At 41.4% G+C, this 144,179-nt stretch overlaps 1 protein-coding gene across 3 annotated transcripts; it reads left to right on the forward strand.

Annotated features, from left to right (window-relative positions):
* Positions 1 to 24,911: 24,911 nt before the first annotated feature.
* Positions 24,912 to 88,509, forward strand: FCRL5 (Fc receptor like 5). 3 transcript variants are annotated; one of them, XM_065901594.1, is made up of 18 exons: positions 24,912 to 25,043; positions 41,083 to 41,103; positions 43,133 to 43,387; positions 44,477 to 44,728; positions 45,018 to 45,302; positions 47,610 to 47,879; positions 52,318 to 52,581; positions 55,249 to 55,527; positions 56,796 to 57,074; positions 64,004 to 64,282; positions 68,819 to 69,097; positions 76,822 to 77,100; positions 77,731 to 77,847; positions 78,532 to 78,559; positions 80,218 to 80,300; positions 80,504 to 80,572; positions 86,453 to 86,484; positions 86,563 to 88,509. In XM_065901594.1, the coding sequence occupies exons 1-18, from the start codon at positions 25,013 to 25,015 to the stop codon at positions 86,650 to 86,652; spliced, it is 3,192 nt and encodes a 1,063-aa protein (XP_065757666.1). In that variant the 5' UTR covers positions 24,912 to 25,012; the 3' UTR covers positions 86,653 to 88,509. The 3 variants fall into 3 exon arrangements, with proteins under 3 accessions (XP_065757666.1, XP_065757667.1, XP_065757668.1); XM_065901595.1 differs by having other exon boundaries at positions 44,477 to 44,656; XM_065901596.1 differs by lacking the exon at positions 77,731 to 77,847.
* Positions 88,510 to 144,179: the final 55,670 nt, after the last annotated feature.

Below are 144,179 nucleotides of genomic sequence, written 5' to 3' on the forward strand. Positions count from 1 at the left end.
CTTCTGATCCATCCATTCTGAGGTGCTGATGGGAAGACCCCTCGGAGACTACACTGAAATGACCAAGATCCAAGGTCAAGAGGAAAGCCTATATACCTTCTCTGCGCCTAACCTAATGTGCTCCTTACTGTCTGATTTCAGGAGAGGGAGAAAGACTGCTATAGAAAAACAGAAGGACAAATTTTGGAGAATTGGGATTTGTATCTAGATAGAAAGAACTGATGAATCAGGTCTCTGTTTAATACACATTCAGCAACTCTCCCCATGGGGAATAGGTTGCATCAATTGGTTTCACTATGAGTGGCTGCATGCATACTTGACAAGCAAAGCACAGGTCCATCCCTCCTGCTTACCCTGCCTGTCAAGATTCAGTTGCAGACAAAAGAATCCATTTCAAGTGGTTTACAGATAAAGGAATTTAAAAATTTATATCAGCTACTTTGAAAAATCATTTGAAGAGCTGGAGAAGCAGGCTCCAGACTGAGCTTCCAAAAACAAAACCTAATTACATTAATGTTATTAGGGACAAAGATTTTTAACACTGGAGACAAGAAATACAACAAATATAAAAAGTTAAGTAATAACCTGGAAAATTGAATTGGAAATGTCAGTGCAAACTGATGACAAAACCTGCTCATTTTAAAAATGTTATCTATTTCTGAGGTCATCCACTGGAAAGGTCTAGAAATAATTAATAACTCAGTAACAATGAGCATCCATTGCACATGCTGTAGTCTCTAAATACTTTTCCTACTCAAAGGATATAGAGCTACCTTTCTTGTAGGAGCTGTATCTTTGAGTTATCAAATAGGTGATGTTAGAATAATTCTTCCAATAGATGAAGAAGGAACTATCCACACAAAATAGTTATGTGAATGTTTTACGCTACACCTAATGATCAAGCTGATATAAAAAAACCCAGCCTAATATTATAGGCCTCCTAATGGAAATATTCAATACCACCTGCAAAGTATTTAAGCCTGAATTATCAGCAGTAAATCCTTTGAAGTCTTTAGATCTAACTACCAGTTTATAGGGAATATAGTGGACAAAGGATTTTGTTAAATAGCACCAGGAGATTGCAATCAGAAAAATCTAAACTATGGAAAAATTCTAAAGGACAAATGATCTGGTTTCTCTAATGAAAGAAGGAAGGAGAAAGGGAAGACTTATGAATTAAATGATACTTAAGACTTGTCAGTCAAAAGGAATGACTGGGTCTTGCCTCAAACAAATCAAGTTTAAAAGGAATTACTTATGCAAATACTAAATGAAATTTGTACATTAATATGAAGAAATTAAGTTTGGATAGTTTATGTGTTTGAAGAATTTATGTTTTGGGTATAAATGATAGCATTATGGTTATGTTTTTATTAAAAATATTCATCTTTTACTTCATACTGAAGTATTTGTACATTAAATATTATGATTTTGCTTGAAATAATCCAATAAGAGTTGGGTGGGCAGAAAGTGGATAGAGGTACAGATAAAGCAAGATTGGTCATGTGAGCACCATTTCTGAAGCTGGATGGTAGGTACATAAAGGGAGGAAGTAGAACTTATACTAGTCTCTTTATATGTCTTAAATTTCGATGATAAAAAGTTAAGCATTGGCATTGTATATATGTACCACAGCTTTTTTACCCATATCATCTGTCAATGGATCTCTAGGTCATTTCATGTCCTAGCTACAGTAAATAGTGCTGCAAGGAACATTGGGGTACATGTGTCTTTTACAATTATGATTTTTTTCAGGGTAGCCCAGTAGTGGGATTGTTGCGTCGTATCATAGTTTTACTCCTAATTTTTTAAGGAAACTCCATACTGGCTTCTATAGTGGCTGCATCAGTTTGCATTTCCACCAACAATGAAAGAGGGTTCCCTCTTCTCCACATTCTCTCCAGCATTTACTGTTTGTAGATTTTTTGATGATGGCTATTCTGACTAGTGTGAGGTGATATCACATTGTAATTCGATTTGCATTTCTCTAATAATGAGCAATGTTCAGCATCTTTTCATGTGTTTATTAGCCATCTGTATGTCTTCTTTGGACATTGCTCAGTCATAAAAAGGAACACATTTGAGTCAATGTTAATGAGGTGGATGAACCCAGAGCCTATTATACAGAGTGAAGTAAGTCAGAAAGAGAAAAACAAATATGTAAAGTATGTAGAAGCCATATGTAAAATGGATAGCCAGGGGAATTGTTGTATGATTGAGAGAATTCAACCCAGGGCTCTGTGACAGCCTGGAGGGGTGGGATGGGCTGGGAGAGAGGTTCAAGAGGGAGAAGACATATGCACACCTATGGCTCAATCATGTTGATGTATGGCAGAAACTGACACAGTAGTGTAAAGCAATTATCCTCCAACTAAAAATAAATAATTTTTTAAAAGATAATAAGATCTAGGGTGGAAGGGATAGTTAGGGAGTTTGGGATGGGCATGTACACACTGCTATATTTAAAATGCATAGCCAACAATGTCCTACTGTATATAGCATGGGAAACGCTGCTCGATGTTATGTGGCAGTCTGGATAGAAGGGGAATTTGGGGGGAGAACAAATACATGTATATGTGTTGCTGAGTCCCTTTGCTGTCTAGCTGAAGCTATAATATGCATTAATATTGGCTATACTCCAATACAAAATAAAAAGCTTAAAAAAATGTTAAGCACTCCCAATCTCCCTTACTCTGCTTTACTTTTATCCCCCATAGCACTTACCACTTTAAAATGTACTATACAATTTGCTTATTGTATGTCGGTCCTCTAGAAAGTAAATTAAGGGCAACAACCTTTGTCTTTTTCATTCACTGATATAGCCCAAGCACCTAGAACTATGCTTGATACATTGTAGGTGCTTAATAAATACTTCTGAATACCTGAATTGCCTATTTCATTCTAAAAGATCTGCCATGACTGTTCTTTTAGAATGTGGTGTGTGTGTGTGTGTGTGTGTGTGTGCGTACTTTTAGTGTAGCTAGTAAAAGCAGTGTATCAGGATGAATATGGGCTTTAAATCCAAAAGATTTTAGTTCAAGACTTGAAATTGCCACTTATAATTTCTTAGATAAGTTGCATAAAATTTTTTTGTGTCTAATTTCCCTGTGTGCAAAATGAAGATACCTCATGAACTTCCCAGGTGGTAAGAACTGATAGCTTATGGTGAACAATGTTGGATTTGTGACCTCCGAAGAAGATTTAGCTTCGGGACCAGGTATCAGGCTTGATCACTCAAGAGCTTTTGTGTAGCAGAGTTTTATCAAAGTGAAAAGGGAACAGAGGAAGCTTCTGACATAGACATCAGGAGGGGGGCAGAGAGTGCCCCCATCCCTAGTCTTAGAAAGGGAATTATATACTTTTTAATTGGTTATTAAAATAAATCAAAAGGATGTCTCAAGGTTGTAAAGATCTTACTAGATCCATTCCCATAATATACATTTTAAGATAACAGGATTAGTCAGAAGGTTTTCAGGAAAGAGAAACATGTCTTCAAGCTGGATACATTATAGTTATATAATCCTTACTAAGGAATGTAGAAAAAAACCATTGTCCTTTCCTCCTCCTTGAGAATTCCAGGCCCCTATCTCCTCCTTGAGAGCCCCAGACCCCTTTCTCCTCCTTGGAGACCCTGGACTTCTTATCAACCTGCCTAGGGATTGACTATCTCAGAACCCACCTGCCAATGCAGGAGACATGAGACACGGGTTTGATCCCTGGGTCAGAAAGATCTGGAGGTGGGCTTGACAACCCACTTCAGTATTCTTGCCAGGAGAATCCCATGGACAGAGGAGTGTAGTGGGCAACAGTCCAAAGGATAGCAGACTCTGACACAACTGAAGCGACTTAGCACATATGCACATACCTTGTATGACCATTGTGAATGCATTCGTAATAAAGGCTTTTGTCCTTGCTCTTCCCTCTGTCTGTAATGCCTTTCCTTCTGATAACTACTACTTGTTTCCTCTTATCCTTTAGAGCTTACTCAAATGTTGTCATCTCCATAAAGCCTTCCCTTATTACCTGTTTATGGTAGACACATCACCTAATCATTAACTCCTCTTCTTATACTACTTCATATTTATCCAAAGCACTTTTTTCATCTGACATTCTAAATTTTTGTTAAAAATTTGTTTATTATCTGATTACCCAAAGCATAATTTATGCTCTATGTAAACAAGAATTTTATTTGTTTTGTTTAATAATGTATCCTTAGTGCCTCTTTCAGAGCCCAACACATGGTAAGCACTTAGTTAACATTTATGGATTATGAGAATTATATAAAGCAACCTTGGTGGCTCAGACGGTAAAGTGTTTGCCTGCAGTGCGGGAGACCCAAGTTCGATCTCTGGGTTGGGAATATCCCCTGGAGAAGGAAATGGCAACCCACTTCAGTCCTCTTGCCTGGAAAATTCTATGGACTGAGGAGCCTGGTAGGTTACAGTCCATGGCGTCGCAAAGAGTCGGACACAACTGAGCAACTTCACTTCACTTCACTTCACTGTAATGTAAGTGTCTGATAATGTGCCTTTTGCATATAAGCATTCAATACATATTAATTGTCAGTATTTAGTAAGCCACTGATTTATTTTCTAGGTCAAAAAATATTTATTGTGCACTTAGTATGCAAAGCATAAAGATAGATCAGGAAAAAATGTTTCTCCTTAAGAAGTTTCCAGTAGAGAACAGACTTGTGGACACAAGGGAAGGGGAATGGGAGGGTGGGACACATGGGGAGAGCAGCATGGAAACATTTACACCACCAAACGTAAAATAGATAGCCAGTGGGAAGTTGCCGTATGACTCAGGGAACTCAAACCAGGGCTCTGTGATCACCTAGAGGAGCGGAAAGGGGTGGGGGTGGGAGGAAGTTCATGAGGGAGGGGATATATGTATGCCCACGGCTGATTCATATTGATGTGTGGCAGAAACGAACACAGTATTGTAAAACAATTATTCTTCAATCAAAAGTAAAATTAAAAAGAAGTTTCCAAAGTAATATACTGGAAGAGATAGATACATAAAGAGGTAATTCCCATGTAATGGGAAAGTATGATTAGATGGAGCACTTAGCTCATGTGTTAGGGAAAGTAACATTAACAGTTGTAACAGGTAAACCCAGAAGACTCAGGAGCTTTCCAAACAAATCATCAGTTGCTCTCAGGGTGAAGGGCAATGCGGCACTCGACCCAGTCATTCAGTAACGTAGGTTTTTACATCTCATGGTACTGCCATCTTCAGTGCTTCCAGTTCCTCTGCAAAAGGGGAGAGTATGGAAGGTCAGCCAAGAGACTTTAGGGCCCAGTCCTGAAAGTGGAATGCATTTCATTGCTCCCACAGGCCAATGACCAGAACTTAGCCACAGTTTCCCCACTTAACTCAGGGGTGGGAATAGGAATCCAGCCGAGGCCTGGAAATCAGCGGACACAGATCTTGTGGACACCCCAGCTAGTCACTGCCCAACTCAACCAAGGGAAATTTTCAGGGAAATTTTTTTCTGGAAGAGATAGCATATAGTGAGGAACATGTAGGAACCAACCAGATCTGAGTTCTGATCCAGGACACAGTTCATATCTATGTAACTTTAGTTGTTGTTGTTCAGTTGCAAAGTTGTGAGCAACTCTTTGTGACCCATGGACTTATCCATCACCAGCTCCCAGAGTCTGCTCAAACTCATGTCCATTGACTCAGTGATGCCATCCAACCATCTCATCCTCTGTCATCCCCTTCTCCTGCCTGCTATCTTTCCCAGAATCAGGATCTTTTCCAATGAGTTGGCTCTTTGAATCAGGTGACCAAAGTATTGGAGCTTCAGCTTCAGCATCAGTCCTTACAATAAATATTCAGTGTTGATTTCCTGTTGGATTGACTGTTAAGTTACTTAAATATCTCCTTAGAGATTAAAAATGAGAGTATCAGTAGAACCTAATTCACAAACTTGCTGTGAGGATTAAATGTGTGGAGTCTTAAGCATAAAGGTCAAGATGCAGTAAGCATTTATTAATAAGAAAAGTTAGCTCTCAGGAGGAGGAGAAAGGAAGGAACAGTAAGCAGAGGAAAAGGAAATTGAATTAGAAAACTAGACACAGAAAGAATGGGCTGGGAAATGAAGCAAAGGGCTTTAGACAGACATAGATAACTGTGCTCAGGCATAAAACAGAAAAATGTGTTCAGGAACGTATAAGCAGATTAGTATATGTGCAGAGTAAAATTCTGCTTACTGGAAAATTGTGTCAGTCTGGAAAGGTAGCTATCGCAGTAATCTTGGCATAATAAGGAGATTTATCTTGTAACCATCAAGAACCACGGATGATTTAGTCTAACAGCATGTCTCAGATTTGTGTCCTTCAGAGAGATCTTTCTGGTGGTTGTGTCACAGACAGCTTCATGGTGGGTGAGCCTGGTGGCAGGGAGAGTGCTTAGGTACTGTCACTGAAGTCTAAGTTAGATGAACAGGGTAGAGCCACAGGTGCAGTGCAGGGGAGGGGCACAAAACTTTTTTTGTAAGAAACTCAGTAAAAGTAATTGATTGATTGGAAGTGGAGGAAGGCATAGAGGACAGCTCCCAGGAATTTGGCTCAGGCTGCCCAGGGGAACTATGATGCCATAAATGGAGATAAACTGGAGCATAATTCAAAATTTTCTCGGTAAAACTGCAGCCTCACTCAGGTGTGTTCAGTGTTGCATTTTATGTGCCAGAACTTTATTTACCAAAAGCCATGTGGAAAATTTGAGATTCACATCACGTTTCTCTCCTCCTGGCCAATCACTCTGTGGCCTAGTCTTTTTCTTTTTCTTTAAGAATTTGATTCGTTGCCTTCACTCTTGAGTTGTTAGAAAGTTTACCTAGATAATCACTATGATACTTCCACCTTGTATATTTCATGATTCTGCTGTGCTTGCCACCAGCCTTTGGTTCTCATTAGCACCATACCAGCTTCTTGCTTATTATATTTAATAAAATCTCTAAAGCTAAGCATGGCCTTGAGATAAGATGTAAAAACAGACCCTACCCAAATGTCAGCTCAAGAGTCTCAGAAAGAGGAACCCCAAGATAAATATATCATTTATGTTTATGCAAAATTGTGTTATGTCTTCAGACTTGCCAGAGGCATGGAAAAATAACACCTCAAAAATTTACATAAGCTGGAGGGGCAAGGGGAAAGCCTCAAACCAGTTGGCTTCTATTATTTTCTATCTAAAAAAAGAAAAATAGAATTTTCATTATGAAAGGAAATCAGCTCATTTGCACAGGGCCTCCTTCCCTGAGAACACAGGAAGTCCAAGTTCTCCCCAATAAGCTATTCAGGGTCATGAAGAGGAGGGCAGAGTTAGGTTCAGGATATTATAGAACTTTTATGACCCAGTGAAAAGTGAAAATGGAAGACCCCTTGTTCAAAAACCAAGAGAAAAAAAGTGATGCTAAAAGTACTAGTATATAAAACTTTTTTTTTTTTCTTCCATGGTCTCTCCCTCTTCTTGTCATGATGCTTTTTATTTGCTATTTAAGGTCATCATAAGAAAACAAAAAACAAAATTTTAAATTATTAGCATGAATTTTATGGATCACCTTTATATTTTGCAATGCCAGCTTTAACTGGAAATATGAGAGTGTTTCACTCATATGTAGAACCACAGAAATTAGGCAGTTTGTATTTCATAGTTCATTCATGTGTATGCATTTTGTTGTTAGAAGAAGAGTGGAAATTCTGGGGGGAGAAAAAAACAAGCTCTCACTTAAAATTTCATCTCTTAATATAGCACATTATGCCAATACTTTCTACTTGTGGATTACTGACAAGTAAGGAAAGACCGAAATATTGAGATTGCCTTATCTTTCCTTTTCCTTCTATGTTATTTTCCACATACAAAATTAACTGATATAGGGAAGTACCATAAGGAAGGATACAATAGGGTTTCTTTGTTGTTCGGGTTTCTTGGTTGTTCAATTTCTTAGAACACAACTTCCTTCTTACTGTGTTTGAATCAGGGTCTGGTTCAAATTGAAAGTGTGGCTTTCGGGGGCTGTTAGTTATTGATGTCATGTTTAGTTTTACTCCCTTTGAGTCCCCCTAAGCATGGTGGATCCAACTGGAATTCTGTGTTCATGGGGTATTTGAATGCTGTTTGCATTTAGTCAGCAAGGAAAGTGGATACACCTCTTGTAAGTATCTGCTCTGCTCATGTGCTCACTCCAGTGTCCCATCAGGCTTCATTTACAAAGCACAAATTTAAACATAAAGGTATTAGAAATTTCAAGATGGCACCAGCAGAGCATTAAACCAAGCTCAGGGCCTTTATAGTGCAGGACCCTGTGTAACTGCACAGGTCATAAGCTCATGAAACTGGATATAGTTTTGATGTGTCCAGCAAGTCATAAGTGGCTAGTCAGAAGTCTTCTCCAGTGGACCTTTCAGAATCAAGCAGGCCCAACACAAGTTCTAATTCTCTTTTTCTAAATTCTTTCTAACTATTTGAACCCATCATTGGAGTTTGTGATCATGCTAGTGCTGGTATTAGAAGGCGATTGGATCTGAAAACCTTGGGCTGAGGGCAGCCTTGGTGCAAGAGTCACTGGGTGAACATTACCGAACACAAGTTCACGTGCTCCACGAGCAGTGAGGCCAAAAAAACTGAAACGTCAGAGTTTGGAGCAGAGAAAGATCTACTTGCAGGACCATGCAAGGAGATGGGTGGCTCATGCCCCCTCCTCCCAAACTCGAACTCCTCAAAGGTTTCAGCAAAGTATTTTAAAGGCCAGGTGAGGGAGGCGGATGACAGGTTACGTGATCAGCTTGTGCACAATTCTCCCATTGGTTGATGTTGAAGTAACAGGGTTGTTAATTTTATCAGTCCTTGTGTGTCAGTAGATCTGGCTGCTATGTTCTCAAGATCATCAAGAAGTTAATTTCTTATATTTGGTGGTGGTTTTTAGCATCTGAAAAACTCAGGAAATACGCATGAGATACTAATATCTGGGTACTTCAGAGAGAAGCCAAAGCTGAGGATATGGGGGAGGGGTCTGTTCTGGGTAAGCTCCAGAGGCTCCTGGTTGCTTACATGAATGAAAAAAAAGAGCTGAGTTCAGTGTGACAGGTTAATAAACTTCATAACTGCCATTTATGCAGCATCTACTATATGCTTGTGATACTTTGCAAACATCTCATTTAATGTCAAAGATAACTAGAAGGCAAGTATAATTAATACCAGCTTTATAAATGAGAAAACTGGGGCTCAAAATCTCCTCTGTCCATGAGATTCTCCAGGCAAGAATACTGGAGTGGGTTGCCAGTTTCTTTTCCAGAAGACCTTCCCGACCCAGGAGTTGAACCCAGGTCTCCTGCATTGCAGGCAGATGCTTTACCAACTGAGCTACATGGGAAGCCCTACAAATGAGAAAACTGAGGCTCAAAATCCTGCCTAGTTTGCCAAAAGTCACCCAGAGGGGAACTGACAGCCAAAGATTCAGTTTCATGTCCATCTAATTTGAATACCAATGTTTTCCCCATACACCAAGCTTCCTCTCTGACCAGTTATCAGTGTATACAAGGCAGATGGTGTATTGAGAAGGCCAAGTTGGAAGAAAAGAAAAACACAGAGAGAAGAATCTTTGCTCAGAGATTGTAGGTGAGGTTCACCTTGGCAGGTCCAGCTAGTATTTTCAGATGGGGAGAGATTTGCTTGGCCATCCCAGCGAAGGGTGCCTCTTTGGATTACCTTTAAAAATGTAATCAGGTAGATAAATTAATAAGAAATAAAAATCAATAGAAAATGATGACTAGCACATATTCAGAGGTTGAACTAGGTGGAGGAAAAGGACAAAAATTAGAGAACTAATAAAAAGTTGGAAGGCTGGGGAGCTTTTGTTCTTTGCTACCTATTTAAGGTAGCAAAGCCACAGCACATGAAAAGAATGTCCAGCATTCCAAGACAGAGGGTATATCTGACCTTATATCTTATCTGGACATGGTCAGGAAAATGGTAGCAAGTATGTAAATTGACACCTAGAGGTGGGTAGCTCCCCTCTGAACCCTACAAAATTCAGTGGTAGCTGTTAGACATGTTCTTTCTTTGTTATCTCTGATGATGATCTAGTCGCTAAGTCATATCCGACTCTTGCGACCCGATGGACTGTAGCCTGCCAGGCTCCTCTGTCCATGGGATTCTCCAGGCAAGAATACTGGAGTGGATTGCCATTTCCTTCTCCATTTCTTCTGTTATCTATGACTGTTGCTCTTATCAGACTCAGGTTGATGTAGACGGTACCTTCATGGAAACTGTGAAATATTCAAGTGTATTATTAATAAATCTTGTTGTCCTAGTCAATAAGATTCAAACAACAAAACATACATTCACAGAAATACTCATGAATGCTAAAACATGAATGAGACTTGGAAGCATACTGAGTGAAAGAAACCAGACACAAAAAACCACGTATTTTAGAATCAATTTCTATGCTCAGAATAGGTAAATCTACAGAGAAAGAAAGTAAATTAGTAATTTGTTGCCTGGGCTGTGGGTGGGAATGGAGAGTACAAATGGGTGCCAAGTTTCTATTTGGGGTGGTGGAAATTTTTTAAAAAATTAGATTGTGGTGATAAAGCAAGTGGATTATATCATTGAAAATTATACTTCAATAGAGTTATTAAATATATATAGATTCATCCAGTGACTTTCAATAAGGTTCATCACCACAAATAAAGGCAATTTGGTAAAAAGATTGTAGAGTAGAAAGTGCATATTTAAAACAACAACACATTTTGGTTTCATGCAGATCTGAGTTTTGAATAGGTTGGTACCAACCAAGCTATAAGGATGGTGTTGTCTCCTTTATAAAGATGAAGGAGCCTGAGGTCAAGTTTGAAAACATGCTTGAGGTCATCCCTCTTGTAAGCGGAAACACTATGAATCTTTCTGGTAACAGAGCCTGTGCTTCTTTACTTCTCTGTCATTGCAGAACCATTGCCTGTTAGATTTTCCCTCTGGAATATGACCTGATGGTAATATTTAAAGTAAATTCTACCTTTTTCTAGATTTGTTTATGCTGCCAGCACTCCTTCTTCATCTCTATCAATCCTCTCTCATCACTGCATCTGAGATTTTCCATCCAGCTGTTGATAGCCAGAGAATGGAGAGATTCCAATCCTTTTCCACAATGATTGACAGAGCCCTTGACCTACATGGTTTATCCAATGATCATGAGATTACTGTGGCTAATTCCTCACATCCTACTTTAAATATGTCTCTTCCTTTGTCCTCCAAAAACTTCTAGTTTTATCCTGTATTGTTATAGAGAGTACAACATTTATTTATAGACTTCATAAAACCAAGTTTCCATTTCCTGCCACCAGGGACCCAGAATAGGTCCTTAGTAATTGCCTTTGAGATATAATCATTTGACCATGGAAAGTGTTGCTGCTACAGATGGCTTTCAGTTCAGTTCAGTTGCTCAGTCGTGTCCAACTCTTTGCGACCCCATGAACCGCAGCACGCCAGGCCTCCCTGTCCATCACCAACTCCTGAAGTCTACCCAAACCCATGTCCATCGAGTTGGTGATGCATCCAACCATCTCATACCCCGTCATCCCCTTCTCCTTCTGCCCTAAATCTTTCCCAGCATCAGGGTCTTTCCCAAGGAGTCAGCTCTTCACATCAGGTTGCCAAAATATTGGAGTTTTAGCTTCAGCATCAGTCCTTCCACTGAACACCCAGGACTGATCTCCCTTAGGATGGACTGGTTGGATCTCCTTGCAGTCCAAGGGACTCTCAAGAGTCTTCTCCAACAAGGGCAAGCTTGTATCTGGATTCCTATTCAAATGTTAGTACCTGTTGAATTTCTTTATTGACATGGTTAGGTTAGTCTCAGATAGATCTGGGATGAAAGCCTGCTTCACTACTGCTTAAGAGTCTTCAGGCTTACAAGGTACTTGAAATTAAGGTACTTAGTTTCTTTGAGCTTCAGTTTTCCTCATATATAAAATGAAGCTGAGAATACCAACCTGACAGAAGATTGCCTCTGTTGTTTCACTATTTAACTGTTTTAGTGTTGATGCAAACATTAAATAACATAATGTATACATAGTACCTGGTGTGATGTTATATTATCGTAAGCATCCAAGATATGGTAACTATTAGGAAAACCATCACTTTGAGCATATCTACCACATTTTACCTTCTGAGACAAGTCACAAAAGATAAAAAGAGTTAAAAAAAAAAAAAAACTCTACCTTGAGTGAAACTTTTTTGGGGGGAGGAAAGGCTTTAGCAAAATAATTTTTCCAAGCATATTTTGTCTTGGTATTTAAACTCATGTCAAATTAATTCATGTGTATTTCAAGGAGAAAAGAAAAATCCATCTTTTTCTGATTCATTTATGCTTACCTTAGCAGGATGTTTCTGAAGAAGAGTTATTGAGTATCCAGGTCACTCCCTGTCATCCTCCTTAAACTTCTATCACTTCTTTTTTCATCTTAAATGTGTAGATTAATTTGTTAATATTTAAGGTCATTGTGTTGCTCTCCACAAAAATGATGCAACTCTCCATTTATCAGCTTTTTTAAGTCAATAAATTTTATAATTTTCTTAAAGTACTACCAAATTGGGTCCAACTGCTCAAAAATCTTTACTCAAGAGAAGCAAATGGGGTAGAAAGGAAAGTTGCTTTTAATCAGAATGTCAGCATCTGGGAGATGGTAGACTCAGTTCAGTTCAGTTCAGTCAGTCATGTCCAACTCTCTGTGACCCCATGGAATGCAGCACACCAGGCTTCCCTGTCTGTCACCAACTCCTGGAGCTTACTCAAACTCATGTTCATCAAGTTGGTGATGCCTTTCAATCATTTCATCCTCTGTCGTCCCCTTCTCTTCCCACCTTCAATCTTCCCCAGCATCAGGGTCTTTTCCAAGGAGTCAGTTCTTCTCATCAGGTAGCCAAAGTATTGGAGTTTCACTTCAGCATCAGCCCTTCCAATGAATATTCAGGACTGATTTCCTTTAGGATGGACTGGTTGAATCTCCTTGCAGTCCAAGGGACTCTAAAGAGACTTTTCCAAAACCACAGTTCAAAAACATCAATTCTTCAGTTCTCAGCTTTCTTTACAGTCTAACTCTCACATCCATACATGACTACTGGAAAAACCATAGCTTTGACTATATAGACCTTTGTTGGCAAAGTAATGTCTCTGCTTTTTAGTATGCTGTCTAGGTTGGTTGTAGCTTTTCTTCCAAGGAGCAAGTGTCTTTTAATTTCATGGCTGCAGTCACCATCTGAAGTGATTTTGGAGCTCCCCTACCTCCCCAAAAAATCTGTCACTGTTTCTATTGCTTCCCCATCCATCTATTTGCCATGAAGTAATGGGACCATGTGCCATGATCTTAGTTTCCTATATATTGTGTTTTAAGCCAACTTTTTCACTCTCTTCTTTCACTTCCATCAAGAGTCTCTTTAGTTCTTCTTCACTTTCTGCCATAAAGGTCATGTCACTTGCATATCTGAGGTTATTGATATTTCTCCTGGCAATCTTGATTCCAGCTTGTGCTTCATCCAGTCCAGCATTTCTCATGACATACTCTGCATATTAGTTAAATAGGCAGGGTGACAATATACAGCCTTGATGTACTCCTTTCCCAATTTGGAAGCAGTCTGCTGTTCCTTGTCTAGTTCTAGCTGTTGTTTCTTGACCTGCATACAGATTTCTCAGGAGGCAGGTCAGGTGGTCTGGTATTCCCATCTCTTTCAGAATTTTCCACAGTTTCTTGTGATCCACACAGTCGAAGACTTTGGTGTAGTCAATAAAGCAGAAGCAGATGTTTTTCTGAAACTTTCTTACTTTTTTGATAATCCAACAGATGTTGGCGATTTGGTCTTTGGATCCTCTGCCTTTTCTAAATCCAACTTGAACATCTGGAAGTTCACGGTTCACGTACTGTTGAAGCCTGGCTTGGAGAATTTTGAGCATTACTTTACTAGCATGTGAGATGAGTGCAATTGTGTGGTAGTTTGAGCATTCTTTGGCATTGCCTTTCTTTGGGACTGAAATGAAAACTGACCTTTTCCTGTCCTGTGGCCACTACTAAGTTTTCCAAATTTGCTGGCATATTGAGTGCAGCATCATTTTTTAGGATTTGAAATAGCTCAATTGGAATTCCATCACCTCCACTAGCTTTGTTCATAGTGATACTTCCTAAGGTCCACTTGACTTCACATTCCAGGATGTCTGGCTCTAGGTGAGTGATCACTCCATCATGTTTATCTGGCTCATGGAGATCTGCTTTGTATAGTTCTTCCGTGTATTGGTGCCAGCTTTTCTTAATTCTGCTTCTGTTAGGTCCATACCACTTCTGTCCTTTATTGTGCCCATCTTTGCATGAAGTATTCCCTTGGCATCTTTAATTTTCTTGAAGAGATCTCTAGTGTTTCCCATTCTATTGTTTTCCTCTATTTCTTTGCGTTGATAACTGAGGAAGCCTTTCTTTTTTTTTTTTTTTTTAATTTTATTTTATTAGTTGGAGGCCAATTACTTACTAACACATATATACGGAATTTAGAAAGATGGTAACGATGGCCCTATATGCAAAACAGAAAAAGAGGAAGCCTTTCTTATCTGTCCTTGCTATTCTTTGGAACTCTGCATTCAAATGGGTATATGTTTTCTTTTCTCCTTTGTGTTTTGCTTCTCTTCTTTTCTCAACTATTTGTAAGCCTTTGTCAGACAACCATTTTGCCTTTTTGCATTTTTTTCCCCTTTGGGGATGGTCTTGACCACTGCCTCCTGTACAGTATCACGAGCCTGCATCCATAGTTCTTCCAGCACTCTGTCTATCGGATCTAATCCCTTGAATCTATTTGCCACTTCCAATGTATAATCATAAGGGATTTGATTTAGGTCATACCTGAATGGTCTCGTTGTTTTTCCTACTTTCTTCAATTTCAGTCTGAATTTTGCAATATGTAGTTTATGATAGTATACTCAGTGTCCCGCAAAAACCACCTCCTAAGATTCTGGTCAGTCATGAAACCTTTAAAGGGAAAAGGAGAAGTAATCTCAGTTAATCATTGAGCTGTGAGGTCAGAGTCATTGCCATCTCCTACTACATACAGACTTATTGTGTAGGCCTGTCAACTTCTTGTGATATTTCTTTTGATGCCATCATATTTACAAAGTTTGTTTGTGAGGTTACTGAAGGGGAAGTTAGGGAGGAGATCTGGTCATCTGCTTTATTTATTTTTCATTTCTACTTCTTTTATCTACAGAAAGAACCAATAGATAAGCAAGGTATTATTTGATCAAAAATTTGAAAGATATGCTATGGCTAGAGATGAGAAGAGCATGGAGGTGCCTGGTTTAAGGTTTGTGACAAGACAGACCAAAGGGGCATCCTGCATAAAGCTCTTTCCTGCCAAAGTCTACTTGCAAAAGGATTTGTACATTATTCTCCTTTTTTCCTTTTCATTACCATCATAGGTTTCTGCTGCCCTAGACCCCCTGCTGCTTTCAGAACCACATGTAAGAGAGATCATGTGGTATTTGTCTTTCCCTGTCACTGAGTATAATGTCCTTGAGGTCCACACATGTTGCCACAAATGACAAGATTTCATCTTTTTAAGGGCTGAATTCAGTTCAGTTCAGTTGCTCAGTCATGTCTGACTCTTTGCAACCCCATGGACTGCATGGATAATGCTCCACTGTGTGTATGTACCACAGCTTCTTTATCTATTCATCCATCAATGGACATTTGAAGTGTTTTAATATCTTAGATATTGTTAATAACACAGCAAGGTCTTGTTGTGTTTCAGTCACTCAGTCATGACTCTGTGACCCCTGTGGACAACAGCATGCTAGGCTTCCTTGTCCTTTACTATCTCCTGGAGTTTGCTCAAACTCATGTCCAATGAGTCAATGATGCCATCCAACTATCTCATTCTCTGTCATCCCCTTCTCTCCCTGCCTTGTCTCATTTCCAGCATCAGGGTCTTTTCCAATGAATCAGTTCTTCCCATCAGGTGGCCAAAGTATTGGAGTTTCAGCTCCAGCATCAGTCCTTCCAATGGATATTCAGGACTTATTTCCTTTAGGATTGACTCGTTCAATCTCCTTGCAGTCCAAGGGACTCTCAAGAGTCTTCTCCAACACCACAGTTCAAAAGCATCAGTTCTTCAGCACTCAGTTTTCTTCCTGTTCCAACACTATCACCCATACATGACTATTGGAAAAGTCATAGGTTTGACTAGACAGGCCTTTTCAGCAAAGTAATGTCACTGCTTTTTAGTATGCTGTCTAGGTTGGTCATAGCATTTCTTCCAAGGAGCAAGTGTCTTTTAATTTCATGGCTGCAATCACCATCTGAAGTGATTTTGGAGCCCAAGAAAATAAAGTCTGTCACTGTTTCCATTGCTTCCCCATCCATCTATTTGCCATGAAGTGTGGGGACCAGATGCCATGATCTTAGTTTTTTGGATGTTGAATTTTAAGCCAGCTTTTGCACTTTCATCAAAAGGCTCTTCAGTTTCTCTTCACTTTTTGCCATAAGGGTAGTGTCATCTTTGTATCTGAGGTTATTGATATTTTCCCTGGCAATCTTGGTTCCAGCTTGTGCTTCATCCAGTCCAGCATTTCTCATGACATACTCTGCATATAAGTTAAATAAACAGGGTGACAGTATACAGCCTTGATGTACTCCTTTCCCAATTTGGAAGCAGTCTGTTGTTCCATATCTGGTTCTAACTGTTGCTTCTTGACCTGCATACAGATTTCTCAGGAGGCAGGTCAGGTGGTCTGGTATTCCCATCTCTTTCAGAATTTTCCACAGTTTGTTGTGATCCACACAGTCAAAGGCTTTGGTGTAGTCAATAAAGCAGAAGCAGATGCTTTTCTGGAACTCTCTTGCTTTTTCTGTGATCCAGTGGATGTTGTCAATGTACCTTTCATGCCAACATGTTCATGTACCTTTGCCAACAAAGGTCCGTCTAGTGAAGGCTATGGTTTTTCTAGTGGTCATGTATGGATGTGAGAGTTGGACAGTAAAGAAAGCTGAGTGCTAAAGAATTGATGCTTTTGAACTATGGTGTTGGAGAGGACTCTTGAGAGTCCCTTGGACTGCAAGGAAATCCAACCAGTGCATCCTAAAGGAGTTCAGTCCTGGGTGTTCATTGGAAGGACTGATGTTGAAGCTGAAACTCCAATACTTTGGCCACCTGATGTGAAGAGCTGACTCATTTGAAAAAACCCTGATGCTGGGAAAGATTGAGGGCAGGAGGAGAAGGGGACGACAGAGGATGGGATAGTTGGATGGCATCACTGACTCGATGGACAGGGGTTGGGTAGACTCCGGGAGTTGGTGATAGACAGGAAGGCCTGGTGTGCTGGGGTTCATGGGGTCACAAAGAGCCGGACACTACTGAGGGACTGAACCGAACCAACAAGGATTCCTTTCCCTCCATATCCTTGCCAGCATTTGTTATTCATGGGTGTTTTTTTTTTTTTTGGATGATAGCCATTCAGGTATGTGTGAGGTGATATCTCATTTTGGCTTTATTTATATTTTCCTGATAACTAGTGATGTACCCATTGGCCATCTGCATTTCCTCTTTGGAAAAATATCTATTGAATTCTTCTGCCCATTAAAAAATCTGCTTTTTTTTTTTTTTTGCTGTTGAGTTGTATGAACTTATTAGATATTAACCCATTATTGGTTATATTATTTGCAAATATTTTCTCCTTTGACATGCAAAAGCTTTTCATTAGGTCCCATGTATTTATTTATTTATGTTTTTCTCTAGGCTTCTCTGGTGGCTCAGAGGTTAAAGCATCTGCCTGCAATGCAGGAGACCTCTGTTCGATCCCTGGGTAGGAAAGATCCCCTGGAGAAGGAAATGGCAACCCACTCCAGTATTCTTTTCTGGAGAATCCCATGGACAGAGGAGCCTGGCGGGCTTCAGTTCACAGGGTTGCAAAGAGTCGGACACAACTTAGGGACTTCACTTTCACTTTGTTTATTTTTGCCTTTGTTTCTTTTCCCTTAGGCAATTGATCCATAAAAATATTACTAGAGTTGACATCTAGAGTTGACTCCTAGAGTTGACATCTAGAGTTGACTCCTAGAGTTGACATCTAGAGTTGACATCTAGAGTTGACTCCTTGACATCTCAAGGAGTGTTCTGCCTATGTTCTCTCCTAAGAATTTTTTCAAATCTGAATCCATTTTAAGTTTCTTTTGGTATATGGTTTGAGAAATTATACTAATTTCATCCTTATATTTGTAACTGTCTGGTTTCCCAGCACCACTTACTGAATTTACTCTCTTCCTTGTGGTTTAATGAGTTTTTCTTTATTTTTTTTTTAACTGTTATATTTATGTTACTTTCTCTTTCTCTCATTCTGATTTGTTTGTTTGCTTTAGTATTTTCTATAGGATAGCTTCGTGGTTACCAGGAGGCTTTCATATAATAACATAGCACTCTCTATTTTAAGTTGGTAAGAACATAAGTTTGATTCCTAAAACTCAACATGTTTATTTTTCTCATCACAGTTTATATCTTTATACCTTGTGTATCCCTTAAGTAGTGATTGTAATAGCTATTTTAATTACTTTTGTATTTTAATTTTTATACTAGCTTTATAAGTGACTGAACCACTACTTTACTATATATTTGTATTCTGTATCTAGTGCCCATGACTCTGCAGCAGGTCACTGTCAATGCACACCTCCCATAGAGACTCCTGGACATTCACAGGCAAGTCTGGTTTAGCCTCTTGTTGGAACACTGTTCCTTTCTCCTGGCTCCTGGCTTGCTTGCACAAGGTTTTGCTTGTGCCCTCCAAGAGTCTGTTTCCCCAGTCCTGTGGAAATCCCATTGGCCTCCAAAGTCAAATTCCCTGGGGATTCTTTGTCCATTTGCTAGATCTCCAGGTTAGGAAATCTGTTGTGGGTCCTAGAACTTTCTTAACAGTATGAGGATTTCTTGGTATAATGGTTCTACAGTTTGTGGGTCATCTGCTCATGGGCTCTATGGTGGGGCTGATGGTAACCTTCTCCAAGAGGACTTATGCCACATGCTGCATGACCAGGTCTGCTGCTCCGAGAGCCCCTGTCCCCATGGCAAGCCACTGCGGACCCATGGCTCTGCAGGGGACGCTCAAACACTCAAAGGCAGGTCTGGCTCAATCTCTGCAGGGTCTCTGGGTCCTGGTGCACACAAGATTTTGTTTCAGCCTTCCGAACATCTCTGGTGGATATGGGGTTTGAATATAAACAGGATTTTGCCCCTCCTACTGTCTTGTTGGGGTTTCTCCTTTGCCCTTGGATGTGGGGTATCTTTTTATAATGGAATCCAACATTCTCCTGTTGATGGTTGTTCAGCAGTGAGTTGCAATTTTGGAGTTCTTGCAGGAGAAGGTGAGCACACATCTTTCTATTCTGCTATCTTTACCTTCCCTAGGGTCTTGCTTATTTCAGACCTTACAGCACAGTTCCAGAGATTGGACACATAACTACTCTTGAATCAAACCTATTTGGAGCCTAAGCCTGGACACCATTTTTCCTGGTGACCGGGGATTCTTTAAATCTCCCAAGAAGCACGGTTGGGACAAAGATCACAATAGGCTCCTGTCATCTTACACAACAAATTTAAGGCAGCAGAGTAAGAAAGCTAAGATGCTCTTCCCCTACTTCCCATTCCCGCCCCCCCCCCCACTTTTTTTGGTCCTTTCCAATCTCCTAAGATGAGCCTGGAAACCTAAGATGAGCCTTATCACTTCCACTTCCACTCCTTCACCCCCAACCCCTTCCCACCCATCATCCTCATGGCGGGATCACCAGGCTTTGTCTTTCACTTACTTTGCCCTTCACTTTAGGAAACATCACTGAGAACAAAGCTAGTGGAGATGATGAAATTCCAGTTGAGCTATTTCAAATCCTTAAAAATGTTGCTGTTAAAGTGTTGCACTCAATATGCCAGCAAATATGGAAAACTCAGCAGTGGCCACAGGACTGGAAAAGGTGTTTTCATTTCAATCCTAAGAGAAGGCAAAGACAAAAAATGTTAAAACTACTGCACAGTTACACTCATCTCAGGCTAGCAAAGTAATGCTCATAATTCTCCAAGCCAGGCTTCAACAGTATGTGAACCATGAACTTCCAGATGTTCAAGCTGGTTTTAGAAAAGGCAGAGGAACCAGAGATCAAAAGAGCCAGCATCCGTTAGATCATACAAAAAGCAAGAGAGTTCCAGAAAAATATCTGCTTCTGCTTTATTGACTACACCAAAGCCTTTGACTGTGTGGATTACAACAAACTGGAAAATTCTGAAAGAGATGGGACTACCAGATCACCTGACCTGCCTCCTGAGAAATCTATATGCAGGTCAAGAAGCAACAGTTAGAACCAGACATGGAACAACAGACTGCTTCCAAATTGGGAAAGGAATACATCAAGGCTGTATGTTGTCACCCTGCTTATATTCATATTTAACTTATATGCAGACTACATCATGTGAAATGCTGGACTGGATGAAGCACAAGCTGGAATCAAGATTGCCAGGAGAAATATCAATAACCTCAGATAGGCAGTTGGCACCACCCTTATGGCAAAAAGTGAAGAGAAACTGAAGAGCCTTTTGATGAAAGTGAAAGAAGAGTGCAAAAGCTAGCTTAAAACTCAACATTCAAAAAACTAAGATCATGGCATCTGGTTCCCACACTTCATGGCAAATAGATGGATGGGGAAGCAATGGAAACAGTGACAGACTTTATTTTCTTGGGCTCCAAAATCACTTCAGATGGTGACTGCAGCCATGAAATTAAAAGAAACTTGCTCCTTGGAAGAAATGCTATGACCAACCTAGACAGCATACTAAAAAGCAGTGACATTACTTTGCTGAAAAGGCCTGTCTAGTCAAACCTATGACTTTTCCAATAGTCATGTATGGGTGATAGTGTTGGAACAGGAAGAAAACTGAGCACTGAAGAACTGATGCTTTTGAACTGTGCTGTTGGAGAAGACTCTTGAGAATCCCTTGGACTGCAAGGAGATTGAACGAGTCAATCCTAAAGGAAATAAGTCCTGAATATTCATTGGAAGGACTGATGCTGGAGCTGAAACTCCAATACTTTGGCCACCTGATGGGAAGAACTGATTCTTTGGAAAAGATCCTGATGCTGGGCAAGATTGAAGGCAGGAGGAGAAGGGGACAACAGAGGGTCAGATAGTTGGATGGTATCACCAACTCAGTGGACATGACTTTGAGCAAGCTCCAGGAGTTGGTGGTGCACAGGGAAGCCTTGTGTGCTGCAGTCCATGGGGTCGCAAAGAGTGAGATATGACTGAGCAACTGAACTGATTGACTGGCTTCCTATATATTTATCTTTTTTACTGAAATATTTCCTTCTCTTTTTTTTGTTAGAAATTAGACTTTCTTTTCTGTTTAAATAAGTCCCTTTTTACACTGCTTGTAAAGCCAGTTTAGTGGTGAAAAGTCCTTTAGGCTGTGCTTCTCTCTCCTTCTATTTCAGATGATAACTTTTCTGGGTAGAGTATTATTGGTTGGATTTTTTTTTAATTCTTTTGTTTCAGCACTTTGAATATATCACTTCACTCCTTTCTGGCCTGCAGTTCCTGCTATATGATCTACTGATAATATTATGAATGTTCCCTTGTATGTAACAAAATGTTTACTCTAGATGCTTTTAATATTTTCTCTTCATCGTTAGCTTCTACCATTTTAATTACAATGTGTCTTGGTGTAGGTCTCCTTGGGTTCATCTTAATTAAATCCTGAACTTCCTGGATCTGGATATCTATTTCTTTACCCAAGTTAGGGAAGTTGTCATCCAATATTTTTTCAAGACTTTGACCTTTTTCTCTCTCTCCTCTCCTTCTGGGACCCCCATAAGTTGAATGTGTCCACTGAGTTTTGTCTTATCAGCTCCTTAAGCTCTCTTAACTTTGTTTATTTATTTATTGCTCTAATTGTGTGAGTTCTACTGCCTTGTTTTAAAGTGGACTGCTGCTTTCTTATGTTTCATTCAGTCTGCTGTTGAATATGCCTAGTGTATTTTTTAGTTCAGTTTTTGTATTCTTTAGCAGTAATTTCTTTTTCTTGTTTTCTATGAAATTGAAGAGGCACTTCAATTGAAATTTTATTCAGATTTCATCCAACCCTATGTCATAATGTCACACGTTATATATGTCACAATGATCTAAGAAATATCTTAAGGTATGTAATGTAATAATCTTTACTGTATGGTAGTAAGACATGAAATGATAAAGGCAAAAATAACATTTCCTTTATTTGTTACTGTATTCATTCTTTCAAGGCAATATCTTTACTTAAAAATGACCTATAATATAGTCTTAATGATACCCTGGGCATAAGCTTTCACTAAGACTGTTATGGTTACTGTCCATGAATCTATGGCCTTTACAATGTCTTCACAATTATTTTCAGTTTATACTGATCCTCTGAGTCCACAGTTGAATACATTTGGTCATTGCCTTCTCTAGCTCACATCTCTCAGCTGGCAGTACCTGGCAAATCTCACTGGCACCTGGGAAGTAGTGGTATGTAAAGAGTTCCCAGTTTTCAAATGTAAATATCCTTGGGTTTCTTTTGCTATGTGCAGCAGATAGAAAACTGAAATCAGCAGTATTCCTATTTGTTCCTATTTGTCACTTTGTCATATTTTCCAACTTTTTGTTGACATTTTCTGTATCTCTTTATTCTTCTCCCCAGGTCAGTGAGAATTCTTATGACCATAACTTTGAACATTTTGTCAAGTAAATTACTTACCTCTGTTTCATGAAGTTTTTTTCTTTCAAGGTTTTATCTGATTCTTTTATTTGGAATATATTTCTCAGCTTTCTTTATTTTGCTTGACTCTGTTTTGATTTGTATACTGTAGATGTTTCAGCAGCCTCCCCCAACATTGAAAAGTGGCCTCAGTAGAAGACAAAACTTATTATTCAACTCTGCTCCAGCTCTTTGTCATCCCTCTAATCTTTGTGCTTCTTCAAACAGCCTATTGCATTTTTAAATGCTCCTAGTATTTGAGAATGTGCCTAGATCTCTCAGAGTTCCTAAGAGGAGTATCTCAGTATCTTGCTTCAGGCTGTTTGGAAGCCAGAACTCAGGCAGCATCTTTTAAAAGTATGCAAATATATACAGCTTTGTGGGAACTTAAACATAAGTCCCACTAGCCAGGTGATCTGATGATGTACTCCAGGTTGCAGTGGCAAAAGCTGGGGCTTCAGACAATGGTATAGGCTCTATTTTATTAAAATATATTTGACTTACAATATTACAGTGGTTTCAAGTGTGCAACACAATGAGCAAAAACTTGAAGAGATGCTCAACTGCATAATTCACCAAGGACATGAAAATTAAAACTGCTTTAAGACAGTCCTAGCATACTGGCTAAAATGTACAAGATTATGATACTAATATCAGCAGGTATTTTACAGTAACAAAAACTCTCAAACACCAGTTGATAAAGTTGGAACTAGCACAATCATTTTCAAAAATAATTTAGCAGTACCTTCTAAACTGAGCTTTCTAAAATCATGTTATAAGCCAGGAATTCTATTCCCGGGTATATAAGCAACAGAAATGCAAGCCCACATGTACCAGGAGACCTGTACAAGAATATATGTAGTAGAGTTATTTGTATTAGCTTCAAAAGCAAGTTAAAGCTCTTTGTTGCCTTGAGGTCTTCCTGATGGACTGAGATGGAATAATCTCTATTTATCATTATATGCTTTCCTTGTCTCAGAGTGAAGTAGGTAGGATGTAACATAATATATGTAAGTGATATGCATTTGTAGATATGAAATTAAATGGTCCCTTAAGGGATTCCTTGGTGACTCAGATGGTAAAGAATCCACCTGCAATAAGGGAGACATGGGTTCCATTCCTGGGTTGGGAAGATCCCCTGGAGAAGGGAACAGTCATCCACTACAGTATTCTTTGGAGAAGAAAATGGCAACCACTCCAGTACTCTTGCCTGAAAAAGTTCATGAACAGAGGAACCTGGTGGGCTACAGTCCATGGGATTGCAAAGAGTCAGACACGACTGAGTGACTTCACACTCACTCACACATAGTATTCTTATTTGGAGAATCCCATGGACAGAGGAGCCTGGTGAACTACTGTCCATGGGGTCACAAAGAGTCAGACACGACTGACTGACTAAGCATATAGCATATATAGAAAGACATAAAATAAAATATCTCCTTCCATTCCATAGTTATGCAAATATAACCACTATTTTAGGTTTATTTCCCAGGAAATAAGAAGGGATTCTTATACCAATTTATTTATACATGTACTCTATTTTTTACATTTACCCCAATGTAATATTAGTATAAATAACCAATCTACTCCCCACTTTTTTCCCTTCACATTGATCAAAGCTGTCTTGCTTTCTTATATGTGCAAGCTTATCTCATTCTTAATGTCTTCATGGTGTGTTATTATTTACATGTATCAGAATATTCTTAAGTAGCCCAATGGTTATTCTGGAGAAGGAAATGGCAACCCACTCCAGTATTCTTGCCTGGAGAATCCCAGGGACAGAGGAGCCTGGTAGGCTACAATCCATGGGGTCACAAGAGTCGGACACAACTTAGTGACTAAACCACCACCATGTTTATTCAGTCCTATGATGTTTCTTCCAGTGTTTAGCTATTATGAATGATGTCATAATAAACATTATTTTAGAGCTATCTTCTATGCTTTCCTTAACGCATTTTTCCAGCAATAGAAATGTGGTGTCAAAACCCCTAACATTTATTTTTATCACTTTGATCACAGAGCAGGAAACTTTGATTAGTAGTTAAAGATGGGAACTCCCACTTCCTTTTTTCTAATTTACTAATGCATCCTGCTCTTTGAAAAAGCTACTTCACAGATGCCTTTCTTGGGGTTAGGGTGATAGTGTACAGCTGTGAGATCGACGACAAACACGCTTTTCCTGAGAAAGCTTCTCTTTTGGCCTCAGCCCTGGGCAGACCAAGTCTTCATGCTGCTGTGGGTATCACTGCTGATCCTGGGTAAGTAGAACAGCTAAACATGGGCCCTAGGTGGGGTTAGGACAGCATCTCTCTACCATGGGCCTGGTTTTTTGGGGGGTCTCAGCCCCTGCTCAAAGATTCTTTCCTGCCTCGGGAGATTATGTTCTCTGACTTCACTATACAGCTCAGAGATTCTTCTTTTGCGGCTGCAAGAGTGGTCAGAGCTTCAACTTTACAGAGAAGAAAACCAGAGTGACCACATCACTTAAGGGATTATTCATTTTTTTTCTACAAAAAAATACTACATCATGAAGTGCAGCAAGTGTATTCTGTTTGCTTGTTCATTTGGTCTCATTCAGAGAAGACCTTACCTTTCTGTCTGCAAAGGAGGTGTGTTTATTCCTTATGTGCCAATCCCAGACTGTGGTGCTGGACATGGGAGAGCAAGTTTTCTAAGATAAAAGATGTCTCCTTCTTTGGCACACAAATGCAAATGATATCAGTGATTGGCAGTTAAAGAGCACAAAGAAGGGGAAACCAAGACAAGGGCTCACGGGGGAAGTAGGCGAGGCAGGGGAAAATCCTAAGATGTTTGATATTTTTTTTTTCCCCTTTGGGTTTATTGAAGCATAATTGACAAATTAAAATTATATGTATTTAAGATGTATAATGGCAACCCACTCCAGTATTCTTGCCTGGAGATTCCCAGGGACCGAGGAGCCTAGTGGGCTTCCGTCTATGGGGTCGCGCAGAGTCGGGCACGACTGAAGCGACTTAGCGGCAGCAGCAGCAGCAAGATGTATAAGATGTCTTAATACACATATATTGTGCAATAATTACCACAATCAGCTAGTTAGCATTCCTCTCACTTCACATAATTAGTCACCTTGTGTGTGTGGTAAGAACACTCAGGATCAACTCTCAGCAAATTTCAACTTAGCATTATTATTATTATTCATCACCGTACTCTACATTAGATCTCCAGTACTGCTTCATCTTACAACTGTAAGTTTGTTCCTTTGACCAACATGTCCTCAGTTCTCCTACAGTGTACTCACTGTAGCAAACACCATTTTAGTCTCTGCTTTTGTGAGTTCAACTTTTTCAGATTGCACATGTGAGATCATGTAGTATTTGTCTTTCTTTGTGGCTTATTTCACTTAGCATAATGTCCTCCAGGTTTATTCATGTTGTCACAATGTCAGGATTTCTTTCTTTCTTTAAAAGTTGAATAATATTCCATTGCATGTGTGTGTGTGTGTGTGTGTGTGTGTGTGTGTGTGTATGTGTGTGTACACACACTACCTTGTATTTATCCATTAAGCAGAAGACAGACACTTAGATTGTTTCAATATTCTAGCTACTGTGAATAATGTTGTAATGAATATGGGAGTGCAGGAATCTCATTGAGATACTAATTTCATTTCCTTCAGATATACACCCAGAAGTGGGATTACTGAATTATATGATAGTTTTACTTTTAATTTTTTAGGAACTTCCAGACTGTTTCTGCATTATGACTGTGTGAATTATATTCTTGCCAACAATGTACAAGTTTTATCAACACTTGTTACCTTTTGTGTATTTGATAATAACCAATCTAATTAGTGTGAAGTGTTATCTCCTGGTTTCGATTTGTGTTTCCCTGATTCTTACTAATGTTTGAGCATCTTTTTATAAACTTTTGGAGATTTCGTATATTGAGAATATCTATTCATATTTTTAACTGCTTTTTAATCAGGTTATTTGTATTTTGCTGTTTATCTGTTAAAGTTCCTCAGTCGTTTTAACCCCTTATTGGATAGATGGTTTTCTTTTATTTTCTCCCATTTCATAGGTTACTCTTTATATTGTTGATTGTTTCCTTTGTTTGCAAAAGTTTTTATTTTTGATGCAATCCCATTTGTTTTAGTTCTTATTTTCGTTGCCTATGCTTTTGGGGTCATATCCAAAACTCATGTTCCAGGTCAATGCCAAGAAGCTTTCTCTCTTTTAGCAGTTCCCTTTTAGCAGTTTTACAGTTTCAGGTCATACATTTAAGTCATCTATTTCAAGTTGATTTTTGTATATGATGAGATACAAAAATCCAATTTTATTTGTTTTTATGTGGAAATTCAGTTTTCACAGAGTGATTTATGGAAGGAAATGTTCTTTACCCTCTGTCTGTTTTTGGTACGGATTTTGAAGATCAGTTCAGTTCAGTTCAGTCGCTCAGTTTGTCCAACTCTTTGTGACCCAATGAACCGCAGCACGCCAGGCCTCCCTGTCCATCACCAACTCCCAGAGTTTACCAAAACTAATGTCCATTAAGTCGGTGATGCCATCCAACCATCTCATCCTCTGTCATCCCCTTTTCCTCCCACCTTCAATCTTTCCCAATATCAGGGTCTTTTCAAATGAGTCAGCTCTTCCAATCAGGTGGGCAAAATATTGGAGATTCAGCTTCAACATCAGTCCTTCCAATGAACACCAAGGACTGATTTGCTTTAGGATGGACTGACTGGATCTCCTTGCAGTCCAAGGGACTCTCAAGAGTCTTCTCCAACACCATAGTTCAAAAGCATCAATTCTTCAGTGCTCAGTTTTCTTTCTAGTCCAACTCTTACATCCATACATGACCTCTGGAAAAACCACAGCCTCGACCAGACAGACCTTTGTTGGCAAAGTAATGTCTCTACTTTTTAATATGCTGTCTAGGTTGGTCACAACTTTCCTCCAAGGAGTAGGCGTCTTTTAATTTCATGGCTGCAATGACCATCTGCAGTGATTTTGGAGTCCCCCAAAATAAAGTCAGCCACTGTTTCCACTGTTTCCCCATCTATTTGCCATGAAGTGATGGGACCGGATGCCATGATCTTAGTTTTCTGAATGTTGAGCTTTAAGCCAACTTTTTCACTTTCTTCTTTCACTTTCTTCAAGAGGCTCTTTAGTTCTTCTTCACTCTGCCATAAGGGTGGTGTCATCTGCATATCTGAGGTTACTGGTATTTCTCCTGGCAATCTTGATCCCAGTGTGTGCTTCATCCAGCCTAGGGTTTCTCATGATGTACTCTGCATATAAGTTAAATCAGCAGGTGACAATATACAGGCTTGACGTACTCCTTTCCATATTTGGAACCAGTCTGTTTTTCCATGTCCAGTTTTAACTGTTGCTTCCTCACCTGCATACAGATTTCTCAAGAGGCAGGTCAGGTGGTCTGGTATTCCCATCTCTTTCAGAATTTTCCCCAGTTTATTTTGAAGATCAGTTGACTATAAAAGTGTGGATTCATTTCTAGGCTCTCTGTTCTGATCCATTGATCTATATGTCTATTTTTATGCTAGTTTTGATTGTTTTTTATTGGAAAATAATTGTTCTACAATATTGTGCTAGCCTCTTCCATATGTCAACATGAATAGTTTTTACTATTACCACAGCTTTGTAATAGTTAGAAGTCAGAAATTATGTTTTTTCCAGTTTTGTCCTTCTGGCTCAAGATAGTTTTGACTTTTGGGGAGTCCTTTGTATCTATTCAGATTTTTTCTTTGTGACTGCTATGGGACCTATATAAAATATAATAATTTAAATTAAGAAATTTATTTAAATCATGTATTAAAACTCTACCCTTTAATTATCCTGCATTTTATTACAGATATCACAATTTACATACTTTTACATTGTGTATACAATTAACAAATTATTGTAGCTATAGTTATTTGGTACTTTTTTCTTTTAAAACTTTTTTGCTAGAGTTAAAAGTGTTTTACACACCACTATATAGAATTTTATGAATGTTTATTTCCCCTCAAACTTCGTATATTAAAATTTTGACCCTGAAGGTGACAGTATTAGGAGATGGAGGGGCCTTTGGGAAATGATTATGTCATGAGGGCACAACCATCATAAAAGAGATTAGTCCCCTTATAAAAGAGGTCAAAGAGAGTCCTCTTATGCTTCTTCCATGTGAGATTATAGGGAGAAGGTGGCTGTCTATGATGAAGTGGACTGTTCCAGAGACAGTCGGCCAGTGTTACTAGCCTTCAGAACTTTGAGAAATAAATTTCTGTTGTTTATAGGTTACCCAGTACAGCACTTTTGTCATAACAAATTGTATAGACTAAGACACAGTATTTAGCATATTCTGAATTTGATTATATTAATCTTCCTAAATTCATGATGGAGTTATGTCCTAATAAACTCATTATAAGCAGAAAATATCATAAGTCTAAAGTGCATTTAATACACCCAGTCTATCAAATATTATTATTATAGCTTAACCTAGACTGCTTTAAACATGCTCAGAACACTACCTTAACCTATAGCTGGGTACAATCAGCTAACACAAAGCCTATTTTATAATAGAGTGTTGAATAGTTCATGTAATTTACTGAATACTGCACTGAAAGTGCAACATACGATGACTGCATAGATACAGAACTGTTGTAAGTGTGTCTGTTGTTCGCCCCTGTGATTATGTGGCTGACTGGGAGCACTGGCACACTGCTGCTGCCCAGCATCACAAGAGAGTATCATGCTGTGTGTTGCTGGCCCAGGAAAAGATCAAAATTCAAAGTCTGACTTCTACTAAATGCATATTGCTTTTGCACCATCACAAAGTTGAAAAATCATAGGTCAAACCATCTGTATATTCACCTTTACTAGTGAGTTTTACAATTTCATGTGTTTTCAAGTTGCCAGTGGCCTTTAATTTCAACTTGTAGAACTTCTCATATGTGTATGTATGTGTGTATATGTGTGTGTGTGAAAGTCATTTAGTCGTGTCTGACTCCTTGTGGCCATGTGGACTGTAACCCACCAGGCTTCTCTGCCCGTGAAATTCTCCAGGCAACAATACTGGAGTGGGTAGCCACTCACTTTCTCTGGGGAGTCTTTCCAACTCAGAGATCAAACCCAGTTACCCTGCATTCAGGCAGATTCTTTACTGTCTGTGCTACCAGGGAAGCTCCATATATAAGAATACATATAATATTTTCTCTCAGGCTGTGACTTGCCTTTGAATCTGGGTCACAGAACTGCTTCAGCAACAGAACTCAGTCTGAGGTTGATGGGCCTGCTACCAGGGGAATGGATGAGCATGGATTCCTTAGCAGAAGAGGAAGGTGGTAGAAGCATGGACAAGTGGGGCTAGAGTTGAGTCCACAGGAGAATGGGGCAGTTTTCAGTCTGTAGCTGGGATGATAGTCAGTGAGTCACCTCCTAGGGCATGTGCTTACCTTCTCAAGTGGCCCTTCTTTGGTATTGGGCTCCAGTGGGGTTTCACAATCTCCCATCTAGATCTCAAGGCTATCAGTTTTTGTTTAAAGTAGGCTGCCAAAAATTTGCTTCTGTAAGGGAAAGACTACAGACCTCCTATTCTACCATCTTGTTTATGTCACTCCCAACAATGACATTCTTATTGTGTCTGTGGGCATGTGTTAAGTCTATCAATTCACACGTATCAACTGGTTGGTATTTTAACCAAAGTTGAAAATATTAGGATAAAATATATTTATTCATTTGTTCAACAAATTATTCAGTAACATTAATACACAGCATTATGTTAGGTGCTAAGAATGATGAGAAGACATGAAAGTGAAGGTCACTCAGTCATGTCCGACTCTTTGTGACCCCATGTACTATACAGTCCATGGAATTCTCCAGGCCAGAATACTGGAGTTGGTAGTCTTTCCCTTCTCCAGGGGTCTTCCCCACCAGGGATAGAACCTAGGTCTCCTGCATTGCAGGTGGTTTCTTTACCAGCTGAGCCACCAGGGAAGCAGATCATAATCTGCATATCCATAATTCAATACACTTACTCTGTCTTCTTTTTTTTTTTTTTAATTAGTTGGAGGCTAATTATTTCACAACATTTCAGTGGGTTTTGTCATACATTGACATGAATCAGCCATAGAGTTACACGTATTCCTCATCCCGATCCCCCCTCCCACCTCCCTCTCCACCCGATTCCTCTGGGTCTCCCTAGTGCACCAGCCCCGAGCACTTGTCTCATGCATCCCACCTGGGCTGGTGATCTGTTTCACCATAGACAATATACATGCTGTTCTTTCGAAACATCCCACCCTCACTTTCTCCCACAGAGTTCAAAAGTCTGTTTTGTACATCTGTGTCTCTTTTTCTGTTTTGCATATAGGGTTATCGTTACCATCTTTCTAAATTTCATATATATGTGTTAGTATGCTGTAATGTTCTTTATCTTTCTGGCTTACTTCACTCTGTATAATGGGCTCCAGTTTCATCCATCTCATTAGAACTGATTCAAATGAATTCTTTTTAACGGCTGAGTAATATGCCATGGTGTATATGTACCACAGCTTCCTTATCCATTCATCTGCTGATGGGCATCTAGGTTGCTTCCATGTCCTGGCTATTATAAACAGGGCTGCGATGAACATTGGGGTGCACGTGTCTCTTTCAGATCTGGTTTCCTCAGTGTGTATGCCCAGAAGTGGGATTGCTGGGTCATATGGCAGTTCTATTTCCAGTTTTTTAAGAAATCTCCACACTGTTTTCCATAGTGGCTGTACTAGTTTGCATTCCCACCAACAGTGTAAGACAGTTCCCTTTTCTCCACACCCTCTCCAGCATTTATTGCTTGTAGACTTTTGGATAGCAGCCATCCTGACTGGCGTGTAATGGTACCTCATTGTGGTTTTGATTTGCATTTCTCTGATAATGAATGATGTTGAGCATCTTTTCATGTGTTTGTTAGCCATCTGTATGTCTTCTTTGGAGAAATGTCTGTTTAGTTCTTTGGCCCATTTTTTGATTGGGTCATTTACTTTTCTGGAATTGAGTTTCAGGTGTTGCTTGTATATTTTTGAGACCCTTACTCTGTCTTCTCAAAACATGGGGATCAAGCTTCATTACAATAATACTGGATCATTACTCATATTCTCCACCAAAAAACAAACAAAAAACTGATAATGCTGGTATCATGATAACAAAGTCCAGAAGAAATGTGTCCAGTACCCAGAGTACCTGCATTATATTGCCTAAAATGTCGAGTTTATAACGGAAATATGAGACATGCATAGAAATAGGAGTTGGAACTGTATAGTGGGAATAAAGGGCATTTGAAAAATGACCAGTAAAATGACCCTAGTGAAATTAGGTGATATCTCAGCAAAAAAGCAGGGAGGCCAAAAGGCAGAGGGAAACATTCAAGGTACGCTAAGAAAAAAACCTATCAACCAAGAATTCCATCTTGACCAAAACTACCTTCTGAAAGATAGAGACAAAACAAGATGCTCTCAAATCAATAACTGAAAAAAATATATTAATAGACAGTTGGCTCACAGGAATTACAGAAGGAGTTCCTCAGCTTGAATACTAGGGATTCCAGAAAGTAGTTCATATTAACATTAACAGAGAGAAACAATTGTGTATCTAATGCCATAAGAATAAAAGGCAGAAGTAATACAATTTTCTTTTAATTGATGTCAAAGGAACTATGTAAAATCCTATGTTTGTCATGTGTTAGTACACTACAATATATAGCAATATGATACCCGCATTAGTATATTTGCCATTCAAAAGCACAAGTGTGAAAGTAAACTGTACTGAGCAAAGGAAATGACCACAGATGGTACATAAGTGTACCAATGTATTTGAGGGGATTATATCATTAATATAATCTGCATGACAATAATAAAAAAAAAGTGAAAAGAATAAAGCTTTATATGAATGCTTTCTTGTATTTCTGGGATTAAGCTATGATAATATGTAATCAATACATATATTTTTAAAGAGGAACCTCTAAAAATTTTTTTAGATAGCTAATGGAGAAATCATTTAGAAATCAAAGTATTAGAATATATTCATTTAATGAAAAATAAATTTATAAAGGACTAAGAATGAAAAATGTTAGTTGCTCAGTCATGTCCAACTCTTTGCAATCCCACGAACAATAGCCCACCAAGCTCCTCTGTCCATGCATTTCTCCAGGCAAGAATACTGGAGTGGGCAGCCATCCCCTCTCCAGGGGATCTTCTCAACCCAGGGATTGAACCTGGGTTTACTGTTTTGCAGGCAGATTGTTTACCTTCTGGAAGAATTAAAAACTTAAGAACTGTAAAACACAAAAGGTAAATGCCAGGTGTATTGCATCTATGTCAATAATACTAACAGTGAATGAATGATATGGTCCAAACAGGAGGAAGAGAGTTTCACCTCATATGAAATACAAACCCTTATCTAAGTATGTACTATGTAGAAGAAGCAGACTGTATTTTTTTATTATCTTTTTTGTTTAATTTTATTTATTTATTCATTTATTTTCAGCTGTGCTGGCTTTTTATTGCTGAGCATGGGTTTTTTTCTAGCTGTGATGCTCGGCCTCCTCATTTGTAGTGGCTTCTCCTGTTGTGGAGCACAGGCTCTAGAGTGCTGGCTCATTATTTGCATAGCATGTCCTCAGTTGCCCTGAGGCATGTGGAATCTTCCTGGACCAGGGATTGAATCTGTGTCCTGAGCTCTGGCAGGCAGATTCTTAACCACTAGGCCACCAGGGAGGTCTAGAAAGCACACTTTAGATGAAAGATACTAAGAGTGAAAATCCAAGTGTGTGATAGATGTACCTGTGAATAACACCAACTTGAAAAGAGGTTGTATAAATATTGTGCAAAATGGACTTGAGAACAAAAAATATTAATAGAGATATTGAGGGATATTATATCATTCCCAAAGTCTCAAATGTTATGGCTTGCATCTGAAGTGAAACCTAGAAAAAAAAAGGTGTAGCTTTTAATTCCTCTGCTAGCAAATGAGGGAGACTGAAAATCAGTAACATGTTTCTTGACCTTAACAGAATTTAAAGATGACTCACCAAACCTGATTTGAAGAGAAAAAGAAAGAATAAAATTTAAAGTAGAGATGAATGAAATGGGGAGTGGAAAAATCATAGAGAAAAACCAGTGAAGCCAAAAGTGAGTTCTAAATAAAAATTAACAAAATTGACAAATCTTAAGCAAGGCTGATCTAGGAAAAAGAGGGAATATTCAAATTTATACAGTCAGGAAGAATGAGGGATATTACTATGGACATTGCAGAAATAAAAAGAACTATGAAAGAATTCTAAACAGACATTTCCCCAAAGAAGACATACAGATGGCTAACAAACACATGAAAAGATGCTCAACATCACTCATTATCAGAGAAACACAAATCAAAACCACAATGAGGTGCCATTACACGCCAGTCAAGATGGCTGCTATCCAAAAGTCTACAAGCAATAAATGCTGGAGAGGGTGTGGAGAAAAGGGAACTCTCTTACACTGTTGGTGGGAATGCAAACTAGTACAGCCACTATGGAAAACAGTGTGGAAATTTCTTTAAAAACTGGAAATAGAACTGCCATATGACCCAGCAATCCCACTTCTGGGCATACACACTGAGGAAACCAGATCTGAAAGAGACACGTGCACCCCAATGTTCATCGCAGCACTGTTTATAATAGCCAGGACATGGAAGCAACCTAGATGCCCATCAGCAGAGGAATGGATAAGGAAGCTGTGGTACATATACACAATGGCATATTACTCAGCCGTTAAAAAGAATTCATTTGAATCAGTTCTAATGAGATGGACGAAACTGGAGCCCATTATACAGAGTGAAGTAAGCCAGAAAGATAAACACCAATACAGTATACTAATGCATATATATGGAATTTAGAAAGATGGTAACAATAACCCTATATGTAAAACAGAAAAAGAGACACAGATATACAGAACAGACTTTTGGACTCTGTGGGAGAAGGTGAGGGTGGGATGTTTCGAGAGAACAACATCGAAACATGTATATTATCAAGGGTGAAACAGATCACCAGCCCAGGTTGGAGGCATGAGACAAGTGCTCGGGGCTGGTGCACTGGGAAGACCTAGAGGGATCGGGTGGAGAGGGAGGTGGGATGGGAGATCGGGATGGGGAATACATGTAAATCCATGGCTGATTCATGTCAATATATGGCAAAAACCGCTACAATATTGTAAAGTAATTAGCCTTCAACTAATAAAAATAAATGGAAAAAATAGAAAAAAAAAAAAAAAAAAGAATTCAATGAACAAATGTATGCCAAAATCTAAGATGATTTACATAAGACGCATGATTTCCCCGAAGGAAACAAATTATTGAAACTATGAAAATAAAACAAAAATAAATAAACCAAAAACCCCAAAATCAAAACAACTACAAAAAGTGAAGTGCTTGAGGGACTTCCCCCGTGGCCCAGTGGTTAAGAATCCCTATTCCAATGCAGGAGATAGGGCTTGGATCCCTATTTGGGTAACTGTGATGCCAATGCCTCAGGGCAACCAAGCCTGTACACCACAACTGATACCTGATGAAGCCAAATAAGTATATAAATATACTTTAAAAAGGTGAAGTGTCTAAATTAGTAAACCAGGAAACACCCATAAAACAAACCTAGACTGTACCTCTGAGTAGATGACTTCTATACAAAGTTATCCAAAAGTTTTCAACAATATATATTACTGTTGTTCACAAAGTCTTCTCAAAGGAGACGATACTTCACACTTATTTTGTGAGACTGTTACTACTGTAATATGAACAGTGAAAAGTTAACTACCAAAACAAACAAACAAGTACTCAACCCTCAAAAAAACAAAAACTGTACATCTGAGACTTTTCTGGGGGTCCCCTGGCTAAGACTCTGAACTCCTATCTCAGGGGGCCCGGGTTCAATACCTGGTCAGGGAATAGATCCCACATGCCACAACTAAGAGTTAACAAGCTGCAACTGCGGGTTCTTTTCAAATATGACTTCTTCATGAACTTTGACCCTCTTTTTAATACTGATAAGGCTTCTCTCCAATAGGAGTCCTTTCATGGTTTCAAAGAGACTTGAGGTTTCTGAATGCTTTCTCACAGTGTTTACATTGATAGGGTTTCTCTCTGGTGTGAAATCTTTCATGTGATTGAAAGCTTTTATGACTGTGAAAAGCTTTTTCACATTGTTTACATAGGATTTCTCTCCAGTGTGACTCCTTTCATGGAATCGAAGAGAACTGTGGTATCTGTATGCTTTCTCACAGTGTTTACATTGGGAAGACATGGGAAACAGCATGTTTGTACTTAGGAAGCTCACGATATAGAAGGGTCTTCATTCAACAAGGACAATGTACAAGATATATCTATGCAACAAGATCTCATTTAAACAATTGTTCAAGCAAAAGTTACCAATGGTGGTAAAAGAGGATAGAAAGCTATATGCCAAGTCATTGGTAATGACTTCATGAAACAGAGGGACAGTAAGAGCTGGAGGGGACAGGGATGGAGTGCAGGAAAACGTAATTAAAAAGGAGTTCATACTTGGAAGCTGCATGGAATACTCCAGAAATGGGAAGACGTCCTGGTGTGGCACCAAAACAGAAGAGCAGGATAGGGTAATGGCCAGGAGCATATGATTTGGGATCAAAAAAAATGGGTTCAAATAAAAGGGTTAAAACCTATATTCTGCCCCCCAGTTCAGTTCAGTCATTCAGTCGTGTCTGACTCTTTGTGATCCCATGGACTGCAGCATACCAGGCCTCCCTGTCCATCACCAGTTCCCAGAGTTTGCTCAAACTCATGTCCATTGAGTCGGTGATGCCATCTCATCCTCTGTTGTCCCCTTCTCTTCCTGCCTTCAATCTTTCTCAGCATCAGGGTCTTTTCAAATAAGTCAGTTCTTCTCATCAGGTGGCCAAAATATTGGAGTTTCACTTCAGCATCAGTCCTTCCAATGAATATTCAGGATGGATTTCCTTTAGGATGGACTAATTGAATCTCCTTGCAGTCCAAAGGACTCTCAAGAGTCATCTCCAATACCACAGTTCAAAAGCACCAATTCTTCACTGCTCAGCTTTCTTTATGTCCAACTTTCACATCGATACATGACTATTGGAAAAACTATAGCTTTGACTAGATGGACCTTTGTTGGCAGAGTAATATCTCTGCTTTTTAATATGCTGTCGAGGTTGGTCATAGCTTTTCTTCCAAGGAGCAAGTGTCTTTTAATTTCATGGCTGCACTCACCATCTGCAGTGATTTTGAAGCCCCCCAAAATAAAGTCTTTCACTGTTTCCCCATTTATTTGCCATGAAGTGATAGAACCAGATGCTGTGATCTTAGTTTTCTGAATGTTGAGTTTTAAGACAACTTTTTCACTCTCCTCTTTCACTTTCATCAAGAAGCTCTTTAGTTCTTCTTCACTTTCTGCCATAAAGGTGGTATCATCTCTATATCTGAGGTTACTGATATTTCTCCCAGCAATCTTGATTCCAGCTTGTGCTTCATCCAGTCCAGCATTTCTCATGATGTACTCTGCATAGTAGTTAAATAAGCAGGATGACAATATACAGCCTTGATGTACTCCTTTTCCTATTTGGAACCAGTCTGTTGTTCCATATCCAGTTCTAACTGTTGCTTGCTGACCTGCATACAGATTTCTCAAGAGGCAGGTCAGGTGGTCTGGTATTCCCGTATCTTCCAGAATTTTCCACAGTTCGCTGTGATCCACGTAGTCAAATACTCTGGTGTAGTCAATAAAGCAGAAATAGATGTTTGTTTGTTTGTTTTTCCTGGAACTCTCTTGCTTTTTTGATGATACAATGGATTTTTGGCAATTTGATCTCTGGTTCCTCTGCCTTTTCTAAATCCAGTTTAAACATCTGGAAGTTCACAGTTCACGTACTGTTGAAGCCTGGCTTGGAGAATTTTGCACATCATTTTGCTAGCATGTGAGATGAGTGCAATTGTGCAGTAGTTTGAACATTCTTTGGCATTGAATTTTTTGGGGATTGGAATGAAAACTGACCTTTTCCAGTCCTGTGGCCACTGCCGAGTTTTCCAAATGTGCTGGTGTATTGAGTGCAGCACTTTAGCAGCAGCATCTTTTAGGATTTGAAATAGCTCAACTAGAATTCCATCACCTCCACTTGCTTTGTTCTTAGTGATGCTTCCTAAGGCCCACTTGACTTCACACTCCAGGATGTCTGGCTCTAAATGAGTGATCACACCATCATGATTATCTGGGTTGTGATGATCTTTTTTATACAGTTCTTTTGTGTATGCTTTCCACCTGTTCTTAATATCTTCTGTTTCTGTTAGGTCCATACCATTTCTGTCCTTTATTGTGCCCATCTTTGCATGAAATATTCCCTTGGTATCTCTAATTTTCTTGAAGAAATCTCTAGTCTTTCCCATTCTATTGTTTTTCTCTATTTCTTTGTGTTGATCACTGAGTAAGTCTTTCTTATCTCTCTTTGCTCTTCTTTGGGACTCTGCATTCAGATGGGTATATGTTTCCTTTTCTCCTTTGCCTTTCATTTCTCTTCTTTTCACAGCTATTTGTAAGCCCTCCTAAGAAAACCATTTTGCCCTTTTGCATTTCTTTTTCTTTGGGATGGTCTTGATCACTGCCTCCTGTACAATATCACAAATCTCCATCCTTAATTCTTCAGGCACTCTGTCTATCAGATCTAATCCCTTGAATCTATTTGTCATTTTCACTGTATAATTGTAAGGGATTTGATTTAGGTCATACCTGAATGGTCTAGTGGTTTCCCCTACTTTCTTTAATTTAAGTTTGAATTTGGCAATAAGGAGTTCATGATTTGAGCCACAGTCAGCTCCCAGTCTTATTTTTCTGACTGTATAGAGCTTCTCCATCTTTGGCTGCAAAGAATATAATCAATCTGATTTTGGTATTGACTATTTGGGCATGTCCATGTATAGAATCTTCTGCCTCTACCAGCTACCAAACAGTTTCTCATCTGTAAAATGGGGATAATTGTAGAATTTTCCTCATAGGGATATTGACAAGATTACATGAAAAAAATATAGGTGAATATCTACCATATGGAATACACTCAAAAAAAGTATTTGTTGTTGTTCATCATTCAGTGGCCAAGTTGCATTCAACCCTTGTGACCCCATGGACAGTAGCACACCAGGCTCCTTTGTCCTCCACCGTCTCCCACAGTTTGTTCACGCTTTGACTATATTGACCTTTGTTGGCATAGTGATGTCACCGCTAGCCTAAACAGTTTCTTGTCTGTAAAACGGGGACAATCATCAAACTTTCCTCATAGGGATAGTGAATAGATTACATGGAATGATATAGGTTGAATATCTACTATATAGAATACACTCAGAAGAATAATTGCTACTTATAGAACAATACAAAATCCATGGTGTCAAGGTTTTCAGAAAATGGTAAATAATCCATTGTTCTGAATACAACACTTAGGCTTGGATTACTTCTCCATCAGCCCCATGTAGACAGAGATAATATCCCTTTTGCTCACTGCTGGATTTCCATTGCCTTGTCCAGTTTCTAGATATGGTTAGACAAATTCCACAAATTCCTGTTGAATGAATGACTCACGTCTGTTCCTCATTGGAATGTGTAATCAATGTACAAACTTGTCAATTTTGCCTTCTCTGCCTCTTGATGACCCCTTTCTCAAACCTATATCCTCGCAAACCAGAATTGAAAGAGACACATGTACCGCGGTGTTAATTACAGCACGGTTTACAATAGCTAGGACACGGAGGCAACCTAGATGTCCATCAGCAGATGGATGGATAAGGGAGTTGTGGTACATATACACAATGGAATATTACTCAGCTATAAAAAGGAACAAATTTGAGACAGTTCTAATGAAGTGGATGAAATTGGAGCTTATTATACAGAATGAAGTAAGTCAGAAAGAGAAAGACAAATGCTGTATTTTAATGCATATGTATGGAATTTAGAAAGACAATACAACATGTAGGGCAACAGAGGAGGCACAGATGGAGAACAAAGGAGAACAGATTTTTGGATTCACCGGGAGAAGGCGAGGGTGGGATGATTTGAGAGAATAACACTGAAACATCTACATTACCATATGTAAAATAGATGACCAGTGCAAGTTCGATGCATGAAGCAGGGCACCCAGCGGCAGTACTCTGGGAAAACCCAGAGGGATAGGGAAGGGAGGGAGGTAGGAGGGGGGTTCAGGATGTGGGGACCACATGTACCTGTGGCCAATTCATGTTGATGTATGGCAAAAACCATCACAATACTGTAAAATAGTTACCCTTCAATTAAAATAAATAATTTTAAAAACCCATATCCTCTCAAGTAGAGATACTTACTGATCTAGTACTTCTAATTAATTCACTGTTCAATAATCATTCGTGAGACATGTCTGATGAGTTAGGCACTGTTATAAATTCTGTGTGATGTGTGGTAAAAAGAAGAAGTCCCTGCTGTCATACAGATTCTATTGTAGAGAAGGGAAAGTGAACAAACAAACAAACAAGTAAGATAATTTCAAATAAATACTCTGAAGAAAATCAAGTATCATTATACCTTGCTCTGACTTCTCTCCAGTCTTTCTGATTTACCTCTTCCAGAGTGCTCCAACTAAGTTACAACTTTTAATCTTGTCACTCCTCCACTTGAAACGTTTCCATGGTTCCCTGTTACTTTTATGATGAAACCATAGCTTCTTACCACTCATAATTTAGACTCTGTCTGCTTGTCCAATCTGATTTCCCTTAAATTCTCTACCTTCCAGAACCACTCTCCTACCCAGCTGAACACCAGTGCTGTTTCTTCACATCTGGGGCCTTTCTGTCTCAACTACCCTCTCCATCATCTCTTGCCATACAGAAACACCTTTCCCTGACTGACTCCTATGTTCTCATTCAGTTTTCTCAAGCATCACTTCCTTTGCTACACACTCACTCCCACACACAGACCCTACATATTGGGATGGGTGACCCTTCTGCCTTTATGATGCCCCCATGTGTATTTTTAGCATTTACACCCTGTATTATAATACTTTCTTCAAGTTTCTGTTCACCAACCCCCTCCAAATTAACTTCATGCATTCAGGTACTATTTTTTTAATTCATCTTAATAGTCCAAGCACAATGACCAGTATATATAGACATTTGCGAAATGACTGTATATTTTTAAAATAAATTTTAATGAGAAATAGTAAGTGAATGGGAAAAAACAAGTATTACTTTTGAAAAGCCAAAGAATCTCTGCTCTGTACTCATCTCTGGCTCTTTATATTTTTTACAGCTCCTGTCGGTGGACAGTTTGGTGAGTTCTCCTTTCTTACGTTCTTCAGTGTCACTGGATAAGAGTGTCTCTCTAATAAATATGAAATATTTGTGACAATTGTCTGAGGATCTCTAATAGCTCCTGTTTCTCTTGCTGACATTGACAAGGATGTGAAAGTGTTACCCGGTTTTCTGGCATTGCCCTATGGCCTGGATAGCTACGTAGTCATCTTCAGACCCTCCCTGGAAGAAGTATCAAATGCTCAAGCAGCTACTGGCCTTCCCTGGGCCCTGCACTTGCTCCTGTTGCAAATGAACCTCAGATCACAAGGCAGGACACCTTAAGTCCATGCCAAATGTTTAGGACTTGGGATAAAATGTTCTCCAGTCATCAAACCCAAAAAACTGCTCTGAAAACATCACAGTGGAAATGTTTCATTCTCTACAATTTTCTCTCCAGGAAATGTGTGGAGGATAGAGCATCCAACAAATGGGCCCTTAAAAGGAAGAAATGCACAATAAGAGGGGATTGGGGGAAAAGACAAATTGTCTGTATCCTACATTTTTTAGAGTTCTGACTCTTCATTGACATTTGTTTGGATCAGAGGGCATCTTGGATATTTAAAGACCCATGAATAGCAAGAACTGTCTATAACCTCTCTCCTGTCCAAAATCAGATGCATCAGTGTTTCATCCTTATCTAGACCATCTCTGGATTCTAGCTAACACCTTGTCCATTCCTTGCTTTACCATAATTAGCTATGATGGACTTTTTATTTATTTTTTTGATAGTGAAACAGTTAAGTGTTTATTAGGAGGAAAAAGGGTACAGTGCATGTGGATAGATACACAGGCAAACTCAGAGAGAGAATTGTTTCATCATGGTCATTTAAATCACTTACATGGGGCATTTCTTCCTGGTTCCCTTTGGCCAATCATTTTGATTTGCCTGGTTCTGAGTCTGTATTTGGTATATCTAAGGATCCTCCCACGTGTGTGTACACATCTCTTAGCCAAGATGGATTCAGGTGAAGAGACCTGTGTATAGATTGAGCATCGCTATTTTTCTTTTGATAGGCAAGAAGTAAATTTATTAATATAGGATGCTTGTAAGAGATGCAAATGGGCAGGCGAGGAAGCTCTGTCCCCAGGATTGAGTGGGCTATAGTTTTATAATGAAAAAAAAAGAAGAGGGGAGAAGACCTCTTTCTTCAAGTACTTGTAGATGCAGACATAAGGCATACATCATTAGCTCCTCCTTCATATTAGGCAGAAAATTGTCTGACCCTATGAGGTCAAACTAGGATTATCATATTAGTGGAAGGGTGGTGACAGTTCTTCCGTCTAGTGACCTGGGGCATATCTTGTGGTTTTGTTTATGGTTTTATAATTAAGCAAGCTTACTTCATTGACCAATGTTCCAATAACTTTCTTGGGCTATCATTAACTTGCAATGGCCTCCCAAAGTTTCCTAAGTTTCCTTCCCTATCTATGGTCCCCTACTAGGATCATCACTCTCTTTCGTCAAGGAGCTTTCTAGTTGGGAAGGCTTTCTTGACTTTGAGAATGAGAAATATGTGGTCTTATCTTTATCTTTTTCTGTATATCATCTATAAAATGAAAGTGTTAAGCAAGTTAATCTCTCAAGCTTTCGTCAGTGCCAAAATCTTAATATGATTTATCCCCTTTTTTTGTGCAAAGTGCAAAACTGTGATTTTAACAACTCCTTGGGAAGTTCTTATGAGTTTATGAAAATGATAAAGTGGCAGAGGATGACTTTTTCCAGGATCCAATTCCATAACAGACTAACCAACCATTTTTCCTATTGACATTTGGCAGTGAATCTTGCTGGTATTGCAATCTTGAAACCACTTTGCTCACTGCCGTCTCCTCAGCAGACACTTTCTTCTGGGTGAGCGCTCTGGTTGAAACAAAGCCATGAACAGTGATCTTTCCCAGGGGATTTCTTGGGGATCCTCCAAAGTCAAAGCCTCTGGTCTGTGCCTCACAAACTACTGTGATGGGACTGTAGGCCACTCCACCTCAGATTCTTTCTTTTTCCTCCACAGCAACTGAAATAAAATCTGTAATTTCCCTCCAACCTCCATGGACCACTCTCTTCCAAGGAGAGACTGCAACACTGACTTGCAAAACATTTCAGTTCAATGCAGCACAGAAAGTAAAATGGTACCGTTGGTATCTTCCTGGAGAAATTCAAACTGAGACAACAGAAAACACCTACGAGGTCCGTGAATCTGGAGGGTACAAATGCCAGGCCCAGGACTCACACTCAAGTGATCGTGTGGACTTGATCTTTTCCACAGGTGGGAAAGAAATGAAAGGAAAAAAAAGTTTGGGAATAATAAAGTGACTCAAAAACCAGCTGCATTTACTAATGCAAAAACTATAGAACTAGGGCCCAAGAATTTATATATATTTACAAGCTGCTCAGGTAAAAGAAAATTTGAGGAGCAATTTATTTGAATGGTTTCTGAATCTATGTTTAGTTTGAGGCTTATAAAATTTATTTGGAATAAAAATCTATGTGAGGATTTGTTAATATTTTATAGATAGGTAGATAGAAGATAGGGAGTAATTTCCATTTCTGTCTTAAAACCACCTATTTTGAATGAATTTGAGGCAGTATCATTCTAGTTATAATATAATGCTCTTTAATTTAGTGAAAAAGGAACAGTATAGTAGCAAAGAACTAAGAAAATGCTTAGTCTCTTTGACCTGACAATTCTTCTCTTAAGAATTTGCCTACTGAAATAGTCATAGATATATACAACCAAAATTGAAGAATCTTAAATGGTCAAGAAGAGAAAATTAATTAAACAAATTATCTTACTGTCATTGAAGGAAAATGTTGTGGTCATTGAAAACCAGGTTAAGGAATGATATTGATGACATAGGAAAGTATTCATAGTAAAGTAAGTGAAAAGCAAGTTATCGAATGGATAAATATTTTAATTTCATAAAAAGAAATACATACAGACTTTTATATACATGCACATAGATAAAAGAACTGGAAAATATATGCTAAAATCTGGGTGGTGAGTTGATAAGATTAATTTGCATTTCTGTTTTAAGCATTTTCTCAAGCATATGTGTTCCTTTTAAAGCCAGGGAAAAAAGGGGTTTCCCTGGTGGTCCAGTGGTTAGGACTCTGTGCTTTCATTTCAGGGAGCATAGATTTGATCCCTGGTTGAGGAACTAAGATCCCACAAGACATGTGGCATGGCCAAAAATAAATAAATTAATTAAATACATAAAATCAGAAAAAAGAAATGATGATTACTTTAAGAATCCTTTTTTCTAGTCCCCAGTCTTTTAAAATCTTTTAGAATAATAGTGAAAAGAAGGGAGAAATAGTCAGAAGAAACAAACAGCTGCCCTTGTGTTTCCTACAGCCTACCTGATCCTGCAGGCTCCATCTGATGTGTTTGAAGACGACTCCGTGGTTCTGAGATGCCAAGCAAAGGCAAACATAGTACTAAATAACATGACGTTGTACAAGAATGGAAGAATCCTGGAAACCCTTAACAAAACCTCTGACTTCCATATTCATCAAGCAAGTATGAAGGACAATGGTGAATATCACTGTAGGGGAGCTAAAGATAATCACTTTGTATCTTCAAACAAAATTAAAATCGTAGTCCAAGGTAAAGTGTTCTTTATTTTGTGAAATAGGTTAGTCAAAATGAGGACTTCTGAGATTGTAGAGGATAAAAAGGGCGGGCTGAAATGCTACTGAATCTCAGAGAGCATTCCTACAAGGAATAGAGAAAGTACTACTATGCTTTGGGCTGAAGGATATTAGCAATCAAAGGCTGCATCTTTTCTGCCTGCTTTTGTATGTTCTGCTTGTGGGTTCTGAGGATGAACTGTGTTTTTATCCAAAGCAGTTCCAAGCCTCAGTTCCCTGAGAAATATTGTGATCCTTCCCTCTAGAGCTGTTTCCAAGTCCCGTGCTGAGAGCCAGTTCCACCCAGCCCACCGAGAGGGACGCAGTGACCTTGACCTGTGAGACCCAGCTCTCTCAACAGAGGCCAGAAGGCCACCTCCTGTTCCGCTTCGTCAAACAATCAAACAATGTGGGGTCAGACTGGAAAAACTCCCCAGAATTCCAGTTCTCTCACATACGGAAAGAAAACTCAGGGTCTTATTGGTGTGAGGCACGGAGAGTGAATTCCCTTGTCCAGAAACGGAGCCAGGAATTACAGATACAGGTACGAGGTAAGTGTTAGTGGGTTCTGAGATTTGCCAGAATGGGGTTGAGAAGGGCCGGGCAGAATGACACAATAGTTTGTTTTTCTTTCAGTACTGTGAGACACAACTTGTTCTTTTACCTCTGAGATTTGGCTTCCTTGACACCTTTTTTTTTTCCTGGTGGGCCTATAGGCATGGGTTTCCCAGGTGGTGCTAGTGGTAGAGAACCCGCCTACCAATGCAGGGGACATAAGAGCCCCGGGTTCAGTCCCCGGGTGGGGAAGATCCCTTGGAGCAGGGCATGCAACCCACTCCAGTATTCTTGCCTGGAGAGTTCCATGGACAGAGGAGCCTGGCAGGCTACAGTCCACAGGGTCACAAAGAGTTGGACACAACTGTAGTGACTGAGCACACAAACATACACTATAGGCATAAACCAGATGCTACCACAGAGCCCTTTGACTGAGCTAGATGGACTCTACTCAGCCAGATAGAAAGATTCGTAGAATGCTAGATGCCTGGAGCTGAGCACTTGAGAATAAGAAAACTAAAGGACAAGAGCTTGGGGAGCAAATATTTCTTACTGGATGTATTTAGGGATGATGTTTTTCCCACTGGGCTTCCCTTGTGGATCAGATGGTAAAGAATTTGCCTGCAATACCAAAGACCTGGCTTCAATCCCTAGGTTGGAAAGATCCCCTGGAGAAGGGAAAAGCTGTCCACTCCAGTATTCTGGTCTGGAGAAGTCCATGGACAGTCCATGGGGTCACAAAGAGTCGGACACAGCTGAGCGGCTTTCACTTTCACTTTATACTCATTATTGCTTTTTCCTAAGTCTCTGAAACTGTATAGATCCTCAAGCATGAATGCTAACCAACGGTTAAATGCCTCTTCTGATTTATTTTGGCCTATTGATACTCAAAAGAGCATTAGGAAGGATGCAGATCTGGGGTGCAGGCTCTCCTGAGTGAGGAAGGAGTGAAAATGGTTAGCATTCTCCATCAGTTTGCTCCCATTCCCAAGCAAAAGAGATGATTCCATGTTTCTTCAAAACTGTCTGAAATTGAAAGTGTTAGTTGCTCAGTCCTGTCCAACTCTTTGTGACCCCATGGGCTAGAGCCCACCAGGCTCCTCTGTCCATGGAATTCCCCAGGCAAGAATACTGGAGTGGGTAGTCATTCCCTTCTCTAAGGGATCTTCCCAACCCAGGGATCAAACCCAGGTCTCCCACATTGCAGGCAGATTCTTTACCATCTGAGCCACCAGGGAAGCCCTTGATATTAGTTTAGATATTATTAATCTTTGTTCTCCAGTCATAGGCAACATTTTTTTCTTAGGTATATGATTTGGACTGGACAATTCAGTGGAAGTGGAGAGGGTGTTGCTCAACAGTTGCAACACAGTGATTTCTAGCACAGGATCTCCCTTCGTGTTACTGATGGAACCCAGACCCCAAATCCTACTCCTTATCTGTTCCCAGGTATCTTCCTTTGTTCTTCAAGCCTCCAGGATGACTCAAAAAGGCTTTGCCCTTAGCCAATATCCTAGTGTAAAACCATAACCACCTGGAGTGCAGAACACTTTCATCCCAGATTTTCCTATTTTAGGAGGACTGTAACAGGTCCACCTCCTCTGACAATATAACTGACAGGCAGAGGTGTTAAGAAGTGCTTATTCCAGGGCAAGCTTGCTGTATATGCCAACGACTGATTTCCAACAAAGCACCGACGTTGTCACAGCTTCAGAACAAGTACCTCCAGGGCCAAGTCTTCCTGTCCTTCGCCATCCGCACCACTTCAATGTTGGGCACTGGGAGTAATTTCCAGGATGACTGGCCCATGCTTTGTCAGGAAGGGCATGAGGAGAGGGTGGGCATTTTATTCCTTGTGGAATAGATGCTTCCTGGTGGCTCAGATGGTAGAGAATCTGCCTGCAATGTGGGAGACCCGGGTTTGATCCCTGGGTTGGGAAGACCCCCCTGGAGAAGGGAATGACTACTCACTCCAGTATTCTTGCCTGGAAAATCCCATGGACAGAGGAGCCTGGTGGGCTCTAGTTCATGGGGTCACAAAGAGTTGGACAGGACTGAGCAAATAACACTTTCAGGAACTGGTGGATGCTCCACCAGTTCGTTAGGAATTGAAGTTCTCCCAAACCATTGTCTCTCCAACACTTTCTCCCTCTTCCCAAGCAGAAATCTCAATTACCCCCCAGGTCAACTTCACATTAGGTCAGCAGACTTAGCCCTTCCCTTTCTGTGACTCATTCTTCTGTGTGTCTCATTCTGTGACACCCCAATGCCAAGAATCTCACATGTCATTTTTATTCATTTAGAAATTGTCCGAATACACCACTACCCAGAGTTCGTGTTTGAAGGTCAGGAGCTGGTTCTCATCTGCTCAGTAAATGGAGCTCGAAAGCCCATCACAGTCTCCTGGTACAAAAGACAAGACAGACTGCAGAAGGACATAGAGCTTCAAACTTCCTCAAAAACAGAATTCACGATCCCTGTGGTGCAAAACAGCGATGCTGGAGAGTATTACTGTATTGCCAGAAACAGTCACTTTTCCAAACAGAGCAACTCAGTGATCATCAGTGTGAAAGGTGTGTCTGCCAAGTATCATTTGCAGAATGGCTTTTCAAACTTTGTAAAGATCATGAGGTGGTTGAGTGGGAGTGGGTGTTGATTGTTGCCAATAATTTACTGCTATGAATAATCTACCAGAAGTTAAACTAGCAGCAGGGAGATTTAGGGGTAGAATGGGTGGGAGCTTTTGGAAACTCCTATAAATGAAGGACAGAGAAAGTATTCAATGATTGGCTTATGTGTGGGGTCTTCATATTTAAAATTTTCTTTTTAAATGCAATAGTTCCTGAACAAATAGAATTTTAGAGCTGGAATGATCTGGGGCCATGTCTCTTGATAGGAGGGCCCTCTTTCTCTTGTAGTAGATCACCTTCTCTCTGTGTCCTCATATATCCTTTCCTCTCTGTCCTTGAAGGCAGAAAGGTCTCTGGTATCTTCCTCTCCTGTCAGGACGCCAGTCCTATCTGATTAGGGGATCAATCTTCTCTTATGACCTCACTTAACCTTTGTTGTTGTTCAGTCTCTAAGTTGTGTGCCACTCTTCGCAACCCCATGGACTGCAGCATGCCAGGTTCCCCTATGCTTCACTATCTTCCAGACTTTGCTCAAATTCATGTTCATAGAGTCAGTGATGCTATCTAACCATCTCATACCCTGCCACCCCCTTTTCCTCTTACCCTCAAACTTTCCCAGCATCAGGGTCTTTTCCAATGAGCTGGATCTTTGCAACAGGTGGCCAAAGTATTGGAGCTTTAGCTTCAGCATCAGTCCTTCCAATGAATATTCAGGGTTGTTTTCCTTTAGGATTGACTGGTTTGATCTCCTTAGAGTCCAAAGGCCTCTCAAGAGTCTTCTCTAGCACAACAATTTGAAAGCATCAATTCTTTAGGACTCAGTCTTCTTTATGGTCCAGTTCTCATATTCATACCTGACTGACTACTGGAACAGCTGTATCATTGATGACTTTACTGACCTTTGTCAGTAAAGTGATATTTCTGCTGTTTAATATGCTGTGTTTTAGGTTTGTCATAGCTTTCCTTCCAAGGAATAAGCATGTTTTAATTTCATGGCTGTAGTTACCATCTGCAGTGATTTTGGAACCCAAGAAAAGAAAATCTGTCATTGCTTCCACTTTTTCCCCCTTCTATTTGCTATGAAGTGATGGGATCAGATGTCATGATCTTCGCTTCATTGAAAAAGCCAGCTTTTTCACTCTCCTCTTTCACCTTCATCAAGAGGCTCTTTAGTTCCTCTTTACTTTCTGCCATTAAAGTGGTGTCATCTGCATATCTGAGGTTGTTGATACTTCTGGCAATCTTGATTTCCACTTGTAATTCATCCAGTCTCGCATTTCACATGATGTGCACTGCATATAAGTTAAATAAGCAGGGTGACAATATACAATCTTGTTATACTCTCCCCAATTTTGAACCAGTCCATTGTTCCATGTCTGGTTCTAACTGTTTCTTCTTGACCTGCATATAGGTCCCTCAGGAGACAGGTAAGGTGGTCTGGTATTCCTGTCTCTTTCTTAAAAAAAAAAAAAAAAATGTTTTATTTATTTATGGCTGCAATGGGTCTTTATTGCTGCACCTGGGCTTTCTCTAGTTGCAGTAGGGGCTACTCTTCATTGAAGTGAGGGCTACTCTTTGTTGCAGTGAGCAGACTTCTCATTGCAGTGGCTTCTTTTGTTATGGAACATGGGATCTAGGTGCTCGGGCTCAGTAGTTGTGGCAAACAGGCCTAGTTGCCCCACCGCATGTGGGAATCTTCCTGGACCAGGGCTCAAATCTGTATCCCCTGCACTGCAAGGCGGATTCTTAACCACTGAACCACCAGTGAAATCTGGTATTCCCATCTCTTTAAGAGTTTTCCACATTTTGTTGTGATTCACACAGTCAAAGTCTTTAGCATTGTCAGAAGCAGATGCTTTACTGGAATTCCCTTGCTTTCTCTATGATCTAACAAATGTTAGCAATTTGATCTCTGATTCCTCTGCCTTTTCTAAATCCATCTTGTACATCTGGAAGTTCTCAGTTGACATACTGCTGAAGACTAGATTGAAGGATTTTGAACATAACCTTCCTAGTGAGTGAAATTAGCACAACTGAATGGTAGTTGGAACATTCTTTGGCATTGCCCTTCTTTGGGATTGGAATGAAAACTGACTTTTTTCAGTCCTGTGGCCACCGCTCTTTTCTAAATTTGCTGAAATGTTGAGTGCAGCACTTTGACAGCATCATCTTTTAGGATTTGAAATAAGTCAGCTGGAATTCCATCCTCTCCACTAACTTTGTTCATAGTATTGCTTCCTAAGGCCCACTTGACTTCACACTTCAGGATTTCTGGCTTTAGGTGAGTGACCACACCATTGTGGTTATCCCAGTCATTAAGACCTATTTTGTATAGTTCTTCTGTATATTCTTGCAACCTCTTCTTAATCTCATCTGCTTCTGTTAGGTCCATATTGTTTCTGTCCTTTATTGTGCCTATCCTTGCATGACATGCTCCCTTGGTATCTCCAACTTTCTTGAAGAGATCTCTAGTCTTTCCCATTCTATTGTTTTCCTCTATTTCTTTGCATTGTTCATTTAAGAAGGCCTTCTCTCTCCTTGCTGTTCTCTGCAACTTTGCATTCAGTTGGGTATATCTTTCCCTTTCTCACTTACCTTTTGCTTCTCTTCTTTCCTCAAATATTTGACAGCTACTTTTCCTCTACAGTGGTGTGAACTTCTATCCATCATTCTTCAGGCACTGTGTCTACCAGATCTATTCATCACCTTCACTGTATAACCATGAGGGATTTGATTTAGGTCATACCTGAATGGTCTAGTGGTTTCCCCTACTTTCTTCAATTTAAGTCTGAATTTGGCAATAAGGAGCTCATGATTTGAATCATGGTCAACTCAAGGTCTTGTTTTTGCTCACCATATAGAGCTTTTCCATCTTCAGCTGCCAAGAATATAGTCAATCATCTAACCTTAATTATTTCCTTAAAGGCTCTATCCACAAATACAGTCATATTGGAGGTTATGACTTCAATATATGTATTAAAGAGGGACACAGTTCACTCCATGACACCATCCCCATTGACTTTGAATAAGTGTCTCTATCTTGTGGGCTTCATCCTTCAACCAGTTCAGATACTATCATACCCCTTAATATGTCTGCAACCTCTCTCGCTCCCCTTTCTTGATCCCCAGCATCTGCAGAACTCACCATTTTTCTCTTTTCTTTCTTTATCCTTTGAATTCCTTTATGCTTGAGTTTCTAATCAATCATAGCAGTTCTCAAATAATTTCTCTATCCCAGAGTTATGGAGATATCGGTTGTTCCAATCAACAGTTAATTATTTTCAATAACCATTGTGCAAATCCATGTAGGATACAGCAACAGGTAGTAACATCAGTCACTCCAACCACGTAACTATGCTTACTGCTGCTGCTAAGTCGCTTCAGTCGTGTCCGACTCCATGAGACCCCATAGACAGCAGCCCACCAGGCTCCCCCATCCCTGGGATTCTCCAGGCAAGAACACTGGAGTGGGTTGCCATTTCCTTCTCCAATGCTTGAAAGTGAAAGTGAAGTCACTCAGTCGTGTCTGACGCTTAGCAACCCCATGGATCGTAGCCTACCACGCTCCTCCGTCCGTGGGACTTTCGGCAAGAGCACTGTACTACACTACCTCCTTTACCAGTATCTTGCCCTCAGTACTGTTAAGGTAGTTGTGGTAGCGACAGGAAAATAGCTTTGACAGAGCCCTGTGCTGTTCCCTTCATTGGTGGCAAGCTCCACTTCCACTCTTAAGGAGCTGGTGTTATTTAACTTTGGAACAGGACTCAGGAGACAGACTTAGGTCCTGCCTGGCCCTGAAAACATCCTGCTGAGTTACCACAGACAGATCTCCTAACCTCTTCCTGACTCAGTTTTCTCACCTGTAAATAAAGAGGGTCAGGCTGGATACAGGGAGAGTGTAGGAACAGAGAAGATTCTAGAAGAGTATGTGAATGTGGGACAGAAAAGAGAAAAGGGCAGAGGCCTGAGGCCAATCTCAGCAAAGGAAAAAAGGAGAGCAGGGACTGACAGGAAGACCAAGAGTGGCTTGGGCAGGTGAGGGGACAAATCTTCCAAGTCATATGGCAGAGGGAAGGGGCAAGGTAAATGTGTCGGTCTGATGGTAGCAAAATCAGGGATTTCTTCCCCAAAAACATCATTTCCCCTGGAAAATGGGAGTAAGGTCACCTAACAAGGGGAGATAGAAGAGGAGAAGGGCCAGGTCTGGTGGAGAAGGAGCAAACCTACATGGAGAATAGGAAAGAGCTGGGGAGAAAAGTCAGGAGACGGTGGGCTATCCTGAAAGCCAGCGGACATGAGACCGGACATTTCATTAGCCGCTGATTGAGAGCTTCAGGAAGTGTCAGGAGCAACTGCTGACTAAGTTTTTTCTGTCCCTTAGTCCCTGTGTCTCAACCTGTCCTCACGCTCAGACCTCCTGGGACCTGGAATCTTGTGACAGATAAGATGAGCCTTCAGTGTGAAGTTCAGAGAGGTTCTCTGCCCATCTGGTACCAGTTTTTTCATGAAGGTGTGTTGCTTGAGGAGGTAGAATCCACTTCAGAGAGAAAAACGTTCCATAGATTGTCTCCGACTGAAAAGCACTCTGGAAACTACTACTGCACAGCTAACAATGGCCTTGGCCCTCAGTGGAGTAAGGTTATGAGTAAGTAAGCCTCTCTATCATTAGTAAGCCCTAGGTTCTGTTGGAGACCTGTACTTGACCTCTGTCCCTGACTGCTCCAGAAATGTGTTCCCACCTTCAAGTTTCGCTTACTTTTTCATCTGGCCAAACCAATGTCCTTCTCAATACCCCAGCTCACTGAGACAGCTATCCTGATGCTTTTGAGCCTGGTTCCTTCAGCAGCCCGTGTGCCATTGTGCTCCTGGTTGCCTGCATAGCAGCTCTATCTTTCCTGGACCCCAACCTCTGAGGAGTCAAGTGCTTCTCTCTTTGTCCTCTTGTCTTGTGAACCCCCCCTCCAGATTCCTGATTTTCATCCATTACACTGTCCCCTGTAGCCGCAAAATCATTTCTCCCTGAGGCACAGATTTATCTCTTGTCCCTTTCATATCAGATACTGATCACTTACAGTGTACAAAACCAAGTAATATGTAAAGATAGGGAGCATGATCATAGTTACTACAAATATGACCCTCTTTTTAAGAAAACATTTATTGGAGTGTAGTTGAATTACAGTGTTATATTATTTCAAGTGAATACAAAGTGAATCAGTCATACATAAATATATACACATTCTTTTTTAGATTCTTTTCCCATACAGGTCGTTACAGAATATTGAGTTAAGTTCCCTGTGCTTCACAGTAGTCTTTATTAGTTATCTCTTCTATATATAGTAGTAATGTATATGTCAGTCCCGATCTCCCAGTTTATTCCCTCCCTCACTCCTTTACCCCCTGGTAACCACAAGTTTACCATAAGTAAACCATAAGTTTAATTCAACATAACTACATTGAGTAAGCTCTTTTAGAGTCGGTTAGGTAGCAATGTGAGAGGGGCCCAAATGGGGAAGGGCTGGCAGCAGATCAAGGGATAACCACTGTGAGCCAAGAGGGACTCACCTCTGCTTGCTTGAGTTAAGGCCGTGAAGGTGAATGTCAGCTCAACTGAGACAGGTTTCAGTTGAGCCTTGAATCTCAGTTTTGTGTCATCTATGTGTGGCCAAAGTCCAAGCCCAATTTTAGGGAGCAGTGTGATTTGGGTTTGTACTGATGGTAGAGAGTCCAGTTCTGGCTGGTCCTGGATGCAACCTGTTTTCTCTTCTGTTTGGAAAAAAAATTAAAAAAGCAGAGCTAGGCTGGAGATAAACCAGAATGCAGCCCCTCCCACAATAGATACTCAAAAGATTTTGAAGGAAAGGATCAGGGAACCCTGGAAGGAGACATCAAGTGAAAGAGACAGAGAAGCTGTTCTCCTGACATCCACAGACCCAAGGAATTTGGAGGCAGGATGTCATCATCAGATACTCTCAGAGATGAATGAAGTTCTATAGAATGGCTCCTTTATCCACCTCCTAAGTAATTACCGCATACATTCTGTATGCCAGACTATACTGACATCTAAGGATACATAGACTAGACCAACACTGTAGGAGTATTTAACAAAGTGAAACCAAGTGAGGGAGAGTTTTAAGCAAAAGACAGTAGAGGCCAAGTCAGAGAAGGCAGAGCTGATATATGATGAAAGATAAGAATTGAGTCACATCCCCTGAGTTTAGCCACAAAACACTGAAAAGAAAAGTGGAAGAATACAGGTGATAACCTGGTTTGATAGCTGGGTTTGATGGCTGTCTCACCACGTACTAGCTATGCGATTTAGTCCCAGTGGGCCTTTTCCTCATCTGTGAAATAAAGGCAGTGATAATAGCTTCCCAGGATTGTTTTGATCATTAAATTAGTGTTTCCCTACATATGTTTACAAATGATATATGGCAAATACACACCAGACACATAATTAAAAACATTATATTATATCATGTGAGTGAGTGAGTGAAATCGCTCAGTTGTGTCCAACTCTTTGCAACCCCATGGACTGTAGCCTACCAGGCTCCTCCGTTCATGGAATTTTCTAGGCAAGAGTACTGGACTGGGTTGCCATTTCCTTCTCCCATATTATATCATAAGAGTCTACTATTATCACCATTATCATTATAATCACAAACATGAAAAATCAAATTTAGTATGTTGGTGGGGAAAAATAAGGTTGTATTGACCAAAAGGTCAGAGTGAGAGAGAAAAGTAGAGACAATGCTTCTTCTATGAGTCTTTCCACAGAAAAGAAACAGACATTGGGAACATTAAATGCAGATAGGGTTTTGTTTTGTTGTTTTACTAAAGGGGAGAGGATTAAACACATCTAAGTGGTGTTTGGAAGAAGCGAATAGAGACAGAGAATTTATATCTGGGACACATGGAGGTGAGCTCAGGGTCAAGAAAGAGCAGGATCCTCCTTGAGTTGGTGGAGGGGCAGCTTTTCCAAAGTCACCAGACAGGGGAGAAGCAAGAGGCTGATGCAGGTAAACAGTGTGAGTCTGGTGGCAGCAAAATAAGGGACTTCTTCCTCAATAACATCAATTCCTCTGGAAAATGGGAGTGAGGTGACCTAACAAGGAGAGATCGGAAAGGAGAAGGGCCAGGTCTAATGGGAAAGAAGACCAACAAGGAGAACAGGAGAGAGCTAGGGAGAAAAGCTAGGTAGGCTCTGGGCTGCCCCGAGTGCCAGTGGCCATGAGACAACATTTCACTAGCCACTGATTGACAGCTTCAGGACATGGCAGAAGCAACTGCTGACTAAGGTTTTTCTCTCCTTCAGTCCCTGTGTCTAAACCTGTCCTCACCTTCAGCTCTCCTGGGACCAGGACTTCGGTGGGAATTAAGATGAGCCTTCAGTGTGAAGTTCAGAGAGGTTCTCTGCCCATCTGGTACCAGTTTTTTCATGAAGGTGTTTTGCTCAAAAAGAGAGAAGCCATTTCATGGAGAACAGTGTCCTATAGCTTCTCTGTGACTGGAGAGAATTCTGGAAACTACTACTGCACAGCTGACAATGGCTTTGGCCCTCAGAGAAGTGAGGCCATGAGCCTGTCTGTCACCGGTAAGCCCCAGGTTCTGTTAGTGACCCATCCCTGGCCTCTATCCTTGTGAAAGTGAAAGTTACTCGGTCATGTCCAACTCTGTGACCCCATGGACTATATAGTCCATGGAATTCTCTAGGCCAGAATACTGGAGTGGGTAGCCTTTCCATTCTCCAGGGTATCTTCTTAACCCAAGGATCAAACCCAGGTCTTCCACATTGCAGGCAGATTCTTTACCAGCCAAGCCACAAGGGAAGGCTGGCCTGTATCCTTGACCCCTCCAGAAATGTGCTCCCACCTTCAAGTTTCCCCTGCTTCTTCCTCTGGCCAAACCTATGTCCTTCTCAACACCCAGGTTCTCTTGAGACAGCTGTCTGCTGCTTTTGAGCCTTGTACTGTGAGTAACTCAGATGTTGTCACACCCCTGGCCTCCTGCAGGTCAGTTCTCTCTCTCCTGGACCCCAACTCAGAGGAGTCATATGCTTCTCTCTCTCTGCCCTCTTGCCCTACCAATCCACAGATTTCTGATGTTCATTAATTGCATTGTTTCCCATAGCTACAAAATCAGTTCCCAGGGTCACTGAGTTGTCACTTTTCCCTTTCCTATCAGATACTCCTAGATGGTTCAGTGGTAAAGAATCCGCCCACCAAAGCAAGAGATACAGGAGATGCTGTTTCGATTCCTGGGTTGGGAAGATAGTCTGGAATAGGAAATGGTAACCCTCTCCAGTATTCTTGCCTGAAAATATTCCATGGACAGAGGAGCCTGGTAGGCTGCAGTCCATGTGGTCACAAAGAGTTGGACATGACTGAGCAACTGAGCACGCAAGCACTGATCATTTACAGATACAAAACCATGAAAGGTACAAAGACAGGGAGCAGGATCAGGGTTATACCAAAGATGTCCTTCTTGAGTCAGCACTTTTAGAGCTGGTTATGCAGCAATGTGAGAGGACTCAGAGGGGAGGGGATGGAAGCAGGGCAGGGGGCATCCATTCTGAGTCAAGAGGAATTCACCTCTGCTTGCTTTGCTTAAGGTCCCAAAGTCCATCAAGGTGACTGTCAGCTCAGAATGAAGTTAAAGTGGTTTCTGCTGAGCCTTGAATCTCAGGGTTGTTTTTTTTCCCCCATCTATGTGTGGCCAAACTCCAAGCCCAATTTTAGGGGGCAGTGTGATTCGTGCTGTCCTGAGGGCCAGGGGACATAAGACTGGATATTTCATAGTCACTGATTAACAGCTCCAGGCAGTGGCAGAAGCAATTGTTGACTAAGGTTTTCTCTCCCTCAGTGCCCGTGTCTCAACCTGTCCTCAGCCTCAGCCCTCCTGGAACCCAGATTCTTGTGGGAAATGAGGTGAGACTTCAGTGTGAAGTTCAGAGAGGGTCTTTGCCCATCTGGTACCAGTTTTTTCGTGAAGATGTGTTGCTCACAAGGACAGAAGCTACTTCATGGAGAACAGTGTCCTATAGCTTCTCTGTGACTGGAGAGAATTCTGGAAACTACTACTGCACAGCTGACAATGGCTTTGGCCCTCGGAGAAGTGAGAGCATCAACCTCTCTGTCATTGGTAAGCTCTGGATTCCTGCTAGTGACCCATCCCTGACTCAGATCCTTGTCATGCCAACTCCTTTCAGCGATTTTTACGGATCTTCCAGTTTCCTACTCCATCAACCTAATGCCAATTTTGTTTCCCTTCTCAAAGAACCATCCATCTGTGGGCTTCAGTCCTCATTCAGCCCTCACTCAACCAGGCCCCTAAAATAGCTCAATGCCTTCCCCCACTTTTACCAAATGAATTCATTTTCTCAAAAGCCCCTGGTGCCTCAGATGGTACAGAATATGCCTGCAATGCAGAAGACCCAGTTTCCAGCCCTGGGTCAGGAAGATCCCCTAGAGTAGGAAATAGCAACCCACTCAAGCATTCTTGCCTGGAAAATTCCATGGACAGAGGAGACTGGCTGGTTACAGGCCATGAGATCACAAAGAGTTGAGACTAATACTTTTATGTTCTCAAATTATTTTTTCAGGCCCTGCATGTTCAGTCTCCAAGCCAATTTCTCTTAACTGAATGCACAGAAGCATCTCATATCTCCCCACTAATACCTACATATTAATTTAGCTGCAAGCTCAAGCATATGGACATATAGTGGGCAAGAGCTTACTTTCTCCAAAGGGTTCTGAAACAGTTCAAACTCTTGCTGCTGCTACTGCCGCTAAGTAGCTTCAGTCATGTTCAACTCTGTGCGACGCCATAGATGGCAGCCCACCAGGCTCCGCTGTCCCTGGGATTCTCCAGGCAAGAACACTGGAGTGTGTTGCCATTTCCTTCTCCAATGCATGAATGTGAAAAGAGACAGTGCATTCGCTCAGTCGTGTCCGACTCTTAGCAACCCCATGGACTGTAGTCTACCAGGCTCCTCCATCCATGGGATTTTCCAGGCAAGAGTATTGCAGTGGGGTGCCATTGCCTTCTCCAGTTCAGACTCTTGCAGTAGGTTTAAAGAGGGCTGAAAGTGAAAGGAAGGGAGGAAATGGCTTCCTGAAAGCCAACTCACTGGTTTTTCTGGGGTTTCTGAGATCTTTTGACTTAACCCAATAATAACACAAGTGTCATTTCTTTGTATTATGCTTTTTATAGTTTTGTTGCAGTATGACATATATTTGTAAATGTATACGAATCATCAGAGTATAGTTCATGGTTACCCATAGAACCATGAAAAAGTTTCATTTTAGGAGCAAAATTACTTCCGTTTACTCTTGGAATCTTTGTGTAGAAGAGAGTGAAAGTTGTTTTCTTTTCAAAGAAGCAGAAAGAAAGAGAAATCTTGAGTCAGATGTATCAGATCATTTTAGATAAGAAATAAAAAGACCTTGATGTCTCGGGGGGGTGAGGGTTAACTAAGTAAATCCAGGGAATTAAAAAAAAAAAAGGAAGACAACATATCTAGATTCATGGAAACGGAACTGAGAGATTTCTCAGAATTCAACTTATTTCTCAAAAACAGATTATAATGATGCTTGATGAACTAGATGCTTTCATTATTATCTACTCCTAGCCCTGCCATCTGTTTCCTTTCTCTGTCCTTCTGCCCCATGTTTCGTATTGCTCCTAAGTGCTTTCCACTCTCATTCTTAAGACTTCTATCTTATGACTTATCTTGCCTCAAACCTCCTGCAAATTTCATCACTGACTGCCTTAGACTTTGGAATAGGACATCCTACTCTATATTTCAACATCTGCCCCAGCTGCCAGTGCTGTATGGCTTGCTACCAAAGCAGTGCTTCCAACAAGTCTAATTAGCTAAGCAGCCTAACTCTAAGACACCTCAGAAGCCACAGGCAAGTCTATACATGAAATGTTCTTAAACCAGCTGCCCACCTCCAGTTCAACAAGTGATGGCAGAGGGAGCAGGCTCAATTGGGACAACATAACATATAATGAACTACATTGAAGAAAATACTTTTTCTAGGAATGATATACACAGCAAGACCTCTGAGGTTTCCTAGAAAGAGCCAGTGTACATGCAAAACATCTTTCTTGAGTTGTGTGATATCAGTGTGGATAAGAATATCCAAATTCTAGCTCTAGTTGTGAAAATAATTCATAATTTAGGCAAATTTAGTTCATAATTTAGGCAAAATTTTAAAATTTTCTTTGTCTTACTGTTTTAACTTTCTCTTGAAAGTTAGATAAGACAGTAATTAGTGTCCCTTAAAGTCCCGGAATTCTGTGATTTGAGTTGGAATAAGAACCCAAAGATAATGAATTCATGATTCTCTGGAAGAAATGAGGTGAGGGTCCATGAGTGTCCCTTTTTTAAACTGGAAAAGCAAGGAAGAACATCACTTTGACAGAGTCTCATCATCCCTCAGGGTGGTGGGGAGGAGTTAGGGGAGTCACTTTTAAGGTTTGATAAACAGGAATTAGTCAGAGTATGATGGTAACTACAAGTGTGGTCTGGTCAGAACTTTAAATTAGGCAAGTTCCCGTTATGGTCTGTGGTCTTAGGAACCCATGGGTCCATCTGGAGTCCTTATTACTTTGGTCCTATCTTGAAACTAATCAGTCTGAAAGATCTCTTGCTCCTTGACAGTTCTTGTTTCAGATCATAGTAAAACATGACCAAAGGAAGACACTGCCCCTATATAAATTGTTAAGTAAAGAGATTATTTGTGAAATGTAAATGCTCTGAGATTCAAACTCTAAAGCCTGAAGCTGAGCTATCTAGAAAGTCCCAAGTCCTAAGACATCCTCTTTCTCATGATCATGTTTTATTTTCTTCTCAAATTTAATGTTATCTAAAACCCTCTTATTTCTTGTTTCATGTGTATCTTCCTCAATACCAGAGTATAAGCTTCATGAGAATGGAACCTTTCTAGTTTTGGTCTGCTCTGCATCCCTGTGCCTACTCAGTGTCTGGCACAAAGTAGGTCTTCAGAGAGCATTTGTAATTCCATGAACAAAAGTCTTTCAGGTGAGATGAGGAAGGAAAGATTAGGGAGAGAACACTGGTCTTCACATCTGCTTATACCAACTGAACATAAATAAATGAGCCTTAAATTAATGCATAAATTGAGAAGCTTCACTGTGAGCCATGCAGACTTTCTGGCAAAATAATCTGTCTTGTGTGTGTGGTTTTTTTTTTTTTCCTTTTTGAGGGAATATACCCCAAAAAGAAGACATGGAAATTTCGTGGGAATATAAACTGATAAGATATGCCCACTTTGAATCTATCAACACACACACATGCACACACATGCTCACACACACATACACAGAGCATTCTCAAGCAAATACAAGAGTCCAAATATAACTTTATTCATTGAAGTATAAGCCATAAACAAAAGAAGTCTAATATGGAAACTTCTGCATCGATGCATTTAAAACTATAAAAGGGAGAGAAAAGGCACAAAATACGTAATACTTTTAAGAAGAAGGATTGCTTCAGGAAACAAAAAAATTTTCTGGATATTCTTAATACAATTAAAGAAAATATGGACTCCGGTGGGGAGAAAAGTACAATGGGGAACTTAATGAGGTTAAAGAAGAGATGATAGGATTGCAGGAAAGAAAAACAAGAATATGAATATATATATATATATATCTCAGAGCACAGGAGAAAAATCAAAGAAAACAATAAAGCTATTTTAGAAATAAAATCCAAATTTGAAGGAGTAAGAATAGAATGCATACTTCTGAAATCTGTTAACAGAATGGAGTTGGTATGAGAAAATAATATGGAACCCAAGGTACAAACACACAGAAAAAGGAAAAAGGAAAAAGGAATTAAAAAATGGAGATCAGACAATGAAGACCACAAGTGTTGATAATTAAGTGTCTAAAGAGAGAAACAAAACTCAAAGATTTAATTAAAAAACATCTTGACTTGAAGAAAACTTAAGTATATAGATTAAAAGACATATCTTGATGAGGTTATTGATTTTCAAGGCTAAAATATACACGTGCACATGCGCAAGTATGTGTGGGTGTGTGTATGGTCAGGCAAAAAAAAAAAAAAAAAAAAAAAACCCAGTCATCTCAGAAAGAAAAATATTAAGTGGTCTTAGACTTTACATAGAAGTCAATACTAAAAGAGAGAAACAATGTTCAGACTCGCACTTTCAGAGGAGAAATGAGAATTGAGAATTTTATCAATAACCTCAGATATGCAGATGACACCATCCTTAAGGCAGAAACTGAAGGAGAACTAAAGAGACTCTTGATGAAAGTGAAAGAAGAGAGTAAAAATGTTGGCTTAAAGCTCAACATTCAGAAAACAAAGATCATGGCATCTGTTCTCATCACTTCATGGCAAATAGATGGATAAACAGTGGAAACAGTGACTTTATTTTTCTGGGCTCCAAAATCACTGCAGATGGTGACTGCAGCCATGAAATTAAAAGATGCTTACTCCTTGGAAGGAAAGTTATGACCAACCTAGACAGCAGTAGAGACATTATTTTGTCAACAAAGGTCTGTCTGGTCAAGGCTATGGTTTTACCAGTGGTCATGTATGGATGTGAGAGTTGGACTGTGAAGAAAGCTGAGCTCCGAAGAATTGATGCTTTTGAACTGTGGTGTTGGAGAAGACTCTTGAGAGTCCCTTGGACTGCAAGGAGATTCAACCAGTCCATCCTAAAGGAGATCAGTCCTGGGTGTTCATTGGAAGGACTGATTCTGAAGCTGAAACTCTAATACTTTGGCCACCTCATGAGAAGAGCTAACTCATTTGAAAAGACCCTGATGCTGGGAAAGATTGAGGGCAGGAAGAGAAGGGGATGACAGAGGATGAGATGGTTGGATGGCATCACCAACTCAATGGACATGGGTTTGGGTGGACTCTGGGAGTTGGTGATGGACAGGGAGGCCTGGTGTGCTGCTGTTCATGGGGTTGCAAAGAGTCGGACATGACTGAGTGACTGAACTGAACTGATATCAAATCAAAAAGACATTTTCAAAGGTGCAAGGATTCAAAGAACTTGGTACTCATTAATCCCTCTTGAAAAATTATTTGATGACAAACTCTAGCCCAGCAGAGATAAGAATCAATATAAAAGACTCAAAATGAAGAAACTGTGATATGAAAAGTGAATACTGAATTTATTCACATCAGTAGGTCTCAGCCTTGGCTGCATATTAGATTGATGCTGATGTATGGAAGAATCATCACAATATTATAAAGTAATTATCCTCCAATTAAAAATTAAATTAAATTAAAAATGAGTCATCTAGCAATATTGAAAAAGACATTTTACTAAGCTCTCTCCAGATCAATTTAGTTCAAAGTCTTTCAGATGAGGCCTCATAATCCCCCCCCGCCTTTTTTTTTTAACACATCCTCAGTTGAAAATATTGTACAAATAGGGTTGAAAAATCAGTGATTCAGACATAAAAATAAAAGCTAGGCAATATAAGAGCTATGGCTACAGAATAGAAAGCAACTATTATAAATGATAAAACAGTAAAAGGCAACAAAGGTCCATCTAGTCAAAGCTGTTTTTCCAGTAGTTGTGTATGAATGTGAGAGTTGGACCATAATGAAAGCTCAGCACCAAAGAATTGATGCTTTTGAACTGTGATGTTGGAGAAAACTCTTGAGAATCCCTTGGACTGCAAGGAGATCCTACCAGTCAATCCTAAAGGAAATCAGTCCTGAATGTTCATTGGAAGGACTGATGCTGAAGCTGAAACTCTGGAACTTTGGCCACCTGATGAGAAGAACTGACTCATTTGAAAAGACCCTGATGCTGGGAAAGATTGAAAGCAGGAGGAGAAGGGGACAACAGAGGATGGGATGGTTGGATGGTATGACTGACTCGACGGACATGAGTTTGAGCAAGTTCCAGGAGTTGGTGATGGACAGGGAAGCCTGGTGTGCTGCTGTCCATGGGGTCATGAAGAATTGGACACAATTGAGCAACTGAACTTAACTGAACTGAAAAAAGTTAAAAATACATGTAACAAAGAAAAATCAGTCAGAAGGAATAGAGGGAATAAAAAAAAAACAATTTTCTTCTTATTTCACAATGGAGGACAAACATTCATTTGGTAATTTAGAAAAATTAATGACATATTCAAAACTTTTCACTTTGCAAATAATTTCTGAATACTTTTATAGACTGCAACTCATCATTAATGGATTATAATTCACTAGCAGTCCATAAAAAATCAGTAAAGTGTAAGGTTCCCATAGGATAGAATAAGTAAATTCTTCAGACAAACAACTGTAAAGTTTAAGACTAGAAAAAGAGAAATCATAAGGAAAATAAGTCTGTGTGTTTATGTGACTGTAATTGATCAGAGAGTGGGGGAAGGAGACTCTTATAAACTGTGAGTGTAATCGCAAATTGGTTGAAACTTTTTGAAGAACAATGTAGTATTATATATCATTATTTGAATGCTTATATCTCAATTCCAGAAATCCCACTTGTAAGAATTTATCCTAAGACATATATTGACAAAGAACAATGATATATATATATATGTATATATATATACATACAGAATTGTGTATGGAGCCTTATTCAAAATTAGAAAATGATAACAACCTAAAGTTCCATAATGGGGAATTGCTTAAGTGTATTACAGTAAATTCATACTGTGGAATGCTTTGTGGTTGTTAAAAATAACCAAGCAATATTTACCCTAAAATATCAAATTTTAAATTTAAAAGGGTTGCTTTTTATGCATGTAAATTATACATCAATAAAACTGATTTTTTGAGTGAAATAGATTCTTAAGTAATAACATAGAATGATGGTCATGATAGTTTGCTAATTGGAAAAATCAGCTTGTAGACCAGTAAGTATCTTGTGCTCCCATGCATATATGTGGGTTTTTTATGCATTTATTTGTGTTGATAAGGCTGAGTGTTCTTACACATAGAAAAGATCTAGAAAGTGTTACCAAATTATCAACAGTGGTAACCTCTGGAAAATAAAAATAGAGGAAATGGGAAAAGATACTGATATCAACTAACTCGTTTTTGCTTTCAGTTCCAGTATCTCGCCCTGTTCTCACGCTCAGGGCTCCCAGGGGCCAGGCTGTGGTGGGGGACGTGGCAGAGCTTCACTGTGAGGCCCGGAGAGGCTCTCCCCCCATCCTGTACCAGTTTTATCATGAGGATGTCACCCTTGGGAGCAGCTTAAGTACCTCTGGAGGGGGTGCTTTCTTCAACCTCATTCTGAAGGCAGAGCATTCTGGGAACTACTTTTGTGAGGCCAACAATGGCCAGGGGGTCCAGCGCAGTCACATGGTGCCACTCAGCGTCAGAGGTAAGTGGAACCAACTACAGCACAACCAGAGACGGACCATCTCCCCCACCTTTCCCAGTAGCCGAGATTGGAGGCACCCCGGGGCCACTTGCTGTGGGACATCATTGCTAACCTGCTGTCTACACAGCCTCCATCTGAGGGCTCTGTATTCTACATTTTCAGGAACTTGAGCCTTCCCTTTGCTTGTTTTGTCTCTCCTGGCAGCAACACTGCAGCCATTGTGACCCAAAGTATCCTCATGTAGGATTAAAGGTTTTTCAAATGCAAGTTGCATCCTGGCCAACAATGATCAGCAAAAAAGTTTAAAAGAAATTATAAAGTTCAACCTGTCTCAGAAGAGATTTAGTTGGAGTTTCCTCTATCTGTCAGTCAGTAAAAAGGCCAACTCATTCTTTCATGGGCTCGTGAATTTTGCTCTAGCCTCTCCTGCCACTATCATAGGGCAGCTCAGATGCCCACCCTGAACTCCTGCTAAAAAAAGACTTCTCAACATCATTCTCCTGCATGCTCTCTTACCTGTCATCCAGCAGTAGCACTCTCTCCCACCTGGGCATCATGGGCTGACCTCCTAGTCATGCCCACTGTCAGTGCAAGCTTGACATCGCTCTCATAGTCTTCCACTGTATACTCTATCATCATTCTATGACTCTAATGTCCACATGGGGGACCCACTCAACACCATGGCTTGTCATCCTTTCCACAACTCTCATCCACTCCCCTGTACACACACTACTCTAATTACCTGACCACAGCCTTCTATCCTTCTGTTTGTTTCTTCAACTTCTCTAATCACTTTTGTCCTCAGACCTCAACAGAACTCCCAGTTCATTAACACCTTTACTTCCTCCCAGACAATTTCACTCGTGGCTCCCAACCACCCTAGTGAGTATTTGTATCCATCCAGTAACTTATCCTTCCTCTTCCTAAGGTACAGACTAGAAGACTGCTTCCTATGAAAGGTGAAAATCACCATCTCATTTCTATAATAGATTCCATCCTTGCTTGCATTCTCAGACAATTTGAACAACTTTCTGTCTATGTCCCTTAACACCTGCTCTATAGTATCTTTCCTACTGAGTTTCCCTCCCATGTCTAAGGGGGGAAAAAACCCATTTGACCTCATTTATGCCTCCAGTTGGGCTTCCCGGGTGGTAAAGAATCTTCCTGCTGATGCAAGAGACACAAGAGACGTGAGTTTGGTCCTTGGGTCAGGAAGATCCTCTAGAGTAGGAAATTGCAACCCATTCCAGCATTCTTGCCTGGAAAATTCTATGTACAGAGGAGCTTGGCAGGCTACAGTCCATGAGACCACAGAGTCGGACACGACTGAGCAACCGAGTACACGTACCTGCAGTCACTGTTCTCTTATGACTAAATTTCCAAAAGAAGAGTCAGTTGCACAGGTTGCCTCCATTTCCTTATTATCCACTAGGATTAAACCTTGGTTTCTTCTGACCTTTATACCAAAATTATTCTTACAAAGGTCACCAATGACCTCCATGGCTTTAAATTCAATGGCCATTTTCCAATCCTCACCTTACTTGATCTCTCAGAAACAGTCCACGCTGTTTATCTTTTTATTCTTCTGGAAACCATCCCTTCCTTGTCTTTGATGACTTCACTGTCTCCTGGATCTCCTCTCTCTGCCACTCCTTCTCAGTCTCCTTTACTAGCTCCTCACCTTATAAATGAACTAAGCGTTGGTGTGTTCCAGAACTTTGTCTGGCATCTATCCTCTTGTCTTATAAATTAATATGTTTTTCTCTGGATGATCCTGGGAATGTCATCTATATAAATGATTCTTAAACTTTTAACTACAAAACCTCCCAAATAAGTACATGCTTATGCCATATCTCTTAAAAGTTCATGACCTGGAACACCTCTAAAATGCATGGAATTCCCCCCCAGACCTGGTCCTCCTTCAAGTATCCCCACTTCTGTGAAAGATACCTCCATTCATTCAGATACACAAAGCAAAAATCCAGGAATCTTCCTTGACATTTCTCTCCTTTGCTCTCCATAGCCAATTAATCATTAAGTCCTGTTGCTTTTATTTTTTCTAAATATTTCTCAGATTTTTTTCTATCTTTACTGCTACCATCATAGTTATATATACCATCATTTCAATTACTGAAATGCCACTACTCTATTCCACCTCTAATAACCTTTGCACTTCAATTTTGTGCCATTATGATCTATTTTACACACTGAGATCAGAATTGTCTTTGATCATCTCATGACTCTGTAGAGAGACACTTACAGATTTCCCATTACTCTGTGAAGAAGGATCAAAAGCCATACCATGGCTTGTGAAGCTCTGCCTAGCTCTTCAGCCTCCTATTTCTTGGCACTCTTCAAATGCTTCCCACAGTGCTCCTGTTACCTTGTTTCAATAACACAAAATCTCCAATATTCTTACCACCTCAGGGCCTTTGCACATACAGTTTCCCCACCTGTGCAGTCTTCATTCCCTTTTTCACCTAATTAATCCAAATGTCACTTTGTGAGGAAGCATCCCCTGACTAACCCATACTAGATCAAGCCCCAGTACTATACATTTCATAGCATCCTATTCTTTATATCAATGTTCTATATTTGTATTTTTATTTAACTGCTCCTTAACATCTTATCTAGATTGTAGTCTTCATGAGAGGAGGGCCTGTGTCTTTCTTACTGTTGAATCCTCAGTATACCATCCTGTTCCTAAGACTTATCAATTGCTTAATTAATTTCTGATAGATGAATAAATATAAAAATGAGCCAATAATTTGATCAATATCTATTCTCTTTTGGGTCTTATTTTTGATGGAGCCAAGGCTCAATTACATCCCTGGCTACATAAGCAACAATCTTCCTTGTCCTCATTTTCTATTGAACCGATCACTTCTTTTGACTACTCTGATACTTGAGTTTCAATTTAATCTTTATTTTCAGATTCCTCAAACATTTTTGAGATTGTGTATTAAGTACTCCCTGCTATTCTTTGGGAGTCTGCATTCAGCTGGATATACCTTTCCTTTTCTCCTTTGCCTTTCACTTCTCTTCTTTTCTCAGCTATTTATAAGGCCTCCTCAGACAATCATTTTGCCTTTTTCATTTCTTTTTCTTGGGGATGGTTTTGATCACCATCTCCTGTATAATGTTATGAACGCCCATCCATAGTTCTTCAGTCACTCTGTCTATCAGATCTAATTCCTTGAATCTATTTGTCACTTCCACTGTGTAAGCGTAAGGGATTTGATTTAGATCATACATGAATGATCTAGTGGTTTTCCTTTACTTTCTTCAATTTAACTTTGAATTTTGCAATAAGGAGTTCATGATCTGAGGCACAGTCCACTCTGGGTGTTGTTTCTGCTGACTGTATAGAGTTTCTTCATCTTCGGTTGCAAAGAATATAATCAATCTGATTTCAGTATTGGCCATCTGGTGATGTCCACGTATAGAGTTGCCTCTTGTATTGTTGGAAGAGGGTGTTTGCTATGATAAGTGTGAAATATCAATAACCTTAGATATGCAGATGACCCCACCCTTATGGCAAAAAGTGAAGAGGATCTAAAGAGCCTCTTGATGAAAGTGAAAGAGGAGAGTGGAAAAGCTGTCTTAAAACTCAACATTCAAAAAACTAAAATCATGGCATCTGGTCCCATCACTTCATGGCAAATAGATGGGGAAACAATGGAAACAGTGAGAGACTTTATTTTTTCATCTCAAAGATTACTGCAGATGGTGACTGCAGTCATGAAATTAAAAGACACTTGCTCCTTGGAAGAAAAACTATGACAAACCTAGACAGCATATGAAAAAGCAGACACATTATTTTGCCAACAAAGGTCTGTCTAGTCAAAGTTACAGTGTTTCCAGTATTCATGTATGGATGTGAGAGTTGGACTATAAAGAAAGCTGAGCACTGAAAAATTAATGCTTTTGAGTTGGAGAAGATTCTTGAGAATCCCTTGGACTTCAGGAGATCCAACCAGTCTACTCTAAAGGAAATCAGTCCTAAATACTCATTGGAAAGACTGATCCTGAGGCTGAAACTCCAATACCTTGGCCACCTGATATGAATAACTGACTCGTTGGAAAAGATCTTGATGCTGGGCAAGATTGAAGGCAGGAGGAGAAGGGGATGACAGAGGATGAGATGGTTGGATGGCCTCACTGACTCGATGGACATGAGTTTGAGTAAGCTCCAGAAGTTGGTGATGGACAGGGAAGCTTGGCGTGCCCCAGTCCACAGGGTCACAGAGTTGGACACAACTGAGTGACTGAGCTGAACTGATTAAGTATTCCAAACTATATAACACTATATATATATATATATATATATATATATATATATATATATATATATATGATATATAGTGATATATATGATACTATTTCTTCAGATTTGAAGAAATTTAACTCAGTTCTTAGTGCTATCACAAGGTCATTAAAAACTGAGGAAGATATTCTTCTGTTTAAAATGTCTTTTCTATGGTGGAACACATTTAAACAATACGAAATGATGGCTAACCCTTTTTCTTCCCTCAGTTCCAGTGTCTCATCCTGTCCTCACCCTCAGGACTCCCAGGGTCCAGGCTGTGGTGGGGGACGTACTGGAAATTCACTGTGAATCCCAGAGAGGCTCTCCCCCCATCCAGTACCAGTTTTATCATGAAGATGTCGCCCTGGGGAACAGCTCAAGCCTCTCTGGAGGGGGAACATCCTTCAACCTCTCCCTGACCACAGAACATTCTGGAAACTACTCCTGTGAAGCTGACAATGGCTTGGGCGTCCAGCGTAGTGAGGCAGTGTCACTCAATGTCAGAGGTGAGTTGGTCCTGCCCACAAGCATCACAACCAGGGACTCTCTGTCTTCTCTCCCTGGCCTCCGAAAAGGAGATCCAGGACTACTGCTTGCTGGGTAACAGCTCAGCATACTTCCTGCCCACAGAACCTCTAACTGAAGTCTGGGGTCCTTGCTGTGGTTACTGTTTAGGAGCCTTGACTTTCCCAACAGCAGTTAAATAAGTCTTCTTGAGTGTGATCAAACAACAACGACAACAACAAAAAAGCCTCAGTAAAAATGCAAAGAAGGTTTTTAAGAACATAGGCTGCATTTTGATCTATGAATATGATACAAAAGGTAAACTAAAGAATTCTAAGCATAGGTTTCTCTGCTCCAAAAATATTGGGCCAGATTTTTCTTTCATTGACTCCCGATGAACCTCTACTCTTGCACTTCTTTCACTATCAGGGATAAATGGCCTCACATATCTTCTTTAATCCTTAAGATGAAGCACTGAGTTATAAATGAGATCATTTTTTATCTTCAGTTTGCAGGAGAGGAAACTGAAGCTTAGAGAGGGGAAGTAATTAGCTTACAGACAGTTAACAATGGTAAAGCCAGGTTGAAAAACAAGCCTATCCTACTCTTAATGTAAATCTACATTATGACATCTCTCATCTTTTGATGAGATCTCATGCTTTAACATGATTTTTTAATAATTTATTATTTGAAAGAATACATAAACTTTTATTATAAAAAGAAATCAAATTGTACAAAAGGGACAATATGAAAAGTAAGGTTCTCTTTCTACCTGCATGCACACACTTTCATACTTACATGCTTCCAAGACATAACCGCTGTCAGTACTTGCAGGTGTATTTTTCTAGAAATACTAAAATATATTATAAAGGCATAGAAATTTTACAAGTAGAATCATACTACATGTATAGTTATGCAGCTTGCATTTTTTACTTAAAAAATTTTTGGGGGGTATCTTTCATGTTTTACAAGTGAGTTGATTAGACTTTCTCTAGTTTTTATCAACTGCAAAAAATCTACAACAGAAATATTTGTGCAAATATATTTGCAAATCCTTTTGATAAAATTACTTGTTTATTTATGCATATTTGGCTGTGCTGGGTCTTTGTTGCTGTGCGTGGGCTCTAGTTGCAGCAAGCACGGGCTACTCTCTAGTTGCGGTGTGGGGGCTCTCATTGTGGTGGCCTGTCTTGTTGCAGAGCAAAGGCTCTAGGGCACAGAGACTTCAGTAGTTGTGGTACATGGGCTCACTCACCCCATGGCATGTGGAACCTTTCCCAACCAGGGATCAAACCCGTATCCTCTGTGTTAGCAGACAGATTCTCAACTACTGTCATCACCAGGGAATCTCTCCTTTTCTAAATTGAAGTATAATTATTTTACAATGATGTGCTAGTCATGTTTTTTTTTAATTTATTTATTTTTTGATTGAAGGATAATTTCTTTATAGAATTTTGTTGTTTTCTGTCAAACCTCAATATGAATCAGCCATAGGTATACATATGTCCCCTCCCTTTTGAACCTCCCTCCCAGCTCCCTCCCCACTCCACCCCTCTAGGGGTGTAAGCGTCCATGTTACTCTTTCCATTTATTTCACCCTCTCCTCCCCTCTCCCTATGTCCATAAGTCTATTCTCTGTCTGTTTCTCCATTGCTGCCCTGTAAATAAATTCTTCAGTACCATTTTTATAGATTATGGATATATGCATTAGAATATGATATTTATCTTTCTCTGTCTGACTTAATTCACTCTGTATAACAGGTTTTAGGTTCATCCATCTCATTAGAAATGACTCAAATGCTTTCCTTTTTATGACTGAGTAATATTCCATTGTGTATATGTATCACAACTTCTTTATCCATTCATCTGTCGATGGACATCTAGGTTGCTTCCATGTTCTAGCTATTGTAAATAGTGCTGCAGTGAACAATGGGATACATATGTCTTTTTCAATTTTGATTTCCTCAGAGTATATGCCTAGGAGTGGGATTGCTGGGTCATATGGTGGTTTTATTCCTAGTTTTTTAAGGAATTTCTAGACCGCCTTCCATAGTGTCTGTATCAATTTACATTCCCACCAACAGTGCAAGAGCATTCCTTTTTCTCCACATCCTCTCCAGCATTTGTTTGTAGATTTTTGAAGGATGGTCATTCTGACTGGTGTGAGATGATATCTCATTGTAGTTTTGATTTGCATTTCTCTAATAGTGAGTGATGCTGAACATCCTTTCATGTGTTTGTTAGCCATCTATATGTCTTTGGAGAAATGTCTGTTTAGGTCTTTTTCCCACTTTTTAATTGGGTTGGTTGTTTCTATGGTATTGAGTTGTATGAGTTGCTTGTATATTTTGGAAATTAATCCTTTGTCAGTTGTTTCATTTGTCATTATTTTCTCCTATTCTGAAGGTTGTCTTTTCACCTTGCTTATAGTTTCCTTTGCTGTGCAAAAGCTTTTAAGTTTAATCAGGTCCCACTTGTTTACTTGTATTTTTATTTCCATTACTCTAGGAGGTGGGTCATAGAGGATCTTGCTTTGATTTATGTCACTGAGTGCTCTGCCTATGTTTTTCTCTAAGAGTTTTGTAGTTTCTGGCCCTACACTATGTCTGTAATCCATTTTGAGTTTATCTTTGTGTATGGTGTTAGGAAGTGTTCCCATTTCATTCTTTTACATGTAGCCGTCCAGTTTTCCCAGCACCATTTATTGAAGAGGCTGTCATTGTCCCACTGTATATTCTTGCCTCCTTTGTCAAAAAGGTACCCATAGGTGCATAGATTTATTTCTAGGCTTTCTATCTTGTTCCATTGGCCTATATATTTTCTGTGTGCCAGTATCATATTATCTTGATGACTGTAGCTTTGTAGTATAATCTGAAGTCAGGAAGCTTGATTCCACCAATTCCATTCTTCTTTCTCAAGACTGCTTTGACTATTTGGGATCTTTTGTGTTTCCATATGAAGTGTGAAATTTTTTGTTCTAGTTCTGTGAAAAATGCCATTGGTAACTTAATAGGGATCTCATTGAATCTGTAGGTTGCATTTGGTAGAATAGTCATTTTCACAATACTGATTCTTCCTACCCAGGTACATGGAACATCTCTCCATCTATTTATCCATGTTTGATTTCTTTCATTAATGTCTTATAATTTTCTGTGTACAGTTCTTTTGTCTCCTTAGGTAAGTTTATTCCTAGATATTTAATTCTTTTTGTTGCAGTGTTGAATGCCATTGATTCCTTAATTTCTTTTTCTGGTTTTTCATTGTTAGTATATAGAAACGTAAGTAATTTCTATGTATTGATTTTGTATCTTGAAACTTTGCTAAATTTACTGATTAGCTCTAGTAATTTTCTGATACTATCTTTAGGGTTTTCTATGTATGCTATCATGTCATCTGCAAACAGTGAGAGCTTTACTTCTTCTTTTCCGATCTAGATTCCTTTTATTTCTTTTTCTTCTCTGATTGCTGTACTAGGACTTCCAGAACTATTTTGAATAATAGTGGTGAAAGTGAACACTTTTGTCTTATTCCTGATACAGGGCAAATGCTTTCAGTTTTTCACCATTGAGAGTAATGTTTGCTGTAGGCTTATCATATATGGCTCTTACTGAGGTAGGTTTTTGGAATGCCCATTTTTTGAAGAATTTTAATCATAAATGGGTGCTGAATTTTGTCAAAGACTTTTTCTGCATCTACTGAGATTATCATATGGTTCTTTTCAATTTGTTAATGTGGTGTATCACATTGATTGATTTCCATATATTGGAGAATACTTGCATCCCTGGAATAAACCCAACTTGATCATGGTGTATGAGCTTTTTGATGTTTTCCTGAATTCTGTTTGCTAAAATTTTGTTGAGGAGTTTGGAATCTATGTTCATCAGTGATATTGGCCTGTAGTTTTCTTTTTTTGTGTTGTCTTTGTCTGGTTTTGGTATCAGGGTGATGGTGGCCTCATAGAATGATCTTGAAAGTGTTCCTTCCTCTGCAAGATCTTGAAAGAATTTTAGAAAGATAGGCATTAGCTCTTCTCTAAATGTTTGATAGAATTCTCCTGTGACGCCATCTGGTCCTGGGCTTTTGGGAGATTTTTGATCACAGCTTCAATTTCAGTGCTTGTAATTGGGTTGTTCATAATTTCTATTTTTTTCCTGCTTCAGTCTTGGAAGATTGAACTTTTCTAAGAATCTGTCCATTTCTTCCAAGTTATCCATTGTACTGCCATATGGTTGTTTGTAATTGCCTCTTATAACCCTTTGTATTTAATAATATTAAATTGTTATAATTATTATATTATAACATTATAATATAATATAATTATATTATAATGTATTATAATCCTCTGCATTCTGTGTTGTAACCTCTACTTTTTCATTTCTAATTTTGTTGATTTGATTCTCCTTTCTTCTTTCTTGATGAGTCTGGCTAAAGATTTGTCAACTTCATTTATCTTCTCAAAGAACCACCTTTTTGTTTTATTAATCTTTATTACTGTTTCTTTCATTTCTTTTTCGTTTATTTCTGCTCAGGTATTTATGATTTCTTTCCTTCTACTAATTTTGGGGTTTCTTTGTTCTTCATTTTCCAGCTGTTTTAGGTGTTAAGTTAGGTTGTCTATTTGATGTTTTTCTTGTTTCTTGAGGTATGATTGTATTGCTATAAACTTCCCTCTTAGAACAGCTTTTGCTGCACCCCTTAGGTTTTGAGTTTTCATGTTTTCGTTGTTATTTGTTTCTAGAAATTTTTTTGATTTCCCTTTTGATTTCTTCAATGACTTGTTGGTTATTTAGAAATGTATTGTTTAATCTCCATGTGTTTGTGTTTTTTACAGTTTTTTTTTTTCTTGTAATTGAGATCTAGTGTCATAGCGTTGTGGTCAGGGAAGATACTTGATATGATTTCGATTTTCTTAAATTGACTGAAGTTTGATTTGTGGCCCAAGATGTGGTCTATCTTGGAGAATGTTCCATGTGCACTTGAGACAAAGGTGTACTCTTCTGCATTTGGACAGAATGTGCTGAAGATATCAATGAGACCAATCTCATCTAATGTATCATTTGAGACTTGTGTTTTCTTATTAATTTTCTGTTTTGATAACCTGTCCATTGGTGTGAGTGGCGTGTTTAAATCTCCTAGTATTATTGTGTTACTCTCAGTTTCTCCTTTTATATATATTAGTGTTTGTCTTATGTATTGAGGTGCTCTTATATTGGGCACACATATATTTACAATTGTTATGTCTTCCTCTTGGATTGATCCCTTGATCATTAAGTAGTGTCCTTCCTTTTCTCTTGTAATCTGCTTTGTCTTAAGGTCTATGTTGTCTGATATGAGAATTGCTACTCCAGCTTTCTTTTGCTTCCCATTTGCATGGAATATATTTCTCCATCTTCTCACTTTCAGTCTGTAAGTGTCTTTAGGTCTGAAGTGGGTTTCTTGTAGACAGCATATATATGGGTCTTGTTTTTGTATCCATTCAGCCAGTCTGTGTCTTTTAGTTGGAGCATTTAATCCATTTACATTTAAAGTAATTATTGATATATATGTTCCTACTGCCATTTTCTTAATTGTTTGGGGTTGGTTTTGTAGATCTTTTTCTTCTCACATCCCTAGGATGCCCTCCAACACTGTGCTGGTCTCTGGACCTGCTCTGGGGGCAGCTTGGATTGTAATCTGGTCCTACTCCTGTGTGTTCTTGCCTCCAATGTCCACACCTGTCAGAACTAGTGTGTTTTCTTTTATGGGAGCTCTCAATGTCCTTTTATATATCCCATAGACACAGAGCCTGCCTAGTTGATCATGTGGATGTAATCTGCAGCTTGTACAGCTGGTGGGAAGGTTTTGGGTCTTCTTCCTTAGCCACACTGCCCCTGGGTTTCAATTGTGGCTTTATTTCCACTTCTGATGTGGGTCATCCACTGGGGTTTGTTCCTGAGGCTGCCCTGGAGGACTTGGGCCTGCCCCAGTGTGGGCTAGGTGTGGAGGTGGTGCAGCTGCTTGGGTTGCAGGGGTTCTGGTAGCACCAGGTACTCAGGGGAGTTGGCGGCTAGGGCATCAGGAAATATAATGCTCTAGACGGGTATGGCAACCAGTATTGGCCAATACGTTCCAGTATTCTTGCCTGGAGAACCCTCTGACAGAGAAGAGTTGAACACGACTGAAGCAACCCTGTGTGCATAGATGCAAGATTTTTTCTTTTTTATGTTATTTTTTTTGCCTATGGCAGCTCTGCCCCAGGGTTGAGTGTGAAGGTGGCTCAGCTGCTTGACTTGTGGGGACCCCGGCAGCACTGAGTGTGTAGAGGACTGCCTCCGCCACAGGAGTTATGGCCCTATCAGAGTCTGTTTTCAGGCTTATTGTAGTTGGTTATCAGAAGGCCTCTTTGACTAGTCTTTCTCCATAGCTTGCCTGTTCAGGCACTTAGAGGGCTCCCTTGCCTGGGGTCCTTCTCTGTTGTTTGGTGTGTCTGACACATAGAGGGCCCCCCTTGACTGGGTTCCTACTCTGTAGATCAGTGCATCAGGCACTTAAAGGGGCACCCTGGTTGGGGTCCTACTCTGTAGTTCAGTTCATCAGGCATTTGATGGGCCAGCCTCTCTATTGTTTATGCTGGCATGTAGGAAGAGAAAGGTATGGTGAGGACTCCACCCCCTAAGTGTGACTCAGCAGTATCGCCTTGCTTCCATGGCTGCCTGGCTTTCTTCCACAGGCATTTCCCACCACAGTCTCCTCCCTCATATCCCCTCGATCCGTTTCTGCACAGTCAACAGCAGCCCTTGCCCTGGGATTGCTCCACAATCCCTACACTTCAGCTCCCAGCTACTGTGTCTTCCAGGGGACCTGTGTCCCTGTTCAGGGTATATATGACTGTGGCAAGGACTGTCTGATTCTCATTCCATTTAGGCTGCCACAGATCAGCTGTTTCCTTCTCAGCCTTAAATGTTTCTCCCCTGACTAAGACATTGCCCCAGTGTGGGGATTGGACCCCTATTTCAGTTCTCCCATCTAGGAGGGCAGGTCCAGCCCTACTAACACTCCTGTTTTCCCCCAGTTCCTTCATCCTACCGAGTTTTGTGTGGTTCTATATATTCTTTTATGCTGGTCAGGTATTCCTATCCTCTCTCAGCTGGTGTTCTCCATGCACTTCTGTGTCTGAAGGTGTATTTCTGATGTATTCGTGGAGAGAGATATACTCCATGTCTGCCATCTTGTTCTCCCATGTTAGTCATGTTAGTACCCCTAAAGAAAATAGTCTTATAAGTAGATTTGCTGGGTCAAAATTTAAGTGCATTTTCAATTTGGTCAATACTGCCAAATCTCCATTCAAGAAAGTGTCTCAAATATGCCTTCCCATCAAGAGCCTATCAAGGTGCCTGTTAATCCACAATTCCAACATAATTATCTGTGCTTGTATTAATCTTTTCCAATCTGATGAGTATTTTGTTTGTAAACAGTTAATCAGTAATGAGGAAGATAATATTTTTATGTATTTATTGGCTATTTGAAGTTTCTAGTGGCTCATAGCCTTTTCACACTTTCCTGTTGGATATTTTTGTGCATTGAAAGCTGTTTGTGGATTCAGGTCACTAGCTTTGTCTGTCATACATGTTTTCAACCCATTTTCCTAGGTTGAGAACTGACTGTTATTATTTGTTTACATTATTTTTTGTTCATTTATAAATATGTTGGCGATAGGGCCTTCTATTGACTTTTTGTTTTCCCCCAGTTCCAGTGTCTCGCCCTGTCCTCACCCTCAGGACCACCAGGACCCAGGTTGTGGTGGGAGATGTATTAGAACTTCGCTGTGAGGCCCAGAGAGGCTCTCCCCCAATCCTGTACTGGTTTTATCACAACAATGTCACCCTGGAGACCAGCACGTCTCACTCTGGACAAGGAGTGTCCTTAAACCTGTTGCTGACTGCAGATCATTCTGGGACCTACTCCTGTAAGGCCGACAATGGCCTGAGTCCCCAGCACAGTGAGGCAGTGACACTTTCTGTCATGGGTAAGTTTTCCATGCCCAGGCCACAGGGCAAGGAGGACAAAAAATGTTCTTCAAGGATGCTCTGTGTGCCTTCTCAATACTTGACCAGGGTGGCGCCTCTTAAGAACAGGTACACATTGATATCTGGGTCTTCCTAGTGCACCAGGCCCGAGCACTGTTGTGAAGTAATTAGCCTCCAACTAATAAAGAAAAATAAATAAATAAAAAGAAAAAAAATAATAACACCAAAATCACATGGCTATAACAAGAATTAAACAAAATATGGGGAAAACTTAAAAAAAAAAAAAAAAAGAACAGGTACACAAAGCTGGAAGCATTCCAAGTTGTTATTTTCAGAAGTGTTTCTGAGAGCATGTAATTTGGATGGGAAAGGAGAGCCAAAGAGGACCATTGAATTTAATGCTCATCAGTTAGTATCATCCATCCTGACCCTCAACCCTTGCATCAGCCACAGATATAATCTTCCCCACAAAGAGAAGAGCCATTTCCTGTGCCACATCTATACCTACTTAATCTCAAGAGTCCTGCTCCCCTTGGTTCATCCTCTCTCCCAGGCATCAGCTTCAGGGGTCAGGCAGTTCAAGACCACAAGCCTCTCCCTCTGGCTCATGCCTGGGGTCTCCCCCTCAGGGCTGACAGGGAGCAAAAGCAGCCTTATTGCCACCAGTGTCACCGGGGGGCTGCTCAGCATGATGGCCATTGCTGCTGTGGCAGTGCTGTTCTACTGCTGGCTCCTGAGAAAAGCAGGTGGGTGACTCCCTGGCTAACCTTCGCTTGAGTCCCTGTCCTTCCCATCTCTGCTCCTTTAGGCTCATGCTACCTCTGGAACCACCCCCAAGCTCTCAACAGCCCCTTTCTGCACAATTCAGCAGCTCCTACCTTCCCCTCTAGATCCTCCAGAATTTGTCTTCTTCAAATGCCAAGTTGCCAGAACAGCCCTTTTGGGTGGAAGTTACTTTTACAAGATGTAGTTTATCCAACGTGACAAATTGCAGTGTATCTCCCTCTCTACCCTTGAAAGACTCCCAGAGGACAGGGATAGAAGAAGAAAAACTCTGAGAAGTAGGAGCAAGAACAGAAATCAAATGAAATTTTGATAGCTTATTAATTGTATAAATGTATAGTACTTTCATAGTAGATAAGTCTCTTTTCCCACATCCAGTTATTGACCATTTTTCTTCACAAACTCCAGGTTAAACAATTATGGATTGTGGGCTACCTTTTTGCATTATAACTATAAATTTCTGGAAGCCAGGATCAGTAGCTTTTGCCGAATCTGCCACCTCCACTGCAAATAACAAAGCAGGGTTCACATTTTAGTGACAGTGACTCCTGGCAGGTTCTAGGTGAGCCTCCTATGAGCTCTGCTGATAGGAAGACTTGTGAAGTCTTCCTTTTCCTGGACTCAATGCTACTCTGCTTTTCTTTCAGGAAGGAAGTCTACATTTGATTCCTCCAGGTAAGGCCTGACTGTATTCCCATATGGTTAATGAAATGCCCACTGGGTATAAAAATGAAATTGAATCTGGCTACTGCTAAGAACTGGGATTCCCTGGTGGCTCAGATGGTAAAGAATCTGCTCTCAATGTGGGAGACCTGGATTTTATCTCTGGATTGGGAAGAACCCCTGGAGAAGGAAATAGCTACCCACTCCAGTATTCTTGCCTGGAGAATTTCAAGGACAGAGGAGCCTGACATGCTACAGTCCATGGGGTCTTAAAGAGTGGGAAACGACTGAGGAACTAACACTTTTACTTTCACTGCTGAGAGCATAGTCACTGCTTCATGTCACTGAGATGGGTTATGCCAGTTCCATGTTGCCACCTCCCTTGGGTTATCTCAAGGCAATTCCCCGGACTTTCTCACCCACCAATTTAGCTAAACAGACTTTTTTTTCTTTCATGCCTGCATGCTCAGTCGCGTCTGACTCTTTGCAACCCCATGGACTCTAACCCTCCAGGCTCCTCTGTCCATGGACTTCTCCAGGCAAGAATACTGTCATTTCCTTCTCCATATTTTTTTTTTCTTTCAGCAAGTAATTGCTTTTTATTTATAAACTTACATCCTTGGCTGTTGCCTAGTTTGTATGAGTGATATGGGCAGGGTGAAGGCCCGGGAGAGCTGTCCAGGGGGCTTTGCTGGCCCAGAAGTGGATGCATCTGGCTATTAATGTTGCTGGAGGAGGTTCAGGGAGCAGGCCCACACCTCCCCGTGCCCGAGCAGGAGTGCAGACCCAGGCAGTGTCTGATGGGCCCACCCTGGCTCAGGAGCCCTGAGAGCCCCTGACACCCAGAGCCCAGGGTCTCTGCAGGAAGGGGCTGGAAGAACCCAGGGGCTGGACAGGTAAAGGAGCCAGGCCCCGGGAGGACGAGCTGCTCACATGTCAGGGAGGCACGTGCTCTCTGCCCCCAGGAGCCTGTTTGGGAGACCAGAATCCATCCATTTCCTAACATGCTTTAAGGTTAGTAAGCCTGGAAAGCTCTGATTAGGTCATGGCCAGCCCAGCCTAACCAATATCTGTTATGATGACATCCAAGAAGATGAAGTCACACAACTTGGCCATCCAGAGACACCTCTCTGCTAACAGGGGATGGGGCCTGTGAAGGGGCTGCCACCTTGAATTCCCAAGGTTGACTTTAGGAGCCACACCACAACTATTCCTAGGCAAGCTCATGGTAGCAACATCCAAACCTCCCCGAGTTCCTCTGAGCCTTTCTAATTATGGGTTTCTCTGAGATACCAATCTTTCTGAAAGTATAGACTTTGGAGCCAGGTTTGAATCTTGGTTCTTTCCTTTTCTAGTTACATAGTTTTCAGCAAGTCATCTGTTAGAACCTCAATTTTTCCCATCTATAAAACAGAGTAAAAAACAGAATCAATTTAATATTGCTATAGGTTTAGCACAGTGCTTGGTACATACCAGATACATACCATAAAGTCTGGATTAATATTATGATTTATAATTTAATAGTCCCTAACAATAGACTGTTTGTTATACACTCATCTATGTTTTCAGGCTTGGCAACTATCCTGTGATAAAGACTTGCTAACAGGGAATGATCCTTAGAACTACTTTTTTCAGGATTTCTGGGAAACATCAATGTTTCTGTCTCATAGGAATCCTTCAGCCCCAGATCCCCAAGAGTCCACCTACCACAATGTACCAGGCTGGATAGAACTGCAACCAGTATACAGCAATGGTGAGGACTGAGGACCCTTCATTTGGGCAGGGACTCCAGGGTTGATCTGGGAAGGGGTGGGACAGGAAATGAGGAAGGGGCAGTGCAGATGCTCAGAGGGCTCTGCTCCCTCTAGAGAATAAGCTATGACTGGGGGACAAAGAAGTAGCAAGACAAGGGGGCATGAATCTTAGAGTCCTCTCAAGTGTCAATTTCTCTCCAAGTAAATCCTAACAGAGGAGAAGTGGTGTACTCGGAAGTCTGGAGTGTGAAAAAGGAGAACAAAGTCACAGGTAAGACCCAAGGACCCTTGATTTTGGTGACTGATTGCTCTGTGTGACTCAGTCTCCACCCCTTCAGTAGGTCTGGGCTAACCAGACATAGAGATGCCCCTTGCGCTGGGTCAGTGGACTTCTTGTTATGCCCAGCTATATTACTGTGGTTAATTCAAGCTTATTGTGCAGAACTGCTTTCTCCATTCTCTATGGATGGCCTCAGCATCATCCAAGTAATGAAGACACTGCCCCGGGCAGTCACTTAATTCCTCAGAGTTTCCATGTCCTGTCTGTGAAATGACACAGGACTGTCTTCAATGCCTGTATCTATTTTTTACTGCTGCTGTGGCCAACAACCACAAGGGCTTAAACAATCAGTTCAGTTCAGTTCAGTTCAATCGCTCAGTCGTGTCTGACTCTTTGCAACCCCATGAATCGCAGCATGCCAGGCCTCCCTGTCCATCACCAACTCCTGGAGATTACTCAGACTCATGTCCATTGAGTCAGTGATGCCATCCAACCATTTCATCCTCTGTCGTCCCCTTCTCCTCTTGCCCCCAATCCCTCCCAACATCAGAGTCTTTTCCAATGGTCAACTCTTCGCATCAGGTGGCCAAAGTATTGGAATTTCAGCTTCAGCATCAGTCCTTCCAATGAACAGTCAGGACTGATCTCCTTTAGGATGGACTGGTTAGATCTCATTGCAGTCCAAAGGACTCTCAAGAGTGTTCTCCAACACCACAGTTCAAAGCATCAATTCTTCAGTGCTCGCTTTCTTCACAGTCCAACTCTCACATCCATACATGACCACTGAAAAAAAAACATAGCCTTGAATAGACAGACCTTTGTTGGCAAAATAATGTCTCCGCATTTTAATATGCTATCTAGGTGGGTCATAACTTTTCTTCCAAGGAGTAAGCATCTTTTAATTTCATAGCTGCAATTACCATCTGCAGTGATTTTGGAGTCCCCCAAAATAAAGTCAGCCACTGTTTCCACTGTTTCCCCATCTATTTGCCATGAAGTGATAGGACCGGATGCCATGATCTTAGTTTTCTGAATGTTGAGCTTTAAATCAACTTTTTCACTCTCCTCTTTTGCTTTTATCAAGAGGCTTTTTAGTTCCTCTTCACTTTCTGCCATAACGGTGGTGTCATCTGCATATCTGAGATTACTGATATTTCTCCCAGCAATCTTGATTCCAGCTTGTGCTTCTTCCAGCCCAGCGTTTCTCATGATGAACTCTGCATGTAAGTTAAATAAGCAAGGTGACAATATACAGCCTTGAGTTACTCCTTTTCTTATTTGGAACCGGTCTGTTGTTCCATGTCCAGTTCTAACTGTTGCTCCCTGACCTGCATACAGGTTTCTCAAGAGGCAGGTCAGGTGGTCTGGCATTCCCATCTCTTTCAGAATTTTCCAGTTTATTGTGATCCACACAGTCAAAGGCTTTGGCATAGTCAATAAAGCAGAAATAGATGTTTTTCTGGAACTCTCTTGCTTTTTCGATGATCCAACAGATGTTGGCAATTTGATCTCTGGTTCCTCTGCCTTTTCTAAAACCAGCTTGAACATCTGGAAGTTCACGGTTCACATATTGTTGAAGCCTGGCTTGGAGAATTTTGAGCATTACTTTACTAGTGTGTGATGTGAGTGCAATTGTGCAGTAGTTTGAGCATTCTTTGGGATTGCCTTTCTCTGGGATTGGAATGAAAGGTGACATTTTCCAGTCATGTGGCCACTGCTGAATTTTCCAAATTTGCTGGCATATTGAGTGCAGCACTTTCACAGCATCATCTTTCAGGATTTGAAATAGCTCAACTGGAATTCCATCACCTCCACTAGACTTGTTCATGGTGATGCTTTCCAAGGCCCACGTGACTTCACATTCCAGGATATCTGGCTCTAGGTGAGTAATCACACCATCATGATTATCTTGGTTGTGAAGATCTTTTTTGTACAGTTCTTCTGTGTATTCTTGCCACCTCTTCTTAATATCTTCTGCTTCTGTTAGGTCCATACCATTTCTGTCCTTTATCGAACCCATCTTTGCATGAAATGTTCTCTTGGTATCTCTAATTTTCTTGAAGTGATCTCTAATCTTTCCCATTCTGTTGTTTTCCTCTATTTCTTTGCATTTATCACTGAGGTAGGCTTTTTTAAAATCTGTCCTTGCTATTCTTTGGAACTCTGTATTCAAATGGGAATATCTTTTCTCCTTTGCTTTTTGCTTCTCTTCTTTTCACAGCTATTTGTAAACCCTCCTCAGATAGCCATTTTGCTTTTTTGCATTTCTTTTCCATGGGGATGGTCTTAATTCCTGTCTCCTGTACAATGTCATGAACCTCTGTTCATAGTTCACCAGGCACTCTATCAGATCTAGTCCCTTAAATCTATTTCTCCCTTCCACTGTATAGTCATAAAGGATTTGATTTAGGTCATACCTGAATGGTCTAGTGGTTTTCCCTATTCTTCAATTAATTCTGAATTTGGCAATAAGGAGTTCATGTTCTGAGCCATAGTCAGCTCCTGGTCTTGTTTTTACTGACAGTGTAAAACTTCTCCATCTTTGGCTCCAAAGAATATAATCAATCTGATTTTGGTGTTGACTATCTGGTGATGTCTACGTGTAGAGTCTTCTCTTGTGTTGTTGGAAGAGGGTGTTTGCTATGACCAGTGCATTCTCTTGGCAGAACTCTATTAGCCTTTGCCCTGCTTCATTCCGTATTCCAAGGCCAAATTTACCTGTTACTCCAAGTGTTTCTTGACTTCCTATTTGGCAGGAGGAGAAGGGGACGACAGAGGGTGAGATGGCTGGATGGCATCACCGACTTGATGGACATGTGTTTGAGTAAACTCCGTGAATTTGTGATGGACAGGGAGGCCTGGCATGCTGCGATTCATGGGATCGCAGAGTAGGACACGACTGAGCAACTGAACTGTACTGAACTTTTGCATTCCAGTCCCCTATAATGAAAGGACATCCTTTTTGGCTGTTAGTTCTAAAAGCTCTTGTAGGTCTTCATAGAACCATTCGACTTCAGCCTCTTCAGCATTACTGATTGGGGCATAGGCTTAGATTACCATGATATTGAATGGTTTGCCTTGGAAAGGAACAGAGATCATTCTGTCATTTTTGAAATTGCATCCAAGTACTGCATTTTGGACTCTTTTGTTGACCATGATGATTACTCCATTTCTTTTAAGGGATTCCTGACCACAGTAGGAGATATAATGGTCATCTGAGTTAAATTCTCCCATTCCAGTCCGTTTTAGTTCGCTGATTCCTAGAATGTCGACATTCACTCTTGCCATCTCCTGTTTGACTACTTCCGATTTGCTTTGATTCATAGACCTAACATTCTAGGTTCCTTTGCAATATAGCTCTTTACAGCATCAGACCTTGCTTCTATCACCAGTCCCATCCACAACTGGGTATTGTGTTTGCTTTGGCTCCATCCTTTCATTCTTTCTGGATTTACTTCTCCACTGATCTCCAGTAGCATATTGGGCACCTACAGACTTTGGGAGTTCCTCTTTCAGCATTCTATCATTTTGCCTTTTCATACTGTTCATGGGGTTCTCAAGGCAAGAATTCAGAAGTGGTTTGCCATTCCCTTTTCCAGTGGACCACATTCTGTCACACCTCTCCACCATGACCCGTCCGTCTTGGGTGGCCCCACATGGCATGGCTTGGTTTTATTGAGTTAGACAAGGCTGTGGTCCGTGTGAGCAGATTGGCTAGTTTTCTGTGATTATGGTTTTAGTGTGTCTGCCCTCTGATGCCCTCTCACAGCACCTACCCTTTTACTTGGGTTTCTCTTACCTTGGACATGGGGTATTTCTTCACGGCTGCTCCAGAGAAGCACAGCTGCTGCTCCTTATCTTGAACGAGGGGTATCTCCTCACTGCCATCCCTCCTGACCTTGAACATGGAGTAGCTCCTCTCGGTCCTTCTGCAACCACGCAGCCACCACTCCTTGGATGGCTTAAACAATACTAGTTAATTATCTTAATGTGCTGTAAATCAGACACCTAACTCAGGTCTCACTGGGCTAAAATAAGTGCCCAAAGAGTTCCTTCCTGGAACCTCCAGGGAAGAATATATTCCCTTGCCTTTTCCAGCTTCTAAAGGATACCCCTTTCCATGGCTCATAGTTCCATCCCTCTGTCTTAAAAGCTAACAATGTGGCATCTCTCTAACTATTACTTCCACAGTCAGTGCTCCCTCTGATCACAGCTAGGAAAGGTTCTCAGATTTTAAAGTTCTCCTTAAAATCCCACCTGGATAATCTAGGAAAATCCCTCCATTTCAAGGTCCTTAATCTTAATCACATCTTCAAAAATCCCTTTCTCCATCTAGGGTCATATATTCACAGGTTCTAGGGGTCAGGACATGGACATTTTGTGGGAAACATTATTCAGCTAACCACACACTCTCAGAGGGTTATTGTGAGGACCAGATGAGGAAGCAGATGTAGAGATCCTATAGCAGCAACAGAATCTGAGCACCTTTTATGATGAGTCTATGATGGTTGTCTGGCTGCGTCATTATTTGTCCCTCCTGGTAGATGGTCTGCAGTGAACAATCCCAGTCTGGCTTCTTCCTGCAGGCAAAAGAAAGAACAACCTTTGGGGCTGTTCTAATTCTATTCTGAAAAAATCTGCCACATGATTTTAGCTATGCTGCTTCCCCCCCCCACCCCTTTTTTTCAATCCCTGTTATATAAAATCAAATGACAAATGAACTGTATTTTGTTCTTTTCTTGGTTCAGTGGCCTCTCGACCTCTAACATGAATGAACTCATTCACACTTATAATCCCCTTTGATAAGAGTATTTCCATTATCCCCACTTCGCAGATGAGGGAATGGAGGCAGAGACCTTAAATGACCAGCCTGAAGTCACAGAACAGTTTGTCTCCAGAATCCAAGTGTTGGGTCAAGCTCTGTTTCTCAGGACAGTTCCAGGGAGCCTTAGAATTCACTCCAAGCTAAAAGACAAAGTCTTGCTTGATGAATGCCATATTTCATTCCACCTTTAAGAAAATATAGTAATAATAATAGCAGCTTCTAGTATTATATCAACATGTGTTGAGCAGTTCTTATGTGCCTGGTATAGTTCTGAGTACTATAAATAAATGTTAAAATGTATATGCCCTAAATATATACATACATATTTATAGTTTGTTTGTGAATAGCCTTCAGAATTGGACCCTCACACTGGATTGCTCAATGTATAACAGATATTAGAAATCACACACACACACAACCCTATAGATAGATATTATTATTCCCATCATGCAGATGAGAAAACTAAAGTGGGAGATACTGAGTGACTTGTCCAAGGCTGCAGAGGTGGTACTGGAGCTCAGTTTAGGTGGTCTGGATCTGGAATCTGCTCCAAGCCAGCTGCTTCTCCATAACATGCGTGCATGCTCAGTCATGTCTGACTCTTAGTGATTCCATGGTCTGTAACCCACCTGGCTTCTCTGTCCATGGGGTTCTCATGGCAAGAATACTGGAGTGGGTTGCCATTTCCTCCTCCAGGGGATCTTCCCGACCCAGGGATAGAACCCAAATCTACGTTTGCAGGTGGCTTCTTTACCACTGAACCACATGGGCAGACCCTCTCCATAACATCTATTATTAAACTATGATCAAAGCATAAGCAAGATAAAAGTAGATTTCTTCCTTTTGAGACCCCTGGGAGAGCTCCTCATGGGGAACAAAGAGTGTAGCGATGCTGCGGAGAGAGTTGGTGGAAGCTGTGAGGCTGAGAGTCTCAGTAAAGGTTCAGTGGCTGTGCAGGCCCCATGGAGAAGGCTGTGGCTGGGCTGATGGCTTGGGTACGAGTGGAGAATTGAGTTCACAGTTGAATGCTTCCCTTCTTTCCACAGCGGCCTCTGAACCAGAGCTTTTCAAGAACACGGTGAGTCCCAGGACCTGTGCACCCTCCCATCTCAGGCCCACTGGTCTCCGGCCCTCACCTGTGTGCTCTTTCCCCCAGGATTCCTGTGTCATCTACTCCCAGGTGAAGGGCGCTTCCACCACAGCCTCTAAGCCCCAGTTCTTGGATCCATTCACTCCTCACAGATGAGTCCACACAACTCCAGATTGTATGGGAAGATTTAAGCCACCCCAGGCCACACCCAGCAGCCAGGGCCCCAAGTGCCCACACCTTCGTCTGAACAAAACACAGGGCCCCAAGGGACTCCTGTCTACTTCCAAATTGACAGCCTTGCCACACATCCCAAGCAGCATATTGTTCCCAACCCAGGGCCCACGACGTTGCCTGGCTTCCTTATTGTGCTTGAGCTTCACACATATCCCTACTGCTCCTCCATGAGGATGATACCCGAGCTCTTCCATGAATACAACCTGCTCTCAGTCAAGCTTTTCTCAGTTGCCATCAGTCTGGTATGGCTCTGGTGGGCTCTGCCGAATGGGATAGCACACACCCATGGAGATGTGTACACTGGGTTTGTTATAGACCTCTCCATGGTGGGACTGCATTCCATACTCACCTGTCTGTCTGAAACTCTAAGCTCAGCATCTGACACCAGGATAACTTCTCTCCTGTGCATGTAACAATATCTACCTGTCCAAGTAAGTGGATTTTGCACACTAGGACCTCGATCCTTCCCATCCTGCCAGAAGGAACCCGGCACAGTCATGGCCAGGAGGACCAGAGATGCAGATAGGATACACATTGAAATATAGGAATGAATGAATATTCATAGAAATATTTGAGTGAATGAATGAACAAATGAGGAAGATATTATGGATCATTATGATGTATTCTTACCCTCAAACTGGCATCTGATACAGTGTGCTTCCTAGGAAATCCAAGAAATAGGAAATAAATTCAGAGAAGGAGTTTGAGTGAGGAGAAATCTGTTCAGAAAGTAAGAAGGCTTCTCAAACTTCAAAGTGCTTATGGGTCATCTGGGGATCGCATATTCACAGATTCTTTTTTTTTTTTCACAGATTCTTATTCACATTTACAAATTCTTATTCAGTGGGCCTGGGTGGATGCTAAGACCCTGTATCTATAACAAGCTCCCATGTAATGTTGATGCTACTGATCCTAAGAGTCCACTAATCCTGGAAGTCTACCAAGTACCCAAACCCTGTAGGTTTTGGCAGAGGTTCATGGAGAAGCAGTGAGGGCTCTGTCTGTCTGTTGCCCAACTCCATGGGGGCCACTGATACAGCTCACAAGATTCCTGCACTGTTCTTCCACCAGAACACCATCAGCTGCTATTACTAAAAGAACTTCTCTTCTACATGCTGGGATGCATCAGTCACCCTGGGTCCAGGAAAAAGTAACTGTCACTATCTTTGTTTCCTCACCTTGGGCCTCATATTTTTCCCATAAAGGGATTGAATACACTGTGAATAAATACACCCCTTAGTTTTCTCCATTCAAAGTTGATCTGTCTCACCTCTGAGTCATGGGATGTTTTGTTCCATTTTTATGATGCCCATCACACCTTATCTTGACCTCCACCCTCCAGTGGATTATACAGAGGGAATCATTTCCAAGTCCCATTGCCTAAAATAAAGCCCTTCGCAAGGAGTTTATGGTCTTTCTCCACCCAGTGCTGCCCACTTCCCTCCAGGCTTCCCACAATTGTTGTTCTCCACACCCTTTTCTCAGTCACAGGGTGATCTTCCCCATTTTCTAATATAGACTCTTTGTACTTCCTCCATAGAAGGGCTTTCCTGTCATTTGCACATCCTGGAATCCTGTTCATTCACAAGCCCCAAGTCAAGTGTCAGCCCTTCCTAGGAGTGATCTGTCTTCGGGATCTTATAGCACTTTTGGGGGGGCAAAGGGGGCCACGTTGTTTTTTTAACTGAATGATATTTGCTTCACAGAATTTTGTGGTTTTCTGTCATACATCAACAAGAATCAGTCATAGGTACACCCATCTTCCCTCCTTCCTGAACCTCCCTCCTATCTCCCTCCCCATCCCATCCTTATGGATTGTCACAGAGCCCCTGTTTGAGTCCCCCGAGTCATACATAGAGCCTATTATATGGAGTGAGGTAAGTCAGAAAGAGAAATATAAATATCATATACTGATGCACATACATGGAATCTATAAAAATAGTACTGATGAATTTATTTTCAGGGCAGCAGTGGAGAAACAGACATAGAAAACAGACCTCAGAACACAGCAGGAGGGGAGGAGTGAGAGGGTGAGATGTATGGAGGGGGTAACATGGAAATTTATAATACCATATGTGAGACAGCCAATAGGGATTTGCCATACGACTTAGAGAACCCATAGCACTTTTATACACTGAGGCTTGGAATCACTAATGGTTAATGTTTGGAGGGAACTTAGTTTAATCTAAACCACTTCTCTAACTGTGTGGTTGGAAGCTGAGAACCAGAGAGGAAGTGTAACTAGCTGAAAATTAAGCAACCAGTTAGTGGCAAAGCGCACACTAAACTAAACTAAACCCAGGAGAGTGCTCTTTCCTCTACATGGTTCCTCTGCTACAAAGACGGGTGCATTTTTGAGTCATCAAGACTGAGTTCCTTAAAAGCAAAGCCCAGGTGGCCAGCATGGTGCCTAGTATTCAACTGATGCTCAATGAATGGTTGTCAATTTGGATGTCTATCAAATCCCTTGACAAATAAACATCACCTCCACAAATTCATCTATAACCCAGAGAAGTGCATACATGTCCTTCAATCTTAGAGCTTTTATATATAAAATATATATATGTATATATAATATAAATATATATATAATATAAATATAATATATATAATGTATATATATATATATAATCTCAGTAAAAATCAGTTATGATATCCATCTATCAGTTTGAGATGAATGCTGTGTTTTGTTCAAAACCTAGGTGACCTGCAGGTATCTCAAACATGACATAAAACCCAATCTGTTGTCCCCATGAAATCTGCTCTCCTTCCTGTGTTCTCTTTCTTCCTTCCTTCCCTCCTCTCTTCCTTTTCTTCCTTCCCTCCTTCCCTGTCTCTTCCTCCCCGCTCCTCCCTTTCCCTTCTCCTCCCTTCCCCTTCTTCTTTTGCTTTTTCTTTGTCTCCTCTCTGCCCCCCTCTCTGTGTTTTCCATCTTCTTTTCCTAGTTGTAGATAGCACTCTAGTCACCCAAGACAGAAGATGCATAGCCATCTCTGAGTCTCTACAATGAATTGGTCACCCAAGCCAGTTCAGTCAACTTTCTCTCCTTGGACACACCACACAGCATGCAGGATCCTACGACCCCAATGAGGAATCAAACCCGGGGGGCCCTGAAATAGAAGCACGGAGTCTTAATCACTGGACCACCATGGAATTCCTAGTCAATTTTATTTTTGAAATATCTCCCAAATCACATCTTCCTTTTCGTGTCCACCCCCACTGCCTAAGTACATTCCCTTGTCACCTACCACCAGGACTGCAGAGTAGTCTCACAAGCACTTTCTCCACTTCCAGATTCCCTCCTTGCACAGCCACTCCCAACAGATGTGCCAGGATGCCCTCCCAACAGAACTGTTAGTATGATCTTTCTAAAATCCAGCTCTAGTTATTACTCTGCTTGAACTCCTTCAGTTATTCAGAGTTCAGGCTCCATCATGGGGCATAAGGCTCTTCCTGACCTAGATCCAACTTACATTTACAGCTCTATCTCCCAATATCTCCTTTAGCAGACAAGAACACATACCATGTATTCCTGTCACACAAACTTCTTTCCATTTCCTGCACACACCACCTTCTTTAAAGTAACCATGACTTTCCCCCCTTTTTTATTCTATCAGACTCACTCATCAAATGTCACCACTCAGTGAGGCCTCATTTCTCTCAATGGGCTTCCATAACCTTTGGCATCTATGTTTCTTATACTTCTTACAAAAGTGTGTGTGTGTGTGTGTACTCCTCTCCCCAGACTACTTAAAACCTGTCTAGAGTTGAGTATTACAGCTAGTTCTAGTTTATAACCCTCCCATCATCCTCACATCAGCCCCAGCACACAAAACAGGGCCTGGTGAATCATAGAGACTCAATTTATAGTGAATAAATGAATGTGCAACAGTTTTGAATGCACTTTCCCTATTTTCTTCAGAATAACACCTAAAGCCTCAAAATTGAGCTCAAAAGTTGATAGCAACTCACACGTGCTGCAGAGGAACTTTTGACACAATCCCACAGAATTGACTCGGAAATGGCTGCATGACTCTTGAGCACCTTCCTGGCTTCTCACACCTCCTCTATCAGCTGTTGGTCAGAGTTCTTTGAAATGGGTGATGGGGGAGGAGAGGTGGTTGGTGAGGAGCAATGGGCATTTTACTTTCCCTCCCCACTCTAGCCAGGAGACGGTAGGACTCCTAGATAATGACTTAAGGAAGGGAAGACTACCCCTCACCTCATCACTCAAGGAGAACTGTTGATCCTCAGGCAGAGAGCAGAGCCCAGAGAGAGAGCGTTTAAGAGATCTTGACATGAGTGCCCTGGGGCTTGGGGATGTTAGAGAGCACACTTTATTTCCCACTCTTGCAGTTTCCTCTCATGGGAAGAGAGTTCTATTAGCATCACACTTCTGGCCTCCAGTGGTTTTAGAAGGAGACCATAGTCCAGCCCCTTTGTCTTCTTTTTTCACAGCCAAGAGCCACCCACAGGATTGCATGTTCCTCTCTGTTCTAAATTCTAAAGTGTCTGCCTCTACAATGGGATACTGATGGTTCCACAGGCATAACACTGACCTGTGTTTGGCACAGGAAGCTTCAAACTTTAAGAAGCAAAATAGAGAATTCAGGGAAGCCAAATGCACAGCAAGAGAAGGAGGCTTCTGTTCCAGGCAGGGAAGACAGCTCTATGCTTTGGTGGTGTTTACCAGATATAGACCATGTGGGTTTTTTTTACTGTGGTTTTGTTTTTATGACAATTTTTGGAGCTGAGTTAGCTTTCAGGGGCTGAACTCAAGAGAGGAGTGCTAAGCCTCAGACTGCATTGTTTGGTGGCAGGTTACTAGAACTTGGGCAAAGTACTGACCAAGGCCTGTAGGGCTGGGAATGTGCACATTGACCATTAAGCTATGGTGAGCAAGTGCAAAGGCTCTTCTGGTTGCAGTGGCCCCAGACATAGCTTGCACTATTCCTGTGGTTGTGAATTCAGGCAGCTGCTTCTGCTGGTCAAAGGTTCCAGTTCCTTCTGGCATATGGGGGCACAACCTCTCTCATACACATGCCATGAACCTTCCCTCTATAGTCTAGGGTTTCCAATCAGGCTGAAGTGCAAATGTGCAGAGAAGTTGATTCTGATAATGGGATGTTAGAAGCAATGGAAAGATTTTGCTCCTTTTCTCCTCTCCACAGTCCCCTGCCTAAATGCACCATTCAAAGCTTTATTTGCATAACTTCTTTGAGGGCTCCCTGAGTGAACAAGCAATTGGTTTGTTGCAAAACTGTGGCAGGTTTGGGGTGCATGCATGCCAAGCTGCTTCAGTTGTGTCCAATTTCCCATCCTATGGACTGTAGCCAGCCAGGTCCCTCTGTCGATGGGAATCTCCAGGCAAGAATACTAAAGTGGGTTACCATGCCCTTCTCCAGGGGATCTTCCCAACCTGAGGATCGAACCTGTCTCTTAGGTCTCCTGCATTGGCAAGCAGGTTTTGCTTTTTAGTTTTTTTTTTTTTTTTTAAAAACCACTAGCACCACCTGGAAATCCCAAGTTAGGGCTACACAATCTTAAATGTGTTCTTTCCCAGCCTCTCTCCTATCCCCTTTCCCTCCTGCTTCCCTGAGATTATACTTACCCACAGTGCGTTAGCTCATGAGCTTCTGCCTCAGGCTACCTTCTAGATTAAAGTCAAGGGCCTAGCAAAGTTAGCAGCCTGGAAAAGGGGCTCATTTTTCCTTCAACCAATTGGTTTTTCTGAACAGTTATGGCTGTGGCCAAGCTTCAGCCATAAAAAAGAATATTTTCATTCAAGGCCTTTGGTGTGTTGAAAGCCAGGGCAGTCTTTTCTGCTTTCAATGCAATGGCAGCTATTTATTTCCATGTGTGTCACAGAGCTTTGCAAGCTGTTCAACATTAGGGCCTTGCCAAGATAGGCAGGGCTGGGTCTGCTGATCTAACCACAGATTCGCGTTTTGACAAGGACACCAAACACTGGAGACATGAGCCTGAACTACAGCCCTGTGCTGCCTTACAGAGTACAAGGGAGGACGTTTGTCTCCATTACAGAACTTCAACTAATGCAAAGACAGAACAAGGGGAACGCATCCCTGGGAGCCAGGGTTTTAGGCCCAGCTGCAAATTCAGAGATGACAACAGCAAAAACAACTCAGGACTAAAGGAGAAGATCTGCTCTCTTTCTCTGATTTTGGGGTCACAGACCCAACAATGTTCACACTCAGTGCAGCTCTGAGAAGGCGGTGCTACCAGGCTCTAAAAAGGAAATTTAAAAATTCTTCTGTGGAAAAGAAAGATGTCTCTTAGGTGAATTTCTACCCCTTTCCCAGGATGGTGAATTCATAGTTGCCAACAAACCTTAAGATTTCTTCCATTTTAGTTTTGTGGTAGGTCACAAATTATAGACTCTAAACTTTATAAAGATTTAATTCTGGTGAATCTTTTCCATCTACCCTCCATGATTCAGACACCAGTCTCTTTGGCAATGCTAAAAGCTAGACTCTTGGGACACAATTATGTTGGGATAAATGTTTTAGGACCTTGATATTAGCTTCTTTTCTAAAGTCAGTAAGTGTAGGGTTAGTGCTATGATATCCTGACATGTCCTATTAACTCTCTGGATTCTTTTAAATCATGTAGTTGTCCACTCTGGCTGCTGTAACAAAAACACCATAGACAGAGTAGCTTATGAACAGCAGAAATTTATTTCTTAGGGTGCTAGAATCTGTGAAATCCACAATCAAGATGCTGGCAGATTTAGTATCTGGTGAGCATTTGCTTTTTTGGTACTTAAATGTGTCTTCACATGGCAGAAAGGGTAAAAAGAGCTCCTGGGGTCTTTTCATAAGGGCGTTAATTCCCTTCATGAGGGTCTCTGCCTGCATGATCTACTCACCTACCAAAGGCCCTCACCTCCTAATACTATTATATTGAGGATTAGGTTTCAACATACAAATTTGGAGGGGTCATAGGCATTCAGTATATAGCAAATTGTAAGGTACATAATCTATGAGTTTGCCTTTGGATAATTGGATCATGAAAAATAATATTAGTAGTAATAAGTGATAACACATTAAACTTTAAAAAAATGCATGAGATAATTATTCTCAAAGGAAAAAAAGAGCAGGCAAAAGCTCTTATTTACAGAAGACAACAAATAATAAATGTAGAAGGAATGCTAATATTAGGAAATCACCACTTTGCAATCTGCTGCTGCTGCTGCAAAGTCGCTTCAGTCGTGCCCGACTCTGTGTGACCCCAGAGACGGCAGTCCACCAGGCTCCCCTGTCCCTGGGATTCTCCAGGCAAGAACACTAGAGTGGGTTGCCATTTCCTTCTTCAATGCATGAAAGTGAAAAGTGAAAGTGAAGTCGCTCAGTTGTGTCTGACTCTTAGCGACCCCATGGACTGCAGCCTATCAGGCTCCTCTGTCCACGGGATTTTCCAGGCAAGAACAATCCCATGGTAACAATACACTCAGGCAAGGATCACCCATGGATGTTAAAATTATTGGATGAGAGGCTGCTAGGAAAAAAAGAGATCCACATGGTCTCAATTCATCTCTATCCACAGTACTTGCTAATCAAAAGGGGAAATTTACCTTTGCAATGGAGAGATCTGGCAGGGCCAGTCTTCACTAAGTGATCAAATGTGGCATCACTAGTAATGAGGGACACTGATCCTGGGTGATCTCTAGTGTGGTGCAATGGGAAGTCCAGTCTCCCTTTCACAGAGCTGTTATCAAAGAAGCTGACCAAGAACCCACGTGAGGAGACAAGTTCAGAAAGTGGGCTGTTTGGAGAGAGATTCCTCAAAACTGCCAGTGTCACAAAAGATAAAACAAAAGGTCAGTTAGACCAAGGGAGACTGAAGAGACATGACAACCTCATAGGAACCTTGATTGGATTCTGGATCCCCAAAAAAAGACATAGGAGAAATTATGGAAAATTGAATACGGGCTATACATTATTGATAATATTGAATCAATAACCTAATATTGTTGTATAAATATTTTTAAAATATTTTGAATGCTTTCAAATGATTCATGTGAAAGAAAGAAAGAGCACAAACGTGGCAAAAAAACTTAATTGGTGAATGCAGGGAGAGCATACAGTTTTCATTGCACTGTTCTCTTTTCCAGCTTTTCTGAGGTTTGAAAACTTAAAGCTTTTCTTTTATTTATTTATTTATTTTCCATTTATTTTTATTAGTTGGAGGCTAATTACTTTCAATATTGTAGTGGTTTTTGTCATACATTGACATGAATCAGCCATGGATTTACATGTATTCCCCATCCCGATCCCCCCTCCCACCTCCCTCTCTACCTGATCTTAGTACTTGGGTGGGAAAACTTAAAACTTTTAAAATAAAGCAGGTAGGGGAGAAACACCTCAGACACTGGGCATCAAGCTGATCGGTGCCCTGAGGTACTGAAAGAACTGCACCAAAAAGCCCTCTGTGCCATCATTTCCCACTACTGGGGTCGTGAGAATCCTGTTTGTTTCAGGCACTAAGACACCTTGGCCAAGGATAAAGCTACATAGGACATCAGGGACGATGACTGAGGCTTTCATTTAAAATATTTTACTTTAGAATCCTTGAGAATTTAATTTTTGAACTGCTTTTCTTTCCCGAGCACTTCCTGATGGGATGGAGTTTGTTTTCAACATCAGAGTATCTTTGTGTTGGCATGTTATGACTGGAGAAGTAATATCATCAGACCTCACTGCAGAACCTCTGATAGATGGTTAGGAGACATAGATGAAATAGCTAGTGATGGGTAATAGAGAAGAAACTCTCAGCTTCAGGTGACCATGAGCTGGAGTGGACTTTCATTAGTCAGTCTGTTCTGACCCATTTTGGAGCTCTCTATAAAACCCAAACTTCCCAGCTCTGTTCCCAGGAGGCTACACAGAGATGGAATATTTGGTTTGGGGATACAGTCTCACATAAATGGGATCAGTAGATATTTTTTCTGTTGCCCACACCTGTACCTGACCACAGGCTTAATAGATAACAATAGTGAGCTGAACAAAAATCTAAGGAGGTTTAAGATTTTTCCTGCTTCTAAGTCACTTCAGTCGTGTCTGACTCTGTGCAACCCCATCCCTGGGATTCTCCAGGCAAGAACACTGGAGTGGGTTGCCATTTCCTTCTCCAATGCATAAAAATGAAAAGTGAAAGTGAAGATTTTCCCTAAACCCTCCCTATTCTTCCCCAGTTAGTGGATGATAACAATTTGTCCACATGTCTTCACTGACAAGTCTATTCTATCCAAATTCTAGGCATGGGATTTGTTCCCTGTTTTCTTCCTCTCTACCCAGGACCAGTGTGAGCCTGTAATCTAAATAAGTGTGTCTTCTTTGAGGACTGAAACTTTCCTTCAGGTGGCCTGTCTCAAGCTCCAGCCTGGGGAGAGGTAGTTAGCCACCCAATTTGGTTCTCATGCTTCAGTTTTATTAATGATTGCATTAAGATTCTCCAGAGAAACAGAGCTGGTAGTAGATCTACTATCTATCTATCTATCTATCTAGAAGAGGGACTGATTTATTATAAGGAATTGGCTCATGCAATTATGGAGGTGACAAGTCCCCAGTTTGCCAAATGCAAATCTGGGGAACCAGAAGAGCTGATGGTATAATTCCAGTCCCAACGCCAAAAGGTTAGAGACCTAGGAAGAGCCAATATTTCAGTTTGAGTTCAAAATTGGAGAAAAGTGGATGTCCCTGCTAGTTAGGCAGGAGAAATTCTCTCTCACTTGGAAGAGGGCCTGCCTTTTTGGTTTCTCCAGCTTTCAACTGATTGATGAGGTTCACCCATACTAAAAAGGACAGTCTGCTTTACTCAGCTGGCCAATTCAAATGCTAATTTCATTCAAAAACACCTTCACAGACATACCTAGAATAATATTTGTACAACTGTCTAGGTACCACATGGCCCAATCAAGTTGTATTTAAAATTTATCATCATCAACATAAAAGTAGTCTACAGGCACCAATGTATGTTTTGGTTTTCTTCTTAATTGGTTCAGAACTCTGACAGGGAAGAGTAGTGTTTCTTTGGGGGTGGAGGTGGGGTAACCTCAAAGAGGAGAGGTACTTGCCTGGCCCCCCTCACTTTGGTGCTTAAAAGAATGCTAAGCATTTCAAAGATACACTGGCTTTCTCTTTCTATTTTTGTCCTTTATCCTTTCTCAAGTTCCATCTTTCTCTTTGACATCTGGCTGACTCAAACAAAATCTCCTAATTTAACTTCTATGTCAACTAGACAACCTTGCTGTCTTTCCCCTCTTCTGATCTCCTCTGGTCAATACTACCCACTCAATGGAGATCTAACTCATAATAATAGTTGCTATTTATTGAAGAGTTAATAAATATAAGGCAGCATGCTAGGCATTATGCTAGATATGGAAGCAAACTAGATGTCTATGGATAAAAATGAGGTACATATATACAATGGAATATTAGTCAGACATAAAAAGGATGAAATAATGCCATTTACATGGGTGGTCCTAGAGATTATCATGCTAAGTTAAGTAAGTCAGACAAAGACAAATATATGATATTATGCTTATGTGGAATCTAAACAAAATGACACAAATGAAATTATGTACAAAACAGAAATAGATGCACAGATAGAAAACAAACTTATGTTTACCAAAGAGGAAAGGGTATGGGGGAAGGATAAATTAGGAAATTGGAATAAACATATACATACTGCTATATATAAAATAGATAACCAACAAGGATTTACTACACAGCACAGGAAAATATATTCAATGTTTTGTACTAAGCTATAAGGGAAAGCAATCTGAAAAAGAATATATATGTACAACTGAATGGGTTCTCCAAGCATGAATACTGGAGTGAATTGCCATGCCCTCCTCCAGGAGATCTTCCCAACCCAAGGATCGAAACTGCATTGCTTATGTCTCTGGCATTGCGGGCAAACTCTTTACCACTAGTGCCACCTGGGAAGCCCTTTACATATAATATATAACTGAATATATCTATATCTATCTATATCTATCTATCTATCTATCTATCTATCTATCTATCTATCTATCTATCTATATATATATATATATATTTCCCCCCCTTTGGACCTCTGCATTCAAATGGGAATATCTTTCCTTTTCTCCTTTGCTTTTCACTTCTCTTCTTTTCACAGCTAATTGTAAGCCCTCCTCAGACAACCATTTTGCCTTTTTGCATTTCTTTTCCACGGGGATGGTCTTGATCCCTGTCTCCTGTACAATGTCACAAACCTCTGTCCGTAGTTGATCAGCTGCTCTGTCTATCAGATCTAGTCCCTTAAATCTATTTCTCATTTCCACTGTATGGAAGGGATTTGATTTAGGTCATACCTGAATGGTCAAGTGGTTTTCCCTACTTTCTTCAGTTTAAGTCTGAATTTGGCAATAAGGAGTTCATGATCTGAGCCACAATCAGCTCCCGATCTTGTCTTTGCTGACTGTATAGAGCTTCTCCATCTTTGGCTGCAAAGAATATAATCAATCTGATTTCGGTGTTGACCATCTGGTGATGTCCATGTGTAGAGTCTTCTCTTGTGTTGTTGGAAGTGGGTGTTTGTTATGACCAGTGCATTCTCTTGGCAGAATTCTATTAGCCTTTGCCCTGCTTCATTCCGTACTCCAAGGCCAAATTTGCCTGTTACTCCAGGTGTTTCTTGACTTCCTACTTTTGCATTCCACCCCCCTATAGTGAAAAGGACATCATTTTTGGGTGTTAGTTCTAAAAGGTCTTGTAGGTCTTCATAGGACCGTTCAACTTCAGCTTCTTCAGCATTACTGGTCAGGGCATAGACTTGGATTACCATGATATTGAATGGTTTGCCTTGGAAACGAACAGAGATCATTCTGTCATTTTTGAGATTGCATCCAAGTACTGCATTTAGGACTCTTTTATTGACCATGATGGCTACTTCATTTCTTCTAAGGGATTCCTGCCCACAGTAGGAGATATAGTGGTCATCTGAGTTAAATTCACCCATTCCAGTCCATTTTAGTTTGCCAGTTCCTAGAATGTCAGCATTCACCCTTACCATCTCCTGTTTGACCACTTCCAATTTGCCTTGATTCATAGACCTAACAGTCCAGGTTCCTATGCAATATTGCCCTTTACAGCATCGAACCTTGCTTCTATAACCAGTCCCATCCACAACTGGGTATTGTTTTTGCTTTGGCTCCATCACTTCATTCTTTCTGGAGTTATTTCTCCACTGATCTCCAGTAGCATATTGGATACCTACCGACCTGGGGAGTTCCTCTTTCAATATCCTATCATTTTGCCTTTTCATGTCGTTAATGGGGTTCTCAAGACAAGAATAGTGAAGTAGAGGAAAACAAGAGAATGGTAAAGATTAGATATCTCTTCAAGATAATTAGAGATACGAAGGGAACATTTCATGCAAAGATGGGTTCGATAAAGGACAGAAATGGTATGGACCTAACAGAAGCAGAAGATATTAAGAAGAAATACATGCAAACTGTTAGGACAGTCACCAATAAATGATAGAAACTAATATTTTGGTGAACTTAAAGAAAGAGAAGAGTAAATTGTTGTGCTCATTGACCATTTGACCATCCTAAAACATGGCAGGCCACCAAAGTGAATTTCTGAAGTGATCATGAAGGACCTCCCCGCCACGGGCACTCCCCTGATGGTCTTGTGCTGTCTTTATGCCAATGACTCCCACAGGCATGTCTCCAGACCTCTCTTTCCAGCCCAGACTTCCTTCCCTGATTGTCTATTTGACATATCCACTTACACATCCAATACACATCTCAAATGCGACTTGTTCAAAACTAAACTCCTGATCTTTCCCCCCAAACTAGTTTCACTTCCACCATTCTCCAGCTCAGGACCGAGTTGTAATCCTTTTTGTTGCTCAGGCCAATTATTTCAGAATCATGTTGATTTTTTTTTTCTCTCTTTCATATTCTACATCTACACTATCAGGAAATCTTGGGCACTCTGTGCCCAAAATATATCCAGTATTCCACCCCTTCTGATCACCACCCTTGTCTGAGTCATCATGCCATCATCAACTTTCACGTGGACCAGGCAATAGCCTCCCAACTGGTCTCCCCACCTCCACCATTGTCCCCTGCCATCTAGTCTCAAATTTGTCAGATATAATACTGCCTTGCAGCCTATGCTCTCTTCCCAGGATCCTCCTACCTTGAAGGCCTATTGGCTCTCCAGTGAACCTATCCTGCCTTTGTTCAGATGTCACCTTTTCAGTGAGGACTTCCTTGACCACCCTACTTAAAACTGCAGTCTGCTGGCCACTCCTGATCCTCCTTACTCTGCTCTACATCTTCTTTCTCCATGGCACATGTCACCCTCTAAATACTACATCTGTTACTTATTATCATGTTTATTGTTTCATGTCTTTTCCTCAGCCAGGTTGCCAGCTTCTTGAAGGCTGAGTCTTGATCTATTGTGTTCACCGATGTATTCCAAGTGTCTAGTGTGCCGCCAGACTCAGTTGTAGGCAAAAAATAAAATTTGGTGAACTAGTGAAAGAATGGCAGCAAGGAGAACTGGGATTCTCCCACACTGGTGTGCTCCACCAGCCCAGCTGTTTGAAGGTGACCCCTGGAAGAAGCAATCTAGTTAATAAGTCCAAGGAGCAGAATCTCCTTAAAGGTGACAGTTGTAGGGAGTTGGCTTCCAGAGTGCAAGGTTAACAGGCAGCATGAGGATTTTCCACCACAACATTCACTGGTCCAGTTGGCCTCAAGGCTTCCCTCCACCTCCAACCTTCTATAATTTCAGACCACGTGAAGTGCTGAGCTTTCTGTACCTTGATATATTCCATTATAGGCTGGATGGTGCCTCAGGAAGGATAATGTGGAGGGAATTAAGCATGAGAAAAGTACTAATTGTGGATGGCCTTCAAGTTCTCCTCTAAAATTTGTTAATTAGATTGACCTCCCCCTGGTCTCTCACATCCCTCAAATCCCGAGTCACAGCCCTGGAATCCCTGGCCCTACTGGGTCCCCCGAGCCATTCCCTGACCTTCTACACCCCTGTTACTCCATGGTTGTGGGCACATAAGTTCTCCTCCTCTTTCCCCCACACATATAACTTATTCTATTTTTGCCAAGGTGTATTTTTGTAAAGTGTCCTTGATGGAGAGAGGGTAGCCCGGACCAATAGAAGGTGGTTAAGTGAGGGATATCTTCCTCTCAACCTTATTCTTTCATCTCTTCTTCTAATTCAAACCCAGTTTCATTGACATGGCCACATGGCCAGCTCTGGACCAGACATATCCATTGGATTTGCACTGTGATTCTCCACTTGAAGACTTATGTGGACATGCAGGTTCAGAATGGTGGAATGAGTACAGGAGAGATGTGAGTGAGAACGGTAATGGTCAGGGAGAAAGGGAAGCTGAGAGCTGGAGCATGGAGAAACAGCTGTGAAATACCCATCACCCCAAGCACTCTCATTTTCTCTTTCATACCAACCTTTGATCTCTTCAGCTACCTGGTACCAGCAAACCTAGAGCTACGGGATATTCTGGGCCCTGGCCCAAGGAATTAGAATTTATTCAAAGCTCTTTTATAAGCAAACAACATGATCTTTTGTCAGTAAGAGACCTGGGAGAGTATATCTAGCAAAATCACCCCTTTGCTTTTATTTCTCTGCTAAATGATCAGATAAAACCCAAATTACATAGGTCAGTCCCTGAAATACTAAAGGTACGTATTCTCACACCTCCCATCTAATTATCCCATTTCTTTCACATTAAAAGGGCTAACAAATTATTTTCCACTCTCTTCTTCTGGAGTATCTTTTTGGCAGTTCAGCAGCTGCTTCACTGTAATGATGGAGTAGGGACCAATAACAGCATTCAGATAGCAATACAAACTTTGTAATGAACACAGGTACCTCACCACCTGCTCTGAGAACACCTGCACGATGTTTATACAAACATTATCTCTTTCAATAAATAACACAGCCAAGCAGTTGCTGTTGTTTTTTTTTTTTTTTTTTTTTTTCTGTTTTATAGATGAGGGAAACGGAGCTTAGAGAGGCTGGATAGTTAGCAGTAGGAGACCATACAGGACCCAGGCTTCTAACTCCAAGTGTCATGATTCATGAAGCCCTCTACTACTGATTCATGAAGCCCTCTAAGGACCCTGGGTGAAGAGGCGATGAGTATGGACTGAAGAGTATGAAGCTGCTACCTCCAACTTACTAGTGTGTGCTCTTTTTTTTAATGGCTAAAATGTATTTATCTATTTATTTATTTTAAAAATGTAATTGAAGTATAATTCATTTACAATGTTGTGTTTGGTTCAGGTGTACAGCAAAGTGATTCAATTATATAATATGTGTGTGTGTGTGTGTGTGTGTGTGTGTGTGTATGTGTGTGTGTGTGTATACACATATATATCAGTTCAGCTCAGTTCACTCATTCAGTCGTGTCCAACTCTTTGCGACCCCATGAATTGCAGCACACCAGGTTTCCCTGTCCATCACCAACTCCAGGAGTTCACTCAAACCCATGTCCACTGAGTCAGTGATGCCATCCAACCATGTCATCCTTTGTCGTCCCCTTCTCCTCCTGCCCCCAATCCCTCCCAGCATTAGGTCTTTTCCAATGAGTCAACTCTTCGCATGAGGTGGCCAAAGTACTAGAGTTTCAGCTTCAGCATCAGTCCTTCCAATGAACACCCAGGACTAATCTCCTTTAGGATGAACTGGTTGGATCTCCTTGTAGTCCAAGGGACTCTCAAGATTCTTCTCCAACACCACAGTCCAAAAGCACCAATTCTTTGACCCTCAGCTTTCTTTATAGTCCAACTCTCACATCCATGTATGACTACTAGAAAAACCAAAGCTTTGTATTATCTTAGCCCATACATAAATAACAAGTGGGGGAGCTGAATGATGCCCATTTTATAGATGATGATACCAAAGCCCTGCACACACAGTTGCCTAAGATCACAGAATGAATAAATGATGAAGCCAGGTTTCAAACTCAGGAAGCCAACTCTTAACTGGTATGTTATGGGAGTATGTGCTTCAGCAAATCTAAATTTTGGCAATAAAAGTAAGTTCAAAGAAGAAAAGCGATCCAAGATCCAATAAAACATGGGACTTGGGTGTACAATGAGAAAAATCTGAAGCTGACAACAGCACAGCAGCCCTAGAAAGCAGTTGGTCCAAAGACAGAGGGCTCTGTGAAGATTGTATTCAGAAAGCAAGTCACCTCTACTGTACAAATTTTATGACTAAGAACTCAAAATAAAGATCCTAGGCAGGTCTGAGTTAATTCTAAAAGATAAGATGAAGATATATGATTCCCCAATAACAACGACTAAAATGACAATTAGGAACCTTGGGAAAAACTCAGTATAAGAAAGTCATGGTTCTTTGGAGAAATGTCTGTTTCATTCTTTGGCCCATTTTTTGATTAGGTCATTTATTTTTCTGGTATTGAGCTGCATGAGCTGCTTGTATATTTTTGATATTAGTTCCTTGTCAGTTGCTTCATTTGTTATTATTTTCTCCCATTCTGAAGGCTGTCTTTTCACCTTTCTTATAGTTTCCTTCATTGTGAAAAAGCTTTTAAATTTAATTAGTTCCCATTTGTTTATTTTTAGTTCTATTTCCATTACTCTGGGAGGTGGGTCATAGAGGATCCTACTGTGATTTATGTTGGAGGGTGTTTTGCCTATGTTTTCCTCTAGGAGTTTTATAGTTTCTGGTCTTACATTTATATCTTTAATCCATTTTGAGTCTATACTTGTGTATAGTATTTGAAAGTGTTCTAGTTTCATTCTTTTACAGGTGGTTGGCTAGTTTTCCCAGCACCACTTGTTAAAGAGATTGTCTTTTCTCCATTGTATTGCCTCCTTTGTCAAAGATAAGGTGTCCATAGGTGCATGGATTTATCTCTGGGCTTTCTATTTTGTTCCACTGATCTATATTTCTGTCTTTGTGCCAATGCCATATTGCTTTGATGACTGTAGCTTTGTAGTATAGTCTAAAGTCAGGCAGGTTGATTCCTCCAGTTCCATTCTTCTTTCTCAAGATTGCTTTGGCTATTCTAATTTTTATGTATTTCCATACGAATTTTGAAATTATTTGTTCTAGTTCTGTGAAAAATACTGTTGGTAGCTTGATAGGGATTGCATTGAATCTATACATTGCTTTGGGTAGTATACTCATTTTCATTATATTGATTCTTCTGATCCATGAACATCATATATTTCTCCATCTATTTGTGTCCTCTTTGATTTCTTTCAAAGAAGACATACAGTGGCTAACAAACACATGAAAAGATGCTCAACATCACACATTATCAGAAAAATGCAAATCAAAACCACAGTGAGGTACCATCTCACACCAGTCAGAATAGCTGCTATCAAAAAGTCTACAAACAATAAATGCCAGAGAGGGTGTGGAGAAAAGGGAACTCTCTTACACTGTTGGTGGGAATGCAAACTAGTACAGCCACTATGGAGAATACAGTGTGGAGAATCATTAAACAACTGGAAATAGAACTGCCATATGAACCAGCAATCCCACTGCTGGGCATACACACCAAGGAATCCAGAATTGAAAGAGACATGTGCACCCCAATGTTCATCACAGCACTACTTACAATAACTAGGACATGGAAGCAACCTAGATGTTCATCATCAGACGAATGGATAAGAATGCTGTGGTACATACATACAATGGAATATTACTCAGCTATTAAAAAGAACACATTTGAATCAGTTCTAATGAGGTGGATGAAACTGGAGCCTATTATACAGAGTGAAGTAAGTTAGAAAGAAAAACACCATTACAGTATATTAACACATATATATATGGTATTTAGAAAGATGGTAATGATGACCCTATATGTGAGACAGCAAAAGAGACACAGATATAAAGAACAGACTTTTGGACTCTGTGTGAGAAAGTGAGGGTGGGATGATTTGAGAGATTAGCATTGAAGCATGTATATTACCATATGTGAAATAGATCACCAGTCCAAGTTTGATGCATGAAACAGGGCACTCAAAGCTGGTGCACTGGGATGACCCTGAGGGGTGGGATGGGGAGGGAGGTGGGAGGGGGGTTCAGGATGGGGGCACATGTATACCCATGGCTGATTCATGTCAATGTATGGCAAAAACCACCACAATATTGTAAAGTAACTGGCCTCCAATTAAAACAAATTAATTAATTAAAAAAAAGAAAGTCATGGTTCAAATTTGGTGCAAATTAAAGCGTGGGATAATTGAAAAAATGACAGAGTGGAAGAAAAGAGGATTTTATTCATAGAACATTCTCCTTTGAGGGCCCAAGGTTTAATTACATGTTACTTTTCTTTTTTGTGGGCTAATCACAGCACTTGGTTCTGCAATGAATAATGTTTACAAAATCATAATGCTTTAAATACTACTTAAGGGGTTTCAGTTTTCAGAATCAACCTAAAACATAGAACATTTAATTATGGTTACTTCAGCATTTAGCTACTATAAACATGCTCAATATAAAAATGATAGTATGACTGACAGAATGTGGAGGAGAAGAGCAGAGGGACATGTTCATGAACTGATTTCCTTGTTTTGTGGAATGGAAAATCAGTATATTTTGTCCAACAATGACACACCAGGAAACAGAAGTGTCTCAGATGGCAAAGAATCTGCCTGCCGTGTGGGAGACCTGGGTTCGACCCCCGGGGAGGGGGGAAGATCCCTCAGAGAAGGAAATGGCAGCCCACTCCAGTACTCTTGCCTGGAGAATTCCATGGACACAGGAACTTATGGGCTCCAGTTCATGGGGTTGCAAAGAGTCGGACACAACAGAGCGACTAACACACATGTAACCACTGGAAAACCTAGTAACCTTACAGATCAAAACCAGCAAGTAGAGAGGGCAGAGAGAAAGGAAGCCCTTCTAATGCCCTAAATTCCTTATGTTTCCTGCAAGGTAGTTAACAGATATTACTTAAAGTTGATAAATCAATAATTTACATATGATTGCATTATTTACATTTGTGTGCTAATATCCAGATGACTCAAAACAGAAATTGCTCATTGCAGAAGTAAACATGGAGCAAAAAAGCATTTTAGCTTTTTTAAATTGAATATCTTCATCTATTGTTCTAGTCATAATCATGAACATGTATTTTTTTAGCTTTTTATTTTATATTAGAGTTTAGCCGATTAACAATGTTGTGATAGTTTCAGATGGACAGCAAAGGAACTGAGCTATACATATACATGTATCCCTACTCTCCCAAACTCCCCTCCCATCCAGGCTGCGCCATAAATGAGCAGAGTTCCCTGTGCTATATAATAGGTCCTTGTTGGTTAGCCTTTTTAAATATAGCAGTGTGTACCTGTCCACCCCAAACTCCCTATCTCTTCTTCCCCTTCTTTCCCCCCTGGAAACTATAAGTTCATGAACATGTATTTTTTACACACGAATATGTTTATTTAGCATGGAGGTGCATCCAAGTAGTTATTACCGGCAAATTGAAATTTCAAAGTAAAGCCGTAGTTCTAATGAGTGACCACCAGATGTCACTGCTCTCTGGGCTGGTGCTAGGTCTGGGAGGCGAGTCCGCAGTAACAATCTCAGGGCTTGGACTGGGAAGGAGGCCTGAGAGAGGCAGCAGCTGGCGGCCAGTGGCTTTGCTAGCGGCAGGAGCTGGCGTTCTGTACACAGCCAGCAGTGCCTCAGACATGGGCAGCCTCAGGTTAGATAGTGGGGAGCACACAACTCCCCTGTGTAAGGAGGGTCCTTTCGGGGGCAAGGAATTCAGTCTTGCTGATAGGGGGACTGGGATGCGGAGAGACAAGTAGGTCTCCTGATTCTTTGCTGTCAGCTCCTGCCTAAATACAACCCATGGTCTTTCTGTCTCCACAACCTCTGTGCACATTCTGTTCACCCATCCCTTAACACACACACACACACACGTCAGTGCAAATAGGTGCTTTAGCATCAAAATGTTGGCACAGACTGCACTTCAGGCAGCTTGGGTAGTATACTGCTGGAATCCTTGAACAAAAAAGGATGGTGGGATTTCAATACTCAGACTCACCACCAGGAGGAGCTTTACTCGCATTTAGATGAGTGTGTGGAAATGCTTTTAGATTAGTTGTTTAAGTTATAAAAAAACAATTAGGGTAAGAATAAAAAGTGATTTGAAAATTTTCATAGGTTGGTACAAACAATTCAATAAACTTGTCAAACTTCCAAAATACACAGTCTTCAAGGATTTATTCTGAATGCTGAGAAGATAGTCGTAGTGTCAAGGGAATGATTTCATTATTCTCTTCCAACAACAAAATTTTAAGCAATTTCTGAATTTTTAAAAATTAAAACCTAAATCAAATGTAATGATTTCTAATTTGGCGATCACTTTGTAGTGATTTGGTAATTACCGTCTTCCACTTCTCAAACAAACTCTGCCCTATTCCCAGCTCTCAAGAAGGATGAAAAAAAATACACCTGAGACTTGGGGTCATGTCTCCCAACCATTCTCTCCTTCCTTAAGTCGGCAGCTGCCCCAGGGCCTGCAACCAATGTTTTCACAAAAGCTGTCAGCAGCTATTAAGCCTCAGGTTACACTACTATTAAGTCTCAGAGGTTACTGAACTTTATACCTTGCCTAGCTTATATTCCCTGAATAAGGTATTGGACCATAAAGAAGGCTGAGCACAGAAGAACTGATGCTTCAGAACTGTGGTGTTGGAGAACTGTTGAGAGTCCCTTGGACTGCAAGGAGATCAAACCAGTCAATCCTAAAGGAAATCAACCCTGAGTATCCATTGGAAGGACTGATGCTGAAGCTCCAATACTTTGGCCATCTGATGGGAAGAGCCAACTCATTAGAAAAGACCCTGATGCTGGGAAAGATTGAAAGCAGGAGGAAAAGGGGATGACAGAGGATGAGATGGTTGAATGGTATCACCAACTCAATGGACATGAGTTTGAGCAATCTCCAGGAGATAGTGAAGGAGAGGGAAGCCTGGCATGCTGCAGTCCATGGGGTTGCAAAGAATCAGGCATGACTGAATGACTGAACAACAACAACAAAGTATTAATAAAATCCCCAAATCAAAGAGGTCCAGGAATAAGCAGGCACAAGGGAGCTGAGTCCAGAGTCAGAGTCAAGGGAGAGAAAAGTCCAGTTGAAATGGCTGGTGAAAGCTTTAAAGGGAAAGCAAACGTTAGGCCTTGGGCCCTGTGGAAGGGAAGGGATGGGGGTGTAGGCAGATCTGGGATTCCAACAGGAAGGCTGGCGAGATCACAGACACTGCTCAGGCTCTAAACCCACAGCAGGACCGGGAGCCACATGTGTTAGGTCACTGGACTCAAAACGGAGGGAATCATCAGTTTCCATCCTTCCTCTAAAGCCCTTGAAAACCCCTAAGCCTGTGTGATGGGTGCACGGGGGCATAGAAACACAACATCTGCAGGGTTCAGGTGACCAAAAGCAGGGCATGTGGCAGCTGTGTGGCCAGCGGGTGAGGCAGGTATCAGGTCTCCAGAGACAGCTTCATAGTCCGCCGTTTTCTAGAAAAGCCAGTGATAACAAGCAAGCATTCGAGTATCAGAGCGAGATGTTCCACAACAGGAAGTGCTTGATGAAAGAGAGGAAGCTGGAGGAAAAAAGCACACCAAGAAAATACATAAAATATCCAAACAGTCATTTAAAAACTGGGCTTCAGGTCTCTGAATCCCTGACATATGCTGGAAGCACCCTTCTCATGGGTTCCCACTTCCCAGGCCCTCTCACCTCTCACCTCCACCTGCCTCTGACCATTCTGGTAAGAGGGCTATTTAAAAAAGAAAAACCAGAAATCAAAACTAAAAAAATAAAAATGTAATATTAAAATATTATCACATGGACTTGAAGAAACATTTTGCTGCCCTTGGCACAGCTATGTAAGGGTACACAACATAAATTCTCATGCATCCCTTTGGGGTGAGCTTGCTACTGTCACGTGAAGATAGTAACCATTTTCTCAAGAGGAATGTCAACTTTTTGATAATTAATGACTTACTGTCTGAAGCCTCAAAAACTCCCCACTTGGATGCAAAAGGCTTTCACAGTATGTGTGTGTGTGTGTATAGGAGAGAAACACCTACACTTTATTCTTTGTGAAAAGCTATTTTTATAAGACTGAAAATGCAAGTAATAAAATGAGTTCTTTCAAACAAATAGAAAAAAAAAAAACCCAAAAAACAAAACCCCTCAAGAAAAATGATGGGAAGCAGTCTCAGCCTAACAGATGAACTCAGGACAGCCTCATTTCCACCAAGCAGGCACCAACAAAGACACTAAAGGGCTATTGTCTTCTCGATGGAGAAATTTATGCTTTCCCTCTCTCACAACCAGATCATCACTCCAGTCTGGCCATCTACATACAATTGCAAAAGGGCCCTTGGTAATACTGCGGGAAGATGCTTGACTAGGACATAAATACCAGTGATTAATGTCTGTAAGAACACCAGCTTGCCCCAGTACATAGGGAAGAATTTATCACCCAAACAGACACAGGTTATACCATGTGGGGCTATTACCAATGTTCCCATGAACACTCAGCAAAGGAGCATGCCTGTATTAAGAGAAAATACTTGTAAAAAGCCAGAGCAAAGCCAGAAGCATCCAGAAAGCAAACTTCTGAGTAGGGCAATGGCAGAATGGGAGGTAAGGTGGCTCAGTTTCTCACTTGAACTGCTCCCTGGTCTTTGAACTGACATTCACTTTGTGGATATACCAGAAAATTTGCCCTTGTGCTCTATGAAAAGGAACTGGTAAACATTCAACCGGATGAAAGAAAGTATACCAGTGCCCAGTACCTTCTAGAGGGGACATGCATGTGTGTTTCTCTCAGCCAGGGGCAAGAGGTGAGAAGAGGGAATTTGTTAGTCCACTTGCTTTGTCAGCCAGGATGGTGAAAAGGGTCAAAAGGGTTAGAGCTTTCTTAAAGCAGTGCATGCACACTAAGTCACTTCAGTCGTGTCCGACTCTTTGCGACCCCATGGACTGTAGCCCATCAGGCTCACCTGTCCATGGGATTCTCCAGGCAAGAGTACTGGAGTGGGTTGCCATTCCCTTCTCCAGGAGACCTTCCCGACCCAGGGGCTGAAGCCAGGTCTCCTGCGTTGCAGGCTGGTTCTTTACCGACTGAGCCACCAGGGAAGCCCGGCAGGACGGGGTAGGTGCAACTAATATACTCATGTTCTCATTTTAGAGAAAAGGGAAACAGAGACTCAGTGAAGTTCAGAACCCTGCCTGAGCTCACCCAGTTAGGATGTGACCTAACTGGGCCTCTGCAGCGCCTGTCTGCTCACCAGTTGGCCCAGAGTATGTGGGACCCACAAAACTGTGCTTCATCCCCAGGCTAAACAACCACCTCCAATCCTTGTGGGACATCAGACACGCTCCCTCATGTCTCCATAGGGACCATTCTGCCCCCACATGGAAATCCCAGGATTGCACTCAATGCTGCCACACTGCCAGGGTCTTCCAAGTGAGCCCAAAGGTCAGACTCCCTGAAGAATTCTGATGTATTATGGAACCCAGCTTGGGTCTGCTCACCCAGGCAGAGTGAAGCCAATCTACTGACACAGGGCTGTGCTGAAGGAAAATGCAGCCTTTATGGTAGGCTGACAAAGAGTTTATTGAGCCAGACAAGTAGTTCAAGCAGCTAATGCTCAAAAAGCCTGAACTTCCCAGTGGGTTTCAGGGAGGCCTTTTTAAACACATGTTGAGGGAGAGGAGTTGCAGGATGTGTGATCAGTTTATGCACAATTGTTTGACTGATTGATGTTGAGATAACAGGATGGTGTCACAGGGGTTAGTTAATGGTATCAATCAGTAAGCTCCAGTATGTCTGGACGCTACATGCTCTTGGTCATCAAGCAGTTAACATCTTCCATTTTGGTGGGGGTTTAGCATCTGTAAAACAACTCAGGAAATTTGCACCAGGTACTGTTATCTAGGTACTTTAGAGAGAGGTAAAGCAGAGAGTATGGGGTAGGGGTCCTGCTTGGCTCCAAGTCTCCAAGGGCTCAAGGTCACTACTTGATCCCGATATAATTCTTGTCAAGCTCAGTCAAGTCACACACAATCTATGGTTGCTTGTTTGTAGGCAGGAAACCAGTCACGGAGGGTATGGTCAGGTCATCGTGCATAACACGTGGATCTCAGAGCTTAGGTTAGGTAGATTTTCCAGGGTGCGTAGCATCTCCCTCCAACAGCACAGACCCAGGGCTTATAGCACAGGGCTCAATGGCCAGGAACCCAATTCCAAGGGAAGTCCTCCGGGCATTGCTGAGAAGGGCTATGCAGAAACTCTGTGCAGCCGATCTCTTCCTAATTCTGGAGAGCCTGAACAACGAGGCCGCCGCACTCCTCTTACTGATAGGAGCCTCCTTCACTTAATGAGAATTCTCTCGTGCTGCCCACACTCTCCGGGTCTGTAGGGACCTTGGTAGTTCCTTTGTTCTTTTTTGTCTTTAACATTTCTTTAGAACACAAGTTCTTATCTCAGGATCCCTGTAACTCTCTCCCAAATAAATAGGACCTCAGTCACAGCAGCACTTGTTATGAATGTCTCATATCCTTTTAACACCTCTCTGTCCATGACCTTTCTAAATTTATCACATTTGTTTTAAGCAACCTTACATTGTTGTTATTCTCCTTCCTAGCCTTTGTTAAGGACTGTTAGTGGATGGGCCTCATGCTTGCGTTCTTGCCTATTGTTCTTATTGGGATTACTCGGTCAATCTACTGCCCTGATCCCTGGGTCTCCATTGGACACACTAAGCCCATGGCCACCTTTGACCCCTTCACAGTGACCAAGGCATAATTTTTTCCCAACAAGGCATAATTTTTTCCCTTGGTCTGTTCACAATTTGGAGCACAGCTCCTCTTTTCAAAAAGAGCTTTAAGAACCTCCTGTGTATAGGATGAGTAAACAACAGGTCCTACTGTATAGCACAGGGAACTATATTCAATATCCTGTGATAAACCATAGTGGAAAAGAATATGAAAAAGAATATATGTGAATAATTGAATCACTTTGCTCTACAGCAGAAATTAACACAATGTTGTAAATCAAATATACTTCAATAAAACTAAAAAAAAAAAGACACACCAAGAATTAATACTCAAAAAAGAAAGACCCTTCTCTGGGTTCAGGCATCTTCCTCTAGCGCAGGGGTTCTCAAACTCCAGGCTGCATCAGACTCACCTTGAGGGCCCATTGGACCATGGATTGCCTGGCCCCACTCAAAGAATTTATGATGTTCTGACATAGAGCCCACGAGCTTGCATTTCCAGTAACTTCTGGGTGATGGCCAGGCTCCTCGTACAGCGACCCACTCAGAACCAGTGGTTTAAGCAATACCGTTGTCTCTGGAGCAGAGAAACTTGGTTTGTAGCACATGTGCCTCTTTTCCACTGGGTCACAGTGTCACACAGTCTTTTATCCATTGGCCTCCAGGGTCAGGGGCATCACACGTCCAAAGGTACCAAAGGTACCAACATGCCTTGATGCAGAGGAGACGTCCTTTCCTAGGCTCTGTGAGTCAGAGATGCAGGAAGAGTCTTCTAAGTGGACCTTATGTGTATGTGGTGAATAACAGCCCAAAGAATAAGACCCAGTTTTCACATGTGAAACTTTGATTACATCAGTCACAAAGTACGGGTGTGTCATTGCTTTAGTTTTATAGCTGGTACTCCTGTGACTATGGCAGTCAAACACACACACACTTTTTTCCACACTCACATACACCAATTAACCAAAAATAACTGGGGACACATACCCACTCCAAAGCAATTCCATACAGAGAACTACTTCTAAAAAGACAGTAACTTTTAAAAAGTTACACCCTCCAAATAAAATTAATAAGTCACAGAACAGTCAGATGCAACAGGTAACTTTAAAACACACACCAACAAGTCACAAACTGTTGAAGGCATCACAAACCACAAGTATCCTGGCACAAGTCATAAGTCCATATTAATTCTCCATCATTTAACCAGTGTTTATTAGGCATTTACTGTATTCCAAGCCATCTTCTGCAGCCAAGGATGCACTAATTAATAAAGCAAAATCTCAAAGTCCCGATGTTCTAAAAACAAATTAGTGGGCCATAAAATGGTAAAGTGAACTAGAATAGAAAACGATAGACACCATCAAGGTTCATCACATGTCATAGGGTCAGTGATGTAATATGTATTTCTTACCGTGGGTCAGGGGCAAAAACATTTGAGAATCTCTGGTCCTTGCCAAGAGTTCCTTCAGCCTCTGTTCCATTACTTGTGAGAAGGAAACCTACTTCATTCAGGCAGGGCACCTTCAACTTCAGGAGCTGAGAAGAGTCACACCCACGTGGGAGGCAGGGGTGACAAACAAGGGGTCAGAGTCATCTGTGGGCCGTCTTCACCACGTGTCTCCCTCACAATATTTTGTCCTTTGGAGTACTGTCCCCCATTAAGTTGATTTGGGGAGTGTCCCCAGTGTTTTGCTTAATCTTGTACCTATTTAGTGCTGTCATCATCACACAAATACCAGGTATAAAACTAACGCATTAATACATCTGTGCTCTGTAACCTCACATCATCAAGATTTCTCATGTAAACAACAGGTCTTATTTTTCAGCTGCAGTTCATAAGTAAAATGCTGCACTTTTCTCCTTTTTCTCTTGGGGCCACTCAAGACAGGGTCAGGGAAAGGCCTCCTTGGCTTCCATCCATAGACCATGTCCTGTCTCAAGCTCCATGGAGCTCCTGCACTGTGCCTCAGTGAAGGCGAGACCATCCCAAACCACCAGGACAAGGATTCTGAGCCCAATCTGCCCTGAGCCGACTGGGTTATCTCCTCATTCATTTGGCAAGACTCCCATCCCATAAGACAGAGCAGTACCCCCTCAGGTCTGGCTGAGGACAGTCCAGGGGTTGAGCACCACTGTCCTCTGGGAGGCAAAGTGACTTCTAGGAAACCCCAGGGGAGAGGGCAGTGGCAACATTTTTTTCAACTGACCCTGATAAGACCTCCAGTGATGTGGAGATGGTGAAGGTGGAGACTTGAATGGACACATTTCAGAAGGGGATGGGGCAGAGTGGGCCTGAACCCACAAAGTGGATCCAGGGATCCTGCCCACCTGCTCTGAAGCAGTCCCTTCTTTCTCTTCTTTATCTGCCATAGACTCACTGGGATCAGATTCAGTGAACTCAGGGATCTGAGTTCAAAATTCCTCAAGGCAGCAAGGGGACCAAGAGGCTGTCTGATTCATCTCCTCGTCCAGTGCAGAAGACACTTTAATACTTTGGCCAAAAAGTTCATCTGAGTTTTTCTACCATCTTATGGAAAAGTCTGAATGAGCTTTTTGGCCAACCTAGTAGAATCCCTAACTAGTCATTGTCTGATGGTTAAACACTTCTGGTGGTGGGTGGCTTATTACCCAGATGGCACAAGTTCAAGGAATGTTAGAGCCACCACACATACCAAAAGAAAAAATAGAAAGTAGAATTTCAAGTCAAACTGTGTGCATTGTCAGCCCACTGCAATGCTAGAAATGCCTTCCTGAAGACTTCCTCACTCTAAAAGCCATCATTTGTTTCCACGTCCTGTTCCTAGCACAGAAATATAATTCTCTGCTCCATATAGTTGCTCCAAATAGCTGCAGAGCCACAGGGACTGGTGGTCACCTCATCATTTCAAGACCAGATAAATACTGAATTTATTCAAGAAGAGGCTGTTTAAATCACCAGTGATTGTGCAGTTCTGCCTCAGGCCACTAAGTGGCGCTGACATAGCACATGACTGACATTATTTGCACTTAGGCTGAGAATCAGATCTCTTTTAAAAGTCACCACGCACAAAAATAAATAAATAAATAAATAAAAGTCACTACGCACACTTTGAACTGCAATTTTCACAAACTTATTTCATTACTACATTAGTCAAAGGTATACAAATAGAAAATCTATACACCATATGGCTACTTCATAAAAATAAAAATTTTAAGTATAAAATAGAAATGGAGCAATAGAATTCAACATAAGTTTAACGTGGTGGATAGTGTCATCCTGTCAGAACTAAGTTGGTAATTTCTAATTTAATTGGACTAATGTGCATTCACACTTTTGGAGGGTCTACTGTTTATGGACTTGAGTCTACAAATACAATAAAGTGAAGTCGCTCAGTCATGTCCGATTTTTTGTGACCCCATGGACTGTAGCCTGCCAGGCTCCTCCGTCCATGGGATTCTCTAGGCAAAAATACTGGTGTGGGTTGTCATTTCCTTCTCCAGGGGATCTTCGCCATCCAGGGATCCAACCCAGGTCTCATGCATTGCAGGCATTTACCGTCTGAGCCACCAGGGAAACTAACACTTTAGGAAACAAACACGATGGATCATCATTAAAATCACTTTCAAAATTCTTATATAAAAGTGTACTCATTTTAAACTATTAACCCATTCTTTGATGAGCCAATAATTTGAAGAATGTAATCTCATTAATTGAATGTACTCATATCCCATTGTACACAATCTTTTGCAGTTTTAATTCATTATAATGCTAATTATTTTGGAAATATCCTCCTAAAAGAGTTATATATAAATATAAACCGTTTCAATTACTATTAACATTTTCCTTGTGCTTCTCAGCCAATGAGAGCTGGTCAGACCCTGGGTAGCAAAAACTACCAGATCCCCTCCATCCTTCCTGATAACCCCACGATGTGCAGATGCATAGCTGCTTCACCCCTGCTCTGGAGGTCCTTCTAGCCCCAAGCCCCCACCATAGCTGCCTCCACCAACTTTTGCTTCAAACACCACTGACCCCAGAGCTACAAGCCTCTGCAGCTGGTCTCATCTGTGAGGCCAAGTATCTGGGTTCCTCTCCTACCTTGACTCAGCTCGGCTCAACAGCCTTAGTTCTGGGCATTCAGAAGCAGGGTCTGAAAGGGGACTGGGCAGAACTGCATCAAATGAAATCAACTGAAAAGTTAGGAATCCATGAGAGGGGTTCACTCACTCCCAGTGTCTGAAAATTAAAGGATAAGGAGAATAGCCCCATCAGCTCACCTGAGCTATTAGTTCTTTCCCATGGTGCTACTGTACACAGTCAGACATGTGAGGATGTGTCCAAGCGTCTGTTGAAAAAAGTTTCCCAACTTCCCATTGTAGCTTCAACATTCTTGCTGAACTTTTGCATTGGGAATTCATCTGCACCAACAGAGATGAACTTCTCAAGTGTGAGAAACTGCTTAATTCCAAGTGAACCCAAATATCAGCCCTGAAACAGACAAAATAGCATGCTGTATCCCGTACAGGAAAAAAAAAAAACTTTGTAACTTCTGCAAAGCTCTTCATTCTCACCCAAGAATTTCTCCCAAAGGGGGTTTTCAATGAGCAATGTTTGCCAGCATACTGTTTTCTCCAAGCTTGGCTCCTAGAGGTAACGGTATTAGTAATGATGCCTACCAGAGTGGTTGGGTCATGTGGAAATGGAAAGTCACACACACAAACTCAAAGGGTCACTCCTCTCCTCAGGAAATAGAACCAGCTTAAAAACCCAGGTGGCACTGGTGGTAAAGAACCTGCCTGCCAATACAGGAGACATAAGAGACATGTTCGACCCCACGTGTTCGAAGCCTGGTTCAGGAAGGTCCCCTGGAGGAGGGCATGGCAACCCACTCCAGTATTCTTGCCTGGAGAATCCCATGGACGGAGGAGCCTGGTGGGCTACAGTCCACAGGGTAACAAACAGTCAGGCACGGCTGAAGTGACTTAGCACATAGAAGCCCAGGGTACTGGCCTGAAATGCAAGTGTTTCTAGCAAATTCAGAGAAAAACCACTGAGACTAAGCTCTCAGAATGGTTCCCATGTATAACCCCACCTGTTTCAGCAACTGAGTAGCTATGCAAACACCACCACCTGGCCCTAACATTTAGGGGAAGATCCAAACAGAAAGGGCGCACAGCCTTACTCATAATATATGGAGGCAAATACCAGACCCAAATGTCCCCACTCCAACCCAAGAGGTAAAAACCTGTGTGAATCTAACACACAGTTGCAGAAAAGTTAATACTTTTCTCTACGAAACACAAGAAAATCTTGTATGTTTAAAATTGGTGACTTTTACTCTATGTAAATTACATCTCAATAAAGACTGGGTCAGCCCTGAAAAGTGAACCTTACTCCCTCTTACCCCTAAGCCTCCTGTTTCTTCCAAATCCCAGCTTCATCCTACTAGATCTGGTCACTGGCATCCTTTACTTCGCCTTTGAAGCATGTATTATTTGTAGTTAAGGACAGGTGTATGTCTTTACCACGAGGTTCTCCCTTCAGCTGTATGCTCCATGGATGATGCTTGTTCATCACCGATGAGCCCAGGACGCTACCTCTCTGTCCTTAGAAGGTGAAAAGAGGAGGACTCTGAATAAATACTGGTCTGGCATTTGGGTCAGTTTCCAGTGCAGTCTGTATTTGTCCTTGAGACTCAGGGCTTCTAAGCATGCTTTTGGAATTCAACAAATTCTGTTTGCCTTCAAAGGATGTATTCATTCACACATTTACTCAAATGTATACAATGAGGAGGTAGCCACTACCACAATCAATAAAGCTGTTTCAACCACTTCAAAACTTCCTGTATCCCTTTGCGATCAATCCCGTTTCTCTGGATCCCGTTTGATCCAGGCCACACTGGTCTACTTTCCGACACTCTAATTTTGTCCTTTCTTAGAGTTTATGTAAACGGAATCTTACAGTATGTAGTCTTTTGTGTCTGACTTCTTTCATTTAGCATTAAGCATTGAAGAGCCCACCGTGTTTTTGTGTTTATTGGTTGTTCATTTCTTTTTGTTGCTATGAGGTATTCCATTGTATGAATGTACCACAATGTGATTATCAATTTACCAACTGATAGACACGTGGGTTGCTTCCAGATTTTGGCTGTTAGCAATAAAGACACTATGGCTTCCCTGGTGGCTCAGAGGGCAAAGCGCCTGCCTGCAATGGAGGAGTCTCAGATTCAGTCCTTGGGCCGGGAAGATCCCCTGGAGGAGGAAATGGCAACCCACTCCAGTATTCCTGATTGGGAATTCCATGGGCAGAGGAGCCTAGCGGGCTGCAGTCCATGGGGTCACAAAGAGTCAGACGTGACTGAGCAGCTAAGGAAACTAACACGACAAAGACAGTAAGAAGATGCCTGTCTTGGTGTAGACGTGTTTTCTCAAAACTAGAACTAGGGTGAGGCAAGGAAGACACCTAAGGTACAAAATTTAAGGAGATACCAACTTTTAGGTCCTCCAAGTCAACCCTGGGAATTAAATTTTGCTTTCTGGGTACCTATATTGTGTTACCTAATCTCATCCTTGCTTTTCAATTTTTTAGGACTGTTGAGTCAATATTTGAGTAGAACAATGAGTTATATGATAAGTGTACATTTAAAATGATAAGAAATTGCCAAATTCCCAGAGTGGATGTGCCATCTTCAGTACCTCCAGCAATGTGTAAAAATTCTGGTTGCTCCAAATCCTTCCCAACAATTGGCATTTTTGGTCTTCTTGTGTTAGCTGTGGTAGGGTTGTGTAATGTGTGATTTTAATTTGCATTTCTCTAATAATTAATGATGTAAGCACTTTTTCCACCTTTCATGTGCTTCTTTGCAATTTTTCCTTCAGTGAAGTGTCTTTCAAATTATTCATTCATTTTCAGGAGTTGCTCACCAATGGCTTCTTTGCTTGTCATTAATCTTTAATTTTTGTCAGTTGTTCTGCCAGATTTGGACTCTGTTCTTTAAGCCTATCTGGCTTCAGCTTTTTACCAACAAGTTGTACAACATTGGGGTATGAATTCAGTTTTTTTAAAAAAGATTCACAGGTCTGATTTTTTTGTATCTTTATCTGTCAGAAACAGACTTTTTTCTGCTATATACCTACTTTTCTATGGTCTCCCTCTTATATGTCTAGCTGCCACCCAGGGATTTAGGCGATTTATTTTGTAACTTGGATCTCATGCTTTTTAGATTGTCACGCTTCCAGATTTTTTCCCCTTTAAACTTCCAGGTGCTGACAGCCCTGAACTCTGATCTCCGGTACCTTTAGCTGGAAGGACTGTGGTTTCTCAATGTTGTGATCCATAACCATAATTGGGGCATGGGGCTGTGGGGTCGTGTGGCAGTGCCCTTGGGGGTGAAGAAGGAATTCATAGGGCCTGGACTCCACCTGAGGCCTGTCCGTGCTGATCGTGCTCTGCCACTCCTCCAGTGGACTCTGAACTCTCTGCTTAGTGCCAATGGGAACGACAATGGAAGGATAAGATCCCCTCCGGACAGGGGAACTTTGAAGATCGTATCCAGGTTACTCATCACCTAAGAGAAAACAGACACTAATCACCCCTGCCTCGCTCGAACAGTATCCATCGGAATGTAACCACAGGTTTATCGGTTATTAACTGGTTGGAATGTAACCACGGGTTTATTGATTATTAACTGTTTGAACACATAACACGTGAATGATGGGGTTATTGTGATTGTATTTACCCTTCCTTTGTAAGCCTCAAGGAATTTGGGGTGGTGGGTTCAGACACGTATAAATGGGGTATAAAAGATTTTCACAAATGCTGGTCGGGGTCCTTGGCTAAGAGGAGACTCTGCCTTGGGCCCGCCGGTGTAATAAACTGCACTCCACTATCTGCATTGTCCTTCTGAGTGAGTTTGTTTCCCGGAAAGCGTGGCTATAACAGGGGCACCTCTCCCGACTCTGATGACAAGTTTAAAGTACAATGAAGTAATCATAATTCACACAAAAATGGAGTTAGGTGGCATTTGAGGCTCTGGTCTCAGACATGTTTCTGCACTACTGAGAACCTGAACTTTTCTCGAACTGTACCACACCCAAGGACACCACCAGGACATTCAGAATATCTGCCAGATGCAACCTTGTGGCCTTAAGATCTCCCCTTGTAACCATGCAAACTTTTCAGAACTCAACTAGTCCTTACTTAACCAGCACCCTTACTTCTTGCCAACTTTGATTATAATTCTTGAGAACTCTTGTAACTAACTATAACCTTGAAGGTTTTGACTTCCCCTGTTAGTTGTTCCATGGAACATAAATTCAAATACTTCTTTTTTTGTGTATATTTCTTTAAATAACTTTTTTTCTTTTGCATTATGGTTTATTACAGGATATTGAATATAGTTCCCTGTGATAGGATCTTGTTGTTTATCCATTCTCTATATAATAGTTTGCTTCTGCTGGTCCCAAACTCCCAATCCAAACCTCTCCTCAGCCCCTCCCCTTTGGCAACCACAAATTTGTTCTCTAAGTTTGTTTGTTTCTGTTTTGTAGATAAGTTTATTTGTGTCATATTTTAGATTCCATATGTAAGGGATATCATATACTATTTATCTTTATCTTTCTGACTTACTTCACTTAGAATGATAATCTCTAGGTCCATCCATGTTGCTGTAAGTAGCATTATCTCATCCTTTATTATGCTAAGTAGTATATAGATACCAGATCTTTTTATCCACTCGTCTGTTGACAGACATTTGGGTTGTTTCCATGTTTTGGCTTTTGTGGACAGTGCTGCTGCGAGCATAAGGGTGTGTGCAAGTATGTAGCTATAATACCCATTTTCTTTTTCTGCTTCACTTGCTACTTCCTCTTCTTATGTTCCCTATCTTTCCACCTCTTTCTCTCCCTCGTCCATTCCTGGCCCTTTCTGGGCCAGGTCCTCCTCCTTTCTGGGCTAGAGGCTAAAGGCACAACAGTTTCAAGCACTTCTTGAATCTGTGTTTCCTAGGCTGCAGTCCTAACAAGTCCCCAATAAATACCTTTTTATTTCAATCAGATCTCCACTTCTAAAGTTTTGGTTAACAGCTCTTTCACAGTTTCTCTATCAGCCCAGCCCCAGAGTCTTGGTCTGAGGCTCTGAAGAGTTCAAAGCATTCAGGCCTCAGGTTAGACAGCTGCCAACACAGAAGGGAAAAGTCCCTATAGAACTCTTAGGAGAGGGCTTGGTACCTAATAAGGGTTAGTAAATGTTAGCCATCATTACAGTTAATCCTCCCAAATCCTGCAAGAGTTTATCATCCCCATATTGTTGTTATGGAAACAAAGGCTCAGAGGTGAGGTAACTCGTCCAAGTCCCCCAGCCAGTCACTGGTGAGCAGAACTTCATCCTTTCCATGAAGGAAGCACAGAAACATTTCAGGCTGCCTTCCTCATGTCCCCAGTGGAAATGCAGCTCTCCGACTCCAAAGCTCTTAGGGCTTCCACTATAGAACTTATTACAGTGAGACTAACACCGCGGTGACGCCCTTGAGGGCAAGGCTGCTGCCTTACTCATCTTTTGTGACCTGGGTTGGAGCCCTGAACAAGTCAGGGCTGGATGTGAGCCTGCATCTGGGTTGTTAGAGGAAGGAATGAAGACGACTCCAGGTTTCCAGACTCAGTGAGTGGGAGAGGGGTGGACCAGTTGGCCAAGACCCGGAAGTTGGGAGAGGCTGATGGCTTGGATTTGAGAAGAAAGTGGGGAAAGGAGAGATACAAGGTTAGGTTTGGGCAGGTTGTGATGGAGAGACAGGGATCCTTTAATTAGGGTTTGGAGCTGTAAAAATCCACGGGTGGCTCCCCACCCGCTCTCCACATGGACTGGCTTGTGACCTGATGTCAAGGTCCCTGCCGTGGACTCGTTACTAATGGGCGACACGAGGCACACCCAGGAAACCACAGTGTTTAGAACATTTATGCAGCCACCTTTCAGAGCCCAGAAAAGGGTTTCTGGTCATTGTGGTGGGGATGAGGAGTCCTGGAACGCAGGGATGAGCTGGAGGAGGAACCCACCACAGCTGTTGTGAGGGGGCACGATCTCTAGGGAAACAGGACGAGAATAACCGCTGAAATGCCCAGCACCAGCTCCTCTGTGCTGCCTTCTCTCCTGTGTGTGTGCGCCGGTGAGGGTGGGGGCGGGGCGGGGGGGGGGCGGCAGACGGGAGGGCTGGGGGGGGGGTGGCGGGGTGCCTAGGTGGGGGATGGGAGGTTGGGGTGGGACTTCGCCTCCTGCCACGTGGACACCCTCATGCTCACGCTGTCCTTTCTCCCTCTCCTGTTCTCCTCACCCCAGCAGACCGTGTGTGGTGGGGGTAGGGGTGGGGGCCGGCGGGACCACCACGTTCCAGCCCATGGGGGAAAGTGACTGGGTCTTGCCAGCTGTTTCCCACCCCTCAGACAACACAATCAGATCCCCTCCTCCTAGGCCTGACAGGCAAACCAGGCACCCACCTCTCCGTGTCTCCTGACCGCCCCCCTCCACTGTGCCCCCAGCCCTCACCCTCTCTCCTGACAGGATGACAGTGATACAGCCAGATGCCCAGAAGTGAAGGGTGTCCCCTCTCCCTCCTTCCGGGGCTTCTGGCCCTGCTCCCCGGTCTCCCCAGCTCCTCTCTCCTCTCTCACCCGGCCCTGCCCCCCAAGTGCCCTCAGCTCTCCGCCTGCCTGGCACTCCCGCTGCCGTGGCCTGGCCGCTGGGAGCCCCTGTGGGGCAGGGGAAGCTCGGCTCCTGGGATTTCCCGGGCCCCTGGCCAGCAGGAAGTCTGCCCTTGGAGAGGGAACCTTGCTCTTGGCCTCTGGCCAGCTACTCAGCCAGACCAAAGTTCAGGGAAGGTGCCTGGGGACTCCCGCTGATCTCTCCTCTTCAGGTTCGGGGTTCAGGCCTCGGAGGCCCAGAGAGCAGCCCCAGGTCAGGGTGGGGACCGGACGGAGGCACTGGAGGGCGGTGGGGGGAGACCCGCATCAGCCCACGCTGGCTTCGGTCCCCCAGGCTGCGGAGCAGTGGGGAGGGGGCTCCCTGGACGTCTCTCCGGGCTGGCTGTGTGTGCCAGGCGGGTGCGGCCTGGGCACAGAGCCCTGATAAGGGGCCGCAGCCGCCGCCCCGGCCCCGTGGGCTGCTGGTGATCGGGAGCAGAGCGGCGTGCGCGCAGAGTCCGCCCCCCGCTTGTCCGGTCCTGACACTTCCAGGAACCAGAGGCAGGAAAGGAGGTGCCTGGAAGGCTTTCTCTGGTCCCTCAGTCTCCCTCCCGGGGCTGTGGCTGATGGAAGGGGATAAACCCCGCGAGTGAGGTTAGGGGGAGAGCGGCCTCCTTTCCCAGGGGCTCTGGCGGGCCGAGGCCCCCTCTCCTCTGGGAATCTCTCTTCAGCCCTTGCTCCCAGGTTGCCCTGTTCCCTGGCTCCAAATGAGCCCCCGGGGACCCCTCAGCAGCAAACACAACAGGGAAAGAGCAAGGGCCAGCCCCGGGGGAGCAGGGCGGACGACACGGGCGACTGTGCACACTCCACCCCGCCCGCCCCTCCGCGTCCCCCAACTCCTCCGCCCCTCAAACCCGGGGGGCGGGGGCGGCGTGCCCTTTCCAGAGCTCTTCTTCAGGCCGGGCGGGCTCAGCCCGCAGCTCGGGCAGAGGTAGGAGCGGGAGGGGAAGGCGGAGGGAGAGAAGGAGGAGACCAAGCGGGCAAGCCTGGGGGAAGGAACCACCGCGGGGCTGGCGCTGGGGTCGGAGTCAGGCGGGGCCGTCCTGAGGGCCGAGACCGGGAGTTTCCAGGGATGAGGGGAGAAGCGGCGCGCTGGGCCTGAGCCCAGCACACAGGGGCTCATTCATAGAAGTAGAAGGAACCAGTGGACCACGGAAGGGGGTCTGTGGTAGGGGCAGACAGATCTACCTCAAACAGCTCACGTTTCATGCAGAGATGTGGTTGTGCTACTGACAATAAAATGGGGTTTCATTGAAAGGATCACATTTCTGATGAGCTACCGTAGGTGGGAAATGGAGAGGAAGGTGAGGGCTCATGGGAAGAACAGAAAATAGCTTGTTCTCCTGCACAAACTGTACCACAAGCTGGCGTTCAGTTTACCTACACCAGCAATTCCCAGTGTGCTCCATCAGTGTGCTTCAGACCATCAGTTCTGAGAAATACTTCCCAAGAAAGGAGATGGGGCACAAATTCAGAAAAATTTGGGAAATGTACAGAGTGGTCCCTTCTGAGATATTCACAATCCCTGTGGGAACAATCCCTGTGGGAACATCAGTTTAAATTCTTTAATCTGTTATATCACAACGTACATAACCATGGGTTTCCATGTTCCATCTTATTTTTTCAAGCAAAAGCCTTCCTGAGCTTTACTAAATTATTGTCTGAGTCAAGTTATAACATGCTTTGGAAAGTGCCAACTTACAAGGTAAAGTTTAACTCTGAGCATGAAATCCAAGTCTAATCTCAAACATGCCCGACATTTCACCCATTCCATGCAGTTCCCTATTTTAGCTCTTTTAGCTTCTCCTCCCACCCAGCTCCTCATGTCTGAACTTCTTGTTGCTGTTGTGGATCAGTCACTCAGTCGTGGCCAACTCGTTGCGACCCCATGGACTGTAACACACCAGGCTTACCTGTCCTTCACTATCTTCCGGAGTTTATTCAAACTCATGTCCGCCGAATCAATGATGCCATCAAACCATCTCATCCTCTGTTGCACCCTTTTCCTCCTGCTCTCCATCTTTCCCAGCATAAAGGTCTTTTCTAGGGAGTCGGCTCTTCTCATCAGGTGGCCAAAGTATTGGAGCTTCAACTTCAGCATCAGTCCTTCCAACCAATATTCAGAGTTGATTTCCTTAGGATCGACTAGTTTGATTTCCTTGCTGTCCAAGAAACTCTCAAGAATCTTCTTCACCACCACAGTTCTTCAGCACTCAGCCTCATTAATGATGCAACTCTCACATCCATACATGACTACTGGAAAAACCATAACTTCCTCCATACAGACCTTTGTTTGCAAAGTGATGTCTCTGCTTTTTAATACACAGTCTAGGTTTGTCATATCTTTTCTTCCAAGGAGCCAGTATCTTTCAGTTCAGTTCAGTTCAGTCTCTCAGTCATGTCCTACTCTTTGCGACCCCATGGACTGCAACACACCAGGCCTCCCTATCCATCAAACTCATGTCCATTGAGTCGGTGATGCCATCCAACCATCTCATCCTCTGTCTTCCCCTTCTCCTCCTGCCTTCAACCTTTCCCAGCATCAGGGTCTTTTCAAATGAATCAGCTCTTCATATCAGGTAGCCAAAGTATTGGAATTTCAGCTTCAACATCAGTCCTTCCAATGAACATTCAGGACTGATTTCCTTTAGGATGGACTGGTTGGATCTCCTTGCAGTCCAAGGGACTCTCAAGAGTCTTCTCCAATATCACAGTTCAAAATTATCAATTCTTCATCCCTCAGCTTTCTTTATAGTCCAACTCTCATATCCATACATGACCACTGGAAAAACCATAGCCTTGACTAGATGGATCATTGTTGGCAAAGGAATGTCTCTGCCTTTTAATATGCTTTCTAGGTTGGTCATAACTTTTCTTCCAACGAGTAAGTATCTTTTAATTTCATGGCTGCAATCACCATCTGCAGTGATTTTGGAGACCAAAAAAAATAAAGTTTCTCACTGTTTCCACTGTTTCTCCATCTTTTTGGCATGAAGTGATGGGACTGGATGCCATGATCTTTGTTTTCTGAATGTTGAGCTTTAAGCCAACTTTTTCACTCTCCTCTTTCACTTTCATCAAGAAGCTCTTTAGTTCTTCACTTTCTGCCATAAGAGTGGTGTCATCTGCATATCTGAGGTTATTGATGTTTCTCCTAGCAGTCTTGATTCCAGCTTGTGCTTCTTCCAGCCCAGCGTTTCTCATGATGTACTCTGCATAGAAGTTAAATAAGCACGGTGACAATATGCAGCCTTGATGTACTCCTTTTCCTATTTGGAACCAGTCTGTTGCTCCATGTCCAGTTCTAACTGTTGCTTCCTGACCTGCATACAGATTTCTCAAGACGCAAGTCAGGTGGTCTGGTATTCCCATCTCTTCCAGAATTTTCCATAGTTTATTGTGATCCACACAGTCAAAGGCTTTGGCATAGTCAGTAAAGCAGAAATAGATGTTTTTTTGGATCTCTCTTGCTTTTTTGATGATCCAGCGGATGTTGGCAATTTGATCTCTGGTTCCTCTGCCTTTTCTAAAACCAGCTTAAACATTTGGAAGTTCATGGTTCATGTATTGCTGAAGCCTGGCTTGGAGAATTTTGAGCATTACTTTACTAGCATGTGAGATGAGTGCAATTGTGCAGTAGTTTGAGCATTCTTTGGGATTGCCTTTCTTAGGGATTGGAATGAAAACTGACCTTTTCCAGTCCTGTGACCACAGCTGAGTTTTCCAAATTTTCTGGCTTATTGAGTGCAGCACTTTAGCAGCAGCATCTTTCAGGATTTGAAATAGCTCAACTGGAGTTCCATCACATCCACTAGCTTTTGTTCATAGTGATGCTTCCTAAGGCCCACTTGACTTCACATTCCAGGATGTCTGGCTCTAGGTAAGTGATCACACCATCATTATTATCTGGGTCGTGAATATCTTTTTTGTACAGTTCTTCTATGTATTCTTGCTACCTCTTCTTAATATCTTCTGCTTCTGTTAGGTCCATACCATTTCTGCCCTTTATTGAGCCTATCTTTGCATGAAATGTTCCTTTGGTATATCTAATTTTCTTGAAGAGATCTCTAGTCTTTCCCATTCTATTATTTTCCTCTTATTTCTTTGCACTGATCACTGAGGATGGCTTTCTTATCTCTCCTGGCTATTCTTTAGAACTCTGCACTCAAATGGGTATATCTTTCCTTTTCTCCTTTGCTTTTGGATTCTCTTCCTTTCACAGCTATTTGTAAAGCCTCCTCAGACAGCCACTTTGCTTTTTGCATTTCTTTTTCTTGGGGATGGTCTTGCTCCCTGTCTCCTGTGCAATGTCAGGGACCTCTGTCCATAGTTCATCAGGCACTCTGTCTATCAGATCTAGTCCCTTAGATCTATTTCTCACTTCTGCTGTATAATTGTTAGGGATTTGATTTAGGCCATACCTGAATGGTCTGGTGATTTTCCCTACTTTCTTCAATTTAAGTCTGAATTTGACAATACGGAGTATCTTTGGCCCAGCTCAAGTGCTCCTCTCCACATTCTGCCTGTATGTGTTGTCCACCCTCAACCACTGTGTGTGTTCCATCCAGCCCTGTGTCTCAGTTGCCTTGTTTTGTTTTGTCTGGGCCCCTCTGGACCTGCTCCTCTCTGGCAGATAGGAAGTATGCTCACTCTGCATCCCAAGTCTTGTCCCATGAGCTGCTTCACTGGTGCTTTACCAAAAGTTTTACTTTTGTTTTAGGTTTGAAGTATTCATTAAAAAAACAAACTGCTTGTCACACACAATAACAATTTCAATATATAATAGAGGATTAATGGACTTAATTTCAATATACAGTCAATGAAAGAAGAGAAATAGAAACAATAGAAAAAAGTAACAGCACATACATCACAAAATTGGGCCAACCAACATACAGACTTAGCTCTGGGAAGTCCCTTATTAACAACAATCTGGAGTCCCAGTTGGGAAAAGGGTCCCAGGTGATGCATCCATCCAATGGACAGCACTACAAATTGCAGTTTATGAGTTTGCTCAGCTTATAATCCCAGGCTGCAAATTGATACCATTATCAGTTTGAGAGCAAAAAATATAGCTCTGGTTTTACCTTAATCTTTTTACAATGTTGTTTGTTTCACATTGTGAACCATAGGATTTTGTTAGACTCCGCGGGGTTGTTCAGACCTCCAGGGTCTAAAGAAGTCCAAGATATCTAAAGTGCCACCCTGACTTGCTGTGCTTGCAGGCAGGCACAGAATCCCGGCAGTGCCCAGGCAGGTCAGGAACAAGTTAGAGGCCTGGTCTCCTGCTTCTGAAGCATGAACAAGATTCCTCCCACAGGTGGAGCCAAACAGAAAGGATTCTGACAGCTCTGCATCTGCAGCCTGGGGACAGGACACCAGCTGCTCCCTCCAGTTACACCCTCCCCACTTGGTATCTTTAGTAGCTTCATCTCCATGGACACCTCTCTGCCTTCAAACTGCCAGCAGTCAGCATCCTAAACATGACTGGATTTCTCTAGTGAATAATTTTCAAATATATGTATAAATAGTTCAAAAAGGAAAAATACAAGCACTTAATGGTCATTTGGGCACATGTTTAAACTTACTTGTAGTGGTAGAAATGCAAATGTAATGTGTATCAGGAACTATAAAATGTTCATGCCATCTGCTCTATTGCCCGTATCTGGGCATAAATCCTAAGGGAAAAACCCAAACATTGGGAACATTTTATGCTCCAAAGCTGTTCACAGTATTCTTTGTTAAAGACCTTTTTAGTTGTGAAAAACAATGCTGGAAGAACATAACAATTAATGTATAGCTTAATGAATTATAAAGAAACATCCACATAAGCACCACAGGTCACTAGATAGAACACCCCTGTACCCCAGGAATCCCTGTGTCCCCTACAGTTCACAAGGTTCCCATCCCTAGAGGTAAGCACTTCCTTGCTTTACTCCAGAGTTTGCCTACCTCGGTAGGCATCCATGAACATGGTGAATTACTTCTCCTGTTTGGAGGGTTCACAAAAATGAATGCACAGAGTTTGTGTTCTCTCCTCTCTGGCTTCACCCAACATTAAAAGAGCCTTTTTCTCATGTCCCTTGAAGTCAGGTGCATGTATCTGTGCAGACCAGGTAGTTATGAACAGAACCAAACATTACATTACCAAACTATAGCATTCTTCCATGTTATAGGATTGCATGGAAGAATGCATAGAAGCTCCTAGCACAATGCCCTGTATGTGGTGTGGACTTAATACAGTTTTATTCTTACCTTCCTGCTATGACTTTGGTCTAACTACAGATCGAAACGGGATTCTGTCTGCTCCCACCCTTATCTGCTTCCTCTCCTGCTACCACTAATTTTTTTTTTTCCCCCGCTAATTCTTACCAGCATCTCGAAACTGAGTTCTGTTGCCCTGGCCACCAGTGACAGAGCAGTCTCAGCGTTTTATCTTCTGCTGTTCACACAGCTCCCATCCTCCGAGAATTCCTTAGGATGTTCTAGGAACGGGACAAAGCCAACCCAGGCAGAACTGACCCCTCTGTCTCCCACTCCTCATTCTTCACTATATCCTTCATTTCAGCAATAGTTGTAGTGATTTAATGTAGTAATTAAATTTACATGATTTAATTAAATCATTAAGTAGTAATGGTTTAATCTGTATTGCAGAGGAAGAAGGAAGAAAATACTCAGGCTTTTTGGACATCTTTTTTAAAGAAGTGGAGGCAAGAGAAAAAAATCTGGAAAATGGAAACAGATGAATGTTCAGGGTTGAAGCATAGGGTTGGTGGGGAAGCAGGGAAGCTACCTGCTGGAGAGGGGCAGTGGTGGGCAGAGTGGAACCTGAAGAAACAGCCCTGGTGCCTTTGGTTTTCTGTCCTTTAAGAAAGTTACTGTTGTGAACCCACTGCTCAGTTTCCAGGATCTTGTGTCCTTTTGCAAAGTGGTTCTTTTGTGGTTGTCACTATTGTATATCAGGTTTCAGGGAAAAAGTCCTTGAAAATTCCTATAGGATAGGGAGCAGGCTTTATCGTGGAAACTTAGAGAAGTTGACCAAGAAGAAAAGAGGAAGGGACCCTGGCTCTCTAATCATCACTTGGAAAGGAGTGGCCAGACCTCAACAATTTGCTCGACACACAGATGGGAGCTGTGTTCCAGAGGAAGGACTCAGATCCCAGGTCTTTCCCCTTTCTTACAAGGCAAGGGGTGAAAACAGGCTTGACAGTAAGGGGATAGAAAGTAAGAGCCTGCATTAAGTGCCAGAAATTTATAAGCATTTTCTGGGGTTGCAAGCAGTCTAGCACCAGTGTCTTGGGGGACGTGGGACATTTGTAAGCCCTCTGTGCCATGGATAGAGCTCAGGACCTCATGGGACATTGACTGTGGGTGACCAACTGGCTTAAATCAAAAGATCCCATGATCCCCTCCTTAGGTTCAATTAATTTGCTAGAGTATCTCACAAAGTACAGAGAAACATTTTACTTAGTAGGTTACCAGTTCACTATAAAAAGCCATAATTGAGGATCAGCCAGATGGAAGAGATGCATAGGACAAAGTACGTGGGAAAGATGCATGGAGTTTCCATGATATTGCTGGGCATGCCACTTACCCTGATTTCTGTGTTCATCAACCCAGAAACTCTCTGAACAAGTTTTATTTCATTTTGTTTTTACTGGAAGCTTCATCACATAGTCATAATTGATTAAATAATTGGTAGTAGGCCACTGATTCAACCTCCAGCCCCTAATGCTGGGAGGTGGGACTGAAAAAGTCTCAATGCTCTAATCACATGGTTTGTTCCCCTGGAAGCCAGTCCCATACTTAGGTGCTTTCTAAAAGTCACCCGTCAACATAAGACACCTTCTAAGCTCTCCAAACTTAGGAAATTCCAAGGGTTTTAGGAGCTTTGTGCCTGGAATGGGGATGAAGATTAAATATGTACTTCTTCTTATAAATCATAATACCATAGAACACATGAATACAACAGACTGAAACTAGTATCAGTCTGAAGTACAAAAATCACTGGACTCTAGAGTAGTTATTTCGATAAATTCAGGAAAAGTATTTTACAAAATCCAATAGCTTTTTAGAGTAAATACAGCCAAAAAACAAAGAATAGATAGAAATTCCTTGATCTGATGAAGCACATCAATGAAAAATCTACATCTAACATCATACTTAATGATGAAAGATTGGATGATTTCCCCCTAAGGTCAAAAACAAGACAAGGATATCTACTCTCACCACTTCTGTTCAACATTGTCCTAGAAGTTCTAGTTAGGGCAATTAAGCAAGAAATGGGAATATAAACCATCATAAATAAAGAAGCAAAACTATCACAGTCTGCTGATAACATGATTTTCTACATAGAAAATCTTAAAGAATTCACTTAAAAGCTATTATAACTAATAAATGAGTTCAGCAAGGTCAGAGCATGCAAGTTTAATACACTTTTCTAAGGAACATAATATAGCCAAAATAATCCTGAAAAATAGGAGTAGGAGCTCACACTTCCAGATTTCAAAAGTTATTAAAAAACAACAATAACAAAGATAACATGGTACTGGCACAAGGACAGACATAGATCAATGGAATAAATTGAGAGTCCAGGAATAAAACCAATACAATGCACTAATTTTAGCAAGGGTGCCACAACTACTCAATGAAAAATGAAAAGCTTTTTCAACAAATAGTGCTCAAAAACTTGGATAGTTTTGTGCAAAAGAATTATGTTAGACCCTTACCTCACACCAAGCTGTGCTTAGTTGCTCAGTCTTGTCCGACTCTTTGCAACCCTTTGGGCAATAGCCCATCAGGCTCCTCTGTCCATGGGATTTTTCAGGCAAGAATACTGGAATGTGTTGCCATTTTCTAACTCCAAGGAATCTTTTCAAACCAATAATCAAACCCACATCTCCTGTGTCTCCAGCACTACAGACAGATTCTTTACCTGCTGAGCTATCAGGGAAGCCCAAAATGCAGTCTAGCTGATCCTTAAATGATTTCTATGATTAAAATAGAATTACCCTATAACCCAGCAATTCTACTTCTGGGTATGTGCCTAAGAGAACTGGAAAGGTATATTCTCAGAAACTTGTACACGAATGTTTGTGCTTAGTCACAGTCATGTCCGATTCTTTGCAACCCCATGGACTGCAGCCTGCCAGCCTCCTCTGCCCATGGGGATTCTCCAGGCAAGAATACTGGAGTGGGTTGTCATTCCCTCCTCCAGGGGATCGTTCTAATCCAGGGATCAAACCCAGGTCTCCTGCATTGCAAGCAGATTCTTTACTGACTGAGTCACCAAGGAAGCCCATACGAATGTTTATAGCAACATTATTCATAATAACTAAAAAGTAGAAACAACTCAAATGTCAAACAGTGGATAAATGGATAAGCAAAATGTTACACACACACTGTCTCTCACACACACACAGACACATACACACACACCTTGTCACTGCTACCCAGCATCTTTAAGTCCTAGAAACTCTGGACTTGTGGGGGAGGCAAGGCAACCTAAACAATTCAACACAGCGAATATAACCACCCTAAATGAAGAATGGGGCTTCCCAGGTGGCTCGGAAATAAAGAATCTGCCTGCCTAGCAGGAGACATGAGTTCAGTCCTCAGACCAGGAAAATCACCTGGAGAAGGAAGTGACAACCCACTCCAATACTCTTGCCTGGGAAATCCCATGAACAGAGGAGCCTGGTAGGCTACAATCCATAGGGTTGCAAAGAGTCAGACATGACTGAGAGATTAAACAATAACAAATGAAGAATGAGGAGGTGGACCCCTCTGTTTGTGACTCTAGGAGGGGACAGGTCTCTCTGGCTGAGTTCTTTACAGACACTTCCATGATGCCTTTCATAGTCCTTGAGTGATGGCTTCATTTCAGCTGGAATGAAGCTGAAAAAAAGCAGCTTTTTTATGGAGGAGTTATAGAGGAAATCAATCATTCAAATATATTTTTAGAAGTACATTCTCATTGAATACATTTTCTTAAAGTTACCACATCATCTGAAAAAGAAGTCTCTTAATCAGTTAAGCTTACTAATCTTGAATGTGTAATTCCTGCCACTATACACTTTAAGTAATCTCTTCCAAATAATTTGCATGTAGCCGTTAGTCTTATCTGGAGAAGGAAATGCCAACCCACTCCAGTGTTCTTGCCTGGAGGATCCCAGGGACGGGGGAGCCTGGTGGGCTGCTGTCTGTGGGGTCCCACAGAGTCGGACACGACTAAAGCGACTTAGCAGCAGCAGCGTTAGTCTTATCAAAAGACTTCAAAAAATTTATTTCTTGAGGAAGCATATGAACTCCTTTTGCTGATGTCAAACTGACTACAAGAGGAAATTTCCAGCCCTTTCCCAGTAAAATATTATCTTAATAGTTGCTGGAGGTACAGTGGTAAACAGAAGAGACAGGAACTCACTGTAACATAAACTAAGGAAAGAAAATCTAAACTGAAGAAGAATGCAGTGATATGATAAATTTTAAGATGGGTCTTAAGAGAAAATAAACTTGTGATATCATTCTCAAGAGAGTTATGATTTATAATGTACATTTTAAATTTGCTTTATAGGTTACAAACATATACAGAAAAATTTCTGCTTCACTTCTACTGAGTATTCAACAGAAACCAGATTTAAATTCTAGCAGCAAATTCAGTTTCAGAAATTATGGGTTTCAGCCTTGGAAGTGAAGGAAATGCAATCCAACTAGTCCATCTTCCATTAAAAGCTGAATTGTTTGCACTTTCTATAGCAGGTAAGAGTCTCCTCCTTTAGGTGCAGAAAGGGGGTTTGACATCACAAGGGGTTTTTGCTATACTTTCCCTTAAATCCTCCTTAGGCTTGTGCTCAGGAAGAAAGGGCTTTTCTTGGCCCTCTAACCCCCTTTCCCATGGCCCCAGAATCTGTGTCCCTTACTTCTTGGTGGTGACCAGTTGTAGGGTTTCCTATGTGCCTTTGTGAAGACAGGAAACACAGAGAAGGTGCCTTGGAGACTGAGTGCCACAATCTCTGATCCACCTTACCCAGCCCTGTGCCAAGGGTCCTGGGGCAGCCTTGTGACTGAACATGGTTCTCAAACCCACAACAATCTCCCTTCACACTGTCTTGTTTAATCTACTGCTGTCAACCAAGAGAGTTCCATAAAACATCTTCCAATTTTAATTGCCTTGTTATGTTCTTAGCCATGGTCTCAAATGAAACAGCAGATAGTACGAATGTATTTGTTAAAAATTATTTTGGCTGTGTATAACAGAAATACCTCAATGATAGTGGCTTACAGATAATAAAAGTTTAGTTTTTGCTCAGACAAAATGAAACAAACCCTAAATGTTGTATATCCATACAATGGAATATAAAGTCATAAAAAGAATGAAATACTGACATGTGACATGACATGGATGAACTTGAAACATTACATTACGTGAAAGAAGCCAGATCACAAAAAACCATATACTGTAGGATTCCTGTCATATGAAAGTCCAGAGTGGGGAACTCTACAGAGACAGAAGATAGATGAGCAGTTTCTTAGGGTCTGGAGAGTGCAGGGAAAAGAAGGGAAAACAAATGATAGCTAAAGGGTATGAAGTTTCTTTTTGAGGTGATGAAAGTATTCTAAAATTGACTCTCAATGACTGTACTTATCTAAAAATATACTCAAAAGTCATTGAATTGTGCTTTTTAAGTGTAAAATGTACATCTCAGATTTTAAAACGTGATTGTATTTGAAGTGTAGAATAAGAACAAGTGCTTTGGAAAGAGGCTGATCTGGTTTGTCATTCTATTCCTCTCAGCCTCACTTTTCATCTGGAACGTGGATATAATGGTCATACTTTCCTCACAGACTTTGAGAATTAATAAGGTATTGCTTATCAAGAACTTAGACTCAGAGTCGAGTACCTAGGAAGGAAAATGCATAGAGCAAATATCTGAGGTATCAAAGCTTTTTTAGCCACCTGAAAAGAAGCTTTGTTAGAACAGCAGATTTTAGCCTTTATGTGTGGACAGCAATAGCAAACGAGTAAAAAATACTTCAAGGCCCAAAATGTAGTGATACTCAGGCAGAGAAATTAGTGGTAAATATTTTTCCCCAGGCTGGCAGGAGGTAGTGGCTGCTCTATTGCTGAGATTCTGATAAAGGATCCTCTTAGATCTGCCAGCCCTGTAGAGCAGGAAGGTAAGTGAGCTGCCCCTCTCCCTGACATGTTGCTAAGCAGAAGGCTCATGGGAATTAAAGAGTGGACAGGACAGCAGAATTTTTACATTAATGAAATATGCAGAGGCTAGCTGTCCATCCAGGTCTTGATGAGAATCAGGGGAAGATAAAAGCAGATGGATGGAGTTAGCCCATGGGAGAGTCATCCTGGCAAGAAAGGTTCTTCCTTCGTCCATGTGGACAGACTTTGAGGAGTCTGGCAGTATATGTCAACATCATTTGTGGGGTCCCATGGACTCTGAAGGCCAGTGGGGAAGAAAGCATTCACTTTTTAATGGGGTTGGCATCTCAAATACTGGTGGTGGTAAGAACAAGACCTTTCTCTCTAAACAAATCCCTGAGTGGGATGCAGGGTCCTCTGCCTAATTATTAGTCTGTTTTTTCTCTGATTGTTCTTTCAGATGGTGAGGCCAGCAGGAAGTATGCATGCATTTAAAACCCCATACCAGAGATTGCAACACTAGAGGTGATCATTTATTCAGTTGCCTCATTTTTTCTAATGCATGTGTGAAATAATTGCATTTCTTGTTTTGTTACCTGCTTGTTCCAGTCTTATGACCACAAATATATAGACGCATCTCATTTTATTTATTGCATTTCACTTCATTGCATTTTACAAATACTGTGTTTTTTACAAATTGAAGATTTGTGGCAATTCTGCATTAAGAAAACCTATCAGAGTTGTTTTCCCAATAGCATTATTTTTAAATTAATATATGCACATGGTTTTTAAAGATATAATGCTATTGAACCTTTAATAGCTATAGGATAGTGTAAGTATAGCTTTTATATGCACTGGGAAACAAAAAAATACTGTGTGACTTGCTTTATAGTGATGTTTGCTTTGTTGCAGTGGTCTGGTACCCAGCCCACAATATCTCCAAGGTATGTCTGTATAATTTATTTTGCTTATCCATTTGCTTTGATTTAATGGCTTTTCTTTCTGGTGAATGAAAAATCCAGTGTTTGTGAGAGCAAGTGAGTTACTGATGTGTATCTACTGATGCATTTTTATTTCATTGTAAACAAGTTTCTGTGTCCCAAATTTAAAATGTAGAAATGAGCTTGTGAAAAACTTAGTATCTATCCTCAGTTATTTTCTATCCTCAAGAACAGTCTTACTTTTAAAAAAGAAAATTAGGAAAATGTGGTGCCATGAAGAGGCACTCCTGGAAACCTGGTCCAGTGGTAGAGCCAAGTATTCATAAGAGAAGCATCTCCTGGAGAATGGGTTCTGAAGAACAGGTGTGTTTGTTGAGCATTTGTGTCCTCACTGGACACATCCAAAGGGCTTCACTTAGTAAACCCAGAGACTCCTGAAGCAGGAACACATCCCCCGTTCTGTGACAGCTCACAGGCTCAGATAAGTTCAGATATTTGTCCAGAGCACTCAGGTAATAAGTAAATAAGATGATTTTCAGACATAATAGTAAATAAGATGTGGCACTGGGAGGAGGCACTTAGGGAGGATTTATAACCTCAAGGACACCAGTCAGCACTTAAAAAATGCTGGTCACTGTCTGTCCTCAGAATCACAACAATCTGCTTGCCAGCAACATGCTTCTAGTTGGGTCAGGAAGTTTCAGGAAGATTCTGAATGTGGGAGAAAGAGTCCCCACACCGACCATCACAGGGTCAGTGCCCAGCAAACCTCCTTGTTGTTGGGGAAAGACCTTGTTAATGAGACAGGGATGTCTAAGGTCCCTGGTCTGACATCTGCCCCCAGACTGAGGAGTCTTTTATAATGAATAAAAAACTTCTCATTTTATTTTGTATATCATCTTTCATATAATTTTGCCAGTATGAGTGTATCACAAAAAAAAATCCAAGTATTATTGAAATATTGCTGCAAATGACACAATATTTGCTGACAAAGGATTAATCTCCAAAACATACAAACAGCTTATACAGCCTAATATCAAAAACACAAACAATGCAACAGCAACAAAAAAGGGTCAGAAGATCTAAACAGATATTTCTCCAAAGAAGACATACAGATGGCCAAGGTAATCATGAAAAGGTACTCAACACTGCTAATTATTAGAGAAATGCAAATCAAAACTACAATGAGGCATCACCTCAGGTCAGTCAGAATGGCCATCATTTAAAAGTCTACAAACAATAAATGCTGAAGAGGATGTGGAGAAGAGGGAACCCTCCTACTTTGTTGGTGGGAATTGTGAATTGCTACTGCCACTATAGAGAACAGTATGGAGGGTCCTTAAAAAACTAAAAATAGAGCTATCATATGCAATCCCACTCCTGAGTATATATCTGGCAAAAACTATAATTTGAAAAGATACATTCATTCCAATCTTCACTGCAGCAATAATCAAGACAAGAAAGCAACCTAAATGTCAATCAACAGAGGAACTGATAAAGAAGGTGTGCTATATGTATATACAATGGAATTCTACTCAGTCATAAAAAAGTATGAAATGATGCCATTTGCAGCAACATTAGTGGACTTACAGATTAACATACAAAGTGAAGTAAGCCAAAGACAAATATTATATGATATTGTTTGTAAGCGGAATCTGAAAAATAAAATACAAATGTACTATTTACAAAACAGAAATATAAAAAAACAAACTATGATTACCAAAGGGGAAACAGAGGGGATAAATTAAGAGGTTGGGATTAATATATACACATTCAGTTCAATTCAGTTCAGTTCAGTTGCTCAGTCGTATCCGACTCTTTGAGACCCCATGAATCGCAGCACGCCAGGCCTCCCTGTCCATCACAAACTTCCGGAGTTTACTCAAACTCATGCCCATCAAGTCGGTGATGCCACCTAGCCATCTCATCCTCTGCCGTCCCCTTCTCCTCCTGCCCCCAATCCGTTCCAGCATCAGGGTCTTTTCAAATGAGTCAACTCTTCGCATCAGGTGGCCAAAGTATTGGAGTTTCAGCTTCAGAATCAGTCCTTCCAATGAACACCCAGGACTGATCTCCTTTAGGATGGACTGGTTGGATCTCCTTGCAGTCCAAGGGACTCTCAAGAGTCTTCTCCAACACCACAGTTCAAAAGCATCAATTTTTCGGTGCTCAGTTTTCTTCACAGTCCAACTCTCACACCCATACATGATCACTGAAAAAACCATAGCCTTGACCAGACGGAACTTTGTTGGCAAAGTAATGTCTCTGCTTTTTAATATGCTATCTAGGTTGGTAATAACTTTCCTTCCAAGAAGTAAGTGTCTTTTAATTTCATGGCTGCAATCACCATCTGCAGTGATTTTGGAGCCCCCCCAAAATAAAGTCAACCACCGTTTCCACTGTCTCCCCATCTACTTCCCATGAGGTGATGGGACCATATGACGTGATCTTAATTTTCTGAATGTTAAGCTTTAAGCCAACTTTTTCACTCTCTTATTTTACTTTCATCAAGAGGCTTTTCAGTTCTTCTTCACTCTCTGCCATAAGGGTGGTATCATCTGCATATCTGAGGTTATTGATATTTCTCCCAGCAATCTTGATTCCAGCTTGTGCTTCTTCCAGCCCAGCGTTTCTCATGATGTACTCTACATATAAGTTAAATAAGCAGGGTGACAATATACAGCCTTGACGTACTCCTTTTCCTAATTGGAACCAGTCTGTTGGTCCATGTCCAGTTCTAACTGTTGCTTCCTGACCTGTATACAGGTTTCTCAAGAGGCAGATCAGGTGGTCTGGTATTCCCATCTCTTTCAGAATTTTCCAGTTTATTGTGATCCACACAGTCAAAGGCTTTGGTGTAGTCAATAAAGCAGAAATAGATGTTTTTCTGGAACTCTCTTTCTTTTTCGATGATCCAGTGGATATTGGCAATTTGATCTCTAGTTCCTCTTCCTTTTCTAAAACCAGCTTGAATATCTGGAAGTTCATGGTTTACGTATTGCTGAAGCCTGGCTTGGAGAATTTTGAGCATTACTTTACTAGCATGTGAGATGAGTGCAATTGTGCAGTAGTTTGAGCATTCTTGGGATTGCCTTTCTTAGGGATTGGAATGAAAACTGAACCTTTTCTAGTTCTGTGGCCACTGCTGAGTTTTCCAAATTTTCTGGCTTATTGAGTGCAGCACTTTAGCAGCAGCATCTTTCAGGATTTGAAATAGCTCAACTGGAATTCCATCACTTTCAATAGCTTTGTTCATAGGGATGCTTTCTAAGGCCCACTTGACTTCACATTCCAGGATGTCTGGCTCTAGGTGAGTGATCACACCATTGTGATTATCTGGCTCGTGAAGATTTTTTTTGTACAGTTCTTCTGTGTATTCTTGCCACCTCTTCTTAATATCTTCTGCTTCTGTTAGGTCCATACCATTTCTGTCTTTTATCGAACCCATCTTTGCCTGAAATATTCCCTTGATATCTCTAATTTCCTTGAAGAGATCTCCAGTCTTTCCCATTCTGTTGTTTTCCTCTATTTCTTTGCATTGATCGCTGAGGAAGGCTTTCTTATCTCTCCTGGCTATTCTTTGGAACTCTGCATTCAAATGGGTATATCTTTCCTTTTCTCCTTTGCTTTTCGCTTCTCTTCTTTTCACAGCTATTTGTAAGGCCTCCTCAGACAACCATTTTGCCTTTTTGCATTTCTTTTCCATGGGGATGATCTTGATCCCTGTCTCCTGTACAATGTCACGAACCTCCGTCCATAGTTCATCAGGCACTCTGTCTATCAGATCTAGTCCTTTAAATCTACTTCTCACTTCCACTGTATAGTCATAATGGATTTGATTTAGGTCATACCTGAATGGTCTAGTGGTTATCCCTACTCTCTTCAGTTTAAGTCTGAATTTGGCAATAAGGAGTTCATGACCTGAGCCACAGTCAGCTCCTGGTCTTGTTTTTGCTGACTGTATAGAGCTTCTCCATCTTTGGCTCCACCTCCAAGGAGCGGCTGCTGCTGGACGCAGGAGGGCTGAGAGGAGGTACTCCATGTTCAAGGTCAGGAGGGTCAGCCATGAGAAGATACTCCTCCTCCAAGGTAAGAAGCAGTGGCTGCGCTTTGCTGGAGCAGCCGTGAAGAGATACCTCACATCCGAGGTAAGAGAAACCCAAGTAAGATGGTAGGTGTTGCGAGAGGGCATCAGAGGGCAGGCACACTAAAACCATAATCACAGAAAACTAGCCAATCTGATTACAGGGCCACAGTCGTGTCTAACTTAGTGAAACTAAGCCATGCCGTGTGGGGCCACCCAAGAACGGTCCGGTCATGGTGGAGAGCTCTGACAGAATGTGGTCCACTGGAGAAGGGAATGGCAAACCACATCAGTATTCCTGCCTTGAGAACCCCATGAACAATATGAGAAGGCAAAATGATAGGATACTGAAAGAGGAACTCGCCAGGTCAGTAGGTGCCCAATATGCTACTGGAGATCAGTGGAGAAATAACTCCAGAAAGAATGAAAGAATGGAGCTAAAGCAAAAACAATACTCAGTTGTGGATGGGACAGGTGATAGAAGCAAGGTCCGATGCTGTAAAGAGCAATATTGCATAGGAACCTGGAATGTTAGGTCCATGATCAAGGCACATTGGAAGTGGTCAAACAGAAGATGGCAAAAGTGAATGTCAACATTCTAGGAATCAGCGAACTAAAATGGACTGAACTGGGTGAATTTAACTCAGATGACCATTATATCTACTACTGTGGGCAGGAATCCCTTGGAAGAAATGGAGTAGCCATCATAGTCAACAAAGGAGTCCAAAATGCAGTAGTTGGATGCAATCTCAAAAATGACAGAATGATCTCTGTTCGCTTCCAAGGCAAACCATTCAATATCATGGTAATCCAAGCCTATGCCCCAACTAGTAATGCTGAAGAAGCTGAAGTTGAACGGTTCTATGAAGACCTACAAGACCTTTTAGAACTAACACCCAAAAAAATGTCCTTTTCATTATAGGGGACTGGAATGCAAAAGTAGGAAGTCAAGAAACACCTGGAGTAACAGGCAAATTTGGCCTCAAGAGAATGCACCGGTCAGAGCAAACACCCTCTTCCAACAACACAAGAGAAGACTCTATACATGGACATCACCAGATATGCAGATTACTATATATGAAATAGATAACTAATAATGAAACTGTGTACAGGTCATTGTGTCCCTGTCTTTTAAAATAAAATGTTGACTCAAGAGTTAATGACTGGGAAATGTGAAGACGTGGCATCCAGTCACAAAAACAAAGAATAGTTGGGCTAATGAACTGGTGACAATTTAGATTACAACTCTTCTGATTATTTAACTTATATGCAGAGTACATCATGAGAAACATTGGGCTGGATGAAGCACAAGCTGGGATCAAGATTGCCGGGAGAAATATCAATAATAGATATGCAGATGACACCACCCATATGGCAGAAAGTGAAGAAGAACTAAAAAGCCTCTTGATGAAAGTGAAAGAGGAGAGCAAAAAAGCTTGCTTAAAACTCAACATTCAAAAAACTAAGATCATGGCATCTGGTCCCATCACTTCATGGGAAATAGATAGGGAAGCAGTGAAAACAGTGAGAGACTTTATTTTGGGGGACTCCAAAATCACTGCAGATGGTGGCTGCAGCCATAAAATTAAAAGACATTTGCTCATTGGAAGAAAAGTTATGACCAACCTAGAAAGCATATTAAAAACCAGAGACATTACTTTGCCGACAAAGGTCCATCTTCTCAAATCTATGGCTTTTCTAGTAGTCATGTATGGATGTGAGAGTTGGACTATAAAGAAAGCTGAGTGCTGAAGAATTGATGCTTTTGAACTGTGGTATTGGAGAAGACTCTTGAGAGTCCCTTGGACTGCAAGGAGATCAAATAAGTCCATCCTAAAGGAAATCAGTCCTGAATATTCATTGGAAGGATTGATGCTGAAGCTGAAACTCCAATACTTTGGCCACTTGGTGCAGAGAAGTGACTCATTTGAAAAGACCCTGATGCTGGGAAAGATTGAAGGCGTAAGGAGAAGGGGATGACAGAGGATGAGATGGTTGGGTGGCATCACCGACTCTATGGACATGAGTTTGAATAAGCCCGGGAGTTGGTGAAGGACAAGGAGGCCTAGCATGCTGCAGTCCATGGGGTCGCAAAGAGTTGGACATGACTGAGCGACTGAACTGAACTAAACTTCCACATAACAGAATCACCAAAATCCCAGTTCCCCAAAAGATATAGGTAAAGGCATGACACATATTTTTAAGTTGTTTTTCACAGGGAGCAGACTCCCTCCAGGTGAAAACTGCTGACCCCAAGAACATAGACCTTAGAGTTGAAACCAGAAGGTTGATGATGCTTGAAACTTCGCCTTAATGCCAACCAATCCAAGAACTTTCCAGAGCTGATCACGCCCTGCTCCTCGAACACTATAAAACTCCTCACTACCCCTTCCAAGGTGGGTCACATGGCCTTTGGGGTATTAGCTCCTGAGGCATGCAAAAGTAATTAAAGCTATTCTTTTCCACTTCACCCAAAACTCTGTCTTAATGTTTCTATTTGGCACCAATGAACAGAGGCCAAGTTTCAGCAATAATAAGAACTTATTGTATAGCACAGGGAACTACAGTATATGTATATATACATTTAGTGTGTGTGTGTGTGTGTGTGTGTGTGTGTGTGTGTGTGTGTGTGCGCGCACTGTGCTTAGTCGTTCAGTCATGTCTGACTCTTTGCAACCCCATGGACAATAGCCTGTCAGGCTCCTCAGTCCATGAGGATTCTCCAGGCAAGAATACTGGAGTGGGTTGCCACCCTCCAGGGCATCTTCCCAACACAGGGATCAAACCCAGGTCTCCCACATTGCAGGTGGATTCTTTAATCTGAGCCACCAGGGAAGCCCAAGAACACTGGAGTGGGTAGCCTATCCCTTCTCCAGGGGACCTTCCCAACCCAGGGATCAAATGGGGGTCTCCTGCATTGCAAGCAGATTCTTTACCAGCTGAACCACCCATGAAGCCCATATATATATATACCCCATATATATACCCCATATGTATATATATATATATATATATATATATACACACACTGAGTTATTTTCTGTATACTTGAAACTAACACAAAATTATAAATCAACTGTTGTTGTTGTTGTTAGGTCACTCAGTCATGTCTGACTCTGCAATGCCATGGACTGCAGCACGCCAGGCTTCCTTGAGGAAGGAGTTTGCTCAAACTCAAGTCCATTGAGTTGGTGATATCATCCAACCATCTTGTCCTCTGACATCTCCTTCTTCTCTTCCCTTCTATCTTTCCCAGAATCATGGTCTTTTCTAATGAGTTGGCTCTTCACATCAGGTGGCCAAAGTATTGGAGTTTCAGCGTCAGTCCTTCCAATGAATAGTTTGATCTCCTTGCAGTCCAAGGGACTCTCAAGAGTCTTCTCCAACACCACAGTTCAAAAGCATCAATTCTTTGGTGCTCAACTTTCTTTATGGTCCAGCTGTCACATTCATAGGTGACTACTGGAAAAACCATAGCTTTGACAAGATGGACCTTCATTGGCAAAGTAATATCTCTGCTTTTAATATGCTTTCTATGTTTGTCATATCTTTTCTTCCAAGGAGCAAGCATCCTTTAATTTCATGGCTGTGATCACCATCTGCAGTGATTTTTGAGCTCAAGAAAATAAAAAATCTTTCACTGTTTCCACTGTTTCCCCATCTATATGCCATGAAGTGATGGGACCAGATGCCATGATCTTCGTTTTTTGAATGTTGAGTTTTAAGTCAGCTTTTTAACTCTCCTCTGTCACCTTCATCAAGAGGCCCTTTAATTCCTCTTCTACTTCAATGAAAATTATATATATATATATATATATATATATATATACACACACACATATATATATAATATATACATTTACAAATACAAATTAAATGTTCTAAAAATTTAGAGTTTGGGGGCATGAAGCGCTGAAGATAAGCCTGTGGACTTTGCGATTTTCTTATTGAGGAGTGAGTGTCTTTAGAGAAACTAGCCAACACCCCTGCAAACAGAGCTGATAAAATGTACTTGGTGGAATCACTGAGGAGTTATAAGAGGCAGTGAGATGATATGTATTAGGATCTGAGAAAGGAGAGCAGGAACAGGGGTCAAGAGCAATGAGGAGAGCAACAAACACTTATTGAGTGTGTATCTATTGATACAGAAATCATGGCCATTTTCAGAGGAGGATCTGAGGCTGAAGAAGTTAAATAACTTACTGAGGGTCAAACAGCCAATATCTGGCAGAACTGTTACCTGAACCTGATGCTAGTGCCCTACATCCTTTCATGATACCAGGTTCCCTCTCAGAAACCGCGGTCTTGATCCTCCCCAGACCCTTACCAGCCCTTCCCTTCTCTAAGTGAAGGGAAGTCGCTAAGTCGTGTCCGACTCTTCGCGACCCCATGGACTGTAGCCTACCAGGCTCCTCCATCCATGGGATTTTCCAGGCAAGAGTACTGGAGTGCGGGGTCATTTCTCAAATACAGAACAGCTGTGGGCCTTTTGGGCAATTCTGAGACCAGCCACCAGGAGGCGACATTGCCTGGCTCTGGTTCAGGCCACTCCCCGGGGAGGATAGGCGGAGGGATGTCTGTGGGGGTTGCCCGGTGCTGGGTGGTTTTCACCGTATTTACCTAGTTCTCCCAACAACTCTGGGAAATAGGTATTATCTCATTTTATAGGGGAGGACTTTGAGGATCTGCCCGTGATTATCCAGCCTGTGGTATCAGCAGGAATGGAATCA

Source organism: Muntiacus reevesi, chromosome 1 (assembly GCF_963930625.1).
Source record: "Muntiacus reevesi chromosome 1, mMunRee1.1, whole genome shotgun sequence".
Lineage (NCBI taxonomy): Eukaryota > Metazoa > Chordata > Mammalia > Artiodactyla > Cervidae > Muntiacus > Muntiacus reevesi.

Coding starts and splice junctions, on each gene's coding strand:
- FCRL5 (XM_065901594.1), top strand. CDS start 25,013: ATGCTGCTGTGGGTATCACTGCTGATCCTGG. Junction 44,729..45,017: donor AATTAAAATCGTAGTCCAAG/GTAAAGTGTTCT, acceptor CCTTCCCTCTAG/AGCTGTTTCCAAGTCCCGTG. Junction 86,485..86,562: donor CAGAGCTTTTCAAGAACACG/GTGAGTCCCAGG, acceptor TCTTTCCCCCAG/GATTCCTGTGTCATCTACTC.